The 144179-nt window shown below is 44.8% G+C and overlaps 1 protein-coding gene and 1 pseudogene across 2 annotated transcripts; both read left to right on the top strand.

Annotated features, from left to right (window-relative positions):
- Positions 1–20969: 20969 nt before the first annotated feature.
- On the top strand, positions 20970–113777 carry PAX3 (paired box 3). Of its 2 annotated transcripts, none has more exons than XM_036022797.1 (9): positions 20970–21107; positions 22367–22602; positions 23960–24089; positions 25263–25397; positions 84320–84525; positions 93417–93582; positions 94400–94614; positions 111503–111749; positions 112233–113777. In XM_036022797.1, the coding sequence occupies exons 1-9, from the start codon at positions 21023–21025 to the stop codon at positions 112265–112267; spliced, it is 1455 nt and encodes a 484-aa protein (XP_035878690.1). In that variant the 5' UTR covers positions 20970–21022; the 3' UTR covers positions 112268–113777. The 2 variants fall into 2 exon arrangements, with proteins under 2 accessions (XP_035878690.1, XP_028365511.1); XM_028509710.2 differs by having other exon boundaries at positions 23963–24089.
- A 7022-nt stretch (positions 113778–120799) lies between these two features.
- LOC114495930 lies at positions 120800–121007 on the top strand (annotated as a pseudogene).
- The last annotated feature ends 23172 nt before the right edge of the window (positions 121008–144179 follow it).

The raw sequence follows: 144179 nt of genomic DNA on the forward strand, positions 1-144179 counted from the left end.
TTAGTCACTCCGCCACAACGGGGCCTTGGTTTCCAGCCTCTCCGGCTTTCCACGCCCCGCCTCCTCCGCCCTGGGCTAGAGAGAGAAATCGAGGAGGCGGAGATGCTACTGGGGAGTCCATCTCCCCGACAGTAGAGTATCAACCTCTGCTTGGAGCACCACCCTCACCGTCGCCAGAGTGCGAAACCATCCCTCCCAGAGTCCGAGTATTTGCAAAGGGAGCTGGAGAGGGGAGTGGGACGCCAGCCGCTCCGCCTGAACGCTGGTTTTCTGCCTGCCGTGACTTTAGAGTTTAAGGGTGCAGGTATGCGCGCGCAGAGAGCTAGCTGCAGCAGTCCTGAATGCACTTGCATTATCAGAAGAATGAATGAGATGTAAACGGGAGGAAAAGGTCTCCCTGCTTTCTGGCGGCCCTGGAAAGTGAGTAAGCTGGAGCGCTGAGAGCCGTGTCCACTCCGCACTGGCACCGCACGGGCCGGATCCGGGCGGCTGGGCGCAGCAACGTCCAGTAACTGCGAGATCCGGCAGGTGCGCAGCGCGCGTGCGCTCTCAGGTTTGCGGTCTGTGGCTGCTGAGCAAAGGGGGCGGGGCGCACCAGGCGGTGGATCTTGCTACCCACCGTCCCGCAGAGCCCCCCAAGTCCTGGAAACTGGGCTCCTGGAAACTCACGGCACTGTTTAATTCGCGGTACTACCACCAGGGAGTCATTTCCTCCTCTGTAACTGGACTCAGGGAGCTTCAAGAGCTTGTTCTCCCATCTTCTCTCAAAACTGACTTACTGTTGCCCCCGCCTGGAAGGTACTGAGAGCTCTTCTCGCAGAATGGAAACTGCAGGTTTCCTCGCCTCTTTTCTTTATTTCATTTTTTACAATAATTTATTTAAGAATATGTAAATCTGGAAATTTTGTGCGTTAAAATTTCCAGAAAAGATGTTTGATAATCAGTAACATTCCTTCCGTACCTCCAGTCCAAGTACATTTCGAAATTAGCAGAAATAAAAGTGTGTTGGTAACTAATTCAAGATTTTGTACTGTGAAACTACTAATGACTTTCAACTACTTGATAAAATATACAATAGTGCCCAAAGACTAAACTGACAAGTTTTCCTTCCTTTGATTACAAATATATATATAAAATACTTATCAGAAAAAAATATTATTTTGAATTTAGCTATTTGATATTGGAAATCACTATGTTCGGATCCAGTCACATTAAATGAAAAAGAATACATATTCTGATTTTGTAACCAAAAAAAAAAAAGAATTGCAATGTGTGTTACAGGTGGATTTGATGCCTTTTAAAAGAAACCAAAAGCTCCACCTGTTGCAAATGTATTTTAAATGAAAACATTCATTATTCCAACTTTTGAAATTTGGAATAAGACAACGTTTTCATACCTAAACATTGCAGAAGCTACTGAAGGTGTGCTGTTATTCCTCATGTATTTACGCCAGCTGTCTGCATGATATCACGACACTACTCTAGTCTCTAAACTTGAACGAGCATCTGTGTCTGTCATAGAGAGCAGCCATTGACTGGCCATTGATAAGTGGTGTGACTCCAATTCAGGAGTTGCAATATGATGTGTTTTAGGTCTGTGTTGTCTTAATTAAAAATGAGAAGCATTTATAGAAAAAAAAACCTATTTTCCTGAAATTTATTTCATGGGGAAATTGTTCCAAGTTATTTGTGGGGTCTTTATCTTCCTGAAGTACACTGTTCCATCCAAACCCTAATTTCACATTCTAAATGGGGCTGGTATCACACATGAGAATGTACAATGCTAAGGTGGGCATTTCATGGAATTGTTTCTAGTCTTTTTTTTAAGGACTTTAGTTATTTATTTTTAGGCAGAGGGGGAGGGACAGAGAGAGGGAGAGAAACATCAATGTGTGGTTGCCCTTGTGTGCCCCCAACTGGGGACCTGGCAGGAAACCCAGGCATGTGCCCTGACTGGGAATCGAACCAGTGACCCTTTGGTTCACAGGCCGGTTCTCAATCCACTGAGCCACACCAGCCAGAGCAGTTTCTAGTCTTTAACAGGACTCCTGAAGGCCCAGTGAAATCTGTTGTTTTCTGGAGGGAAAAGTGGCTGACCCATCCATCCATTACTATAACATTAACAAAAGGTATTGCTAGATTTTGTTCTCAGATTCTGTGGAATGTTTCCAGGTTCCTAACACCAAGAATTACATTCCAGAGATTGGTTTTAATTTGTACTTCCAACAAGTAACTTGTATTACTTCTATATTTATTATCATTTATTCTTTTTTTCACTTCTAGTGCTGAGATTCTGTTTGCATTCACAACTGGTTAGCTACACGAGTGTATCTACACATGTGTGTGTGTGTGTGTGTGTATACACTATCGACAGAACTTGGCTTTGTGGATGTAACCATGTATACCTGTGTGTACACACATTTGCTATTTCATTCCATTAATTTGGCAACCTGGAAGTCTATTGAAACTTACTGTGGGACCAGCTTGCTTCTTATAGAGTTTATTTATATTCCACAGAGGAGGGTCCACCAATGACATAAACTAAATTATTCCATATAAATGAGAAAGGCATTTTAAAGTTGTCTCAGTCACAGTGCAAGGCACATTCTGCTTCTTTCATAGGTTGCGCATGTAAATTTCTTACAATGAAAATTTTGAGTTAGAATATTTTAAAATCAAAGAGCTACAACTAAAAGCTCAGCACCTAAACATAGAGAGGTTATTTTTCTTGGCTCACCTTGCTTTATTCATTTCTGACTTTTCAAGAATCAAGTGGCAGGATGGAGTCATGGAAAACATTCATCTGATTTGTCTGGTTTCTACTCGTTTTCTGATACTCTGGTGCCCCTGTAGTCTGCAGGTGTGATTTAATTATTTCTGCCTACATCACCTGGGAAGTCCTGGCACACCAATACCTTAGACAGAGCAGGTGTTTAGGAAGTAATTGTTGAAGTGATCAGTGAGTTGTCTGAAGGGTTCCTGTGGCAGTGAGTCACTCTTGTCCCCATGGAAATTCTCATCTTCTTGGAAGTGCTTGTTTCCATCCTGGACACATCGCTAGCCCGGGAGTGTGAACTATTAGTAAGGTCACTGCAGAAAGCCAGACCTGCTCAGTCTGCACGCCTGCTCAAAAAGCCATGGTCCCCACGGCCCAGGTTTTGGGGACTACAGATTAGAGCTGTCATCATGCTTCTAGAGAGTCTAAATTTCACATGAAAAAACTCATCTTGCAGGTGATAAATTAAATCCTTGGCCTCTGAATGCAATATAATTTCAATGCAATATGAACAGTGTCCACAGCCAGAAAGAACATTGCGTGTAGGGTCTAAAGGCTAGTAGTAACTGCATCTAGGAGATATGAGTCCAAATACTGGTTCTCTCCTTTCTTGGAAAGGCCTTGGCATGTAGTTTAGCCTCGTTAAGCCTCAAGCTTCTCATCTACAAAATGGGAACCGGAACTATCAGTCCTGCTTGCCTTGCTTGGTGCAAGGATTTGCACACACACACACAAGACAGTCTATTGGTGAAACTAAGGCTTTGCAAACTGAAGCTTTATGTGGATCTGTGGCCATGTTCTCATTCAGATCTCCAAGGGTCTGATATCACCTCCCCAGAGAGGTTTGCCCTGACCACTCTATCCCAAATGACTATCTATTGAAGTTTTGTTTTCTTCTTAACACGTATTACTGCCTGGAGTGTTCTTATTTGTTATATTCTTTATCCCAACCTCCTGCAACCAAAATGTAAAAAACAAGGAAGCACACTTGTCTGCTCACCCACTCTGTTCACAAAGCCTCAGCCAGTCCTCAGCACAGAGGAAGTGGCACATAGATATTCTGTTGAGTTGGCTGAATGGGAAACTCTCCTCTGACTGCGAATCAGCTTGGCTGCCCTCACCCCACGCTGTCCCGCAGTAAATCCTGAGACCCTGGCTGACTTAGCGGCTTTCCCCTACTTCATGGGGATTTGTAAAAGGTGAAGAAATATACCCCAAAAGCCCTTTGAGTTTTGAGAAAAGTCAGTGCTATCACGATGAAACTCTTACTGCATGATCCTAGCGACAGGTGCCACTGGACACACTTAAGAACCTTTGGCCTCCGTTTCCCATCATTTGCTGCCCTGTGAGATTTCAAGATACGACTCTTTTTGGCTTCCTGCCTCTATGGGCACGTCTGCACCACCCTCTCCAAAACTGACAGCACCTGCATAGTTAGAACAAGCTTGTGTTGCAATGAAATTTCCCACAATACTGAGAACAAAGTTTGTTAAATTTCACATTAGTTGTTACTTTCCATATGGTTAATTCTTCCCCTTTGCCATTTAAAATAAATTACCCTTCATAGACTTGCTGAGTTTACAATGTGAATAACTGAGTAATCCCCCACTTATCCTATGATCCAGCTCATATCCTCTTTATTAAATCATTTGTTTCCCATTAGCTAATATCTGTATTTTAAATTTCTGCCATGATACAGAGATTATTAAATTTATGTCATGGGCAATGAACTGCCCCCTGCTAAGTATGCACTTACACTTCCTTTGAAATAATGTTTTTATTGTGTATGTTAGAGAGTAGAATTGATGAATGTCTACAATTTACTACTGTAACTACTTCTTTTTTTGTTTTGTTTTTTTTAACTTTATTTATTTTTAAAGAAAGGGGAAGAGAGGTAGAAAAATATCAATGTATGGTTGCTTCTCATGCACCCCTCACTGGGAAGTTGACCTGCAACCCAGTCATGTGCCCTGACTGGGAATTGTACTGGTGACCCTTTGGTTTACAGGTCAGTTCTCAATCCACTGAACCACACCAGCCAGGGCTATTTACTACTGTAACTATTTCTGAAAAGAGTGCTAGAAATGGCTGCAGCCAGATTTCAGTTTAAAATTATGTGAATGAAGAAAATGTGAGAGATTTTTAAAATCTATCCTTTGCTTGATTTTCTCTGATTGCCCTTATTAAAAAGCTTTGTGATATACATCATCAGCATTGTTTCTACCCACCAAAACCTTAAGGCTCTTGTTCTCTTATGCAAAACTAAAATATGCCAAAGAGAAGCAAGTTTGTTTCTGTGATAAATTTACAATCACTTCTGATGATAAGATGCATTTTTGGCAGGTAAAAGCAATTCAACATCCAACTTCCAAGAATATTCCTAGGAGCTCAGGAAAAATGTGCACACTTCCTTTAGAAAAAAATTGCACGTAAAATTGGGTTGTCTTTGGTTTAGAAATACCTCATCTCCATGGGATGGAAGAGGGAGAGTGTTGCAGTGGGGGAAAAAGGGGGTAGAGAAAATATACAACAAAGTTCTAGCTCCTACTATTATAAACCCACACGGAAAAATGAACAGAAGAGAAAGTGTCTAATCAACACAAAGACAGAACCCTTTTATTTCAACAGAGAATATTTCGAGAACCACGGTAATATATGGTGGCTCAGCTACCTCCTACCACCATGAAATGTATCATTTCTATATGTTCATCATATATTACTTACGAGTATATTTTACTCTGTGCACATTTAAAAACTATTGTGTAGTCAAACTTGACAGGTGGGGAGCAGTTGGACCTGACTTCGGTTTTGGGGAAGGATGAATTCCAATAAGAAGTAGACAGTTACTGCTCGGGAAGAGAATTTGGGACCCAGCTCCGCAAGCCAAACGATTGGTCCCCAGAGCCCATTTCTTACTAAATGCAAACGCAGCCAACGTACGTCCTGATGCGAGCCTTAGCGGAGGTTCTCCATGGCTGGCCGCAGGTTAGAATAACCTGGAGAGGTTTATTTAAAAACAAACAAACAAACAAACAAACAAACAGCAAAAAAGGCAGCCCTGACCGGTGTGGCTCAGTTGGTTGGGCGCCCTCCATCAGAGAGAAAGGTCGCCGGCTCCATTCCGGTCGGGGAGCGCGCGGGCCGCCACCGACGGAGGCGACCTGTCGAGGCAACTGATCGAAATTTCTCTCGCGCGTAGATGTTTCCTTTCCTCTCTTCCTCCCTCCCTCCCCGCCCCCGCCAAGAATGAATAAATAAAATATTTTAAACATGCGGAAGTCCCCCGAGATGCGTATTTAATTGGTCTGTGCTGGGACCTGGAAGGGGAGGCGCTTCCTTCGGCAGGTTTAAGAAGCGCCCCAGGCGAGTCTGCGGTGCAGAAAGGTTGGAAAGCCGTCACTTTTCAGAGGGTATTGATGGAAAGGGCGACCCCTCCCTCATCTCGCTTGAGTGGGCTGAACACCGCCGGGTTTCCAGCAAACGGAGAGAGCGTGCACCCGTGCTCGGATTTGGGAAGTGGCCGTGATTTGGATAGCTCTGGAATCACTGTTCCGGCCTTGACACATTGCCTCTGTCTGACTCCCTCTCCTCTCCTCCCTCCCCACGCTCCTGTGGACTTTGTGTTCCCGGGAAAGTTAAGTAAAAATTTGCCTCCGCATTTCGAGTGCTGCTTCCTCTCCCAACGCGGGCGGGGTGACCGCTGTGCCTCTGCGATTCACAGGCTTTTTGGGGGGGAGCTCCCCTCGCCCCCCTGAAAAATAGGCAGTGCTTTCCAAAGTCCCATGGGTCACCCAAATCCAGCGACAATGTGGGGATTTGAGGGCGGATTATGCGGATAACCAGGAAAGTCTCAAGGTTAAATGAACAAACCCTCGCCAGCGACAGCTGTGGGTGTCATCGCCGGGGACAGCTGACGGGGAGTCTGCCCGTCGTCGCCAACAGGTGCGAACGAGCGAGCAGATCCAGCTCGCAGGGAGCCATGTCTTAAAATGTTCCCTAGGAGAGTTCTTCTTTCCCCGAACCCTGCGGACTAGCCGTTCAGCGTGCAAATTAACGCCCCGCTCTGGGTACAGGTGCATTCGCATCAGACCCGGCCGGCCACGGTCGATGGAGGAGGGGAGGCTTACCTTGATTTCTCTCCGTTTGGTCGCAGACGCTCTCGGTGGCTCCACGCCAGTGGAAAAACGGAGTCGCCGGCCCCTTCACTGCTGACCTCGCTGGCTCCTCGGGGACCACGCGAGGCAGCCACCGGCGACAGGTTCCCAGGGGCGGATCCCGGCTCCGCCGGGTGGAATCCCGCATCCCGGGGCTGGTCGGTTTCCCACAGGACCGGAGGCCTCCCGTGGCAACAGGCTGGTCTCCACCCAGCTGCGCCCACGACCGGAGCCTGTCCTTGTCGCAGCCCTGGGCTCTGGCCAGGGGAAACCGAAGATGTGAGGACGCTGGCACAAGCCCACTTGTTGCGCGGGAGGCGTGGAGGGAACAGCTGGCACGCGTTGCAACAAGCGACCCAACGTTTCCACGTAGCTTTTGTTCCTTGTTGGTGTGGATCCTGGCCTTCGGCCCCAACTCTCTGGATTTTGTGACTCCCCCACTCCCCCATGTCAGGGTCTAAAGGGTGTATTATTTATGATCCGATGGGATATTTGTCACCCTGGAGGCCCACGCGCCCCTCCCAGCGCCCGTCCCAAAGCTCCGCCTTCGCACCGATTTCGAAAAGGAGCCGAGAAGCCCCAAATACCTGCGTGGAGAAGAAAAGAGACACGGAGAGCGGTGTCTGCGGCAGGCGGCGTGGGGCGTGGAGACCGTGGGTTCAGTCCCTCGTTTCCCCGGTGGTGCCGCCCCGCGCCGGGTTCTCCGCAAAGCCAAGCCCGGAGGGGCTCCCAAAACGACACCCAGCCGCGTGTGTCCATGCCCCCCACCGCTCTCAAAGATGCAAAAGCATCTGTCCTGACAAACCCTGCCCCTGCCGGGGGGTGGGTCAGTGAGACGTGAACGCCGGGGACAGCTCGGAAACTCCTTAAGGAATCTTGGGATGTCCGTCCGCGGAGTCCTGGCCGTCTCCCAGCAGGGCCGCGCCTGCCTCGTGTCCCAGCCAGACCGTCCACCACCGCGGGGCGGTGGAGGTGCCCGAGGTGTGTCCCCTGGCTGTGAGGAAGGACCTCAGGAAGCCCCGACCGAACAACTGCCACGTCCTGGAGCGGCGATCCGCGGGGAGGCAGGAAGACTTCGGATCGTTTCTGCACAGATTCGTCAACCTCCCACCGCGCGTTCCGCCCGAATGAGAGGCAGATGCGTGATGCTAACGCGTTTCAGATCCTTGCTGGCGTAGAAACAGAGGCTGATCCATTCTCCCGGGGGTCAGGGAAAGGCTTGCTTAAAATACAGGAAAAAAATATAGAAGTGAGATTGTATCAGTGGATGTGTTTTAAAAGGTGAAGTAAAATTTCAAATTCTTTTCCATGGAGATAAGACGAATTCCAGAAGCATCAAAGGTACCTTGGGTTGGAATTTATTTGCAACCAGGACAAGACCGACAGCTGGAAGGAAAGTGTTTCAGCAGGTCCCAGAGCCCGTACCTTGGGGTCTAACAGGGATGGCAGGAAGCAGGGCTTTAGTCTAACCCAAGGGGACTGGCCACACAACCTTGTCCCCCGGTTGGAATCCCTGCTCTGGGGCTCTCTAAGCTGTGCGAGGAGGGCAAGTTAATTAACCCCCTGTGCCCTCTTATCCCAAATTAGCTAGATGTGATCTGGCTGTTTTGAGAAGTAAATGTGTCTTTGCAAAGGGCTGAGAACAATGCCAGCACTTACAAAGGGCTCAATAAATACAGTATGCGCAAGTACTGAGTAGTGTATAGTATATTACACAGCTCGTTATACAATGGTAATATGATATTGGAGTGACATAGTAACCATAAAGTACAGTGAGAGTAAGGTCATGTAATTGTATGTGATATCGCTCTTATCTAATTATATGATGGTAATGTGCCAGTGTCATTAAGTACTGTTGCCACCATATGACTGATTCCCCCAGTTCTTCTGCCCAGACAGTTTATACAAGATGGGGGGGGGGCCCAAGTCGCTGGTCCTGGGAGCACCAGGCCTCTGGGCTCTCCTGCCGCGAGCCCCAGGACTCTGGACACATCCTCATAGAGGGCTCGACAGTGTGGTCTGCTTCCTGGGAGGGAGGCAGGACAGGGGGTGGGAGAGGTGGCGTGGCAGTCTGAGGCGGTGGGTGGAAGAGGGGCATCCCTTTCCTGGTCCCCACCCACCCTGGCTCTTCCACCATTGGTACTTCCACAGGGTTTGGTACAAGTGTTGAGTGTATTGACATCCATCTTTTCTTCCCAACACCCTGCACGTTTGCTATGTACAAATCCAAACTCTATTTTACTTTATTTAACATCAGTGAGTTTGAAAACCTTGGGAGCAAACCAAATAGAAATACTCTTTAAAATTTTTTTTAAAGATTTTATTTATTTATTTATTTATTTTTAGAGAGGGAAGAGAGGAAGAAAGAGAGAAGCATCAATGTGCGGTTGCTGGGGGTCATGGCCTGCAACCCGGGCATGTGCCCTGACTGGGAATCGAACCTGCGACACTTTGGTTCCCAGCCCACGCTCAATCCACTGAGCTACACCAGCCAGGGCTAACAAATGGAAATATTCTTAAATTAATAACAAACAATGTGATGTATCTGGCATATACTATTGTATTTGCCTTCCTAATGTCTTTTTCCTCCTCTCAGCCACCTGGATCCCGCTATCCCCCAAGCATCTTCTCCATGGCCACGTATTCTGGAACAGTGAGGTGGGGATTCCGGTCACTTCTCTCCATACAAACGTAGCCTTCAGATCAGAAACAGTTGTTCATCATCATCTAACATGAACCCACCTGGACTGGCATCCATTAGGATTCATCGTATCTGAAATGTCTTAATCATGGTGTTTCTCCAGTAATTGGCCCTTCTCTTTTCTCCTCCTCCTCCTTTTTTGTTTTTCTTTCTTTTCAGTTTTGGAGCAGTCCTCTCTCTTTCCAGGAGATTTTCTTTTCTTTCTGTTTCTAAAAACTTCCGTCCTGCTAGTACATCCTCCTTCGTGAGCTCAGAAAGCATCTTTGATTTCGCTCTCCCAGAGTGCCCTTCCACTTTCTTCCTGAGTGCCCCGGGGTCTGGCTTCTGTCCTCCTGGGTCACCCTCCCCCAGTGAAACTGCACCGTTTGCTCTTCTGAAATCTGGCTTCCTCACCAGTCAGAGTGGTAGAGTACAAAGCCCCTCTCCCCCTGTTGGAAATGTGACCTTGTTCTGAGGGACCAGAGATGATCTTTTTTGTTACAGCCATGCCTTTTTTAATTCCTTGTGACAGACCTTTCTGAGAACCTCCTTGCCCTGCTTTGGAGATAGAGAACTTAGGTCTGGAGGTGCTGTGGGGATTCTCTTTCCACACGAGCCTTCTCACCTCTGCTGCAGCCACACTTTCTGTTTTTCTCCCCTGCTAAGTAGCTCCCAAGTCTTGCAAAATTTTGCTTTGGCAGTCATTTTTATGACAAGTAAAAGCTGCTCTCATTGGCTGAGCGATATTCCTGCTTACTGTTCTAAGAAAGCCATGACCTTTATTCAAGCCCCCACTGCAGGTCTATATACAAGGGGGACCCCTGCAAAACCCAAAATTACCTTCTGGAGGACAGGTCCCTTGTAGTACAGGCTTCCCCCACTAGGTGAGTGTTGTAGGAACCCATCTGTATCAGAGTACCTGCGGGCATTGTTGTGAGGGACTGCACTCATTCAGCTTCAGTGGGTTTTCTTTGGAGACTCTTTCAACCCATTTGTCCATTTCGTGATGGCTGATTTATGAGCGCACCTGCCCACGCCACACTGAGCATTCAGCAATTTTGGACCCAAAACTACATGGTCCCTGTGCTCCACCCTCCCTATTGATCATTTCTCATCTCCAGGAACTTTTCTGTTTGTTTCTCCATGAAAAAGGTTCTCAAGGGGAAACGTTTTGCCTATGCGGAAGAGGCAAAACAAACAAAACAAACAGCAGAAGCACTAAAAGACATCAAAACCAACAAGTTCAAAAACTGTTTTGAGCAGTATAAAAAAAAAAGGTCTCGACAGGTGTGTTGCATCATATGGAGAGTGGTTTGAAGGTGAAAGAAGTTTAAACATGGAGGAATAAATACACAGTTTTTCATAAATAAATTCGGGGGTTTTGTGTCCCCCTTTGTACACTGTTCTCTCCTGATTGGCCCTGCTCATTTCTTTTCCATGTATCTAAGGAAACCACCAGCTGAGGAATGATGGCTGCTGCTCTAGACTCTTGGGCTGCTCTGGAAAATTCCTTCCTTTCCCCTTTCCCTTGAGGTAGCGGCAGCTGCCCAGAACCACTCAGGAGAGACGGGAGCCCTTCCCCCCCACCCCCACAGTGTGCAGCAGGAAGTACCTACCTCAACTAGCTTGAAGGAATTCCCTCCTTTCTCGGGAATGGAGTGACAGGTCCAGAGGTGTGTGTGTGTGGGGGTGGCTAGACACCAAGAGGCTGGGCCTTCTTCATTTTATTTCAAATAAAAATGCAATTTGCAGGCAATGAGGACCAAGAAGAAGGTGCTGATCCCACACTGGATTTTTGAGCCACAACCACAGGAAGGGAGAAGGGGGGGTCTCAGGGCCCTGACCCCCAACAGGGACATCTGCCTTACTCCCAGAGATGGAGAGAGGGGTGGCCTCCCAGAAGCCTCTGCCTGTCGGGGGAAGATTCAGCCACCCCCCCCCCCATGAGCCCTTCCATACCCCCCAGGAGGAGTCTTCAGAAAGAAGGCAGTAGGAAAGGTCCAAAGGGCGTCCAGCCCTGAGAGTCCTCTCTTTCCAGGCATAGTTCATCTGCAAGTTTTGCTGCCCAGGCTCAGCCGCAGTTTGCCAGACTTCAGAACTCAGAGCTCACACTAATTTCTCACTAAAGTGTTGTTGACTACTGTAGTTCCTTCACTCTCGCTCCTCATCCTTCGCTTTCCTTCACGAAACACTCCTGCCTGCCCTCTCTTCTCTCCTGCAAGCCACCTGGCTGAGTGTGTCCAGACTTCCCGGGTTGAAATAGTAATGCCCACCCCCACCCCAGCATTCCATAGCTGCTCTCTCCCTATTTTTCCTGCCACCGAGGATTCATACTTCTAGCCTTTTCAGAGGTCAGCCTCAACCCACAACCAATGCTGGCTGCACTCATATTCCGTTAGGTTATTTTCTGGGACATCAGCTCCGCCAGGAGGAAAACTTGGGTGAGTCTCAGTCACTGGTGCAGCCCCAGCACTTGGGACATCACAGAAGCTCATTCCACTGCATGGAGTGAATGAGCGGACACGTGATTTGCTCTGGAGTACAGCCTGAAGACATGCGCAGCGGACCATTCCATGGAGGAGGAGAGGGTAGAATAAAATAAAGAAAACTGTCCTTGGGAAAGGCTTTGAGGGCCAGGTTTGCCGGTGTTTCAAGCCCTGGAGGTAACCAGTCCGCAAGGATCCTGAGGATTTAATGAGAATTTTCGGAGGTGGTGATGAATGACTGAACAGGAAAATCACTGGCTTGGAGTGTGCCCATCGCAGGCACGAAGGGGGCAGTAGAACAGAGGGCGATGCTCCTTGAGCCGCTACACCGGGCCGGGGCTGCACGCCAAGGGGTTGCAGCTTCAGGCACCGCGCTAAAGAGAGACCTCAAGTTGAGCGTTGGGACTTGCAGCCTAGGGCCGGCTGCGGGAGAGGTGGGGGGGACTCGGAAAGGCCCGCAAGCCACTGGCGCCCAAGGGTACAAGGATGCAGGGAGGCGCACCTCCGTGGCCAGGCTTCACACAGCGTTTATAACTGAGCTGCAAAGCCATGAGGAGCCACTCGGGTTCCGAGTCTTGCCGTCCCGCGCGGAGAGCCCACGGACGGGTTGGAAATAATTGCCCTCCAACGTTTGTGCCCGGGCTCACTCCTCCTCCCTCTTTTCATTGGTCAGAACCTTTGCAGTGGGCTCGAGCGGAAGAATCGCAGCCCCGACGACGGTCCAGGTGGAAGGTGCAAAAGAGACAGGACCCGCTGTGATGGAACTGGAGGGGTGGGAGCCAGAGGGGCAGGAGCCAGGAGGCAAACCCGGCCGAACTGGGAGGAGTGGCCGTGGAAGACACGGATCCTGGGGAGGCCTGCCCTGAAGGACCCTGAATTTGGCAACTCCCGTCTGCAGCAAGCTTTCCACGCGAGACCTGGGGGCGTCTAGATTTCCTGGGTTTCTCTGCCAAGACTGGAGCTCCCCGACCTCCCACTTGCGCCCCACCTGCACCGTGCGCGCGTCCTCTTCCTCCCTGGGCGCCCGGGAAGAGTCGGGCCGCCTTCTTTGCTCCTAAGGTTTCCCCACCCCCACTCCGGTCGCCGAGCCCCAGGGGTAAACCGAGCCCCTCCCTGCAGTCTGACCGCTCAGGACGGATTTAGGCCCCAAGCATCGATTTTTGTCCGGCTCCCCCTCGCACCTGCGGAGGGAGGAGGCGGCTGGGGTTGCAAGCAGGAGCAGCGAGAGGCGGCGGGGGTCCGAGTAGGGCTGGCGGAGGAAAAGGACCTCGAGGTGTGTACGTGCGAGTCTGAGAGTGAGATTCCGCGCGTATTCAGGTGCCGAGCGCCCCAAAGGGGGATGCATGTCAGTGGGGCATCTTTCCTGACGGGTCGGGGCTCGGGGAGCCGTCGGGTCGGCGCGCAGCAGGTTCGGGGCTGCGGCACTGCCTCCTGGCGGGGCCCAGAGATGCAGTCGCCTCCGGCGGCGACGGTGACTCGATTCCAGGAAGGGGCACGTCCGGGGAACCCGCGGCTTCCCGACTCCTCTCCGCCGGCGTCCGGGGAAGGGATTAGGCTCCAGTACTTTCGCTTTGGGTGCGATTAGCGCCCAAAATGAGAACAGCACACTCCAGGGCTGCTAATTAATAAAGATTACTCCCGTTTTGTCGAAACGCCCCTCGTAACTAATGGAGAGAAGGGCGCGGAGGGTGGTTCATTTGCATTTGGAAAATTCTCTCTCTCGTGCTGGCTTAGCGGTGGAGGCCGCCGCGGGGACCGGGACTAACTGGCCACCACTGGGCTGAGGCGTCCTTGTTCCAGATGGAAGTGTCCCCCATTCTGTCCCCCTCGCCTGGCTGTCTCCGCGACCCACTCCCTGAGACTCATCTCCCACCCTGTCTCCGTCTGCAACTACCCTGTCTCCGGTGGGCCTCTCTCGCCTCCAAGGACGCTGCGACGCGCAGGACTCCTCTCCTTCCCTCCCTCACCCCTACCACTGCGGCCCCTGCCTCCGACCTATCTTACCCAGAAGGGAGCCCGCGGAGGCCTCATCACCCCTCCCTGGGCTCGACCAGGGCTCCCGCCCGTGCGCTAGGGGATGGGGAAACGCACACCCTGCGCGGGAATGTATGTGTGGATGGATAATTGCGCGTCTGTGTGGCTCTGTATGTCTGTGTATGGAGGCCCAGGTGTCGGCGTGTGAGAATGCGTGTGTGAAGGCGCAGGACTGTGTCCGTCCCTGCGTGGGCCCTTTGCGTGTGTATCTAAGCACGTGAGTGGTGCGTTTGGCTTCAACACCACCCTTTCTCCCGCCTTACAGCTCACCTGCTGAGGCCCAGGAAAAAAAAAAAAAGTGCCGGCCTCTCTGCTGAGCATGGACACAGCAAACACTCTCGCTTTAGCCGAAGACTCTCCCCCTTCCCGGCGGGGGATGCGAGTGCTTCCCGCCCGGCAGGGGCTGGGGGCCAGGAGGGGGAGGCCAAGCGGCCGCGTGGAGGGCCCAAGAGTCGGGAAGCGGCTTCAAAGGTTTCGGTAACGACTTCTTGGCCTTTATTTATGCCCCTATTAATACAGTATCCATCATGTAGATATCGATCTTTATCCTTTAAACTGATACGCTGGGAATCAATTAGCCATGCAGATTACATTTCCGACGTATCCAAATGTTAATCTTTCGGACTCTGGACCGGTGATATATACTTTTGCAGCCAGATAGGATTCGATTTCGTTTAGAAATGAAAAGAGAGGGGTTGGGGGGCGGGGGAGGACTCTCTGAAGCTCATTCCCTCTTGGGGCTACTTGTCTTAACTCTTGGCCCGGGGCTGGGCGCTGGGACTCTCAAGTGGTTTTCTGGGGAAACAGAAGTACCGCCGACAGGGTGACCTGCGTGCGAGGCCACCGAGAGGACCACAAACAGCTTTCCGAGAGCGCACCAGGCAGCCGGTTCGCGCTGGGTCTGCGCGTCTGTCCCGTGCTCCCTCCAGCCTCCGCCACCTCAGCGGGCCGGCTTCTTCCCGTCGCTTTCGGCTTTGGAGGCGGTCTGCGTAAATCTGTTCAGATTTCCCCCTCCCGGTTCTCCCGTCTCCAAATGCCTAAATCAGAACTATTCTCCCACGTCTCTCCTCCAAATCCAAGGCTCGTTTAAAGTTTAATCTCCAGAAAGTAAAACTTTGTTTAAAAGAGGAAACTGATGTTTTCCCGGGGAAAAGGAGGTGGAGAGAAAGGGTCAGGTCAAGGAAGGAGCTGAACGCAATTCAGTTCTAGACGTTGGAAGGGCTGAAGTGTCCCCTGGGTTTTGTTGTTGCTGTCCTCTCTCTCTCCTCCCTCCTTTTCTCTTCTCCTTCCCACCGCCACGTCCCTTCCCCTTTTTCAGGGGGTGGGGGTCAGGAGAGGATGTATCCCGGGGCACGCGGGTCCCTGCTCTTGTCTTCGCACTGCGGGCTCCCCGAGCCCGGCCGACTAGCCCCAGGTGGACCTAAGCGTGAAACACTCTTCCCGACATCCTCCCCGCGTCCTCACCTGAGCTCCTCTGGGCTCCCGCTGCATCCTGCCGGCTGAGCTCCAGAGGACCCGGCCTCCCTCACCTCCCCTTTCCCCACCTGTTGCATTTACTTGGCTGGTTTGGCCGCGCAGTCGGTGCCCCTGGAGCACTTTTAAAGGCATGCAGGCCATTGGTCCTGGGCTCACTCAGGGCTCTGCCGCCTTAGGCTCTTCGGACCCGCTTCCCATGCGTCCTTGTGAACTACACCCCACAGAGAGATTTCCCCGCAGGGCTGAAGGCTCCAGGCTCCGGGTTCATGTACTAGAAAGCGTGGAGTCGGAGAGGGGCCTGGCCTGATTCAAGTAAAAGGCCTGTTAGCTTCCCCCCACCTCCGTTCACTCCGGCCCCCCAAGTCCCAGGGCCTCAGGAGGGGAACCCACAGTCGGGGCTCTTTGTGTCCAAGGATGGTGCCAAACACCCTAAGGAAGAAGTTCTTGGAGAGGTCATTGGCCTTCCTCCTTGCTCCAGACATTAGGGAAACCCGACAGACCCTCCCGCTGCCCCCAGCATTCCTGTCCAAGTCTCTCAACGTCGCTCCTGCCTCCACTCTGATTCCCCTCTCCCCCAAGGCCCAGGCTCCCCCCAGTACCAGCCAGTTCCTCCCCTCCTAGAGCCCCCAATCCTCAACTTCCCCCTCAAGTACCCGGTATGCGCACACCCTAGACACAAGCTGGCAGAGCAGTTACCGAATTTCCCTCGTGGAGTCTTACCAAGTTGGGGAGAACATTTTTTGAAGATTAGAGAGGACTTACTCTATTTTTTATGAGCCAATTTCCCCCCTGGAGATTCAGGCTTTGCAGTCTTGCCTTCCCTATTTGCATAAAAATATATATTTTTTGCAGAACCAAATGAACATCTGTAAGGTGACGAATTGTCTTGATATTTCTTCTCTTCCTCCCTCTCTGCCTTTTAACAACAAAAAAAATTTCCACCTCTCTTCTTCCCCTCCCGTCTTTTCCCTTTCCTCCTTTTACTTTGTCTTATTTTCTTCCCACAAACCATATGTTCTCTATTGAGAACCCCCTCACACGCTCTGTCCTGTTCCCCCAGCGGCAGGGGCACCGCAGGGGCAGAACCACTGTTGCTGGCCTCGCACCACATTTCGGTGCGGCGCCCACATCCTCATCCGGTCCCTAAATCCGATCTCATCCCTTCATCCCGGCTGATTTTCCAAGGGGGAGAACAGCGGCGCCAAAGCTTTTGACAAATCGCTGCGGGTGCCTAAGGAAGGTCGCTGCGCCAGGCTGCGACGCGCAGCGCGGATTTCACCCGCGCAGTCGCCGATCCGGTGTCGTCGCAGCTATCCGGGAGGCGCGTGGTCAAAGGACCTGGCCTTTAGATTTCCTCCCGGTAAACACGGGAAAGCCTTTCTCCGGAACTGAAGGCTTTCTGGTTTCGTGGTGCTGGTTCAGCCTTCACACTGCTTCTTGATAGTGGTGCCTGGGACCAGGCAGGCAGGCAGGCGGCCAGGCGGGGCAGCCCTCCAGATGGGGGTGGGGAGGACGCCTGGGTGGCAGGGGCAGACGCCCTCCTGGGTCAGGGACGTTATTTTACACAGAACATAATTTCCTCTGAAGGCCTGTGTCCAGCTACACGTGATGTCATTTCTAAGAGACCAGGGAAGTCCATACCGCACGAAACACTTGTTCCCCGGCTCCCACCATCACGGGGCTGTGCGCTGGAGGGCGTCACGCGGCCCGAGCTGACACCCCTCCCCCGCGGTTGGACCGCGTCCAAACCCGCAGAGAGGGAGGACCTTCAAGTCAGGGAAGCATGACCGCCCCCACCCCAAGCTCGCACACGCGGCCGCTGTTTATTTCACCTGCGGTGCCTCCGAAACGGGGGGCGGAGGCGGCGGTGGCAAGTTCCCTTTTCAAAATGAAACGGCCCTACTTTCGTCCTCAAAACTCGAGTTTCATTTTGCACGTGCACAGAGAGCGGGGCGGAAAGCGCAGTGCATCCACAGGACTGGCTTAGAACCCCTCTGCTGCTTTCTGGGTAGCTCGTCCCCACGGAGAAAGGCCGCCTACCAGTCCCAGGTTCGGGGCTGCCGGCACAGGCGCTCTCGCCTTCCAAGCCCTTTACCGGGTCACTCTTTCGCCACTTAGCGCCTGTATCGCGGCCAGACTGGGCACGGGGGACTTTGTGGCACCCAGGTTCCGGGCAGGGGAAAGGGCGCTGGGTGGCGAGTCCCTTCCTGCTCCAGGGAGTTGTGGGCAGGGGGTGCCTTTGGCTTCCGGAGAGACTTGGGAAAGAAATAGCAGGGGTGGTCCAAACTTCGGAGATAGGGAAGGCAAGACTTGAGTGTAGAACCCGGGGTGCGTTCTTCGAAACAAACCTGGGAAATCTGGCACCGCCCTGCCCTCCCGAGACCTGTAGCGCGTGGCGGTGCCCGGGCTGGCTCTGGGCCTGGTCTGGCGTGGCTTCGAAAGGCACCACTGACCGGCAAGGGAGCCTCAGCCAACATCGCCGCCCTGGCCTTCTCTGGTCAAACCTCAGGGGCACCAACCTCAGGGAGCTTGAACTCCCGAGGCCTTTGGAAGTGGACTGACGGCCGTCTCCGCCCAGCTGCTGGGTCTTGGGGCCTTCTGGCCGGTACCAGGGCCGGGTGGAAAAGGGCCGAGCTAACCCTGTGGTTAGTATGAACCTCAGAGCACACCGGCAGGGGAGAGGCCGGGAAGCAGAGAACCCCGGAGCTGCAGGCCCCCAACCCCCACACACCCTCGAGGCTCCCATCTGCACAGTTTTATAGCAAGTGGTGGTCGGTGTGTGGACGCACGTACTCAAGATCCGGTCCTACCGTTAGATCCTCCATTCAAAGGTCCTCCCGGCTCGACCGCATCGGCAACGACGCGCAACCCGGGAGAAGGAGTCTGCAGCGGGCGCTCCCCTCCCCGGACCGGCCGGCTCTCTGCAGAGAGAATGCTTTGGGGAGAGCGTGGGGAGGGCCCGAAAACAAGAAGCTATAGGGGAAAAAAAAAAAAGAAAAGAAAAAAAGAAAAGAAAAGATGAGACTCAACCCTTGACATTCTTTAACGCTCACCGCCCTCCTAGCTTCCTTTTAGCCACAACTTGAAGTTCCTTTGACCTCCTGGAAATACACTTTCGGTACTTCCCTCCCCCCAACAAGTACTGCTGACCCCAGAAAGGGCTCTATCTGCTTCACTCACACCTTTTGGAGACAGAAAACTTGGAACCAAGTCCGTCTCCCGAGATGCAACCCCTGAGAAAGGGCTTAAGAAACAAGGACACAGACTTCGGAGGGGAGGACCCATGAGTGCAAAAAGGTAATGAGGCAGTTTTCCCCTTGACAAGGTGAATCATTTCCTATAAAGCCAGGCTGAGCAGAGCTCCATGCTAAGCAACACCTCCTCTTTGCACCAGGCGTCACACGGGGCACAGTGCGAGCACAGTGAGGGGATGTCCTCAGCCTGTCGCATGCCTGCAGAGGCCTGTCGTGGCTACTCTTAGGTCAAGCAAGCCTTTTGACATTGAGCCCAGACCGAAGCTTCCTGCTTTTCCCATTAGTGAGTGTATTTTTAAAGGACCAACTTGAAGACCATTGAACAACCACACTTCAACCCCCACCCCGCATCTTGCCTTCTGAGTTTGCCTTAATTAGCAGGGGTTGGGAGCCCGAGTTCACTTAAAAACTGTCAAAGGACTCGGGGTGGGAGGGGGAAGGGAGGGCCAAAAAAAAAAAAAAAAAAAAAGAGGGGTGGAGGCCTCCAGAGCAGGAAAAACTCAAAAATTGTAAAAGTAAAAGGGGGAATTTGAAGCCCAGAAGTCATTGTTTCCTTTATTTCAAAGGGAAAAACCTGCCTGTTTCTCATCCTTTTGATTGATTAAGGCCCTGAATACCTCGCGGCCCCGGAGTGACAGTCCCTGAATAGCCCCGCGCGAATAAAGCCTGGTGCGGGCGCGGGGCTGGCACGGGGGGTGTGAAGGAGGCGAGTTCGCTGGCACTTACCAAGTTATAAATAAAGGGCTATGCACAATGGTACCTTCTCCAAGGACAGACAGCCTTTACAACACTCCTGGCGTCATATCCTGCTGGGGACACTTCAGCTCCTAGCCAAGACTTCACTCCTTTTATTTTTCCAGCAGTTTAGTCTGAATGCCATAATAAATTCCTGAGAACAAACGCCGCGGCCGGGCACAACTTTAACATATAGACGCGTCTCTGCCGGAGTGTGGGGGAATCTATGTCCATCGAGATTTAGACCTGGGGCTTCTCGGAGTGGGTTTTTCAATCAAGAAGGGGAGACCGTTTTCTTCCCCTCCCCTCCTCCTCAGCCTTCAACTAGCAGGCCCCGGGCCTCTCCACATCTGCTAGGGCTTCACAGTACCCCTGCCTGGCCACGGAGAGGACAAAAGAACTGATGGGGTTGGCCTGGACTCCTCCTGGGAGGAACCCTGGGGAGGGTCCCCTTAACAAGCCCAGGCCAAAGGGGCATTGACCAGAGGAAGGAGAGCTACACATGTCTCTAGGTTCTCAATGCCTTCTCATGGAATTGCGCCCCCTCCAGTGGCAGTAAGCCAAGAAAAATCAGAGAGAGAGAGAGAGAGAGAGAGGGAGAGAGAGAGAGAGGGAGAAATGTAGACACAGATGCCCAGAGAGCTACAGAATCAGAGTCAGCAAGGGACACACAGAGATGCAGAAAGGGACCAAGAGACTGAGAAGTAGTCAGGCAAGGAGAGAAACACCCAGTGCATAGAGTGACAAACAGAGACAGAGAGAGAGACAGGGACCCCTCTCTATTCCAAGCAGCTGTCATCTCCTCGGGGCTCTCCTTCCCGGTTTCTATGAGTCTTTCCTGGTCTCCTGGGGAAAAGGAGCAGCGCAGGTCCCTCTGGGGCCGGCGGAGGCCTGGGCACCGCCGGGGATGGGAAGAGAAAGTGGCCGCTGTCGCCCAATCAGCGCGTGTCTCCGCCACCCGGGACGGTCTCCCCGTCGGCCAATCGCAGCTCAGGGCTCCTGACCAAGCTTTGGGTGAAAGAACTAATAAATGCTCCAGAGCCCGGATCCCCGCACTCGCTGTCACGACGGGAGGAGACTCCGGCCGGCCACGCTCCCGGCCCCACGCCCCCTCCCTGGCTCGCTGTGGCGCGCTGAGACCCTTCCCCAGCGCCCCAAGCCGCGGGGCCACTCGCCTCGACTCCTACCAAACTTTTCCGCCCTGGGCTCGCGATCCTGGACTCAGGGGCCTCCCAGCCTGGTCCCACCTCAAGTTTCTCCCTGGACTAGAAGCGAACAGTCCTCCTCCCCGCGGCCCTCCCTCTCTCCAGCCTTTTTGGGGAGGGGCTCCCCGCGCTCCGGGGAGTTCCCCAGAGTCACCCGCGCCGCTCTCGCCTTTCTAAATCGCCTTCTCCTGAATATAACTTCCAAGCGAAGCTGCTCCCAGGATGACCACGCTGGCTGGAGCTGTACCCAGAATGATGCGACCCGGCCCGGGGCAGAACTATCCGCGCAGCGGGTTCCCGCTGGAAGGTAAGCGAGGGCCTCCGCGGCGCCGGGAGCCCCGGACTGGGCCGGGGCTACTCCACCCAACCGTAATCTCCGGAGGTTCCTTCGGTGCTGCCAGGGACACCCTTGCCTGGGCACCCTTCCCCCGGGAGGGAAGTCAGAGCGACATCCACAGCCGATTTTCTCTCTGCAAACTCCGCGCGGTTCTCTCGAAAACGCCCATGCAATTTGGCGGCCAGGCCTGCTCCAGGCGCGTCCACAAAGCGTGGCGGGGAAGGGATAAATCAGCCTCTGAACTCCAGAAAGCAACTTCTCCGCATTTTGTGCGCCCCAAATTGTCTCGGCTTTCCCCATATTTGCTAAACGCTTGTTAAGTTGTGGAAGAATGTTCTTGCCTCGCTTTCAAGTTGTGAAAGTGAGGCCTGCTATCTCGTGCTTGGGATTTTTAGTATTCCACGATTTAGAGTTTCATTCTTCTTAAGTGGCATCTTGAAATTTCCATAACCCATTTGGGGAACTGCCTTTCAGGTCATCCCGGGGGAGGCAGGACGTTTTGCAAGCCCAAACCTTTCTGACAGTTTGAGAGGTCGAGGTGCCCCAGGGGGAATGCAGGGTCGGTGGCTCCTGCCTTTCGTCCTGGGTCCGGAGTGGAATGTAATAACACCCAGAGCGTGGCTGGAGGCAAGGGGGCCTGAGAACCAATCCAGCCGTCTCCCTGTCCCCAGACGTAACAGGTGACATGCACTGCCACCTGCGGCCTCCCTTCGGGACACTTTTTGATCCTCGGCTGCTGCCTCTTAGCCGAAAATCCCACAGGCTGTCAGCTCCTCCAGGGCCCTCAGAAAGGAAGCAGCCCTCGCTGGACAGAGTTCGATGTGAGCAGAGCTCCAGAAGGCCGGAGCCTGGGCGAACTTCCGACTCCTAGGAGGCTGTTTCCTGAGCGAGATGCACTTTGTGCCAGCCGCAGGGTCGCCGGGGGTCCCCAGAGTTGCCACCTCACCTGGGCAGAAAGGGAAGATAGTTTCTCTGGGACAAGTTATTTTGCCCTGGTTGTTCCCTTCACACAGTATTATGTGGCCCCGAATGGCTTAATACTTTGCATAAATGCGACTGAGAAGGGGCCTGGGGCTGGGAGCTGAACGTGGGCAGTGGAGGTGCCCAGGCTGTAACACTCGGATTGATCAGTACAGTGCAAAGTTAGGCGGGCTCATCTTTGCGGTTGCTTCCCTCGATTCCCCTGCAATGACTTTGCCTTTGACTGTCTTTTCATGTTCTGCCCCCAGTGTCCACCCCCCTCGGCCAGGGCCGAGTCAACCAGCTCGGCGGTGTTTTTATCAACGGCAGGCCGCTGCCCAACCATATCCGCCACAAGATCGTGGAGATGGCCCACCACGGCATCCGGCCCTGCGTCATCTCCCGCCAGCTGCGCGTGTCCCACGGCTGCGTCTCTAAGATCCTGTGCAGGTACCAGGAGACCGGCTCCATCCGCCCCGGTGCCATTGGCGGCAGCAAACCCAAGGTGAGCAAGCACGCTGACTCTGGAGGCTTCTGAGCCTGCTGTCTCGGGGTTCGGGAAGAGCAGGCTGGGGGACAGGACTGCCACCTGGGAGTTTTCAAGGAATGGTTTTCAAGTCTAGGGAGGTGTGTGTGTGTGTGTGTGTGGCCAGTGTGGGGGACACTTACTTAGGCTGCCTAAGCTGAGGTTCCTTGATAAACTCCAAGGGAAAACTCCAGCCCTTTTGTAAAGAAGAGACAGTGTATTTTTATTGCCCTACACCCTGCAATGCCTCAGCACATTATTTTAATAGGTAAACAACAAACCGTGTGTGCTCACCTGTTGCTGGTTCCTTCCCCAAGTAGCTCCCTAGCTCCCACCCACTGCACCTCTGTTTACAAAACTAACCGAAGGAGTCATTTCTGTTTTTTTTTTTTTTTAAATGGTTTCTCTCCCAACTCCTGTCCCCAATCTCTCCCAGTCCAATTTGTCTCTCCCAGTCCAAGTGGTCTCTCCCAGTCTTCAAAAAGTCAAAAGCTGGATCGTTTGTTTTCTTTGAAATGAGCCAAGGACTTGGTTTTTAAAAAGCAGTTTGGCGCTACACTCAAATGATGTTGGTTCCATTTTAAAAAAGAAAAGAGGGAGTCCCACCGTCTAGGGCTGAGTGGGAGGGGGTTACCTCAGGTCTGCCTCTTCTCCTGGATGTGGGCAAAATGCAATATAATTTTCCAGGTGCCTCAGGGCAAAACCGAAAGGAGAGTTCTGGTGCACTCAAGACTTCTGAGCGCCCTGCACACCCCTCCCTCCTCAGTGCCCTTTGTAACCTCTCTCAGAACCTCTGGAAACTCTTTTAATTGGAGAAGAATTAAGAGCCAGTTTCTCGAATTATCCCCATTTGTTTTCCAATCTAATTTTTGAAAACTTAGATATTCGCCTCCTGCATTTCATTTGGCTCTTCACTTCAGCTAAAACCGTGTGCTCCTTTTAAGAGGCAAAAGTTGCAGATCTCACTTGATTTCTCTGCTTCTCTCGCAAGCATTTTTTTATTTTAGTTTCGTTTTCGTGTTGATTTTGTGTCAGGAATTGCCTTGCCCTATTTCCAGGGATCAGAAAGTGCACCCCACTTTTTCATGTACCCAGATTGTACGAGTGTATCAGGGGAGGGGAGGGCGCCTAGGTTGCTTCAGGGTATGCTGACTTTATGTCTGGCCCTAACTAAAAATAAACTGCCGTAGAGAGTTGGGATCTTCTCGCCAACGAGGAGAACCTTCCCAGGCAGGGGGTGCGGGAAGGCGCATTCCGCTAGGCTCCGAGGCGGTGGTGCCGCCACATCTGGCCCAGACGACTGGGTACCAACACCTGCCCGCTTGTTCTCTTAAAGCAGGTGACAACGCCCGACGTGGAGAAGAAAATTGAGGAGTACAAAAGAGAGAACCCGGGCATGTTCAGCTGGGAAATTCGAGACAAATTACTCAAAGATGCGGTCTGCGATCGAAACACGGTGCCCTCAGGTATCAGGCCCATCAACGTCTTCCCGAGGCGAGGCCATAAAGCGCTATTTCTCGGGCGGATCCTTTAAGCTATAATCACCCCAATGATCGATCTGGGCCATCGGGAGCCGGCTCCTCGGAGGGCCCTGAAATATTCACGAACCAGGGTTTTATGGCGAGAGCGTGGAGCTGCTGGTCCTGGGGTTTTGAGACCGCCGCGGAGGGTTCCCCGAAGAGGATTTCTGTGCAGGAAACAGGGCAGGAAACGAGAGGCGCGGGCCAAGCCTTTATTAATACTGATGTTCCCTTTTAAAGAGAAACAAATGTTTTGGTAACCTCCGCTGCAAGGAGATGGGACTGGGCCGCAGAGGCTTTGCGGAGTCCGCCGAGGAGGGAGGAAGGCTCCACACGGGCCTGCAGTGCCCCCGAGGGTCCCAGGGACCATCCGGCGCCCCTCGGCAGCCGTGGGTGGCGCAGGGGGGAGAGGGGCGAGCGCATGCCGAGAGCCAGGGCGCGCAGGGGAGTTTGTTTTTAATTACAAGGAAACTCCCTTTCCCCCCACGGAGAGAAGGAGATATTTCGGAGCATGGATTTGTTTACCGCACTGGAATCTGGAAAAAATAAATGGGTTGGGGGGGGGGAGTGCATTTTCTTTTGATTTTCACAATAGGAAACGGTTCTGCAGTTGAAATTGAAACCCTCTATAGCCTCAAACAAAACCAACAAAAAAGAGTTGAATTGTAGGGGAAGGGTCCGCTGCGGGCCTTCCTCCCCGGACGGGAACGCTGGGCCCGCCCCGCGCCTTCAGGTGGTGGCGGTGGAGGGGGGTGGAGGGTGGGCAGGCGGGAGTATTCTCTTAGATTGGAGACCTCGAGCCCTGTCTATAGAGTCGAGAAGAAAACGCTTCCTGCTGGAGAGAGGGGCAGCCACGGAGGTCCCTGGCCCGCACGTAGAAGGGCGAGCTCCCCAAGCTCCAGTCTCACTTTTCCTAGATGTTGATTATGGGGGTGGGGTGGGTTCGAAGACATGCTGAAGGGGGTGATGGACAGACGTGGAGGCCTCAGGAGGCAGGAGGAGGCAGAAGTGAGCTCTGCGGGGCCCCGACTCCGGGGCGCGGACTGGATGTGGGGGCGCTCCCCGGCGTCGCCCTGCCCTTCTCAGCCCTTGGCGCTCCCTGCCTCCTTCCACCCCCAGTGAGTTCCATCAGCCGAATCTTGAGGAGTAAATTCGGGAAAGGCGAGGAGGAGGAGGTCGACCTGGAGAGGAAGGAGGCCGAAGAGAGCGAGAAGAAGGCGAAACACAGCATCGACGGCATCCTGAGCGAGCGAGGTAAGCGGCGGCGCGCGGAGGGCCCGCGCCTGGGCGAACGGGCAGGCGCGCGGCGGCGTGGGGAGCCGGAGGTCGGCCCTGCCCCGGCTCCGGCCGAGGTCTCCTCGCGCCTACCCTCTGCTCCCGGGTAAGAGCCTTCAAGTGAGAGACGCTCTTGCAATCAAGACAAAAATCTCTGTCCTGTTTACTTTCTCTATTTCATACATCTTTCCTCCGCATCCCTTCCAGCCTCGAGAGTCTAGAACTTTGAATTGTGTTTTAGGTGCGGGGCCTTGCCTTCGGGAGCACGGGATCGGGCGGCTCCGAGCTGTTGGGGAGAGACAGTGTGTGGTGCTCGCGAGGTTGAGGGAACGGTTGCGCCCTCGGGAAAAACCCAGATCACCAGGGTTTTGCACGTCGGAGGAAGCAGGAGTGGGGGGTGAAGGGGAGAGAGGGAGAGAGAGAGATGTTGATAGGCGCTGGGCCCTCAAAGTTGCCTCACATGGACGACCCTACAAATGTCCTTTGTTTTAAACTGGTTTTCAAATGCGATGGGGTTTGATTTGTGTGTGTCTGGAAGTAAAAACCGCCTAAGCTCTGGGTTGCACCTGAGGGATCTGGGTTTGGAACCCGCAGTGCAGGCACCTCTCTGCCTGAGGGTGTGGGCCACCCACTTTTCATTGGCTGCGACCTGTCAGCATCAGGAGAACCCCCCCACCCCAGAGCCTGGTGTTCAGCCTGCCTCCCTCTCCCACGCTGTGGGTCATCTCCAGACTCTAAAAATACCTATCCCACCCCAAGGAAAGTCGACCTCTTCGTGTTGGAACAGGAAGGGGTGACTGTACCAAGGAGGAACCCCAGCAGATTTGCTCCTCAGCAGTTTTGGCCTTGGGGATGGCTACCCCTCTTCAGATTCGCGAAGAATCCAGAGTCCCTGGGTCTCCCTTACCTGGGGCCTGGATTTTGTAGGGCTGGGTTGTGAGGTGCCCTAGCAGGTGACTCTTCAGGTGGGCTTGGAGTGTCACACACTGTGACTAGCGGGGTCTGTGGCCCTTATTCCTGCAGGACTGTGGATGGTCCTTTTGTTTACTTTCCTTGCCCAACCTCTGGGTAGACCCGTAGGCTTTAGAAACCAATGCAAAATCGGTACACGGCCTCAAAAGGATGCTTAGTGTTAGATGTTACAAATCCAAATGGCTGGTTTCATGGGGTAGACAAGAAGCCTAGATGCTCTGGGCACACACAGGCCATCAGGAAAACCCACCAAAAATCACGGCAGATTGCTTCCCTCCCTTTAGAGCATGGGTCTCACATGGTCTCAGTCCAAGCCCCTCCTTTTAGAGGGGTGCGTTCCTTTCCCAGTCTCTGAGAAGACACCGGTTTCATTCCAGGCCCAGATACAGCATGGAGGTTCTGGGGAGGGAGACAAGCGAGAAATCAGCCAACCCCAAAGCCAATGAGCCATTTCGGGCACTGGGGCCAGGAGCCCAGAGAGTCCCAGAGGCTTGAGAAGAATGCGGGGGAGGCACAGCTTTGCTACTCGTTCCCGGAGGTGCCGGGCGAGGCAGGCCCGAGGCTCCCTCGCAGCACAGGCAACCAGGGCCCAGGAGACAAAACGCCCCAAATGAGCTGGTCAAACATTTGTACAACTTTTCCAGCTTTTACAAAGAAGGCCTTCTCTACACAATCTACACTTGGAGATGAACTTGGGAGACAAAGCCTGGAGAGTCCATTGAAACTCACACTTTAGCTCGGCCCAGACAAAGCTCTGGCTCGCAGCAGCTTGATGTGAACAAAGGAAGGCAACCTTTTTATAATTCAAGGAGAAAAGAAGAGAAAACAGCCCCACAAAGGGCCACGGATAGACATTATGGGCTTGCAATGAGGGATGAATTATTCAATGAGCCCCAATAGTGCTGCGCCAGGAAGTTTTATGGACTCTCCAGCGTGGAAAAAGTGGCCATTTCACCTACAAAATGTTTCTAGTCTTTTGGGCCGTCTAGCTGGAACGGCTGCCATTCAAGGGCAATTGCTACCACTTTAAAAATCTGAGTCTTCTTCCCAGCGGGAGCCGTACCGTTGAAAACACACACACGCACACACCTCGGAAGCCGAAGCCTCATTTAATTTGGGGTTGTCAAGGATGATGCAGCGTCAGTCTCTCCAGCGCCTCTAGCTCTTTTTCCAGGTGGACCCTGGAGGGCAAGAGGGGCCCAAAGAAAGGAGAGGGAAGCGTAGTTTGAAGGGAAGTTTAGAAACCTCAAAAAACTCCCTCTGTTGTTTGAGCATCAAACGTCCCAGGTCACCCCGTTTGTAAGACAGAATGAATGTGGATCAAGACCCCTGAGCGCCCTGGCGGGGGAACAGAAGGGGCCTGTAGGCGCCCTGACCAGGGTGGTGCGCTCTCCCTGGAGGTTCCAGCTTCCTTGTGGGCCCGGAGGGTGCTGCTGCAGCTGACTTCCCAGAGCACGTCTTTCCGCTTGTCTGACGCTAGGACACGGGACAGGCCCTCTGCAAGAGGGCAGAATCGACCTCGTTCTTCTTTCCAGGGTCTTGCTCTTTCCCAAGATGGCCCCTTTCACTTCCCCAACTTTCCCTCGTCCCTCGCCCAATCCAAGAGCAGCTCAGCGGGCGGACAGGGTACCCTCAGGCCTGTGCGCCCCTGCTGGGTCCATTCTTCCAACTTCTTTTCGGGTGGAAGGGTTGCGCAGCCAGGGAACACCCAACTCCCCACCGCCCAGCCCTTAGCTGGCAAGGAGACCCAAGCAGCAGCAGTCGGAGGAGCCAAGTCCCGGTCGCAGCATCGGGGGCTGCGGGTACCGCCCGCTCTGCGGCCACTCAATGGGCGCCTCTGTTCCTCCCCGGCCCGCGGGCGCCGCCACAATGGGCCGGCCCCCACTCCTGCGCTCTGCGCCAAAGCGCCGCGCCGCCCCCTCCCTTACGCTTCGGCCGGCTTGCAGCTTAGCTCGCCGGGCTGCAGCCGACTCAATTGCCTCCTTTATGTCCTTCTCACTTTCATCTAGACACAGCCCGCCCCCTCCTCTTTTTTTTCCTCCCTTGCCTGAGGCTCACATTAGTGAAATTTCTGCAACCTCTCCCCACTTTTTTTTTCTTATTTTAAAGAAAGCCCTGAACACAAAGCAGTGACTAATCAATAGAAACTGCTCCTTCATCTCCCCCTCCTTCTCCTCCTCCTCCTGCTCCTCTTCTTACTCCTCCTCCATCGGAGTGACGCTTTTCCTGTTTGTGAGTTTTGGGAAACATTTTTACCCTGTGCCGTAATGGAATTAGAGGACAGATGAGGACTGTAAATGGACACGCGACTGCAAGACCGTCGCTTAAATATTTAGATGCAACGTTACAATCACTGACTTGTTGCAGCGGCTTTGAAGTGGCGCTCGAGGGTGCAGGGGGAGAGAGGCCAGATCGGCAAATTGATGTTTTGATTGGGGCTGGAGATACACTTTCACAGGACTTTCCCCCGTTTTACAATCACCAGTGAGCGTGGGAGTTTTTGCAACAGTTTCAAAGGTTGATCTAAGAGACCCCCAAGCAGAGGTCGGTTGGGGCTTATATTCCTTTCATAGCTCCCCCTTCCTTTGGACATTTATGAAAAACAGCGCTGTTTTTTTTTGTTTGTGGTTTTTTTTTTTTTTTGATTTGACAAAGTTAAAGTGACAAAAGTTTCGCTCAAGCCCCCTCCGGTTCTGTTTGTAAACCTGAGCTTCTTCTACAAGAAGGGGAGCAAGATAGCGCCATTAAACACGCAGAGAAGTTTTGAAGGATCCTGAAGTAGCATTTCATTTCCAGCGGAATCAGGACCCGAGCGCTTGAGTATTGACGGCAGTGCCACTCACATCGAGAGGAGCTGAAGGCCGTTTCTCCCCGCCCCCCTCACCACCCAGTGGGCAGGGGAGCACATTTTGGCGCGAGGCGAGGGGCTGGCGGACGGACTCTCCCCCAGATTGAAATCGCGGGGTGTAAGGCCTTCGGTTTGTGGCCTCGGAACCTTAGGTTGTCACAATGTACCTGAGGTTTATTACAGTGGGCCGCCCACTCTCCAAGTTCACTGGTCAGAAGCACGACTTTAACCCCAACATCCACTCTTTAGAGTAAATAACGTGTTTTCTGAAGTCCTTTGCGACGCTGCACAGTACATTAAAACCACGTCGGTAGTGCTAGAACTTGGATTGGGTTGGAACCCCACACCGCACGCTTTCCGAGGCCGTAGCGGTCGCCACGTCCCCGGCGGAACGGTGGGAGAGGAAGCAGCGGCGTTTGGAAGTCGGTGTTTCTCGTTCGCTCGTTTGTCTTGTAGGGGTTGACTGCTGTGTGTTTACGTTCCAGCTCTCTGGGACACACGCAGATTTTCTCATTAGTGCTTGAAATCGTTTGTTTATTGGGGGGCTTGGTTTGATCGTCGATAGCGCCGGGACGGGGACGGAGGGGTTCCGCGTGCGCAGGAATGACCGAGGGGTGATTTAAGGGTCCCCAGGGCTGCGCAATGAGACGCGCCGGTGCGGTGAGGCGGAACCGGCAAGTGCGCCTGGGTTCAGCGGAGTGCAGTGCGCGGGATCAATCAGGTGGCTGGCGGGCTTGCCACGAACCCCGTGTCGCCCTCCGCGAATGCATGGACTTGAGGACACACACACACACACACACACACACACACACACACACACACACACACGCCATGCGGTTAGATGCTTCCGTTGTCCATAAGTAAACAACCCGTGAAGAGAAAAAGCCACAACATCAGCAAACACACCAAGGATGCGAGAGCGAGGTTGGCCAGGGCTGGGCCCCAAAAGGTTCTTCTGTTCGGTGAGGTCTACTACCTGAGAAAACGTCTTTCTGCGGGTGCACAAAGCTTCAGGAACCATTAAGAATGCAGATATAGAACTAACAAGGCACTAAGAGGCAATTAAGCAGTCAGTTTAATGCCTTATCTCGCTGGGTGCTCTGGGGTTGTTTTACAACCAGGAATTAAAATCTGAAAAGGAAGTTTTCAGCAGCTCTGGCCAAATATTGATTAAGTAGCTGTTTGTTGATGCCGTTGTCAGGCCTTAAAAGGCCGGGATCGCGGCCCCTCGCGGGCCGTCTTCTATTGTGCGAGATTCTCCGCCGCTGAGATCAAAGCGGGATCACTTCAACTTATCTGTCTTGGAAAATCCTCCTTTTCCTCTGAAACCTCTAAGGAGGATTGACCGATTCTCTTTAAGAAATAGGAACCGAAACCAGTTGCATGTTGAGGGTTTATAGAGAAGAGATTCATGGGGTGTTTTTAATTATCCTATGGTGATTTTTTTTTTTTTTTTGTTTAGAACTTAGGTTAAGATGGCGAATTTATCCTCAAATAAATTTTCATTTTGGGGAGTTGGTGGGAGGCATGGAAACTGCTATATGCGTGTCGATATGTTTCTAAATACGGAAGTTTCACTGAAGTTGCCTTCCCAGCTTGGTGGATGCAAAAGGAAAGGCATCCGATTTTTATGAGAAACTAGGTAGGGAATAATTAAATACACAGGAAACTGAGAGTTATATTGACTACATTTCTCTACATGTGTTTCCATTATTTCTGTGTTTATAGATGGTTAGATGAGACTCAGGTATACTTTAAAACCCCCTATAATGAAGAGGTAGATGTGTTTGTGTGTATAATTTGTGCATCGTGAGAGTTTATTTATAAGTTGGTCATTATGAATTATGCTGGCAGTAAACTATATCCAGTTGCAGAAAACAAAAGTTTATTGGTCCTCCAGATTACTCATCCTAGAGTCATCAGCATTTAAGGGAACAGCACAGCTTCTTAATTGATGCTCAGCACTGCCGTTGAATGCTAGGAAAAATATTTCCCTGAATGATTTTATGAACTTTTTGTTTTTGCTGCTGATTATTAGATGAGTGATTAGATTCTTGTTTAGAATTCAATATCTTTGAGTAGGCTTTTCTTTTCTTATGAGAGCTAAAACTCCTGCAAGAGGTTTTTTTGTTTTGTTTTGTTTTTTTTGTTTTTGGAAATGCCATCTCTGTGCTTAATTTGCAAATGCCAGGGAATCACTCTAAGTGAGTTTATGAAACGTATGCCAGAGTTAGGCTTTGGGTGTTCAAGTGTGCATCAGAGACCTGCCTGTGTGTGGGACTGCCAGGATCCCCTTCTCTGATTATGCTCATTTCAATACTAAGTCATTGTGCCTAAGGCTTTCTTTCTATTTCATTTTGTTTGTTTACTCTTGCTGTTCAGCCTTGCACAAGACCTATCTTGACATACAGAGTCAGAATCATTAGCGGATGTTTTCTCATTTTTTCTGTTACTGTCTTTCAAGCAATGGGACATCTACCTATGCTCAGATGTCCTTTGATACGGTCCCTGTCATTGCAGTGTAGGGTGGCCGCATGACACAGGTTGAGTTGGAAGTGTGAGTCCGCTCAGATCTGTCTTGGTTACCTCCTCCTGGGTCCAGATGCAGCATTAGAAAGCTCCTTGTTGCATGTTCCATACACACATGTATATCTCATATACGCACACAGTTAAAGTGATTCTCCCCTGACACCCTTGGGTGTCAGGGTGTATGTTCATGGACTGCCAGGGGAACAGCAGAATTGAGCTCTAAGTTGGGCCTGATGTCAGTACCAAAGCAGAATTACTGACGTAAGAACTAGGTTTTGTCAACTATATCTCAGTAGAGATGAGGTAAAATAAGACTTTGATAGCATTGTTTTAAAAAAATATAAAAGGACTGGCTGCCTTTAGCTGAGGAAGTGTGAGCAGAGAAAGTGAAAGGGAATTTCAGAGCTGCTGTTGTCTTGGAAGGCACACCAAAGACGTCCTCACCCCACTCACACCGGCCTCTGGTGGGGAGTGGCACCGCTGGGCTTTGAGCCCTGCCTTGCAGTGCGGGGCCGGACCCCGAGCTCCGGCAGTGTCGCATTTTTGCTGGAGTCTGGACATTTCTCCTCTGAGAAACCTTCCACTCACGTCATCTCTGTTGGGATTATGCTCCCAAATGGACAAAAAAAATCATTTCCACTGTGTCATTGGAACATGCCCAGTTATCAAAACACCCACTAACATTATAAAACATGTATTTAAGAGAGATGAGTTAGACACATCACCCTTGTCAATGGCAGGTGTGAAAACCGTGGAAACTATTTGCTGAAAACACTTGAGGAATACTAGGTTTTATGAATTCTTACCTTCAATATGCATTTTCCTTCCTAACAAAAACTAAGAAAAAAAAACTAACCAATAATTTCTGCTGTGGAAGTGACCATTTCTCTTTAAAAACAAGATTGTATCTTAACGAAGGGCCATGGTCTAACATTTAGAATCTGGTTGGATGTACCAACCAAAAGAAAATCCTGAGAAAGAGCTTTACCTGGCACCTTACTTATAGCAAAGTTTGCAGCAGAAGTTCTAACTTCTTTGCTGCAGGAGTTTAAGCAAATGACAACAATCACAAAAAAAGCCCCTTCTTTTTGGGATGAAGCAACTTGGTCAAAGTAGTCTGAATTTTTATGTTTTTCTTCGTGCAGTGGTTGGGAAATGAATCTCCCCCAATACAGCGAATTACAGCTCGTGACAGGCAGTGACAAGCCAGCTGTGCACTGGTCTCCTTAGACCCATTCAGTGATCTCTTGAATCTTACGTATTTTTGTTTGGCCATGTTTTGTCCATCTACAATGCATATTAATATCAACTCCCAGCTCAAGGAGCCAATTCTGGATCTCATCCTGGGTCTAATTCCAGGGAATTCCACATCTAAAAAGCTGATCAAAATGCTTTGTGACAAGGATGAGAGACTCTTCTTGGTTGACCAGTCTAGGATTAAGGGAGAGGAAATAGCACTGATTTTCAGTGTTTAAAAATTTCCAGGATCGCATTGAAGCTTCAAGTAGTGTAGTTTTATGGAGGCTTACATGTAAATTTTCAAAATTTTTATAAGTGGATAGTAGGCATGTTTCTAGGAACAACTGCAGAATTAAACGTCTTATATCATTGCATGGAAACAATAAGTAAGTTGGGGTAGGTTTGTTAAGAAAGGACAGTTAATTGCCGTGCAATTCATATTGCAACATGGAATTGCTTTAGTTTTTGCATACTTTCATAGTAAAAGCTTGCACGCTCACATACAAATTTGCATTTAACAAAAAGCCTATATTTGCAAGCTTGTAATTTTTATATGTACACAGATATGTTAAAAATACAGTCACCTAGCCAACTTATCTTATTATTATTATTATTATCATCATCATTATTATTGGCAAACCCTAGTATAAGACATAACCAGTCAACTGGCACCTGGGCATTGCATGGGAGTATTAGTATTTTCCTTTTTCCTTTATAAGCTCTATCTTTAGAAACATTCTATTTTTAAATAATTGAAGACTCATAGAATGTATCTTCAAACATATCTTTAAAAATTCTCCTAGTTTTTAAATATATTATCATGGTTAAGAAAATCTTGGCCAAAGGGTGCGTGCATGGCTATATGTATCTCTCAATTACCATGACTGGGATTAACCTGAACTAAAGAAAATTAATTGGTCCAATTCATTTTATTATAAGAAAAGCAACAGGTTTCTTCTTTCTGAATCCCCACTTGGCCAGTTTCCTGGTAGAGGCTCACTAAAGGAAGTGAATATTGCTGGTCTGCTCTGACTAAATACACTCTGAAGTCCTTTTCCACGTCTTTGTTTGCCTTGTAAGAGCTCAGTCCGTGAGGTAAAAGTGGTATGCTCTTGCAGTACTGATTTTGCTTTAAAATCAAGACCAAGCACACTTCAGGTGTGACCCCTTAAACTTCAGTTTCGACATCTGTGCGATGGGCCACGTCATACCAGCACTCCAGGGTGATATGAGAATAACACAATTAGTGCAAGTTATGCGCAAACTACACTTATTGTGGGAAAACTCAGAATCCTGGGGAAGAATAACCCCTGATGTGCAGAAAGTGACCAGCCTGCTGGCAGATGGGCTCTGCCCAAGGGCAGATAAAAAGCTTAATTCGGGGGTTTAGAAGCAACAATAAAGGCCAACACACAGACCCACTTTTACATACACACACGTCATGAAATTCACTTCTATTGAGTCACAAAAGGAGTTTATAAACAACTATTTAATGTAATAGATCTTATTACTTTAATAGACGTGAAAAATAATAAAGTTCTAAAACGATTCACTGAGATGTCAAAAGGTATCTTTAAATTACTTTTTCTCCTGGGTCTATAATGATTACTTTTCTCCCTTATGTTAACTTGGCTTTTAAAAACTTCTCCAAATCAAACTTTTTTTTTGCACAAGTTTTTTTCTCCCTCAGTCCCTTAAATGGGGATTGACAAACAAGTTGCCTTTTGAAAATAAGTTTCATACATGCATTCTTTCTCCTGAAATGCTCCCGCAATCCTCCGCTTTGTGGAGTTTTTTGGTATGATTTCTCATTACATCCCTTCTTCCGTCTACTCCACTGTTCTTAAGTGTCCTTCCAGCTCCGCACATGACATTGTATATTTTTTCTCTGTTCATGATTCTTCTTAATCCCTCTCCTTTAAAATTTGAGTTCAGAAATATTAAGGAAACTCCCCAATTTGTTAAGCTGGAGGATCTATTTCAGTGACCTTTCTATTCAGTGTCCCTCTATTCAGTTTCAAACACTTGGGACTTCCGTGTAATTGGGGTGCAGTGTGAGGGATGAAAGAAAGTGGACTGGCTTGTAAAGATTTGGGGGACTGGAGAGCCCCCTCGCCCTGGTTTTACCGCTGGGGCAGCTTGCCAGTGCCGCCACTGGGGAGAAGGAAGGTTGTTTTCTTATCCCTGCGTGCACTGGTCTGACCTGTCTCCGGAATAGGTCAGGCTGGGGCACAGCCAGTTTATGCAGCTGTTGTGGCTTAGGCGTCACAGCAGGCAGCCAGGGCTCCGCGGCCAGCCGGCCCCCAGTGAACTGATAAAAATTCGCTGGCGTGGGACAGCCGTGGGGCCTTCCTTCTGGACTGAGCTGGCCCCCTGAAGGCTCTTAAGAGGCAAGGGGACTCCTGGATTATGCTGGCCAACTCTCAGCCTCAAAAGGGAAGCCCTCTTTATCTGAGGATCACGCTCGTGTGTGGATCCAAACACTCAAGTGAAATACATACTTTGTCAGATTTTATTTTAAATCCTATTTGTTTTTGACTGGGTGAAACACTCACTGTGTACATAATTCAAAAGATATAAGAAGATGTACAGTGGCCCTGGCTGGATCGTTCAGTTGGTGAGAGCGTTGTCTCCATACACCAAGGTTGAGGGTTCAAGCCCCAGGTAGGGCACCAGAAGAATCAACCAATGAGTGATAAAACTATAAGTGGAACAACAAATTGATGTCTCTCTCTCTTTCTTTTTCTTTTTCTTTTTTTTAAAGATTTTATTTATTTATTTTTAGAGAGGGAAGGGAGGGAGATAGAGAGAGAGAGAGAAACATCAATGTGCAGCCGCCGGGGGCCATGGCCTGCAACCCAGGCATGTACCCTGGCTGGGAATCGAACCTGGGACACTTTGGTTCCCAGCCCACGCTCAATCCACTGAGCTACACCAGCCAGGGCCCGTCTCTCTCTCTTTCTAAAAAAAAGTCAACTAATTAAAAAAAGATACAGTGACAAGTTTTCTTCTACCTGTGTCCCTAGAGTGTCTGTGCATAAACAAGCAATTACATCTCTCTCTCCCTTTAAAAAATGCTCTCTCCTGCCCTTTTGCACAAATGGTTGTGTACTGTGGAAACTGTTCTGCACCTTTTTTCTTCCACTTTTGAATATATCTCAACAATTACTCCACATCAGGGTCGGAAGTTCTCAGCCTGTTTGTATAGCTGCATAGTATTCCTCTGTGATGGCAAATGATGATGCCGCACCAGATCGTTTCCAATCTAACAGCACCATTTGGTGCATGTGTGAGTTTATTTGTAAAATAATTCCTCCTTGGCAGGCACAAAGGGGATGGCACTTGTAGTTTTGATAGCTTTGGTGGAATTTGGGTTCAGTGTTGAGGACAAATGGAGGAGGAATGCTCGGTGAGCTTGGAGTGGGAGTGTGTTTGCCTGTGGCCACTTCACAAGGACGGAGATGCTTGACCACCACATGTATGTAGAAGCACAGGCTTTGGGATTTCCGCTTAGGCAGATGTTCTGCTAATACTGGCCACCTTCTGGAGATTCCTCTCATATTCAGTTATTTCTCCAAAGGCAACATTCTATAAATCCAAAGAAAACTTTTTTTTTACTTATTTGTTCCTCTTTTTATTCTTTTTTTCCTAGCCTATTGCTTCCATCACTTCACATCCAACAAAAATTGTATATGTGAAGCATTCTTACTTTTTTTTTCCTGTGCTGGAAAAAGTATAGTTTTATAACAATACTTAGAAGCAGCGTGTTCTGATTGTTTGGTTACAAAAGCAAAATTGTCTTTCAGGGTCACAAGATGAGGCCTGGCCCAGTGAGAGGGCAGACGCTGGTACTGAGACATGACCTTGCAGCTCTAGTTTTTGAAAACTGCCGGCCTGATGCTCTTGAGTTTGCTAAAGGCTGATTTTGAGTTTTACGGACTTTTTAGGGATATGCATCCATTCCCTTCTGCGCACAAAAGACTTTTTATGTTTTTGCACATACCTCACCTCCCTCAGATCATTTCAGCTTATTTTTTCTCACGTCCAATGCTCAGGAATTCAGTTGTCGTTGCTGCTGAGTACCTGGCTTACTAAGCAGGAAGTTCGAGTCTGTGAAATGAGCTGGAAAGAATTGTGCCCCAACTACAGAGAAGAAGAACCTTCTTGAAACCTTCCTGAGAAAACGAGAGATGTGAACACCAACAAATAATTCTAGTGTGACTGTCTCAAGCCATTCCTTTTTAGGAACAGGTCTTTCAGAAATAGGAGAATGAGTTAGGTGATATGGATTTATAGTTGAAAATCAAAACCTTGGTTCAATTTAAAAGAAAAATAACAGACAAACAAATACAGGTCTTCTTTCCTGACTGTTTTTTTCTGGCTGCTGGGTCCCAGAGAAGGGGGCCTAGTTCTATCAGGAGGAAGGCAGGAAGATAACTCTAGATGACCCTGAATGTACGAGAATGTTCTTTTGCACTTAGATGGAAGGCAGCGAGCTGGGAATTCTGGTTTCTCCTCCTGCTTCCCCTCTGACTTGCTTAGGGGAATCTAAAGGAGTCTATGACATTCCTGAATGGGAATGACAGACCTGGTGTTAAGGCCAGCTGCACCCTGGCTGGTGTGGCTCAATGGATTGGGTGCCGGCCTGGGAACCAAAAGGGAACCGGTTCGATTCCCACTCAGGGCACAAGCCTGGGTTGCAGGCCAGGTCCCTGCTTGCAGGTGTGTGAGAGGTAATGGATGGACGTATCTCTGGCACATCGAAGTTCCTCTCCCTCTTCCTCCCTCCCTTCCCCCTCTCTAAAATTAAATAAATAAAATGTTAAAAGAAAAGAAAAAGGCCAGCTGCAAAGAGCTGCGAGGAATTAAAGGCAGCACCCCCCTCCCCACTCCTGGCCCTCCCCACTCCTAGCTCTCTGCATAATTTGGATTGAATCAGGCCTATAATTTGTGACATCTGATTACTACCTGCAGAAGTATGCGGCTGTCCACATAGGAAGGAGGATGTAGGGAGAGAGCTAATCCCGATGAGAAAAATTTTGATTGTCAGATGGCTGTGATGTTCTCAACGGAAATTCAGACCACAGAGAAGAAGGGGTTTGCAGGCTCGCATCAAAAGCATAATAAGCACACTCAGATCCCCTGACACATGGTCACCTGGCTGTCACCCACGCAGGTGAAGGGAAGCAACAAGCAGAGGCCCTCTCCAGGGCCCCGTGTCAGGGAGCAGGGAATGCGGTGGGGAGTCTGCTCTTTTTCTTCCATATTTTTTAGGTTTGCAACTTTGTAAAAGAAAAAGGGACCCATGGGCGACATGCTTTAATGTTCCATTTCATGATTCCCGAGCAAATGGGGTCTCAGGGCCTGGATTTGTTGGTTACATTTTGGAAAAATCTGTAACTTCTAGCATCCTTTCTAACCATTTCCAAAGGGGGTTGGGGGCCCATCCACTTCAGAAAAGTTGTCCACATCCACCGGGTCTCCTCCCAGTGCCTTCGGCAGACCCGCGATCCGCCCGAGCAGACAGAGTACAATTTGGGAAGCTATCCAGTGTGGAATCGTTCCAGGGGGTAGATTTGCTTGGCTCTCATGCAGACAGGGCACATCCGGGGCTTGTGTGGGCGAGACACACATTTATCAGAGGGCGGTGGGATGTCAACTTCTACAGTTTCTTACTAGAAGCCAGTGTCTGCTTGCGGTCACCGGCCTTGCCAAGCTCCGAATACTTGCTGAGTTTTTATCTGAAAGAAGGCGGCAAATGGAGAGCCGGGACTGAGCATCAGGTGAGAACCTGCAGAGCCAGGCTCAAGGAGCGCAGAGCTGGGCGAAGCGGGGGTGGGAGGTAGGGGTATTGCAAAGCCCCCTGACATCCAGGTGGAAGACCAGGGTGGACCCTTGAGGCCTGGCCTGGGTTGGATTCAGCTTCCAGGCTTTTCCCGGTGACCTTCTGGGGCCTTGACGTCTGCCTGTCTTCTTTCTGCCCGGGGCCCGTGTCAGCTGGCACTCTCAGGGCGCTCCGGAACATAAAACCACTTGGTCGCTGGAAAGGCCACTTCGTCTTGGCTTTCATCAGCAGCTCACTAAGTGGTTAGTAGCGTGTGGGGACATATAGGTCTCCTGAAGGTCAAGGCAAAGTGCTGATGACCAGGCACACCCTTGCTTGGGTCACGTGGTCTGCCCTTTGTAGGTAAATGGGAGCTAAGTCGCTTTGCAGCCTTTTATTCCTAACAGGGCACCCACGCGCACTTGGGAAGATAGGAGAGGAGCAATTTCCTTATTACGAAACACCAACGACAGAGAGCGCCGACTTTGGTCTGACTCTTTGTTTGCTGGCTCTCATCATTTTATTGAATTACTGTAATTTAATGTTGTTAGCTTCAATGAACAATTTTCCCCTGACAGGAATCCTTTTTTACATTATTTTTTTAAATGGAAAACACAAATTAAATTCGTTAGGAAAGACAATGACTATCTTTCCCATTCAAATGCCTGGTACTCGGAAAATCCTTTTGGAAAAAGTTTAGGAAAAATAGGAAAATGGCCACTCACACAGGAGTTTATAGGAAATGATATTCCCAGAACAAGCCTGGGCTTTTCCTAGGGATGTTTGAGCATCTCCCTATCTCCAGCCCTCCTCCCCCAAATCCTTTGAAAACACCCTTTTCTTTCACAAAGGCCTGTATGAGTTGACCTGCGGGAAAAAAAGGAAGGTCAGTCACAAACATTGTCCCCTGTCCTCTCCTGCCCCCTGCATCCCGTTTCCATCTGGCTCACCCTCCTCTCGTGCACCCAGCTCTGCACACCACACACACAACACCAAACTCCATCTCATTCACCTCGTGGCTCAACCGGCTAACCCTCCCTAAAGGCCCCTGGGAGCTGGCATCCTAGCAAGGAGAGTGAACCCCTGATGGCACAATTCCTGTGTCCGTGTGGGGAAGGTTTTTGGTGAGGGGAAGGGATAGTGCCTGCTGCCCTCAGACCGCACCCCAGAAGGTGCTGTCTTCACTGTGAACGGGCTGGACTAGCTTCTGCGACGGGGACGCCCCTTGTGTCTACCGGGGGGCATGGTACCCCCCTTGAGCTAGCAGAAGGAGGCAAGGACAGTTGGGACCCTGGGCCTCCTCCACCACAGGTAGAATTTCCACGCTTCCTGGGAGTCAGGGGAAGGCCTCAGCTTGTGACCTTTGGGCTTCCTGGCCAAGAGTGGGAGCAGAAGGAAGACATGAAGGGTCTGGTGTGGCCCACGAATGTAGGCAGGGAGAGCATGGTGGGGCCCATCTTGCCTCGGAGCTCAACACCCTCCTCCAGGGGCAGACATCTGATCTGAGCTGTCACACCTCTGTGGCTCCTGGACAGCTGTCAGCGGTCAGGAGAGGGAGGCTGCCCTCCTCAAGAAGCTGAGGGGCAGGGAGCATCCATAGTGGATCTGCTGGCTGGGGGAGCTTCTGAAAGGTCAGATTCCCAGATGCTCAGGGCTGGGTCCCGGAGAGCCTCAGAAACACATTACTCTGGAGGACACGAGCCCCGGGGGCCCAGAGGCACAGCTGGGATTGGTTCCCCTCGCGCTCTGCAGGGGGTCAGAAACGGCTGGCTGTGTCTGCAGGCAATTCAATGAGCTCAGATTCCTGCTCAGCCCCCACAGTTGGCACTTAGACTTGCCGGTGTTTTGTAAGTATTAGGTAATGGTGGTGGACGCGGATAGAAACAGCACACTCCCCGCCCCCCCCTCCCCGGGCCCGCTCAGGTGGAGGATGACGGGGGAGTCATGGTCAGAGGTGGGTTTACCAGGGAGCTAACGAACCGTCAGTGCCAGGGCCCCTCACCTGTGAGCCCGTGCAGGTCATGGGAGGGGCGCTAGCAACATCTTCCTGTCATCAAGTTTTTGCAAATGTTGCAAAATGAAGATATGTTGGTCTTTATTTCTCCAGAGGGGCTCCCTAAATTATTAAAGCCTTGGACCCATTTCCTTGTTCACTGAGGGTGAAAAGGTGGAAGTGAGGAGAAACGGGCCCCCTATGCTGGGCGTGTGGGCCTGGCACAGCCATGTGTGAATGACAATGATGATAATAGTAATAATCATCATGCTCAGTTAGCCTCCACTCTCATCTTGGGCTTCAGAGTTTCCAGGATGCTTCCTCGTTTCTTGTCTGGTTTACTCTGAAGCCCAAGTCTGGGTCTGGCACCCCAGGGCTGCTGAGAGTTTACCCCTGTGACCCCAGTGCCACACAGCAGCTCCGGTCTTTGCAGGGAGCTCCAGGGAGGGATCCTGGACCGGCTCCCCCCAAGAAGATGAGGGCCATCCACCCACACCCGGGATATGGGCAGGTGCGCAAGACCCTTACATTTCGGGGGCCTTGGTTCCCCCAGCTGTAAAGGGTGCACCAGGCAATTTTGAGATGTTTCTTGTAGGTCTCTGAAACTGTGACTGTGACTAGGCTGCTGTCCCTCTCTGGACCTCGTTCCCCCTTCCTCTGAGACATGGAACCTTTGGTGAGGAGAAGGCCGCAGTGTCTCTCAGCTTGGGCGGGCTGTGGCAGCCGGGGCCGTGAACCGTTTGAGGGAACCGCCTCCAGGCAGCCAGGGAATCAGGGCAAGGATGGAAAGGTCCTGTGGCCCCCTGATGTCTTGGAAGGTGAGCAACTCCAGTCATGTCTCTGGGAGGAAGGATGCCCTAGTGCTGGAACAGAGAAGGTGGGAACAGACGCTTGCTGAGACATTGAATAGGTGGGCACTCTGGCTCTTCTTCCCCTTCCAGGTGGGGAAATGCATGCAGGTGGGGGAAAGCATCCAGGTAGGGAAAGACATGATTTCTTGGACCTCCTGTCATAGCTGTGGCTTCCAGGTGAGACTGGGAAGGCCTGGGGGCCCTGGTTAGAGAGATTTCCCTTAAGTTAGAGTCGCTGAGGCAAGACTGTAAATCATCTGTGCCTAGCCATTTCCCTCTGTGCCCAGAGAGGGACACAGGAGGCTTCTGGGATCTGATGAAGTCGAAGCTAGAAGCTGGGCCCAAGGAGAAATCAGACAACGGTGACTTCACCCTTCGCTCCATCTGGTTGTGCTGACGTATCTTTAAATTAAATCGGCTCTCTCTCCAGTGGTTGTCAGAAACTCAACCGGATGCACAAGAATTTTTTTTTTTTTTTGCTTCTGAGTTAAAACACATACACACATATACTTACAAATAAAATATAGTATTTGAATCAATTAAAATTTTCCTTGCAAAATAGAGTTTAAAAATTAATCAGGAGATTGTTTCAAATCCAAGGTTTTTTTTGCCAGGACTTTGCTAAGAAGCATTTTAGAAACTTGGAAAGAATGTAAGAAATATTTTTTTGTTGCATTAAAACAATTCAAGGCAAGCTGTTATAGACTATCAAGAGAAGATTTTTATATTCTTTGCCCTCACATTTTTATGCCTTTATTTTTGTGGGAGAAAATTCTTTCAAAAGTCAACATGTACATATTGATTTTTATGGTGTATATTCTGGAAATAGGCAATGATTCATTCAAATGCTGCAATCCTTAATTGCAAAGACCAAATGATAAAATTAACAGTGTAAAATGCATTGTGAAAATTTGTTGTTTTTTTTTTGTTTGAGGAAATTTTAGAGCATAGAAAATACCCACACTAATACTTAGCACTCTTTTAAAATAAAATAGAAGCTGAACAGTATACAATGAAAGCAGCAGGAAGAAGAACTATATAGTTTCATACATTCTGAATACTAAGTACTACTGTTTACTGTATGAAGGACATTCTGTTTTTCTTAGTGATTATCCTGTTTTCAGATAAAATGTCTTGCAGTTTTGAACCTTGAATGGCCAATTAAAATTTTTATTTGATAGAAGAGAAAGTTACTACTTCACTTACAGATTAAAGAAGAAATCTGATCTTAGCTCTATTAGTCTACATGGGAATGTTTGTTGAGTAACTCCATGCAAATCAAAGCAAATCAAATCATTGATTGCCCTTCCAATATCCATAAGCGAACCTTTGATTTACACTGCCACGTAAATTGGGTTCAACTTGGAAGAAGTTTAACTTGTGAGCATTATGGCAATATTCATTTAGCATAGTTTGAGTAGCAAGATTACTGTATGACTTTTAAAGTAGTAGGCATTTAAAATGCTTTGCCAAGTTTGGGGTGGTGAGCAGTGCTGGATCTGAGTGTTTGATTTTCTCCGATTTTTTTTCATGTTTTATTTTTAAGGAAGTGCTACTGGAGATTCGAAGAAGAGTTGTTATTCTGTTTAACTATATAAAAACATTAAAACATTTTAGGGAATGCAAAATACATATGCTTCAGTTTCCAATATGGAGAGACTCTGGATATTTTAATAACATTTCCATTCTAATGTAGCAAAAGCGGACTTATTTTTCAACTACCTTTGTATAGAAGTTACACTTGCTGATTAAAGTAATTTGAAGCCTTTGGAAGGGCACTCCCACTGTTTTTTCTCCTGCTAGTGAAGGAGGTTTTTCTTTTTTAAAAAAAATAATTATAAGTAGAATACTATTATGATTATATACAGTCATTCAGAGGGATTTTAAATGTCAATGTGAATATGAGTTTGCATGCATAAAAGAAAATGCAATCAACAAAGGCTAAACACTAAACTTCAGAATGACATTCTCTAAGGTAATGTCATACATTCCACTGAGATTATTTGTACTAATAATGTTTAAAGACGCTGCTGTACAGCTCACTTTGGATATCTGAGATTAAAAATGCACCTTCAGAATTTGGAGAGAATGAAACTGTTGTGACTCGGAAGGAAGAGGGACCAGCTGAGCGGAGCACAGTCTGCCCTTACTCCAAACATTCTTCAGATGCCGAGCGTTTTGTATATTTGATTTCACCAGCCCTTTGTGAAGTCGATTTCTCAGAGTAGGGTAAAAAAAAAAGGTAACTTCTCTAGAAACCAAGGAAATCCCAAACTCCAAATTCACTTGCAGGACAGCTTATAATTTAGACTTGCTTTCATTCAAAGGGTGGGGACTTTCTAATGAAGGATATGTATTGAGGAACCAAGTTAAGAAATTATAGCACCTACTTTGTTGCATGGCAGTTGGATTTTTATTCTATTATAGTCCCGAGAGCTGTCAAATTACCCAAAGGAAACGACGAGTTTCTACACACACACACACACACACACACGAAAAAGAAAATACTCAGAGATGCTGCAACTTAGAAAACAATTGTCCCTGCTAAGCTTTGTGCAGCTTTAAATGCAACTGAATATTAATTCTATCAGATCTAGTTGACTTAAAAGCTAGGATGGATCAGGAGCTGATTTTTTGGCATTCCTTCATTTTTCTACTCTTTTGTTCACTTGACACACAGCTTTTTATACACGGGCTTTGCGGCTACCACTGGCGTGATCTGTGAACAATCTGTTTGAGGAGGAAAGGTCTCCTCTGACCAGTAGCCAGAGTTTTAATTAAATACGGTTCATCCTGTCGCTCTCCGGCAACTGGAGAAGTAGCTGCTGGCGCGAGGGTACCAAGGAGCTTACACTCACTGGCATTAATAGGGCAAAGAATCTTCCTGGTGGTGAACACACACACACATGCCCCACCCTCCGTCATGTAATTATTATAATTTTTAAAGTTAAGAACAATCACAGTAAAGTGACAGTCCCGTCCGGGGAGCTGGACTCAGCATTGTGGTAGAAGGGACACGCAGGTTGAAGAAATTATTTTGTTTATGAATTCAGGTTACACATCCGGCCAGACCGGCTGCGAGGGAAAGGCAAGAGAGGTGTAACTTTAAGCACACACTGATTTGTTCTTATTACATAACAAAAGTCTATTTCTTTATCATGTTATCATTCAGTTAATAAAAATTAGCTACAATAACAGCATCAACTTAAAAACCCCTCAAAGTCCAGGGGATTTTCTTTCACAATGAACATGAATACTGTTCAGAAATACAAACAGTCAAAGGATAACTTGAGGTCTGAAAGAGAAACCTGGCAAGGGTAATTGAATAAGCCTGGGTCCCTTGACTGTGTCATGGTGAGGGCAGTCAACATGTCATAATTAGGTTTATTGAGGGCCATTCCAACAATCTGCTTCTATTCTTCCTGCCTTATTGTCCACAGCTAGGCAAATAGCCAAGGGACAAAAGGAATCAAGTGCTGACAAAACATGAAAGAGGAAAAAGATTTAGCTGCTTTTATCAAAGAAACTGAGAAGGACTTTGTGTAAATAAAATAAGTGACTGGCCAGCCTGCATTTAGGCAATGCCGTTTCCATTAGAATTAATTCTTGACATATTGGAAGAGTTCCAAGGGAAGGATTTCTACTTCTGACAAGTTTAATTTGTAAATTAAAAACAGTTGGTTAAACATGAGCCTCCATCAACAAAACTTAACCAAAGCCATACACGGCAAAGACCCAAGCAGGTGAAAAAGAGAATTACTTTGAAAACAAAGTCTTCCCCCAAATTATGCAAATTCTTATTACTTCATAACGAATGTTTCCCATTGAAGCCTACAGCAGGATGTCTGCACCCAGAGGTTTGTTTAGATCACATTTTCTTCCCCTTTAAGCCTCTTTGGTTGACATAACGCTTACTCAGGGCTGGTTTTCCAGAGAGGTGGTGGTGGTGAGCTCCGAGGTGGCTGCCTTGTATTTTTTGCAAAGTCAAGCCAGCACAACTTCCGTAAGTCTGCACATTTCAGGACGGCCTGCTTTGCTTTTTCTTCGTTGAAGGTGAGAGTGTCTTCTTGTGTGCTTCCGATTCCTAACTGGGGTGAACGGTGGAGGCTGCTCTGCCGTGTTTCCTGAACTCAACGGTCCCCAGGTCCCAGGTCCACGTTGTCGGGTAGGAGGGTGGCAGGCCATGCTGGCAGCTTGGTGGTTATGACACGGTGACGTAGAGAAAGCGGAAACTTTCACTTTGCAGAGAGACCCAGCTGGCATCTGGACAGGCTCTCACTGAAGTCTAGGGTAGCCCTTTAATAAAACAGCTCTTTGGGGGGTTGGGACACCTTTTCTGTCGCCTTTTTGCATTGCAGCTTGCAGGTTTAGCTTCACAGAGGGTCTTTCCCAGGCACCTGAATTTCAGAGCATGTTTTTTTTTTTTTTGAGTTGCAAAAATGGACGCTGGCTAGAGACACCAACGCTGCTGTGAAGTATTTTTCCCTTGGGAATAGACATTTTATTTGGGTATCAAATGCCCCTTAGTTCTATTGAGAATTACATAGGAAATAAGAAACCTATTACTTGGGTAGCTTCAGTGGCTAGGCTGTTTAGACTTAAAAGCTTCCCATTGCTTTACTTCGTCTGACGCCAAGGCACCTTAGAGCTCTGCATTTACCGTATTCCTTGGTACTTGAAGTCAAAGCGGAAAAAAATGTCTCATCTCAAAGAATCATATTATTCATCAGATAGTGGGTGTGAAAAGCATGTTCAGAGGCGTAACACTCTAGACAAATGCAAGATACAAGCCCTGTCATCAGCATCAGATTGTTTGCTGGGTTCTAACGGAGTTTATCAATGGCTGTTATTTATATGATTGTTGCTTCTGGGGAATCATTGGAGCACGTGGCTAAACATGTGTGCATGTGTGTGTGTGTGTGTGTGTGGCTCATGAAACCATATTTGCAGTGCCTTGAAGTTTCTCCCACGTGTGGGTTTTGGGGAAGAGACTGCAGCACAGTGGACTGCCAAGCCTAGTCCTGCAGCAGGCAGAACTGTGGTTTGAGAGAGGAGTGGCAGCTGGAAGACTTTGCTTTCTGTCCCAGGCCGTCTCTGATTAGCTGTGTGACGAAAGGACACTCACTCGCCATGCTGATCTGGACCCCTCTGAAGGGGGGGTGGCCACACTGGCTCCACATCCTCAGAGAATTGCGATGAACACGTTCGAAGTTCTCAACAAAGAGAGAGTGTTACTGACTTAGGATCTTCTCATTGCCTTTGTAGTCGCTGAAACAAGATCTGGTAGCCGATTGATTTGCCTTAGTGCTTTCTCAGATGAATAAAAATGAAGTGGATGTCCCTGTGGTCAGACCGAAATACATTGAAATAATTCTGTACCCAGGACATCGGGGCCCTCCTTGCTGGGGTAGCATTGCTTTCGTGAAAAGCAGCACACTGGGGCATAGCTAGGAGAAAAGCGGTATGGGAGAAACTGCTTGTATGGGTTTGGAGTTGGGCAAAATAAGTCTTTTGATTTCCACATTGTTCCGATGCCTGTTGGCTCATGTCACCAGATTGGAAGGCCCAGCGGGCCAGGAAGGAGGTTCTCTGGAAGGAGCTGGAGATTTATGCAGACTGGCTGACTCTCTGACATTTATTTGCTGCCCCCCTTTTTTTTTTTTCCCTCTGTTTTGGCAACTATGAACCAGATGGACAGGCTCGTGGAAAATAAGGCCAGTGAAGAGAACGTGCTTTTGATTTCTTCAAAGATGAGGGAGCGCCTTTTCTCTCTTTTAAAACAGTAGTGGCAATTCTGCGTGCATGGGCTCAAAACCGGCAGCTCACTTTTGGAGACTGAGGGGAGCGCCTTGAACAAGGCCCTTCCTTGTGACGTCACCGAGAGTAACATAAGCTCTGTTTTCCGAGACACGCACCAAAGAGAGGTCCGGGCGATGGTCCGAATGTTGTGTCTACCAGAGGCCAACCATCCACTTTGCAGCTGGGCACCAACAAGGATGCTATCTGAGCTCCGGCTAAGATGAAAACGCACCAGGACTGAAATTCTTTCTTAATCACCAACCTCTCCGAAAGCAGAATGAGGAACAGGGGAACGGCAGCTTGCTATTTCACTCTGTAATCATTTGTGATTGGAGCTGCGTTTTACCTTGTGCTGACCTCTGGTGCCGCGGGTGTGCTCACCCTGCAGTTGCAGCTACGGCATCACAAGGGGACAGATGATGACGGTGGCCACTAAGTAGCGAGATCCCTGGGAGAGATTGAAAATGTGGCCCACGCTAGACAGAGAGCGAGAGAGCTAGATAGACGTGGTTTCTTGTTTTAGGCTCAAACTAAACTCCCCATACTGAAAAGAGTTAGCGAAAGATCAATAATTTAAGCAGAAATATTTATATCAACAGGAATTATGTTTTGAGCCCTGGGACATTTTTGGGGGAAAGTTATATTTTGTCTCTGCATTTTAAGATCATACCATTTCCCCTCTGTGTTAAATTTTAGACGGAACATACTTTATCTCAGGCGTGTTGTTGACCTTGGTCCTCAGAATTTCAGTGTTGAAATATGGGATTAAAAATGGTGAATGGATTTGCTAATTAAGTGTAGCTTTTTTTTTTTTTTTTAAGGGAAGTGGAGGAGGAGACCGTGCGTGCGACTCACGGATTTCGTCTTATTATTTATTTTATGTTGTCGCTGTTTGTAGACTCTTTTTTTTTGAATTTGTTTACTCTTGTTTGTTTGAACTAATCACTGCTTAGGGAGCAGTGCTCCCGGGACCGTCTCCCCTTCCGAAGCCTTTAGCTGTGGTGACCATTCAGGCATAAAAACGTGCTTATCTGCAAATGAATGGCAGCTCTTTGCTTCATTAAAGCCCCTTTCTCTTTTGGCACTCGCATTGTGACCCTTTGATATTAATTCAAAGGGCAATTAAAGAATGCGGCCCATCTTTGAAGTGAGGCATTCGGGGCAAGGGTAAGGATGAACCTGGGCCTCTGATGGACTGTGTGTATTCAACAGGCCTTTTCAAGGCAGTTTGAAGTGAGTCAAAGAAAATGGGCAGGAGAAGGTCAAAGAGAAAAAAGGGGCTAAAGAAACAGTCTGTATTTGTTCGGAGTATTAGCCAAGCAAACTGCAAATAGCAACAAAATGAAACAGTTAATAGAGCAGCCAGACAGAGCCGTGTCAATCACTTAACTTGAACAGCATCAGGCCTACGAGGCTCCCTCCACTGTGTTACCTAATTATCTTGGGAAAGGCAGTAACTGGAAGTAATGGTATTGTATTTCTTTCTGCTTACTGCCCAGAAAAGGTGATAAATACTCACTGCTCCATAATTATGCAATATATATACATAAAGGAGCAGGGGGAGGGTGGAAGGGGGCCGGAGGGGGATGGGGGCGGCACTGAAGCTGCGTTCCTAGTAAAAGGGCCAACCAAATATGGCACAAATATGGCATTTTCCAGCATTAGCATTCTGCAGGATCTCTTAACTTGTTTCATCTGGAGCTGGCTGAAATATGCATGATTTTTCTCAACAGCCCTTAAAGACAAACATGTTTAGCCATCTAGGAAAGTTCTTTTTTTGAGGGGAAAAAATTAGGCCGCAAAAGCTGTGCTTGAATCATGCGGGGGATTTGGCTAGCGGTCCCCTGTGCACCCGTGGAAAGGAGGAGGTGCAGAGTGAAGTTGGCCACTCATGTCTGCGTCGTGCCTGGCTGTGGGCACACGGGGGCGGGTGGGGTGGGGAGGGTGGCAGGTGACCTTGCAGGAGGGAACCCTCTGTAACAGGACTGGGAGTTACAGATGCTACCTAGAGGGGCGTGGGGAGGAGGCGGGCCTGGGAGGCTGGTGGGAGGCTGGCTGGGTTTTTGTTAGTGTGTGAAAAGGCATAGTTGTGGATTGCACTTTTGTTGGTCATTATATAAAAAAAGAAAACAAAACCAAAAGGTCAATATTAACCAAGTACTTCTTTTGAAAGTGTGAGCAGATAAAAAAAATTTTTTTCTTGACTCTCCCAGGGGAACTGATAAGAGAGGGGAGACCCCCAAGCACCCATGTAAATGCCTGCAGACAGGTCGGCCGACCGCGTCTGTGAATCGCAGAGCATGGCCAGATTTAAAGAGGCTCTGGAGCACTCTGCTCAGATTGTTGGCAACACGGGCTGTTGTAGACATTTTTGTTTGATGTTACTTTTGTGTGTGATGGGTTCTGTTGGGAGGAACAGTAATAAACGCGAGGGTTCTGTTATGCAGCTTTTTGATAAACGATTCCAGAACGGAGTGATTAATATAAAAGTCTCCGCCTTTGTCAAAAGTCCGTATTGAACCAGCCCTCAGTAGCTCTGCCTTTTAACACACCAACCAGACGCGGGTGCTTTCAAACCTTCTCTTTTTAGAGATTGGTCCTGATCTGAGGGGGGATGGTCACCTAGGGTGAATTGTATACGAAAGTGGGAAAACAAGTCATGTGGTGAATTTTTAAATGTACTGATAACTCCTCTTATTTAGTAGAGTCAATCCATAAATTCTCAGAAGGAAAATTAACAGAAAGATGTTCGCGGGGCTACGAGGTATCTCTACCTTGGAAATGGTCCACAGGACAGGAGTTGCTTAACTAACAGGAATTGACTGTGAATTTGTAAACTTCCTCAGGTGTCTTGGGAGAAAAATGCCACGGAACGCCCCAAATAGTAGCGAAATGTAATTAAATAATAATTGTCCAAAAAAGGGGAAACAGGCAATAGGAATAGAACAAGCTAGGATATTTTCACCAATCGTAATCATGAAAGTTTAGAAAGAGGACATTTCTTTTGTCTCAGTGATTTTGAAAAACTGTTTCTCTTTAGTTTTAAAAATACATACTTCTCAGTGGATTGAGTGCGGGCTGCGAACCAAAGTGTCGCAGGTTCGATTCCCAGTCAGGGAACATGCCTGGGTTGTAGGCCATGACCCCCCAGCAACCGCACATTGATGTTTCTCTCTCTCTCTTTCTCCCTTCCTTCCCCCTCTAAAAATAAATAAATAAAATCTTTAAAAAAATTTTTTTTTAAAACCATAGATCTGCAAATCTTAGGGAATGTCCATGAACTTAGAATACTGAAATGTTGCTGTGACTTCAGATGGAAGTGGGAAGGAAGAAAGGGGGGTGGAGGGTGGGCTTTTGCTTTTCATTGTGTTCTTCCCCCTCCTTCTGGGCAATTTGCAAATTTCCACCAGTTTTTACCCACCCAATCTCTCTCTCTCTCTTTTTTACTCTCTTTCCCACACAAACTCCACTTGTTTGTTGCAAGAAGTGCGGGCTGGGAACAGTGGAGACAAGAGCTATTCGTTTTCTTTTCTGTTTCCAATTTTAACTTCCGCCCACCTTTCTGAACTATCAGAACGGTGTGCCCTCTCCAGGTGAGGCTGTGGTTCTGAAGTCAAGATCAATGTCATCGTTTGCTCTGCTTGTACCTTGGTCAGTTTGGATTGAAATGGCTGAATCAAGCTTCCAGAGCCCAGTGATAGTTGTTATACGCCTACACACAGGTTCAATGCCGTATGTGTCCCTAGGTTTACAGAGCAGTGAACCCACTTCTGTCAGTCCCTAAGCTGCTTCCTAGGGGTATACAAGGAATTCCCGGAATGTGTCTGATCTTTGGGATCTCAGGGTGTTAGTGGTTCCCCCCAAATCAGGGTTCACAATCAGCCCTTCAAAGGGCCAGATAGATGACAAGAAAGCAACAATCAGAATGTACTTCCTATTTTTTAGCTAAGGGTGCAGAATTTTGGAGAGGCTGAGTAGCAAGCTTGTAAAAGGCAGAGTGGGCTGGGAATCCAGGTTTACCTGACTGCAGAACTTGAACTCTTAACTGCCCCAGGGTGCCACGGGTCTGGCAGCTCTTGGGAAGATGAGTGCATTTGGGAAATGTTGAGGAGGGAGCCTGGTTGCAGGGAGGGTGCTTAGCGCCTCTGCAGCTGGCAGGGCCGGGAGATAGGACCAATAATAATGGCCTTATGAAATGGTGATGACAGTTACACGAGAGAATCCACAGGAGCACAAGTTCCCCTCAACAAGCAGCAAGTATTGCCCTTGTTAATCTTATTTGTGCAGTGTGGCTCTCAGGTGGGTTTCCCAGGAGGCTAATAAAACTTAAACTTTTAGGGCTTTTTACATGCACAAAACCCAGAGAGTGTACAGAGTTTGCCGACTGCCGAAGAATGTTCTAGGTAAGGAGAGGAAACCAGGGTGCAATCAAGGGTGTGTTCCTGTAAATCGCCTCCAGAGATGCACGCAAAAGGGAGTGCCAGCAACTTACCATGATTTTTTCCCTCATTCCAAACAAATATTTACTTTGTACCTGGATGTTGTGTTGTCAATTTATATTCTTTTCAAAGGACAGAGTCCCCCCCCAAACCTAGGTCAGCTACTTGTAGCTGCTGGCACTTAGAACCACTAGGAAAGCCTAGAACCTGGGGAACAGGAATTCGTTCTGAAGCAAGGGCAACAGAACCTGTATGAGTCAAGAGAAACCAGGAACTGTTCAGAAATCGATTCGGACTGTTATGGGAAACATCCAACAGTCTGCACAAGCCAATGCCACTTGAATCAAATGCTGACTCTTTGACAGTTACTGGAGAGAATGATGATTAATAAGATATGCTCCCTTCTCTCCAGCGGCCTATTGTCTGGGGGAAAGATGGTCACATGAGCAGATCATGCTGGTCTAATACGTTGAAGTGCTTTAAAAGTCCACGGCACCGTGGGAAGGCTGGGGAAGGTCCTCTGGTCTTCCCCAGGTTAGAGATGCTTCCGGGAGGAGAAGATCTCAGAGGTGAATGTCAGAGGGTGACTGGGGTTTGATCAGCACGAGGAGGACTAAAGAAGAAAGGCACTGCAAGCAGAGGCAACAGCATGGGCAAAGGCGTGGAGCAGTTGAACATGCAGTGTTTGTGGGAATTGGCAAAGAGCTAAAGACAATGAGATTTCTTATTACCAGCACTGCTCAGTCTTTACAGGCAAAAATAAGCCTTTTTTTCTCCCTCCCTTATTTTCTGTTAAAAATGAGCAAGCGATATACTCTAAAACACAACCACATTATCAAAGGCTAGATTGGTCACTTTCCAGCTCAGCTTTACTGAGATATAGCTCACATATAATTGTGTAAGTTTAAGGTGTACAATGTATTCATTTGACACACTTATATGATGTAAAGTGCTGATTTGGTGTACTGATATGTTGCAAAATGATTACGTAATGTTAGCTAACACCTGTATCACATCACATAGTATTCCTTTTTTTGTGGTGTGAACATTGATGATCTACTTAGCAACTTTCAAGTATACGATACAATATTATTAACTACAGTTACTAGGGCATACATTAGATCCCCGGAATTTTCTCATCATATAGCTGGAAGTTTGTATCCTTTGCCCACATCTGCCCCCGCCCCTTCCCCAGGCCTGGGTAACCACCATTCTGTCTCCATTTCGATGAGTTTGGCTTTTTCAGATTCCATATATGAGTGAGAACATACAATATTTGTCTTTCTCTGCCTGCCTTATCTCACTTAGCATAATACTCTCAAGGTTCATCCATGTTGTCGCAGTAGGTAGGTCACTTTAACATTTGTTACTAAGCAAGTGTTGTTTGAAAAGAAAATGAATTTCATACCCTTGGGCTTTTTAGAATAATGGGACAAAAAGTTCTTGCACGATGAGGGACCCTTTCGCAGGAACGTTTCTGGGGAGGAGCAGAGCTGGGTGCACGGACAGGGGATGTCTTCTGGAATGCGGCAGCCTGACTCTTCGTGCTTTTTGCAAGGAGCTAATCTGAGCATGCAGTTACAAACGCATTCATTTTTTCTACTTTCCTAGGTTTGTGACTCTACATTTATTTTTTGAAGTTATCCTATAGTCACATAGACCTCTTTGGAATGTTTATATTGAGGGGAAGTTCATAGAACATAAAATGAACCATTTTAATATGAAAAATACAGTAGCTTTTAGTACGTTCACAATGTAGTGCAGCCACCAGCTCTGTCTAGTTCTAGAACATTTTCATCAAGCTCACGGGAAACCCTGTGCCCATTAAGCATCGTTCCTCCGTCACCTAGCAACCCCCAACTGTGCTCTGTCTCCATGGTTTACCTATTCTGCTTATGTCCTGTAAAGGGAATTGTACAATATATGACCTTGTATGTCTGGCTTCTTTCACTTAGCATGTTTTAGAAGTTCATTCATGTCATAGTATATATTGCTACTTCATTCTTTTTATGGCTGAATAAATTATAAGGATAATATTATTCCATTATGGGCATATACTATGTGTTTATTCATTCATCAATTGTTGAAGAGCTGGGCTGTTTCCACCTTTTGGCTATTATGACTGGTGCTGCTATGAATATACATGTACATGCAATTGCTCTTGTTTTTAGAGTAACACACGTATAGATTCATGTAACTATTACAGCCAGGTTACTGTATAGTTCTATCACCCCTTCAAAATTACCTTGTGCTATCCATTTGAAATCACACTCTCCTTTATCCCTAGATCCCTGGCAGCCACTGATCTGCTCTCCACCCATGTCGTTTTGTTTCTTTAAGAATATCATATGAATTGCATTATATAGTGTATCACTTTTGAGACTGGCTTTTTCACTCAGTCTATTTATTTTGAGATTCATCCAAGGAATGAAGTCCATCAATATTTCATTCCTTTTTATTGCTGAATAGTATTCTATTGAATGGATGTGCCAGTTTGTTTATCCATTCACCTGCTGAAGAACATGTAGGCGGTTTCCGGATTTTGGTGTAGACATTTGTGAATTTGGTCTAGAGTTGGTACAGACATTTGTGAAAAGGGACTGTGCGGACACAGATTTTTATTTCTCTCGAGTGAGTGTCTGGGAGTGGGATTGCTAGTCATGTGTTAAGTGTATGTTTAGTTTTATAAGGAGCCGTTCAACTGTTCTCCACGATGGCTATGCTAGGCTGCATCCCAGCAGCTGTGGATGAGAGTTCCAGTGGCTCTGTGCCGGTGCCAGCCCTTGGTCTCATCAGCCTTTTTTGTGTTCGCGGTTCTGAGCTGATGCATGGTGGCATCTAACCAAGGTTTGGTTCACATTTCCCTAAGGGCTGGTGATATCGAACATATTTTTTTAAAGATTTTTATTTATTTATTTTAAGAGAGAGAATGGAGGGAGAGAGAGAGAGGGAGAGAGAGAGAGAGATACATCAATGTGCGGTTGCTGGGGGCCGTGGCCTGCAACCCAGGCATGTGCCCTGAGTGGGAATCGAACCTGCGATGCTTTGGTTCACAGCCCGAGCTCAATCCACTGAGCTATGCCAGCCAGGGCTATATCGAACATATTTTTATGTGTTTATTTACTACACAAATATCCTTCTGGGTAAAGTACCTGTTGTTTTGTTCATTTTTAATTATTTTCTTTTCTTGCTGTTGAATTTTGAGAGTTCATTGTATGTTTTAGATACAGTCCCTGTGTTGGATATGTGATTTGCAAATATTTTCTCTTAGTGTCTATAGCTTGTCTTCTTATTTTTGTAACAGTGACTTTTGCAGAACCAAAGATTTTGATACCAATGAAGCCCAATTTGTCATTTTTTAATTTTATACCTGTGCGTTTAAGTATCATGACTGAGAACTTCCATCTAGCTCTGCTCATGAAGATTTTTCTCCCATAAAAAATAGGTTGTGCATTTAGGCCTGCGATGCATTTGCAGTTAATTTCTACATGTGGTTTTATGTTTAAGGCATTGTTAGTTTGTTTGTTTATTTCTTTTGTGTGTGTATGAGTATTCAACTGTTCCAACACCATTTGTTAAAACGGCTATTCTTTCTCCATTAAATTGCATTTGTACCTTTGTCGAAATCAACTGGCCATATTTGTGAGTGTATTTCTGAACTCTATTTGGCTCTCTTGATTTATACCCCTTGCCATTTGCCAATATCACAGTGTGTTGATTCGTTTAGTTTTGCAGTCATTCTTGAAATCCAGTGATGTCATTCCTCCAACTTTTTCAAAATTGTTTTTAGCTATTCTAGTGCTTTTTTATGTACATTTTAGAATCTATTTGTCTATAGGTACAAAAGCTCCTGTTGGGAACTGTTTATTTTTTTGAAAAGTGGTGTTTTCTTTTTTATTTGGAAGAGTTTTGGAAATCAGAAAGAAAGAAGATGAATCTATTTTTATTACATGCAAAGTTAATAAAATCGTCTACCCAATTGGAGAGGTCACCCAGTGACAAACACCTCCTCCGTGTTAAGGCTCTCCGTTAGTGAGATGGTTGGCAGTGGGTCAGAGAGGCTGAGCGAAGTCACGTCGACACCAGAGATAAGCTCTGAGGGGCCGCACGTGTTTCACCTGCTCTCCACATTTGTCAGGCCACACTCAAAACCGGTCTCAGAGCACAAGGAAGGCATACATGAAACATTTAATTTATGTTCACGAAGAACAGGTCAACCCACCCTTGGCTTTCGTATCATTTATTTAATTTATATAGTTTTAAGCCTCTGGGTCCTTTCAAAAACATTTGCAAATGTGCAATATTATAGCGTTTCCAGGCCAATGTTCTGGCCTGTGAATTAAAAACTCGAATATTAGGCCCTAGCTGGCGCAGCTCAGTGGATTAAGTGCAGGCTGCGAACCAAAGCATCGCAGGTTTGATTCCCAGTCAGGGCACATGACTGGGTTGCAAGCCATGACCCCCAGCAACCGCACATTGATGTGTTTCTCTCTCTCTCTTTCCCCCTCCCTTCCCTCTCTAAAAATAAATAAACAAAATCTTTAAAAAAACTAGAATATTAGGAACTCAGGGAGGGAGTTAGAAGGTAGGAAGTTTGGTTTTCCTTTTCTGCTTTGAGTGAAGAAGGAAATCTACCCCATGCTTTGCCTCAGAAGCAGATAATTAGAAAGATATTACAATCGTCTTGGTATCTTTTCCTCCTGGTCTAGAATTTCATTGCGAAGTTCCAGTGAACTTTGAATGCCGAGTCCTAATGTTTTATACAAATTGACATGCATGCCAGGTATTTAGCATGCTTTTTTTCTACCCATTTTCTAACATTTAGAATAGAATTAACACTTAACACTTACACAGTCAATGTGAGCATTATGAAAATGAGCTTGAAGTGTAATCAAGGATTCAGTAAGTGAATCTCAAATTTGGCAGTGATTGCCTGTGAAACTCTTTTTTTTTTAAGGGAGGCTGTTAAAGTCTGTAATCTTGAATATCTTGGCTACTCAGTATATGCATACCAGGTCTGCCAGAATACTTCAGTTTGTTGTTCTAATTTTGGAAACTTTGAGTTAGACAAAGTCTGTTTATTGCAGGTTACTCCTTCAAAGCTGTATATTGAAGTGAATGTCTAAGTTTAAAGTTTATCAGTTAAATAATTTGGAGAATTTTGCATTGAGATTACACAGGATGGGGGCTGACTGTGGGAGCAGGACAGGGGAGAGCGATGGGGGGAAATTGGGACAACCATAATAGAACAACAAAAAAATTAAGAAAGAAAGAAAAAAAGAAAGATGTGGTGCTTAATGTTCGTGGTTCCTTAAGTGCATTTTAATTATTTATATAAAGTCTAGGTGGCCCTAGGTAATGCTCCGATGGTTCCGAGGAAGGTATTATTTTTAAGTGTTTTGTTGCCAGGAATAATTTTTTTGTTCCTCACCCAAGACCTTATGGTGTGAGATGCGGCCACATAGATGTAGGTGAAAGGTAGTTAGTTATTGGAGTTCTTCACTGAGGAATAAATAGATAGTTTAGTAAAACTATCCCGATCCAGCAATGAGTGCAGTGTTATGTTTTTCTTTTACATGTGGCTTTTATCTGCCCTTCAAGGCTGTGACGAGCTGCAGAGGCCGGTGCTTTGCCCACTCAGGGGTGAAGAAAGCAGCTCAGGGGGGCGAACGGACTGGCATGAGGCTGCCGAGCTGGTAGTAGGTGGCAGAGTCAGGAAGGGAGCGCCTTCTCCTGAGGCCGATCGGGCGTGGTACTCAACTTCCAGATAAAACGAATTCCTCCCCTGTATCTGTGAGAAAAGGGAAAGGGTGACTCCGTGTACAGGATACGCCAAAGTATTCTGAGTCTAAGGAAAAACTTGTTAGATTTTTTTTTATATATTTCCCGTGAAAACAAAAAGAACACAGACAAAAGTGGTTACTTCTGTGGCACTAGCCCTGTCTTTGAAAACTTGGAAAAGACACGGTCACTTGCATTTTTCTTTTACTGAAGGAATCTGTGTTATCTCCCAGTGTAGTTTTTCTGTTTGGCTTGGTAGTTACAAACCCCTTTCATCCTGATGTTCTGAGTAGACGTTGATGTGCATATGCCTAGTCTTCGTATTTGATAAATCGTACATTTCCTGCAAAAGGCTTATTGGTTTTGCACACCCTTTTCGTCTTCCCTTTTCATTTAGATGTAAAACAGGCAGAAGCCATGCGGCTCCTGCCTTGAATGTAACACGATTCCAGGAATTAGGAATTTTTGTCTCAGAATGCATCAGAAAGTGAAGAGTGGGTTTACCCAACAACGGTGTTCTGTTGCATAAGTTGTGTTGGTTGATCCCAAAGGTGTGTGTGTGTGCGTGCATGTGTGTTTGTGAGTGTTCATTTAGAAGGAGTCAGAGTAGTTTTTTTTTCTCTCCCAACAAACCACCCTGGGAAAGTAGATCCTGGCTGGTGTAGGTGAGGTAAAATATAGAATAAATTTAGTTTAGCAAATTAAAATGTTAGGATTTTTTTTTTTAAAGGAAGCCATAGAGGTGCAAATCTGCGGGATTAAATTTCTTATTCCTGTTCTCTTACTGAGGCCAGATTAGTGGCTCACTGCACGCTGTGCCGGGGGGTCTGAGATTTTTATAGTGTGTCTTACGTCAGTGTCATGCAGTCCCTTCCAGATTTGACCCAAGAGAATAACACTCAGAGGGAAAAAAATAAAACTCAACCGTTCAGTGTTACCAATGAGGGAATCCCCCTGCCCCCTTTTAAAGAACCAAATTTCTGACCCAGGCTTTTGTCAGCACACAAGGAAACTCAGATTAAAAATGAAAATCCTCCACCTGCCCCAAATATTCTCTAATTGCAAACAATATGCATGGTTTAGGACTCAGGTCCAAAGGTTAAATGTTGTTGCTGGCGAGTCAAAGAGGGAGGAGAGAGGTGTACTGATCCATGTCGATTTCCAGATTCTGGGGTCAGGCTGTCACCCTAAGAGAAACAAGGCGCCTTCAGAAAACGTGCGATCATCAAACCACAGGTCAGAGTGTATCTCTAGGTCAGTGCAAGGCGAGGAGGGGTGGTCATTCGGATTCTGAATCTAAGCTTTGTCTTTACGTACATTTGGGGCAAGATATGAATTTTGTAGAAAATTGTCCTGTTAGGTTTATGAAATATGATCTAACCATAGCATCAGGAACATTTTCTCCCATGATTACTATAGAGAAATAATAATAATAGTAAAGTTTCACACACTTTATACATTCAAGGTTCACAACAGCGCTATGAGGCAAATCTTATGCACACTTTGCAGCTGAATTAAGTGAGGCTGGGACGCAGGAGCACCTCTTCAGAGGTCGTAGGAAGGGGCAGGCAAATATGTTATTATTTCTATCACTAAAGTTGCCTCCCAAAATGTGAGTGGTACGATATTAATTAGTCCTCATTTGATTTAACATCAAACAAAATGTGCCCGAGTGACAGCTGGAAAAATGAAGTTAGTTTTAGGATGGCAGGGTGGCTCTGGAATATTCCTCTTCCTTGAAGCGCTCCTTCTCTTCTTTCCTTTTCCCAAGAAGGGTTTGCCATCTATCTTGTTACAAAGCTCCTTCTGTCCTGGCCTGGACATCCCTCAGATGGGTGGAAAGGCTTCTAGCAGGACGCAGGGACTCCCAGCCCAGGCTGGGTGACCACCCGGGGTTCTTGGCAGGCACGAAATGGCCCACTTCCTGCCCAGCCAGGAGCCTTGAGCCTCAAGAGGCCCAGCCTGGGCACTCATCTCATGCAAAGGGCCCTCAAGTCTTTATGACCTTTCATTGTTTTTTTAGGACAATATCCCTGGAGGACATTTCAGTCAGTGATCATTGCATGCCTTCTTATTGGCACTCAAAAAGATGAACCAAGACAGGTAGTTAATTCGATTACTTTCTCTATACAAAATAAAGGATGTTTTGAAACATGGTCTGGAAAATAGGCAGTGTCTCAGCGGAAATCATTGAGAACAGGAGCCTCCATAATTAGAGAGATAAAAACTGCAAAAAATTATTTAAAAAAATTTACAAGCTATGGAGGTTTTAATTTGGTAGCTCTGGGGGCAAAAAAACTGTTTTAGCATAGGACTAATGCTTTGAACATAAAAGTGTATCATGACAACATAAGTGTGTTATTAAAACATAACAGTGTAATTATTAAAATATAAAAGTGTACTGTTAAACATATTATGTTTGACCACATGAGTTAAAAGGAAGGGAAAACAAAACACATCCTGAATTACTGTGACACGAACATTTTAAGAGTCAGGCAAAAAAGTGTGACCTGAAGGGCAGACACACGGAGCTTTTATTCCACAAATATTTATTATGCCCCTCTCAAGAAAAGGCAGCTGAAGACATGGAGGTGAAGTGTAGATGCTTTAAAATGTTTATCTGTGGGGAAGTTTCCCACCCCACTGCCCCATTTGGTAATTTACACACACAGACAGAAGCCCGTGGCATGGAGGGCCTGCGTGGGCCTGCGTGTGCCGGTTCTGTGAATGTTCTCTAGCTGTTACCAGCGCGTGACACGGCATATCACTGTTACTGGTTGCATTTACCATCTCCAGTTTGCCTAACAGACACAACGATCTCACACCCACGGAGTCCACTTCACTGATGCGCACGGGACCAGAGTGCAGTGTTGGGTGGCCACCTCTGTCCCTTGGGAGGGACAGTGGGTCTGGGACAGCACACCATTTCAAAACAGGGAGTCGGGTCCTCAAACGCAAAGCCTGCTTTCTGAGATGGCATCAGGTTACACTCCTGAAAGCAAGTTGTGTAAGGGAAGCGTAATTTTAAAAATATCGTCTTCATGATCACTTTCTGGCTTTTTGGAAAAGCAAGTTTAAAAGATTGTTAGTTGAAATACCTCTGTTATGGGCAGTATTTAATTTTGTATCCATGAGAAAATGAGCTTCCAGGCTACGAGTAAAGAAAGTGAATTCTTTGCAGTAGGGAAATCAGAGAGTAATTTCCAAGCCTCCGGGGCTGAGGGCCTGGAGGAGGTTAGGGGTCTTTGTGTCTGGGGGATTGTCTCGGTGGGAGTGGAGCGGGAGAGGGGAAGCTCAGGGAGGGATCAAGGGAGGGCCGCAGGGGGCTCTGGGAGGCAGGGATGGCATTATCCGCATGGGAGGAGGTCCAGCTGGGATCAAGGGATCTTCCAGGGGCTGGTTGGAAGGGAGAATGGTTTTCTGTGAGCAGAGAGAGCCCTTCACGGAAACTCTGAGAACAGTTAAGAGGATGTGCCCGCCAGCCAGTTTACCCCCTTGGCATGTGATTGATTCTGGCACACTTCCCATCCCAGAAGGAAGAACGGGGCCCATGGGCTCGGAGGCTTGTGAGAGCAGGGTCTGGCACACGCCACAGGGAGTGGATGGCTCGTTCTCAAGGCAGGCTTCCACGTGGGCAAGTGAAGAGTATGACTGAGCGTGTCACGGCTGCTCCGATGTGGACATTTTCTCAAATGCACTTCGGTGCCCAGTGTGAGAGGGTGTGCCCCCTGTCAGTTCAGGGATGAGGTCTAGGGCTCACCTACCTGGTGCTTTCTGTGTTTCAGAAATTCCAGCATCACAACACCATGCAGAGTAGGCACCGCCACCCCTGTTTTGCACAGGAGTTCCCTGGGGCTGGGGAGGTTGGATAATCTGTTGATGGCCATGCTGCTAGAAGAATGACAGATGCAGGATTGGACTCTGTGCATTTCAGTCCAAAACCTTAGCCCAGTGACTCACCAACTTCACAGAGCCAGAGTCTCACGTAAGAGAACCCGAGTGTGTGCATGTGAAATGCTCAGAACATTGACTGACGTGGTACGTGCTGGGTCATTATTAGCATTATTACAATTAATTTCTAGGTCCCTTGCTTAAAAGGATATCTCTGGGATCAACATCAAGTAATTTTGATGTTGCAGATCTGGGGCTGGAGCGCAGAAGTCATCATTTTAAACAAACACATCAGGTGATCGTGATGCAGCTGTTGGTAGATGGTATCCCCACAGAATAGTAATGCTGAGACCTTACCCCCTAATGGGGACTCCCCATTTAGGAAGTCTTGATACCCTCTCCCCATATTGTTGATACCTTTGACCATATGTAGGTGGGGCAGAAGTTTTCTACCACATACCCCTGAAGGGGGGTTACTTCACTCATTCTCAGTATTAAAATCAGATCCCATGACTCATGGTTTGGAAACTACACAGTCTCTCTTTTCCCAGTGAAATACGTAGATGGATTTGGCTTTTGAACAAAACAAAATCTGTATTTCTCTCAATGTTGCAACTTGCCCAGCTGACTGCATTGAGAATAGAAAGCTTAATAGTGAACTTGAAGTATATGAGATTCTATGATGAAATAAACGTGAAATATATGATATTAACTGAGATGTTTGACATATTTATCCTGTGGAGCGATCTGAAAATAAGGTCTCTAAGGGATCTTTGAAGGGTCTCAGCCTGCCACAAAGCTCTCTTGCCTCCTAAGTAACCATAGTGTCGATGGAAATGTCAGTTTAGGGACAGACCCAGAGATGGCTCTCAGCGATGCCTTTGTGATAAAGATAATACTCAGAGACTCTGGGAAGCCCACATTTCCAAAGGTCTTTCTGGACATCTGCGAGACCCTGAGTTTCAGAGGCATTGGACGGTACTGTGTGCGGGGGGATCACGTCAGAACAGACAAGCACACTTCAGTGCGACAAAACCAACCTAAAGGCAAGGCAGGAAAACACTGACAAAACATAAGGTGAAAAAAAAAAAAATAAAAGACTGTGACCACTGCTCCCCCTCCCCCACAGGCAAATAACACAGCCCCTGAATGCAAAATGAGATTAGAAGTCCAACGCTTATCGGGTTGACCATCTAGCATGTCTGACTGAAAACTTAAAGCGAACCTCTCCGCTTAAAATAACATTTGCAATTGGCATTTCCTGGAGACTGCATGTCGGAGTTTCCCTTTTGAAAACTGGGTATTTGCGAGACTGAGCTTTGTTCGGGTCACCTGTGTGAGTGTCCTGCTTTGCACAGCGCTGGGCACAGAGTGGGCACTAAACAGGCCTTTGGTGAATACATGAATGGGAAGTGGGAGACAAATTTGGTGATGAGGTGATTAAACACTTTGATCCCCGCCCCCCACCCCCAGGAAAGAAAACATATGCCTAAACATATGTGGGGTGTAGGTTATGTCCTGGCACCTGGACTCTAGTGAAGTCTTTGACAACTTGTTTTATTGCTGTTCCTGGTGGTTCACCATCTGGGGTTTATTCGCATAGACATTGCCTTGCTTGGCATGAAGTTTTTTGGATCCTGATTCACACCCCAAAATGCCCTTAGCATTTGAGAAAGTTACCGTACTAATGTCAACCAGGGTGTGCATTTTACACTTCGACGCTGTAATTTACTTTCCTGTTATATTTCTATGCCACATTTGCTAGAGTTTGTTCACACCCCCGGAACTGTTTCTCTCCCAGTCACCTGTGGATTGTTATTACCCCTTTATCGACGGGGAATCCAGAAGCCATACAGTCTAGGTAGCTTGCCTAACTGGATGTCTGGGTTGAGAATAGAATCCCGGGAACAAAATACCAGTTCTTTCTTTTGTCCTGCTTCTAGCTTCCTTGTTTCTGAAAAGGTCAGTTTGCTGCCCTGGTGTTGGCCACTCAGATGAATCAAATTGCAGTGGTGTTTGGGGCATCGGGGCCTGGGACTCGGAGTTAGGTGACGCTATGGTGCCAGCATTTCTGCGGTGTGGCCAGTGGTTCATGTCAGCGGTCCCGTGTTCATGGCATAGAAATCCGAGGCAATCCAAGAGTCCGAAGTCAAAGCAACGGTCAATATTGAACTAACATAACAGCAACAGCAAGATTCCAGGCCACCTGGAACACCGTTGTCCAATTAAAAGAATGCCCTGGTTTTCTGTTTCCTTGTGAACCGAGCAGTTGGTTGATACTTGGGCACAATCAGTCCACAGGTTACATTTGGCACCTGCTTCATGAAGCTGAGTAACATCACAGAGATGTGACTCTCATGGGATAAAATCCCCCACAAGTCTGGTTTGTTCGTGCCTGGACATGGGTGAGTGAGTGCAGCAGAAACAGGATGAGGCGGTCCTCTGTCCCCACTGCGCAGGGATTGGGGCTGGCATCGTGCTGTGGAAAAGGGAGCGTTGTGGGTTGTGTATTTTGCCTGCTCTTGGATAATGATAGTGGCGATGGGCTTTGGTGGTGACAGGGAACGTGGGGATAAAGTTAGGCGTGGAACTCATAAACACAAACATCTACATGAGAGAGATGTTCTGCCAACCCCACCTGTGCTCCCTGCTAGCTGTGTGACTCTCTCTGTGCCTCAGTTTTTTCATCTGTGAAATGGGGGATAATAAAATCGTGTCAGTCTGAAGATTAGATGAACGAAAGCCCATCAAGATGCTTGATGAGGTTCCTGGTGCATAGTTATTACCCATACAATGTTGGCTGTTATATAGACCATGATGATTTTTTTCTGTAAAGGGCTCTTTACATGTAGTGAAAATTTTTGGTTTTGCGGACCATTGGTCTCTGTTAAAACTACTCAGCTTGCCTTTGTAGTGCATAGACATAAAGAATACATAAGTGGATGGGCATGGCTATGTTCCAATAAACTTTATTAATGGACACTAAGATTTCATTTAATTTTCTTAAATTTCTTTTTAGTAATTTTTTTAGAGAAAAAATGAAGGGGGTTGGGGGATGGAGAGAGAGAGAGAGAGAGAAAGAGAGAGAGAGAGAGAGAGAGAGAGAGAGAAAGAATTTGTTGTTCCACTTATTTTTTGCATGTGCTCTGGCTGGGGATTGAAGCCACAACCTTGCTGTATCTGATGACACTGTAACCAACTTAGCTACCTGGCCAGGGCTCATTTAATTTTGATGTGTTGATGTTATTTGTTTATTTTCCACCACTTAAATATGTAGAAACCATTCCTAGATGACAGGAAAGGCAAAGACAGGCAGGGAGTTGTGTTTGGCTGACTCCGGTACAGACCTTCCTGTCTTTAACTTGGAAGCATTATTTTACTTGCTAGCGCTACATCTATGTTTGGGGTGATTCTACTATTAGAGTTCTGTTGGCAGTTTCTGGTGATGCAGCAACTTATGTGAAGGTGTGTTGGCCGTGTTCTGCATTCACCGGAGACGGGCTAGACCCACACTTTGGAACACTTCGAGAAGACAAATGTTTCCCTTAAATAATATTTAGTGGTGGAACCAAACATAATAACACAATCTTATGTGATCCATTTATGAAACAAAAACACATGTATAACACATAGACATGGACGACAGTGTGACCATAACCAGTGGGAAGGGAAAAGGGGGACAGAGAGAGACTTGGCTTGGGGCAACGAGCGCACAATGCAGTGTGCAGATGATGTTTCGTTGAGCTGTGCACTTGAAACCTGTATAGCTTTTAAAAAAGATTTTATTTATTTTTATTTTTAGAGAGAGGGGGGAGGAGGGCGAAAGAGAAGTATGGAAACGTTGATGTATGAAAGAAACATCGATTGGTTGCTTCTCACTTGAGTGCCCCATCTGGGAATCGAACCCTCAGCCAAGGCATGTGCCCAGACCTGGAATCAAACTGGTGACCTTCCAGTTTGTGGGATGATGCCCAACCCACTGAGCCACACCAGTTAGGACAAACCTGTGTGGTTTTGTGAACCAGTGTCTAGAAGACAAACAGTGGTAGGATAGGCGGGCCTTTAACAGCAAATGGGTATTTTCAATTTTGTGGAGCCTTGGCAAAATCAGCTCACAATTTCATGTTTAATAAATATTTCTCAAATGATAATGTGTTAGAACTGCTGAGATAAGTGAAAGTTAGTGTTTAATCTATTAAAAATGTAAATAAATGTAAAGAAATTGAGTCCCATATGAGCCATTTGGGGTAAAACTGTGTGAGGTCCTGTATCATATTCAGAATTTAAGAGATATCAGATGAGATTATTCTCATCTGATATCTCATCTGAATGGGGTCTGAAACCCCATTTTCAGATGTAAGTAAAGAAGAAATGCAAGGAATTATTTTGATAAATGACACTTTAATGTCCTTGGGCCTGAATTTAAGCAAAAGCAGTATTATTATAGTTATTTTTTGTAGCTCAGTGATTGCCCCATTTCTTCCACTTCAGTCGTTAGAGTATTATATCAGACCTAAGTCCAGTGCAGTTCCCTCTTTTTATCACATTTTCCCCCAAGTTTCTATGGTGCAAGTATTCTCTGTGCAGGATGGTATGAAGTTAATTAACAGGCATGAACTTTTAGTGGTGTTCATGATTATTACTCTGATTTTTTTTCAAGTTTAGGAGGGTACATCTTTTAGGTACAAAAGGGTTTCACATGCTGATTAAAATGTTGAGTTGACTCAAGATTGTTTGCAAATTTCCCATAAAAGTAGCCAAGGTTTTGGGGGGGTACTTCTCAATTATTACAAAAGTAGTACCTAACTATTGTAGAAAATGATCATTGAAAATAGGATTTCATACATGTTTCAATTACATTCCTTTTGAGGCCTAGTGAATGCGAGGGGATATATGGGCAGAGGGATGACCCTCGTGATGGTGAGTTCATGAGAGTATCAGCACACTCTCGAGATCCCCACCTAGGATATGTCCCAGGTCCCCAAGGTATTTCTTGAAGGTTAGAAAACAAAGAAAAGTGGCTTCCCATGTTTATCCTGAGGTTCTCTGAACTATCCACAACTTGCATGTCTCCATTATGACCCTTGATAGGACAATAGGATGGGCTTTACTCACAGGCTGGGGAAGTGGCTACCTTTGCGGGTTGATTTTAGTGGAATTGGGGAGGACACCGAAAGGCCCCATGAAAGACTCTAGGGAGCTGATCATTGTGAGTATCGGTTGACCTGTCTGTCCCTGCTATTTGAGGGGTAGAATGGGACGCCATTGCTGTTGCGTAGGGCTGTTTACACTGTGTTCACGGCAGGAAAGGTGAATACAGAAAGAGCGTCTTCTCTTGTGCACGGCACGTGGGGACCCTGGTTTTACCAGCGGCTCATGAGCAGAAAGAGGATCCACAGGGAAGCTAACTTCAGAGTTCTCATCGGGAAGTTCTCCCTCCAAATCCCTGCAAAGGGCCCCAACAGTGTGACACGGGTTCATGTCGTCCTTTGGGGGAAATATGCAAAAGTAAGCTAGTTTTCTGTTCTTTATTTTTAATTGTTTAAAAAGATTTTATTTATTTATTTTTAGAGGGAGGGAAAGGGAGGGAGAAAGAGAGAGAGAAACATCAATCTGTGGTTGCTTCTCTTGTGTCCACTCCTGGGGACTTGGTCTGCAACCCAGGCATGTGCCCTGACTGGGAATTGAACCGGCGACTTTTTGGTTCACATCCTGTGCTCAATCCACTGAGCCACACCAGCCAGGGCTAGTTTTCTGTGTTTTAAACACTTCCGCCTCGCAAACTATAAAAGCTTCAGGCCCCAGAAAACATGGATTTGTTTCTGGCTCTGTATTTTCAAGTTGGGACTTCCTCAGACCTTTTTGGAAGTGGAGAAGAAACACATCTTTATTGATAAACGTGTACCATTCTGGAATTTGAGAGTAAATCTTCCCGCAGGCATAAGACTGAAGAAAAAAACTGTACAAAGGATGGATTTTCTCAGGGAGAGAGGTGTGAAGCTGAGAGAGGAACGGCACTGCTGGTGTCTTTCCTGTATTCCCAGAAAATCAGGGAGTTTGAGAAAAAGAGGGGCGAGTGTCTTTAGTTGATCAGGGAAGAATCTCATATACTTACATTTTTATTTTCTGTAGACTGAAAGTTGTAATATGATTCCTCTTTAATTTAATATTGTTCAATAAATTTTATTTAATCGGTGTTCAATGACCTACTATAATAACTACAATATTGTGATGATGATGACAAAAAGATATACGTTATGTGAATGTCACAGCTCACTACACCATTTCATACATTTTCTCTCACTGGTAACTATTAAAGCCCAGAAAGGGTCTCCTTATCTCCTGCCTGCAGATGCCCCCCAAACTGGAATCGTATGAAAAATTGAGGTAAAATGGTCTCTGTGCTCCTCTCAATTACTCTTTTCTTATTTTGCGGCAAAGCCATGACCGCATCAGTCCATTTCTCTTCTTTTGTGAATTCTTCAACATCACAGGAGTCAGAATAACCATTGAACTTTGACACACCAGGCCATTTCTTTTAGAATGGCCTCTAATTTTTCGCTTGCAGGACTATTCAACGGGCAAAGAACCAAGTCCCCTCAAAACCTGCTCTTCGTCAGGTGGTGTTTGCATTCGTTAGAGTTGTCCTTATGAACTTACCAGAGGGCTTGCTGACCTCTGGCTGTTTGGCCCCGTGGATGAAAACGTACCACTGGGACGCACAATGAAAGTTATATAAATCCGAGGAAGTGGTCAATCCGAGGAGTCAGTGTGGTTGCAGAAGAGTTGACCGGAAAGTTTAGTCAATAGTTCATTTAAGAGGGAAAAGTGCTGAACGTATGAGAAATATGGACTGCTCTTGTAGTGCAGAGAAAGAGGACTGTTGATGCCAGGGAGGCTCAGGGGAGGTTTTTTGGAATGGGTCTTGAGACCTGTGCATGGCATTGCGTGTGGCTGGGCACGCAGAGCACGCTGAGGAAAACAGACAGTGAGTTATGTATGGTATGACCAACCCTGTGTCTGCTTCGGCAAGCACGTGGGATTCTGAGAAGTGAATTTCTTCCATGCCAACAAAACCTTAAAAGTCCAGCCCTGGCTGGCGTAGCTCAGTGGACTGAGCACAGGCTGGGAACCAGGCATCACAGGTTCGATTCCCAGTCAGGGCACATGCCTGGGTTGCAGGCCATGACCCCCAGCAACTACACATTGATGTTTCTCTCTCTCTCTCGCTCTCTTTCTCTCTCCCTTCCCTTTCTAAAAATAAATAAATAAAATATTAAAAACAAAACAAAACCAAAAACTTAAAAGTCCACATGGCGAACACTTAGCAGGTTTTTGTTTACATGGTCCACTGCACATTAATTAATGGTTTCTTACATCTTAATGCTGATTTACTCAGGAATATATCAATTATTTCTTGTAACTGTTGCTTGCTATGATCAACTCTTGCATATTTGTGTTACTTGAGTGAAGACATTCGTGAATGATATCGATACATAGATGATCTAGAAAACACTTTCATGCATGTTTAGAGTGAGGACTGGTGGTTGCCTGTTCAACCCCGACACCTAATTGGTGGCGGAGACTGTGGACACGTCCTTTGACATACTCGAGTGTCAACTTCATTTTAAAATAAGTTGTTTTGAAGTTATCATGAGGTAAAGAATTTTAAAAGTCAAAACCAAAAACAGTATCACGTCATGGATGGCTAGAGAATGGTTGAGATGTTGGACCTTTATTTATTGTTTTCCTCTGGTCCCCATCTTGAGTCCAGGTAGTTTCATCTTGTTTCATTGAGTTTTGGGTTCAGTGGGTTTATCAGTGGTAGAAGGACTCTAGCTACCAGATGATGGGGAAATAGAAGTCAGTCCACACGCAGACAGACAGAAAGTTCAAACGTCAAGTGAGTTGATGGTGTGGTAAAGAGGAAAGATCCAGAATTTAGAATTTGAAGATCTAGGTGGGAGATTTAGCTCTGCCGCCAACAAACCAGGAGATGTCAGAGTTGTCATTTCTTCCATTTGAAACTCAGTTATTATTATTTTTAATCCATAAGGTAAACTGTGGTGTGATGATCTTTGATGTAATTTTGATGCTTTTAAAATTCTATGCTAAGCAGCACATCTACATAAAACATGAACATCGGTAGCAGGTAGTAGAAGAAAATATTTTTTAAAGGTTTTACTTATTTATTTTTTAGGCAGAGGAGAAGGGATAGAGAATGGGAGAGAAACATCACTGGGCAGTTGCCTCTCACAAGCCCCCTGCTGGGGACCTGGCCCGCAACCCAGGCATGTGCTGTGACTGGGAACCAAACCTGTGACCCTTTGGTTCACAGGCCTGTGCTGTGCTCATGTGCTCAATCCACTGAGCCAAAACACCTGGGCAGAAAAATATTTTCTTTAATAAAGTGATCTTTCTTTTTTAAAAATATTTTATTTATTTATTTTTAGAGAGGGAAGGGAGGGAGAAAGAGAGAGAGAGAAAGAAAAACATCAATGTGCGGTTGCTGGGGGCCATGGCCTGCAACCCAGCATGTACCCTGACTGGGAATCGAACCTGTGACGCTTTGGTTCACAGCCCTCACTCAATCCACTGAGCTACACCAGCCAGGGCTAGAAAAAATATTTTAAACAGTGATATATTCCTAGTTTTTCCTCCTGCAGTTTACACTGTTAGTGACGGGGCAGGTTGTCTTCCTACGCTTCTCTTGGTTTTCTTCTGTTGTTTTCTTCTCCAGTCACCTTCTCTCTGCCACAGTCTTAGGCTCAGACGTGCACACACTGGTCTTCCTCTGGCATCTTCTACCAGGAAGAAGGAAGCATTTTAAAGATCTCCCCTTCCTTAATGGCAGCCTACTTAGAAATGGGGATGAGGATTTGGGAGAAACGGTTGGGTCGGACAACCACCAGCCTTTGACAAGCTTTCTTAAAACAATGGCTTATTTATTGTGAGAGCAGGGAGTGGCTTCAAGGCTTGTTTGAATGAATTGCATGTCTGTGTTACAGGACTGCAGTGAGAATGCATGCCAATTATCTTGATCCCCAGATATAGAGATGGGCAAATGCTTATATTTGCACACTCAAATGTATCTACAGGTGTATTTTATCAAATTGGAAGAAGTAATGCTACCTCGTTTTTGAACTCAAGTTAAATTCTCACGTAGTGACAATACTACCAACCAGACAATGTTGTTGTTATAACTAAAACAACAAAGATAAGTTCATTTGAACACTTGCTAGAGACAGTTTAAAAAAACTTTTATTTTGTTAATAGCATCCTGGAACAGAAGAATAGGAAGAACCACAGTAAGAGTTTGGTCAATCCTTGTCCATCCATCCACCCACCCATCCATTTACATAATCTCTCTAATTTAAAATGAATACTGTTTGTTTGCCCTGGCTTGTATGGCTCAGTGGATTGAGTGCTGGCCTTCAAACCAAAGGGTTGCCAGTTTGATTCCCAGTCAGGGCACATGGCTAGGCTGAGGGCTGGGTCCCCAGTGAGGGGCGCACAAGAGGCAACCCCACACTGATGTTTCTCTCCCTCTCTTTCTCCCTCCCTTCCCCTCTGTCTAAAAATAAAATGAATAAAATCTTAAAAAAATAAAATGAACGGTGTTTGGATTCTGGGACGATCATTGTTTTTAGACACTGCCCAAATTTTATTTTATAATGTAATGTACTTTTATAATGTAAACACAAAAACCCATTCAGATAAGAAATATAGTATCTTTTGTCCAATAAACTCCTCGTAGGAATGAAGTGTGGAGTGGTGAAGATTAGGGCTTGAGTTCAAACTGAGTCCACAGTCCATTCTTTAAACGTTAGCATTGTCACGACCTATGGATCGCGGGATTTCCAGCTAAAATTACTGGCTGGTGTGGGTAGGAAGGATGAGTATGACTGTCTTCTGACTGCATCCAGGAGGGTCCTTAATTCATTCAAAATTACTAAGGATTAGGACATGTTTTTAGACCCCCTCCCCCCCTCAGATCGGCTTTTCCTAACTTAAAAGGAGTTGTGTTCTGAGTCAGAGTACTTTGGAGAAAGGAGTGCCTGGAGTTAACCCCCTGACTCTGAAACCGAGTAACTGCGTTGCTACTCTTTGCTAACATGGAAAGTTGAGCCTCCTCCCTTTCCTTTCCTTCTCTTCTTTCCTCTTCTCCCTTACTGTCTCCCACCAAGCACTTCCTTACCCACTTCCCTCCAGTTCTGCCGGTTTGTTCCTGAAAAGGCAATGTGGAGAGGCAAGGCAATTGTCCGATAGTTCATGTAGAAGCCTGCTACTAAAGATATTACTTATATACATATTTATATACACGAATGCATTTATTGGGTGCATATGCATTTGTATGTGACTAATGTTAAGACGTAACATTCAAGCTAGCCAAGACCTTGAACCTGTGCACCCCATATATGGAACAATATTTAAGGAAAGAGTTTGTTTGTATCTCTCAGATCAACCGCGACCTCCGCAGGGTTCAAACCAGCCTTCGAAGCAGATGTTTTCAAGAAAATTTTACTAATGAAAAACTGGTTCAGAGGGTTAGGTATTTTGCCCCAAATCCGAGAGGAAGTGGACAAGTGGGTATTTGGGGCGGGGCGGTCTGCCTCCCCAGCTGGAGGTCTTCCACTGTGACATTCAGCTGGGGACAGTTGCTTAGGTACGAAGAGAAGAAAACAAAAATTAAAAAAGCAGCTGCGCTTATCTGAGGGCGGGGACAAATCATTCCCATCATCTACTTAGTCATCTTGACTGGTTTGTCCTGTCTCCCTGAGGCCTCTGGTGAGATGGGACACTGACTGCTCTTAGACCCAGCCTCCTGGCCCTGAGCCTCACACCTCTGCAGGACCAGTGGGGAAGGGGAAATCCACACTCTCCTCTTTATTAGCTCTTTCCTCCTAGCCTCCAGGGAAGGACTTCTCACACAGTCCGTGTCCCACGAGTGATTTCCGATGACGACCTCCATGCTGCTACTAATTTCTTTGCCAGTGAGAGAATTCAGCGTGCCTTCCCTGTAGGCTCCAGAAAGTTCCCCCTTTCATTTGTGTTCCGTCTCTCTGAGAGAGATTCCCTCTCTCTGTCTCCCCACAAGCAATCATGGAGCCTGCTAAGATTTGGACTTTCACAACAACCTCCCTGCTCTGCCCCTGCTCTTCCTTATGGAACCCAGCAGAAAACAAAAAGCAAAGAAACCGTCCGGGAATGCCGTGGTGGAGGTGTCAGTGAAAGCAGTTACGTATGATATTAATTTGATCTCTGTATCTAAGATCGCAGCCTCACAGGCTGTGTGGCTCTGTTATGTAGTAAATAATGTATCTAGGTTTTTCAGCCTGGAGAGGCTACTTAATCTTTCTGTTGCTGCAGGGCATGGCCGGATTATCTTTTGTACACACCGATGCTGGGCTTTGCTTCGGTGGACAAAGCACCGGAGTGGAAGTTGGGTGATTGGAGTCTTACTTCCCCAGGTTGGAGTTCCATATAATACTTATATTTGCATCCATGGCCTCAGGGGCAATATCGGCCACATCCCTGGGATTCAAAAATTGTTTATGGAAAGATGAAAGCTTTGGGATAACGCCCCCGCCCCCCCCGCCCCGCCTTCTTCGGGTTTCAGCTGTAACAGGAAGGCCTTCTTCCGATGATTTGCCGTTTGGTAAATGCTTTGTTGGGAACTTCAGGTCTCTGAGTCATTTATCTTCTTAGCTCTTTACATAGGTGTCTGGCCCCCTACGTGTAGTTTTTAACTTTCTTCTTCAACCTGTTTTTCTTCCGTTGTCCAGACATCTGCCATCATGCTAGTCCTGGCAAAGGGTAGTGGGGTGGACAAAGCTCTATGGGTCGTGTGTGCTTTGGAGTAGTCTTGTCTTAACGAGGATGGCCAAAGCAGTCTTTGTTTTCTGCCCCCGAAAGGCTGTCTGTGTGACTTGTTGCCTCTTTTGTGTATGGAGCCTTCGTTTATTTGTTGGCTTTAAAAATGGCTGATGCCAACAATAGCAAAAAAACAGTCCGTGGTGGAAAGTAAAGTTGAAGGCAGGGTGGTTCTTTGTCTTTGGTGATAGTGTCACGAGTCTAATTGTGTCGCATTTAAAGCTCAGTAAATACAGCTGAGGTTTAGGTTTCATAGCAAGAATTCTTTCTTAGTAACTACACATAACATGGTTTTCACATCCACCAACCACCACTGAAAGTGTCACTCCTCTTTTGTGGTCGTGTTTTTACAACCTATTTGCAGGGTTGACTGTGACATGAGCCCTGGCACTGTAGACCAGGAAGGAAAAAAACGGGACAATATTGGCCACAGATTTTCTTCCCGCCCACGTCAATCCTGTTCCTCAAAAGACAATGCCTAGGAGAGTGCATATTCGATACATATGATCTTATCTTTGGGTAGCTCTCTGTGTCCTTGTGGGACAGACCTGTGACATACTCTCTGGACTCCTTCCTTCTCATCTATAAGGTGGGGGTGACAACACCCCTCCAAACAGGGTTTGGGGTAAAAATGGAAGAAAAGGTAAGGGACTCAGGAGGCAGGGGCTGGCTAGTGTGAGCAGTCAGTGAGCCATTGAACAGCAGCTTTTCTTGTATCACCATCGCCATTATTGATGCAATTTTGCCCAGAATGTTGAAGGAACCGTCACGAGATGGGCTTTGAGAGAGCCATGCTCTGCCTCTGGTTAACCAGTGTACAGAAAAACGTTTTTCAGAGGTAAGTTACTCTACATGGCAGTGGGCGAACCACGTGTGCATCAAAAACTGTGCATTTAATTCCGATTCAGTCACAAAAACATGAGCTAAATCTCCTTTTAAAGTTAGTCTTTTGTAACATGGGTTTTATTTCCTTATTAAAGAACTGTTTATCCAAAGGAGGAAGGTGAGTTTGTTTGGGAAAATGAAGGGGCCAGATATAATTATTTCTTAAACTACTTGTTTTATTGTTCTGATAGCCTTGAGGAAATTAATGCAATCAACCCAGAATGAGAGCATTTCCAATATTGCACAGTACCAAATAAATATGCTATAAATGGAAGAAGGTACATAATCACTACACGGAACACGATCTTCTGTTCTATTTCATTGGGATTTTTTTTTCATTCATAGCATCTTAGAAATGCACATTTAATCGTGAACTGTTAGAAATGCTTATTGTTCTTTCAAATTGTTTGCCCTGTTTTGATTTTTCCCCCAACTCAATTCCATTGAATATCTATGAGTTGTCACATTTTTTTTGTAAGTAATAACTGTGTCAAGCTGTGCTGACAAAATGTCCCAACATAACTGTTAATAAGCATTGTCATTTTAAGAATGAAGCAGTTTGGCTAACGATTTATGTCTTATAACGCAGCACTTGGGGCAGCTGTATGGTTCGTCTCTTTAGCAAGTCAAGTAATTTCTTTAACAAAATGTTAAGCACAGATGGGCCATAAGCTGTCAGTTAACTATTATTGTGTCTGCATCTGCCTGCTCTCAATGCACTGTTTTATGTATTCAGTCAGTTACTTAGCCGCAGCGCTGTGAAAAGCCGGACCTACTCTGATTGGCAAATAAAATGTTCATTTGTCTCTTCTTCCTATTGTTTTGTTTTGGTAACACATGTCAGCAGCTCAATTACCCAGTTCATTAACAGCTCCCAGAGGACACGATGGCCAGCCGAGATAAGAGGGGCAATTGTGCCACATATGGCCAATAATAGCCTCTCTCTTGGCAATTGTAAATAAAAGTCACTTGGCCCTTTTCCTTTCAGGAGAACTACCGTTTTTCCTGTTCCCCTTCACAGTGCAAATTACCTTTCTTGGCCCCGTGCAACCCAATCGCACCGTGCTAACCCAGAACCTGGCTTCCAGCTCTGAGACCCGGAGACTGGCCATCCCGCGGCCAGAGCTCTGCCTCTTCCCTTTAATTATGACTGACTTTTAAGCTCTCGAGGGGGGAAAGTTCTTATCATGGGAGACTATTCTTAGAAAGCTGTTAGCTGATTAATTAGCTAACTAATCAGTTTTCCTAATTGAATAGCAACACATTTTCTTGGGGCTCTCAGCTCTTTTTCTCTTTGAAATGCTCTGGTGGCGGTTACCATGGAGTTTAAAAAAGCCATGTAAAAAAATTGCAACTGGAAATTATTTGCAGGGGTGGCCTAAAGGAGGTGTGACTTGAGCTTTACCTCACCAGGGAGATCCATGCTGGGAAAGGAATTGTTGTTATACACGGCAAGTCTCCAAATAAAGGCTTTAAGAAGCCACTCGGTGAATTCGGGCGGGTGCCACATTCCTGCTTCCCGTTGAGCCTTTGGAAGGAGGTGCTGGAGCAGGTAGTTTGTTTTGGGATTCTGTGACTCCCGCAAGCAAAATGTTGCATGCGTCAGGGGAAAGAGAAAGTCTACGGGCACGCTTCTACTTAAACACACCAGCGAATATTGCTGCTACAAATAATAAACGTGGCTTTTGTTTCGTTTTGTAGCTTCGCTGTTACAATCTTTTAAGAGGCTGATGGTAAGGTGGCCGCCATCCACAGAAAGGCTTCTCCATAGAAGGTGGACAGCAGCCCGGCTTGCGGCCGAAATTCAGTGGCTGGAACCCTGGGATACGGGGTTGTTTGGGGCAGCGCAACTCCGCGCCTCGGGGGCAGCTTGGAGGTTCTTCCAGCCTCCGCTCCTCAGCCCTTATCTTAAATAAACACCAACGCCCACGCTGTGCGTTTAAAGTAATAACTGCGGGGCGACGGGGCGCGGGGCGGGCCCTCGTGGGCCGTGCCCGCAGCCGCTCATATTCATAAGCAATCTGTACTCACCTCCCAGGGCAGCAGGCACTCGGGGAGTTGTTGAGTGTCAGGGTTTATTTGCGCTATTTTGATTAGCACCAACCTGGCAGGAGCTTATTTTCCTTCTAATGACCCCGTGCTGGGAGAGGGCGGTTTCTGAGGGAAGGACCTGGGTGAGAGGGGAGGGGAACAGCGTTACAAGTCTCCAGCTCCCCAACGGGGACTGGCTGGGCACGGGGGGCGCCAGGGTCGGTAAATGACTGGAGGGTCTTCATTCGATTGGGTGTTCTTAAAAGCACCTCCCTGCAAGAGAGTCCAGCATATCCTTGCCATACATTCTCTCCCTCTCCCCCTCCCTCCCTCACTCTCTCTCTGGCATTTGTTGAAGATTGCTGTGCAGGCACATTTTCATAAAAAAGTGTAGAGGCAATGAAAACAAAACAAGACTCTCCGCCCCCAAATAGACCACTGCTGTGGCTGTAATTCATGTTTCCTAATTTATCAACTAACAAAATAACAATTACTCAAGTCCTAGCTCTGGGTTAGGAATTCTGGGTCGCTCGGTTTGTTGCTGGAGAGATTGTTAGGCTCCCAGACTTTCTAGATCTACTTGAGGATTTTTGTGGAAACCTTGTGCTTGTTCCTTTCAGCGTGTCTCTCTCTTCTCTTCTCGACATATACACAATTTTAAACCACAGAAAAACAATGTCACTGATTACTTCTTAGCTTGTGAATTAATGTGGAAGAGAAGCTCCCAGGTGCTCAAGTCTCTCCACTGGATTGGATTAACCCCTACTGTGCATCCATTTCAACCTCCCCCACCTCCCTCCTCTGGAAGAAAAAAAAAAAAACCAACCTCCCTTTTCTCATCCACTCCCGCTTTCTTTGTGTCTGCTGCTCCCTGCCAGGCAGGTGTCAGAGCTCTGAATGAGGGTAAATGCCCCGTTGATGGATTCCACAGATGGAGCGTGGAAATCGGGAGAATAGGCTTCAGCCACAGGCCATTTCTTGGGATCCAACAAAAGCCTCCAAATAAGTCAACAAAAATCCCAAAGATCACAAAGGGAAAATGTCATTTGTCATTTACTCTGGGTCTGGGAGGGAATATCAGTCTTGCTTCACTCCTCCTGGCTTTCACCCGAGTAAACACGAGAGGGGTCATTCACACCTCTCTCCGGGTAAAGGGGCTACTTCAGACCAGAAATCAGTGAGTTGTCCCACTATCCCCTTCGAGTGGAATCGTGCAACCCACAAACACAGGAGACCTTCCTCAATTAGCCAAGTAGGAGCATCAGACTTCTGGTTGCCCTGTCAGAGACCTCATGGAATATTTCTGCGAAGTACTCTGAAACTCAGACACAGGGTAAAACAACCTCACGGACCTCTCAGAAACGATTTTTACATTTGTCTTCTGTATTTTTTTTAAATCAGTGGAACACAGCTTTGAGTACAAATGCCGACAGGTCTAGCTTGGAAAGGTCAGCACACACGCAAAGACCCTCTGGTTTGGTCTGAGGCCACCTTAGAGTAAGTGACCGGTGATGACTAAGGAAGTTCAGCCTCCGTGCCTGCAGAAAGGGCCACCCCCCCCCCCACCTCCTCCACGTCTGTAAGTCGCATTGTATTATATCTGGGGCAAACACAGAGTTTAAATGGTTGTCATGTTTTGATCCTTTAATTATTCAAATGGAAGGTCTTGCTGAGAAAAAAGACAATGTGCCAGATTCATGCTTGTGAGTTATTTTGTCCACCCCCCTCTTTTTTTTTTTTTTTTGCCTGTCTCTCATCTCTGACTTATATTGGTCTGGAAACCAATGATTATAGAATCTCACGTGACTAAATCCCTATACAATTGAGGTAAGATCTCATCTATAATAGCGGTAACTAGGATGAGTATTTCCTGAGGTTACAGAACAGGTCAAAAAGGGTTAATGGACAAAGACATACGCTCTAACTCTGTAATTCCTGCTTTAATTAAACTTCATGGTTGGTCCGCTGGTGGTAATACTTGGTCCGCCTTCTCCTCCCAGTTGGATTTGCTTCTGCAGGAAGCATTTGTGATTCTGTGGGGGGAGAATTGGTGGTTGTTGCCTAGGTGTGTTCCTTTTCCTTTCTAACGGACGATGTTCATTCTCCCGAGGTTATTCTTGGGAGCTAACCTGCGTGGTGGGGCTGACTGAGGATGTGGCTCCTGAGATCTGACATCAGCCGGAGCAGGAAGGAGAAATGAACTTGCTAACGAAGCGCAGAGTAGAAGCACTCAGGTGCCCGGGGGAGCTGACACTTCCCGTGGTGGCTCTAGGGTCTCTGCTGAATAACTTGTGAATAGTCAACAGATTTCAAGTGACTTATTCCTGCACTTTTATCTAAAATGAATTTGAAAGACGGGTGTAGATACTCTGAATAAATATTGACTGTGTGCTACAAAGTTTTGGTCGGACATCGGACATCGTGGTGGTGAGGAAGAGAGGAGTGAATAGGAGGAGATTAGGGTGTTTTATGTCAGCTTTGCATCCTCCCTGTAATGGTGGGTACGTAGCACTGGACGTTAGTGAAAACTCATAAAGCTGTCCAACAGAAGGAGGGAGTCCTGGTGCAAGCCACGGGCTTTAGTTAATGATGATATATAAATATTGGTGTGTCACGGGTAACGGAAGTACTACGTTCATGCACGATGTTGGTAATGAGGGAAGGAATGGGGGAGGGGAGAACAGGTGTATGCAAACTTGGTACCCTGTGCTCAATTTTTTTAAACCTCAAACTGCTGCAAAAGTGTTATTTTTAAAAAGCGTGAGGTTCTTTACAACTCTTGGTATTCCTTTCATTAAGATGTCTTTAACACCTCTGGCCCCAAAAGAGAAGGCTTTATGAAAGTGTAATAAAAGGAGTGATCAGTTCGACTCTTTGTGAACAACAGTTTGTTCTAGATTGATCCTGGACCTTAAAACCTTCGTATCTTGTGATCTGTGGATCTGTGATCATTCTCACCAGGGCCATGAGCGGTCAGACTGACTATTTTGGTTTCTTAAATTCATTCATGATCTTGGTGAATGCATGAATCTCCTAGCACTTTACTGTTGTTTTAGTAAGTACAGTTTATCTTGAATATGTAGAGTTCTGTATATGGTTGTTGAGTTGAATTCAATTAGAAAAATTGTTTGATTTGGTGTATCATACTGACCAAACTGTTGTATTTCTGTACGTTTCATTTGATTCTAGGAAGTTTTTGAAAGTTTGGGACAAATTAGAGCAATAGTGTCATTCAGCTAAATGATTTACATTACATTTCCTGTTCTGGTTGGTTTCTGGTGTTTCTCCTCAAAAAGACTGTGCGAGCATGTGTGTGTGTATGTGTGTGAGTGGGTGTGATAAGCAAATCAGCACCTATTTAGGACACAGCAGGTTGGAAGAGGGTCTGTTTTCTGAAGTCCCATAGACCTGGCTTAAATCCTAGCTTCCCAGAGTAGCTTCACTGAGTCGGCTTCCTTTTTCTGTACAATGGGGGTGAGTCTTTACTTCACAGGGTTTTTGTTTAGTTACCTGGGGAACAGAGAGACATCCTCACCCTCTTGGTCAGGTTTGCTTCAGGTTCATTGTGACACTAAGTTAAATTCATGTATACGTCAGAGAATGGATTGTGAGGGCATTTGGGTAACCGAGTGAAAACTTTCAATGAGAATATGGGTTGGCATATGCAATTTAAAGCAATAAAAATCCCACTTAAAAGGCCATGGGTTATATATTGATATGGATTTTCTAATGAAAACTATTCTGGAATTTGAAATTGGGGGATTACTATTTCTGGTCAATGAATAATAGAGTTTGTGAAGGCATGTGTAGAATATGATCAAGAAACTTAAAAGTAATTGAAAAATCTCCCCTTAATATTAAGGGTAGGCAGTAGAAATTGTCTAAAGAGATCATATTATTGAAGAGATTATATTTAAACCTAGTCACCAGAGCCTATCAATTTATTACTACTTTAGATAACTGTCTTGATAATGCTGCTTGCAACTTCCAAGTCATAGCCTTAGATATTCTGTACAGAAAAAAACAATAGATAATTTCTTTCTGTCCAGCTATCTTTGGTTAATATTTAGCAAGATAGGTTACTTTGTATCTAGTATCTATTTTGTTCTAGTATCTAATTTGTTCTAATATCGTGACTGAAGTTGAATATATAAAATAGATGATATTCCACAAAATAATTCCTTTTGTGCTGTTAACATAAGATTTAAATTTTAGATTTATTTTTTGGTAAAAACTGAATGATTCAAATTCGGGACATTGTGGACTTTGTTCTGGGTAGATAAGGAATTTTATTTTTCTTGAGTGATAACAGAAAGTAGTATTTCCATCTTTAGAAATAGCTAGTACTTCTTAGTTGGTAGATTAATCTTGGGTTGCTGACTTAACATATTTTTAAAGCCCACATCCTTTTGGGGTTTACAGATGGGGAAAAGTTAGAATTAAGTTGCAAAATTGTGGCTTCATATTGCCAAAAACGATCAGTTGGTTCAGATAATTTCCCCCAGAAAAAATCAGGAAAATTATTTCCTCTGTGACTGTTGAAATGATGTCATGTGGAGGCTCTACTACTTAGATGTAACCTTTTGGATTGCTTTTGAATAAACAGACTAGAAATAAAAGTAGTGATTATTTAGCTCCTTAAAGAAAATGTAATTTTTGTTGCTGGTGTTGTTCATCTTTTTAAAAATCATAATCCTGCCCTGGCTGGTGTGGCGCAGTGGATTAGGCACTGGACTATGAAACAAAGGGTTACCGGTTCGATACCTAGTCAGGGCACATGCCTGGGTTGTGGGTTAGGTCCCCAGTGGGATGTGTGAGAGGCAACCACATATTGATGTTTCTCTCCTCTCTTTCTCCCTCCATTCCCCTTTCTCTAAAAAATAAATAAATAAAATCTTTAAAAAAATAAAATCAAATCATAATCCTTTTTGGAAAAAAAAAGATAAATATCCCCCAGAAAAATGCAAGTATTGCAAATACTTGTGAGAATTTCCAAGTAACTTTAGAGCAGTCACAGACCTCCAACATTCACGTGAAAAGATGTTGGGAGACTCATACAAGCAGAACAGCCATCTAAGAATATAAGGACGATAGAGAAATCAGTGTTAGTTCAAAACTTAAATTTTACCTGGCATACTCATTTAGTCAACATGTATGTATCGAGCACCTACTATGTTCCCAGACTTCCTGCAGTGAACAAGCCAGAGAGAGGCCTCGTGCTCCCAGAGTTTATATTCTGGGAGATGTTCATCTTGAAGGTGAAACACAGGGGTCCTGACCCTCAGAATTGGCTCTTGCTGGTACTAAGCGTCCCCCTTTCTTCAGGAACCAGAGATGATTTTGATTAATTGACCTGACAGTGCATGACACATCATATTTACTTGGGAGGATTTAATAACCCCTGAGACTCCCAAAGGAAACATGAAAATTTCCACATACTATTCTCCTAATGGGGTCATGGTAAGAGAAAGTAGCAGCAAAGATTTAAAGTTCTCACAGGCAGAGGAAGCCTTTGGTCCGTCCTGTTACCTGATTTCACATGGGACAGAAAAGTCAGGCATCCTGAGCCAGACCCATGAAAGGAAAACATTTTATGGGAATTTATTGTCCTCCGAGGGAAATAGGTAGTTTGTTTCTTGGGGGTACATATTATTTATAACTAAAATATATACACATGTGGAAGCAATGTTTTTGATAAATTGTGGCAGGTAATATTTGCTGTATTTGGGAATTCTGAGAAGGAAGGGAATCATTCATCTAGAATGGTCTGTGGAGGTGGTTCTCAAAGTGTGGTCCCGGACCAGTAAAATTAGCATCAACCCCCTGGGAATGTGATAAAAATGCAAACTCTCCGAGCTGGCCCAGACCTACAGAGCGGACAGAAACTGTAGAAGTGGGGATAGCAATCCGAGTGTTAGCCAGTGTTCCGGGGGACCGTGGTGCTCCAAAAGTGCTCTGGCTCGTGCACTGCAGTGAGAGCCACTGCTCCACCACTAGGCACAAATTATCGCTTTTAAAATTTGGCTCATATTTATCAAACATTTACGCATGCAAGTTGTCTTGGGAGCTTTTGAAGCGTATGATGCAATGCACCACATACTTCTTTGCATGTTAGCCCTCCTTTAAAATGCCACCATCCTTAAGGAAAATTTATTTTCTTTTTTAAAGTTAATCCTAAAACATTCTGAAACAATTAATTTATATTAAAGTAGACCAATTTTATAGTACATTAGATAACATAATTGAAAACCTAGCACAATGTCTAACACACTGTAGATGCCGTGCATATTTTAGCTCTTTTTTGCTTTTATGCACAAGTTATTTACTTTTTGAAATTTGTCCTGTGTATATTAACTCACTCTGTCAATTTCGGTGTTTGAATATAAACAAAGTGTAGATGTGTTAAAATATTAAAAAAACAAAATTAAATTTATGGGGTATTTTGGACATGTACCGTTCGGGGCAGCATATACTTTACACTGATGCAGAATGAAAGTTTAGATTTCCGTAAGGCAGAGCTAAGTTTGAGCTGAAGATCCAAGAATTAGTAGCAGAGGAGACACTGCATTTTCACATTGCTTCTAGCCTCCCCTGCGTTTCCCCAGGTTCTGCCAGTCTGAGGGTGCAAGTGAGTGACCTTGACATTGACATTAATCATCTACAATTTTCTGGCTTTCCTTCCTCGTTTGCTGAGAGCACACTTCAGCCCCTTCCCTAGAGGAATCCCCTGTTACTGGGGAGTTTTCAGAGCTCATTTGGACATGTTCTGGAGCCAGGCAGCTCGCATTCCTGCACTATACTTGGAATCTACGGCCCGACTGACTTCTGATGGCCCTCTGCCATCGCCCTCGTGTCCAGGGCTCTGGCCAGGGGCTGCTCTCCTGCTCAGAGCCCTGTGTCGGGTGCACCCTCAAAACTCAGAGTCCTCTGCAGGCCCACAGGTGCTCTGCTACTATCACAGTTCACAGATGCCATCTTGTTTCATGACCTCAAATTCCCATCTGATTTCCCAGCACCTTCTCCTCTTTCCTAGGTACCAGTTTGGAAGTCTCCTTCCCAGATGCACATTAATGCAGGCAAATTCAAGCTTTGGTGGGGAGGGGGCCACAGCAGGGCTGGCTTCGGGGACCGACCTAGGCAGTTGCCCCAGGCCCCACACTCAGAAGGGCCCTGTGCGTGGTTTCACACTCTGTTGTCGTTGCCTTGAAATTTTGGAACACAGGGTCCTGAAATTTCATTTTGTACGGAGTTCTTCAATGAGGTGCCAGGCCCGGCAGCTGCCCTCCCATTCAGAAGGGACCCAGTCTCTGAACTTCAGTTTAGGGACAGGTTATCGGTTGATGCCTGCTTCTTCCTGGATTTGTCCTTTAGATTCACATGGACAGTTTCTAAGTTCTCCTCAAAGCATTTCCCGATGTTTGGTAATGAGATAGTTAGATATGATTTTCCTTAGAGGAGAGGTAGAATCTATAACTTCATAGGAATCCTGCAACAGCGTATTATTGTTGCTTCTTTTGGTACTAAGTTGGTTTTTGATTATTCATTTAAGACGTCACTTGTGTTAACAGATTTTTCTGGTGTAAAAGTTGGTGCAAGTTTATCCAGAACCAAATTAAATGTGATTCATTCATTAGACGTTCAGCACATCATCCATTAAATGCTAAGGATGAGGATCCTAAAAATGCAGTAAGTGCTGCCCCTGTTTTCTTAACAGCTCATAACGGACGTAGAAGGACAGGTGCAGAGTGCCATTACTTCTGCTTGGGGCACCAGCAGACCGCGCAGGGGAGCAGATTAAATCCCGTTTCATAACGTGACATCGCAAGGAGGGGCTTGGACTCCAGGAAAGACAATATACCTTAGACTGGGCTCGGAATCATGGTGGCTGTTCAGTCCCGTTTTATGATTCACATTTTTACCCTTTTTTTTCCTCCCGTTCTCTTAGCTTCAGCACCCCAGTCGGACGAAGGCTCCGACATTGACTCTGAACCTGATTTGCCACTGAAGAGGAAACAGCGCAGAAGCCGAACCACCTTCACAGCAGAGCAGCTCGAAGAGCTGGAACGAGCCTTTGAGAGAACCCACTACCCTGACATCTACACCCGGGAGGAGCTGGCGCAGCGGGCCAAGCTCACGGAGGCCCGCGTGCAGGTACTGGCGGCCGCGCGCTGGTCCTGCCTCCCAGTCCGGGATGGAAACCGAAAGGGCCTTCTCCTTTACAGCAGGTTTGAAACCAAGACAGTAGCTATCTTAGCGATGGCACTTGGTGAATCGTAGCCTCTGGCATGATAAAGTTCTCTCTTTTCTCTCTAATGCCTTTTCTTTATATTTTGCCTTGTCAGGATGAAAATGTTACAGCCTCTTTTATCTTTTTATTTGCATTTGCCTGATTCAGCCTCCCCTCCCCCATCTCTTTCATTTTAGGTATAGCCACTTAGCAATATCTTACTTTGCTAGTCAGTCAGAAAATTGTTTTTTTTCCCCTTAATAGGTTGGTAAGTCCAATTACATTTATGATGGATATGATGTATACTTCTTGGCATTTTTTGGTATTTATGAAAGTGTGCATTCTTATTTTAGAATTTGTCTATTAGTAGGACAATTTGATTGTGTTAGCTGTAACACACAGAAATGTGTCAATTCCTGTTTTCACTCATCATTTCGGGAACCCTAATTATGTACCAGGCATTATATGGAGTTTGGGGGTGCTACACAGACATTAGCAAACCAATTGGGAGTGGTTTTTCTGTGCCAGGGATTGTTCCAAGTGCTTTACATGAATGAACCCATTTACTCGTCATTAAAACCCTAGGTTGGTACTATTATTCTCCCCAATTTACTTTTAAGATTATTTAAGTGATTCCCCAAAGTTACTCTGCTCGTAAATGACAGCGGTAATGGGACTCCATGCATTTCCTCTCCACAGCCTTTCAGTTACGAAGATGTGCGAACGTGTGTAAGGTAAAAATCCCCTCCTTTAAGGGATTTATTGTCTAGAAGCATTTCAAGTAACTATATTATTTTGAGAATAGTTTGAGTTATCTTTGGAACTGTGAGATGTACACCTGATCCTTGAACAGCATGGAAGTTAGGGGTGCTGAGTCATGAATAGTTGAAAATCTGTATATAACTCTTGACTCCTGGAAAATTTAGTTGCCCCTTGGGATCCCTGGGGGATTGGTTCCAGAGCGCCCCGCAGATACCAAAATCCCAGTGCGCTCAAGTCCTCTGCACCCACAAACTGCCAGCTGCGGGCTGAGAACACTGTAGGTATTTGCTGAAGAAAACCAGCATGTAAGTGGATCCACGCAGTTCAAACCTGTGTGGTTCAAGAGTCAACTACACTCTGGAGAGGGCTTCTTGGGGATAATATGTTTCTGTTGAGTGACAGAATAATGCTTTCATCATTAATGATGAACTTTCCCCTCGAGGACATAAAGCATCGTTTGAAAGATTATAAATGTCTTGCAGGGGTGTCCAGCCTGCAGCCCGCGGGCTCAGTACAGCTGAGGATGGCTGGGAATGTGGCCCAACACAAAATCATAAATTTACTTAAAACATTAGGAGACTTTTTGTGTCTGTGATTATATGTCACAATGTCTTTAATGTGTGGCTCAAGACAACTCCTTTTGCTCCAGTGTGGCCCAGAGACGCCAAAAGGTTGGACACCCCTGTTAGAGTATCCTGGAAATCCAGAAGTTAAGTCACCTTATTTGGAAATGTTGTGTTATTCCCAGACACCGAACTTTTATAGTCAAAGTGAGTTTGGGAACTCAGCAGTGAACGAGTCAGTTGATATGGTCGCTACAGTGATCAACACTTCCTCAGATGCAGGTAATTACCTCGGCTATCATGGAATTTTACAGCAGTAACCCGTTCCAGGCTGCAGAGTCTAGTTAGAGGAATCGTCGTTTTCAATGTAACTTTCCAAATGATCGTCTCAGTGCTAGGGAAGTCGAGGAATGCGAAGGTGAATTAAAATGAGTCTTTTAAGGAGCTATAATTAATATGGGTAATAAAGTAAACACAAGTAATTTTCAAAACAAAGCAGACACGTACCACAAGAAAGAGACAAAATGTAGTGGGAGTTGAGAAGAGGAAAGGATGAGCTCTTGCTGGAGCAAACAAGGGAGGCTCATAGAGAAAGAAGATTTAAGATGGACTTTCGAGGTGAAATAGTTACTCATTGGACTGGGCAGGTGGGGGAATGATGTGAGCAAAAGCACAGGGAGCTGGAAGCACATGAGTTACACATCAGGTGACTTCTCACATTCACTCACACTGAGGGAGCAGGGAATAGTTCAGCGTGGTTGGAGGGTAAGGAGTGGAGGGTGGCAGGAAGGAATACGGCTGGAAATCTAGGCTGAGGCCATCCTGTGGAAGCCCTGGGTGTCAGGCTGGGACGCTTACACTCAGTGTGATAGGCAGGGGAGGCTGTGGGTGCGAAATAGGTCAGTGATGGCAATGTGATGGGAGAGGAAAGGGGGCCGAGAAAGGCATTCAGAGGTGGAATGCAGGCAACTGATTGTGACAATGGGGGGTGGGGGGAAGGCTGAGTGAAAGTGAGGATCGCAGATACGCCAGTTTCCACTCAGTACTCTTCAGCCCCTCTTCCTGTTACATGGGGGCATTTCTTCCCAGAAATGATCTCCTCTAACCATACACCATAATAATATGCATATTTAAGCATTGTATTATTACATAATGATATATGGTATACGTATTATGATATTGTATATGACAGTGCTATAATTATTATATGCATCAAATCTATTTTGCTTTTATTATAGTTGCACGGGTACCTGGTTTAAATCCCTCCATTCTTTCCGCAAACCTTTACTGAGCGTGCACTGTATTCCAGGATTTGGTCCCTAGACTCCATGGCTGGCCTTGAGATAGGTCAAATATCAGCTCCAAATTCAGAGTCAAATAAATAAACCTTGCTTTTTAAGGAAATCAAACAAAGCGAGTGATGGAAAACTGCAAAGGGTGTTCGGTGTTGCTCTACTTCATTCTTGCCTTTGCCAAAGACGAGGACGGGGGACAGGATAAGTCACAAGCCCCTGTGGCTCGGACAGTGCCTGGCATTTGCACCCGGCTCCGTGACTGTCAGAGAGTAAGAATGGCCCATTAACTTCCAGAGGACATGGGATCAAACCAATAGAGAGTGGTTCATATTTTTCTCTACAGTGACCTCCTCTCCAGAGCAGGGCCCTCATTAACTTAACAGCTGTCCTAATGTGGCTTTAACCCGGTGACACTTTACATTCCTTATGGCTTCATTAGTTCCCTTGAGACACATCACGTCCTGAGCCACGGCTATGATCTACAGCCTAACAAATTCCCTGCAACACCCGGCATATGGATCTTTTACTTAACCCAGCAGGAAAAAGAAGGGAGTAGTTAATCACTGATTAAAATGCCAGAACAAAACCCTTTAGTTTTTAGAAGGAGCTGGGAAAGCAGTAGCAAAGTCAACTCAGTTTGAGTGATAGCCAGAAAGTGTGAGTTAGTTTAATTTGGGGCACCTGGGAAAACCAACTACCAAACTAAAAAAAAAAACCCCAAACCCAAACACTTTCCTTTTTTTTCCCCCTTGAGGAAAAATATTTCTAAATTCTTCTAGATAGAGCTGAGACTAAAGCTATAATAATGTAAACCTTTGTCAGCATTTCATAAAAAATTTGTTGGGAGAGTAGCTATGTTGTTTATCATAGCCAAATCTGAGTATGTAATCTAAGAATTGTTGTTCACCAAAGACTAATTTGCCTAATATACTTCCTGGGTAGCTGTTATTTTGTAAATGATCGCAAGCATTAAAGCTTTGTGGGGAAGGATGACTTACAAATATTTATGATGTGCAAAAGTTGCAGTAAATAGTTGCAGGAAAGAATCATTCTCTGTTGCTACCAAGATAATAGAAGACAGGAAAGGAAGTTGCTTGTAGAAACAGCTTTTAACTAGAAGTCAGAAGATGTGGGTTTTGGCCTCAGCTTGTCAAAGCATTTTGTTGAGCAAGTCACTGAATTCTTTTATAATCCGGGTGTGCTTCAGATCTTTTTTTTCTAATTTTGCAATTTGAGGTAGGTTAGAGGAGGTGATCTCTGTCTGGGTCTGTGGACGACCAAGAAAATCATGGATGACTTCAGGAGACTGGAGACTGGTGCGCAAAATTGTGTGCCTTTGCTTCTCCACCTCCTCCTCCTCCTTCTGTCTCTTTCTCCTGCTGTGTGTGTGTGTGTGTGTGTGTGTGTGTACACAGGGCATTAACTAGGGAGCAGGCCTCCAGCTTTTATCATATTCTCAAATGCCGTCTTCCACTGTTCCATTCCCCAGTTGAAAAATACTAGGATGGTCGTGACCCCTGTGGCTCAGTTGGTCGGGCGTGGTCCTGCCAAGTGAAAGACCGCCGGTTGGATTTCTGGTCAGGGCACACACCTGGATTATGAGTTGCTCCCCAGTCAGGGTGTGTGCAAGAGGCAATGGATTGATGTTCTCTTCCACATCAATGTTTCTCTCCCTCTCTTTCTCCCTTTCTCTCTCTATAAGAATAAATAAATAAATAAAATCAAAACAATAACAACCACAACAAACAACTACTGGGTTGCCTGATCTCTGAGGACCCTGCTAGCATCAGTAATCTGGGGTTCTCAGGGAGGCCCAATGATGTTGAAAGCCATCCGACAGATCTGTATAGTTCAGGAGTTAGGATAGGTATGGAATAGTTGACATTAAACTTCACAATGAAGCAAAAATATGGTCATCCTGCCACTTGCCGCATGTGCTCAGTGCTGGAATGGGTGAGATGCAGCTGAGTGTGCTTTCATGTGTGGCCATGGTCCTCTGACACTCCTGGAGCATGGTGTTTCTCCCTCCACCTCTTGCTCATCCTCTCCCCACCCTGCTGGGCACACAGTGGTCAAACCTGGGTGGCCACAATGATAGGGTACTGGGTGGGTGTGGCCGGGAAAGGGAGAGCAAGTGGAGTAAATGAGGAGGTCCAGGGGAGTTTAGCTACTAGGAAAGTCCTGTATTTGGCATTGCAGCATTAGACATCACTGAATCTGGAGTTTAATCAAGCATTTTATAATCTTGTTATGCATTCCCTGTCTAAGGATTACGTATTGCATTCTTTTCCCATTTTTCAAATTGCATGTGAAGTAACCCATCTGGAATAGCGTAAGTTAGATTGCCTTTGAGGACCACACCAAAAATGTGAATCAGTAATTTACGCCTGGGCAAAATTAGGCTTGCACCATGGGGCAATTAGCACTAATCCATGAAACTTGGAAGCAAATTTGACCTACGTCTCCACTCCAGCCAAACTGGCTTTCAATGATTTGAGGTGTTACTTGGGCACTTGTCTGTCTGCTCATGGGCATAAATGGCTTTGGCTGTAGACCAGAGTTAAGGAAACAAAGCAAGGCTTTAATTCTTGGGTTGCTTAGAGGTGGCAATGAGACATTTTGCTTAATAGCAAACATTTATTGAACACATAGTATCTCTTAGGTATTCTTTTAAGGGCTTTTTTTTTGCACTGTCCTATCTAATTGTCACCACAGTCTTGTAAAATGGTTTCCTTATTTCCCCCATTTAGCAGATTAAAAACAGTCCCACAGATAGTAAGCAAATTGTTCAAGGTCACAGAGGTAGTCCGGGGGGAGCTGCACGTCAACTTTTCCCTGGTTTGCGTTGCACCCATGGGAAAAATATTACTGCATCTTTTCAAGGCCTAAGTTTTTTCCAACTTACCTTGTTGAGGGCCCGAACAAATCGGTTACTTATTTTACTCATGAGGAGAAAAATTTATGAAAATCTTTTTATTCTTTTGTGATTCATTATCTTGTCCCACCTCCCCCCACCCCAACCCAGTCACCATGGTGTTATGGGGACCTGTCAGTCCATTGAAAGTCTGCTTCAGAAAATCATTGGACCTTGCATTACCTCAGAAGTGCATATAAAATTTATTTCCAAAAGGCATGAATATGGCTCCGTGGAAGGACTCTATAAAGAGACAGACAAGTAGGGAGAGATCCGGAAGGCGGCTGAAAATGAACCAGGCTTCAGATCAGCAAGTGATGTAAAAATTTCAAGGGAATAATGTCTTTCAATTAAAGATGGCGATAACGTCCCCCAGGATGACTGTGCTTGGCTAGTTTGGGATTGAACATGAGGGTTATTCTAAGGGCAACTTTCTATTTCTGTTAAGAATAGAGGACATGTCTTTGATGAGTTTCAAAGCATAAAGAAGACAAGGACTGCTTTCCAATGGGCAACTTCAGTGCATTTTTCATTTGATGCTTCTTTTGGCAGACCTGGCTGGTGCTGAGAGAGGCAGAAGGCTGGCCAAGGCAAGGTGATAATGAATTTGGTGAGATGACCTGAGATGGGCCAGTCCTCAGTATGCCCTGGTTCTCTCAGGAACAGCCCTCTGGATTTATTTAGCCCAAATTTAAAGAACATTTAAATTCCTCCCTTTAGCAAACTCTTAAACCTCCTGTTGAAGGTTCTTTATTTCAGTAAAGATGTGCTTCCCCACGATTTCTCTTCATCTTTAATTGCACTCTGACCTAAGAACTTTTAAATCCAACTCTTGGTGGGTTCACTCAATGTCCTCAACATTTTTTGTATCCTTTTGGAAAAGTGAAAACAAAACCCCCCAAACCGTATACCTCTCATCTTTCGGATTTGATCATTTGAAGGTATTTGTGGGAAATTATGATTTAAAAAAATTTATTATTTGAGGGAAGACATTATTGATTTAAAAATCAGGCTATGGAGGAGTTAGAATAAAATTAAATTAAAAGGAGGGTGAATTGATGGAGTGACCAGGTATGGCCACCCACTGGACGAATCACGTGTGGTTTACGCAGCTAAGGGACACAGAGGGAAGTCGACAGAGGGAGACTGGCAACAGGCTCTGATAGTGTCAGAAGTGCAGGCTTCTGGGTTCTTCATAAAATATCTCAGCAGTACAGCTGAGAATAGTATGTGTGAGTGAATGAAGTCACATTGGCACTTTCGGAAATTCAACTCTTCTCTCAGCCTAGTCCATAAAGCTGGGGATCCATGGTAGGTAGGTTGGCCTAGATAGGTGTGGGAGATCATGTCACCTGAGCCAGGTAGCCTTGTTAATCTCAACGTTTCTCAATGTAAAATAATATCACAGTGTGTGGTATAGTACAGTGTATACAGTGTAGTCAGGCATGAATATGCCCCTAATGTCTCACCTTCAACCTCCTCAGACGAACACAGCTTGTTCCAAACACTTCTGTGAAAACAGTTTTCTTACCCTGATGCCTCGGGGAGTCACAGCAGCAGATGCTTAGATTTGCAGCGAGAAAACACCATTGATGCGCACTTTCAGCTGCGCGCTGTTCACGTTCTATTATCCCAGGTGGCAATTTATTACATTAAGTAAAATCTAATTCAATTATATATCCACATGGGAAAATATTGACTTACCTTCTTTTTTGGGGGGAAACGTAAGGAGTGTTAAATGTTAGTGCTTTGAGGATGTTTAAACAGCTCACCTTAACAGTATCTTGCAACATGCCCAGCGGAGACTGATCTCTTTCAGAGCAAATGTTGAAGCAGATGCCTTGGCAAAATATTTGTGAAATCAGGCTTTCTTGCCCCAGAAAGGAGAAACTCCCCCTCCAGTCTCTTTACGGTTGTACAACTTATAAAATTACTGAATAGTTGTGTAATTGTTAACTTTGTTTTCTCAGAGCTGGTCTTCTCTTTTCTTAGAACACTCTCACCTGCGTTATCACTGCCGTTCAGAGTCCCCTCCTGTTGAAATCACACCCACGCTGTGGAATGAGTTGAGACTCTGTGTCCACTCTAAACTTTTCCCGGTTCTCAGCCTCCCCACATGTGGAGTGTCTAACTCCAGCGAGCAGTTATCTTGGCTTCCTTGATGACTCTGAACTGCATGAGGACAGGGCTATAAGCCCGTGGGGGGCAGGGGTCCTTTCTTCTCCTCTCATCTCATTCACGTCTTTGCCCCTCTGACCCCCCAGGCACAGTGCTTTCTCCATACTACGTTTTCTATGGACTTTTGATAGAGGAATTAGCAGAGTTTTAATTGGTAGAAATCCTCTCTCCCTTTGGGGGCAAAACACATGTACACTCTAGAATAATCATTCCAAGTTGTACATTGAAACTCTGAGGGTGTAAGATTGGGCAAGATCGTGGGGCTCATTAGACGCTTTACAGTTTCTCAATATTTTAGCTGTTCAGTTACTCTCTTGCTCCTATTATTGCCATTTTCCTCTAGCTGCCCATACAGAGCACTTGGGCATTTAATTCCTTGAAGGCATTTTATTAGATTGCATCAAGTTTTTATGAATGTACCTGGTTAGCATGGCGCCTAGCACAGAGTACTATGGATTCTTTAAAGTTGTTGAAAGAAATGATAGGCTAATTATTTAAGGGATCTCCCTACAGAACATGCTCTTGTTTCTTGAAATATTTACTTCTGTGACATTTATTTCCACTAAGATCTGTACAATGTCTCCCACTTTGAAAGTGATGGTGAAGTGGCTTCATTCAGCCTCTTGGTCAATTTACGTGGCCATCCAGGAGCTATGCCCATCATGACCACAGAAATGTGGAGGCAGACTGATAAAGAATAGAAGACACAAGAGTGAGTGTCACTGGCAAGTGCAGATTAGGACATACGATGTGTGGGGGCCAGGCGCTCACGGATCAGCCCCAGAACACACGAAGGTGGGAGGGTGTTGGTGGTGATAACGGGGTGTTTCGGTTGTTCCCGCTCCTGCCCAGCCATCCCTGCCCCTGGTCACCACTGGACTCGTGGGGGCTCTGTGAGTCCCCGGAAGGCCCTCAAAGCCCCTCTGTGACCCCTGACATTTAACCTGCCTTTCTCCCCTGACAGGACAACACAGGGCAGAGAGCTCTTCCTTCTATTTGCCCCATCAGTAAAGGGCCTTTAATCTGGTTTAGCATGAAAAAGTCATTAAGAATGTACTATCATTTCATCAATGAAATCTTCACATTTTAAATTAAATCCATAGGTCTGGTTTAGCAACCGCCGTGCAAGATGGAGGAAGCAAGCTGGGGCCAATCAACTGATGGCTTTCAACCATCTCATTCCCGGGGGCTTCCCTCCCACCGCCATGCCCACCTTGCCAACATACCAGCTGTCGGAGCCCTCGTACCAGCCCACTGCTATTCCACAAGGTATGGGGGACAGGAATCAAGGCCAAGTTAAAATGTAACTCCGGGTAGCTTTCCCTGCTGCCAGTTTTAAGGAAGATGATGCTGTTGTTGTTGTTGGTATGTTAATGACATTATATCAGATTGTCCTGAACATACCAGTCACATTTCAGAAACATAGTTTGTTCTGGAGCAAATCCGAATCTCTCTAAATAAATTGTGTTGTAATATAATCCTATGTCAGTACTTGGAAAAACAAAACAAAAACAATAAAACCAAACAACCTTTCTAAAAAGTATGCCATTTGCTTTTCTTTCATTAAAAATTTGCTTCTTCATTTGTGCTCCAGTGTGCAATTAACTGAAGTTCTATGGTGGGTACTAAGTGCAATAGTTATTGAGGGAAGATAAATTTTGACAGAGTTACTGTTTGCTGGCACATAGAGGTGAATGGGGTGAATGAGACAAAATTCCAGGCATTCAGAACTAGACTATTGTATTCATACTTAGGTGCTTTGAAAGTATATTTGCTAAAGCAATTTGAGACTTGCAACTCTTACACTGGTTAATTCTTATGTTGATTAATAACATTCACTACCCAAATACGTTTGTTAGCGTTGTTAATGTGATTTCTGAATTCCTATTCTGGTTGCGTTTGCCGTGAAAGTATATAAATAAGTCATGTACATGTGTGGGGATGTGCGCATGTCAAAAATGCAGTTGAAGGTGAACATGGGGTCTGACCAATCGATGCCCCTGATGGCGTGGTGACTGTGAACTTGGGCGCCGAACTCTTTGTGCCAACAAAGGTGCTTGATGGCTGACTGTCTTCTTCATTGCAGCCGTGTCGGACCCCAGCAGCACGGTTCACAGACCTCAGCCGCTTCCCCCGAGCACTGTACACCAAAGCACTCTTCCTTCGAACCCGGACAGCAGCTCTGCCTACTGTCTCCCCAGCACCAGGCATGGATTTTCCAGCTATACAGACAGCTTTGTGCCTCCGTCTGGGCCCTCCAACCCCATGAACCCCGCCATTGGCAATGGCCTTTCACCTCAGGTCAGTCCCGTGTTTCCAGACAGACGATTTGCTGTGTACCAGAACCGAATAGTCAATTCCCTGAGGCAGTGGTATAATGAATTGCCAAATTTAAACCATAATGTATTCTTTATACGAGCCACATGATTTCAGTTTCCCAGTTTCCTTTCTCTCCAGCCTTCCTACGGGCTATATCAGAAGTTGGAGCTTAGACTTAAAATCCAAGTGACTTATAATGTAATCATGAAGATTTTATGTTTATACATAGTTGTCAAGGTGTTTGCCATCTCTGCTCCTAGTTCTTCTGGTCTTTGGGTAAGAAACTCACCCACATTTTTTAAAAAATGGTATTTGGTCAGCTGAGAGGGTTGTGAGCAAAACCAACTAATAAAACACCAGATTTTATAAAAACAATTGAGAGGAAGCAAACCAGTTATGTAGCGGGAGGGCTAATGGCTACAGAACTCTGGGATAAATGAGTCATAAATGCACGAATTAGGAGAATTACTGCTCTTGGGGAATATAGAGATATTTGAATGTTGTAATTGTTTTTCTAATTTGCATTGCACTATGAGCTTTTCTTGAGAGATCATATTAATAAATTGCCTTGATAATTGCATGTCAGAGGGTTGGTTAAATTTCCTACATGTGGCATCTGTCTGAGGTTGACATTATTAGCAATTGTTTAAATACAGATCCCTTGATTTTATTAGAGAGCTCTTGGTCCAGGTGGCCAGGATAGCCGCCTGCTAAATTTGGAGAAATGTCACGAAGGGGTGGCAATCTATAATTGCAATCGAGAATCTCTTCGGGGGCTGAGAGTGAGACTTTTAACAGCTTTATCTTTTCTTAACCCCCTTTTTCCTCTTGGTGGTTAGAAAAACAGAGGGAAGCTCCGAATGACACAAATGAAAAGTGAAAAGACAATTATAGTCAATTACACACTAATCACTGACTATCACCGCTGCCTGAGCACCAAGAGGGCATTCTAATAGGCAGAAAATGAGATTTTAATGGCACAAAGGGTGGCCAAAATAACGACTCATATATCTTTGCCTTCTTCGTTTTCTTCCACTTGTGGTTTGCGTCTTGGGAGTGGGGTTCCTGGGCTCTGCACCACGGTGATAACTCTGAGCAGCTACAAAGTTCAAAGCTGTTGCAGTTGAAAAGAATGAATAGTAAAAGCAATGAAATAAACATTTCTGCCTAAAGGCAAAAGTTCATAAATCCTTTTTTTATTTTTTTTGTAACCGTAAATGTAATTAAGTTTCATAGATTCCTATAGCACATTCTGGGATAAAAAAAATTAAGGGGCAGCTTTAAACCTCAGCTGAAAATAACAACATGAAAACAATGAACGTGCTTCCGACAGGACTTGCGTGCATTTAATTTGCAAGTGCTGGCATTTATGAATGCGATTTTGCATGAAAACCGTGAACTTATACTGATAGACACATCTTGAAAAATGCCCAGATTTGTAGCATATAAGCATCTTCCACAGCTTAGAAGTCACATCAGACATAGTTATCGCTGCAGTTTTTCTCAGAAGTGGTTTGAGGCCATGAAAAAGCTTTTTATAAACATGACTTGGTTGAAAGTTTTCATAAAAGTAAACTTTAAGCCTAACCACTTCTGTAAGGTAAGGCTCCGGATCTGTCAGCATTTCGTAGTGTTCAGTTCATAGTTGACATAATGAGACAATCTGTGTTCTGTAAGTGAAAGGGCTAGTTTTTCTATAAGTGTATCACCTTGTACACACTTATTAGTGCTCTAATAAGTGTGTTTTATTTCATTATGCAAGCATTACAAAAGTGGAATTACTAGCACTTGATCTTGAAACTGTTAATCCTTGATTTTCAAGAAGCTTGGCTATGATTCCAGGGCTGGCGGGAGGGTGGGAATCATTCCAATATCAAGCAATGGAAAATTCTGCAGGCAATTTTTTCTGTATTTCTTTACTACGCCTTTACATATTATGTTAATTCCTTCCTGAAAGCATTGCAACTATCCAGGATATTTTGCATTTCTACCATACGTTTCTGCCTCAAACCACCAGTAGGAATCCATGTGGTCTCAGTCCTGGTAGCTCCCCCAAAGAGTTAGCAAAGAGAAAAATAATATGAAGCTTCTTATTTTCTCACACAAAACTGAAGAATGAAAGACAGTGAGTGAATTAGTATCTCGTCCAACATCTTTACAAAAGGTGGGAGTAGAACCTTCGGGAATTAGAACTGAGGTTTCTATAGCTTTCGGGATTGATCACTCCTCAGGAACACCTCTGTCTGAGCAAGGGGGGTGGGGCGTGCCCCACATTTGATTGTCTGGCTTTATTAAAGATATTATGAAGAAAATTTGAAGAATAAAAGCCCATGTACCTGTAAACTAAAGTAGAGAAAGGGTGGGGGTGACCCTTTAGTCTTATTGCTTATTTTATAGAAGAGTGTATTAATGTATTAGAGTATATAATATTAAAATGAAACTAATCCTAGGGTTACCATTTCTTCTCTTCTCTTCACTTTTTCACTTCTCTGCCTCTCTCTGGACACCTACAATGCAGACACATCGGCTGAAGCTCAGAGAGCTGGTGGCCTGCAGAAGCCACAGGCCAGACAGTGAGACAGTTGGGGTTAGAGCCTGGGATTCTCGGCTTCCAGGCTTCGGTGTTATTTTAAAATCATTTAGTAGAAACTAGTTTTCTAAACTTTGGGGGGTTCAGGTTAAATTATACTCTTTGTGTTAATGCACTCTTTTTTTAAGATTTTATTTATTTATTTTTAGAGAGGGAAGGGAGGGAGAAAGAGAGAGAGAGAGAAACATCAATGTGCAGTTGCTGGGGGTCGTGGTCTGCAACCCAGCATGTGCCCTGACTGGGAATCGAACCTGCGATGCTTTGGTTTGCAGCCCGAGCTCAATCCACTGAGCTACGCCAGCCAGGGCAATACACTCTTTCTATCCATATGTTTGCTTTGTGCACTTTGTCTATTACTCTTCTAACTTGTACTAATAATCTGCATGCTTACTGTAAAAAATGGAAATATTTTTTAAAAGTGTTTTTTAACACTTTTTGGAGCAGAAAAAAAATTACGTTGGGCAACCCCTGTTAATACTTTCGCTTGTTGCGTTCTAGTTCTTCCTTTAGGGTCTTACACCTTTTTCAAAACACACCTGAGGTAGCCATGTGTGTGACTTTGCATCGAGTCTTTTCTCAGCCTTCGTATTTCATCACAGACCCTTCCCCACCCACTAGTTTCAATGGAATCATAGCTAAAGTTGTTTGAGTCATTATGACCAGTCCATTGTAGATCTCTTCAGTGGAGGCTATTTGAGATGTTAGAAATATTCGCACATTTCATTTGACTTTTTCCCTAGTGTCATTCAAGTTGATGTATTATGTGCCATCCGAGCTTGCGAATCATGAGTTAGAATGTGCGTGAACTTTTGTAGGAAGGGCTTTCTAAGTTCCTTGTGAAGGTGTTAATAGACGCCAGGACGGGCTTATCGTTTCTCTGTGTGTAGACTGTAGTTGCTTTTCTTCGGGGGCTTCTCACCTATCTGCCCCCTCAAGCAAAAAACATCTTTTCAAACCTTGGAATCAGAGTTATTAGCTGAGTGGAGTTTGTCAGATGCCCTCAGCCCGTGTCTCAGAGAAGGTCTCAGCTTCGGGAGAAGCCAGGACTCAGCTTGTACAGCAGGGACTCGGGAGGGTCACAGCTGTCCAGCTGCTGAGATTGGAGCAGCAATGGGCTGACATGTACGTGTGACATTATACATCTCAGAACACTGACACCAATTTTTAGGAACATTGTCCGTATCTTTCCCCAAGTTCTGAAAGGGTGTGTGCACTGCTTAACTGTTGGCAAGTTGACCTTGTTCTGAGGAAATCAGTAACTATATCCAGGAGCAAGCCCCACTTAACTTATGGGAAAACTGAGGCCAGGGCACCCAGGTATAGCAATGACAGGGGGGTAATAGCCGGAGTTAAGAGCCTTATCCATCTGTCTTGCAGTTGTTACTAATTCTTCTTCTATAAACAGAAATGACACAGCTTACTTGCTGAGGAAGCCTAGTGTCCTGGAAAGTTCTCCAGGGGCTCCAGCACTGATGTGCAACCTGATCTTCCTGCAGGCAAGGCCGGAGGGCCTCAGAATGGGAGTGTTTGGTCCCCCATCCCCTCAAAGACTGGATCTGTCAGGGGACCTGAGGCGGGATTCTTAGTAACGGGTGAGGGAGAGGGGAGGCTAATGACTTCAAAATCTTCTGCAGTTTCTGAGTTGCATTTCCTCTGAGCTGCATAACCCTTGTGGGAGACAGGGCTTGTGTGATGAATGACCAAACGCCCTCTGAGAAGAAAACCATTCAACTCACTCTGCAGAGGGATTCATGCCCCTGGCAGTAGCTGCCTTCTTGGGGAAGGTCGTGTTCTCTTGGTGCGAGACGGCGGAGAGAGAACACAGGGAAACAGGGACCATGCCTGTTGCCAGCACCTTCCTGCACGTGCAGGACAGAGAACGGAACGTGGACTTGGAATAGGGAGTGCCAAGGAAATACTACCACGCGCTCAAGGCATGAGGCTAATTAACATGTTCTTCTAATTAACTTTGTGAGAAACACTACCCTCACGGCTCCCCCCAACTTCCAAAACACATACAGCCAAGCCAGAAAAACAAGGCTTTTGACCTGAACAACCTTTCATCATTTCACGCTCTGCCCCCTCTCTACGTCTGCAGACTCCACAGTTCTTGGTGACGGTCGCTAATAATTTCTCGAGTGACATACAGTATCGGTGGGTTACGTGATTTCGAGGAAGCTTTTGTTTTTTATTGCTATGTCGTATACAATCGTGAGCCAACTTGGCTGCATTTAAGGTTCATCAACCATTGCAAATGATTCTTCAAATGTTTGGGGTTTGGTAAAACGTAAAACACATTTTGCCAAGCACTTTTCCTCCTTAATTTTTCAAACTGTGTATTTTAGGGAAAATTTGATCCATATGGTTTTGATTCATTTACTCATATCATTGACATTTTTTTTTTCTTACGGAGCCATTTGATATCCAAGAAGCTTTCTAAGCCTTTCTTACGTTCATTTTAAGCATTTCCCTCCTTAAGAAGAGGAAGTCCTCTTTGCAACCTCAGAGGCCGTAAATTTTGAGTACTCTCTCAATTCAACAACACTTAAAAATACATTTGGTATAAATCTGGATTATTATGAACACATTTTATGTTTAGAGCAGATGGGCAGTTTTTTCCTTCTGGTTTATGAGTGAAACAAATGACGAAATAAGAAAATAGGCTTAAATGACAAAAAAAAAGAGTTTTGTTTGAGAGAATGTTTAACTGTTATTAATAAATCCCCATGGTAAGAACTAAGCTCAGAGGCCTCATTTCAAAGTTAGTCCAGGTCTTGGGTAAGATGTAATTGAATAACCAGTACACCTGTCCTATTTCATGGATAATCTACTGAGGAAAGAAAAAAAAAATCCTCATAAAGATTTTTGTCCCAGGCTGGAAAACGCTTGAATGTTTGCTCACCCCCTCAGCAACTCAAGAACAAAGAGTAGGTCTGCAGATCTCATCAAGTTTATCGACCATTCATCTGCTAAGTCTGGTCGAATCATCACAGCTTTGTGGGGACGCGGCGCGGTCTCAGAAATGAACTCAGGGAAGAGCGGAGAGATCTTTATATTATTAGCGAGGTGGTGGTTAATGGCAGAAGACACCAGGATCGTCTTTTGTTCTTGTTCCCATTTCACAAAAGAAAACCTTTAACTCAACCACCCCCCTAGTTGTTGCTTTTAAAGAATAATATTAAAATCGAGATTATTAGTGTGTAATGTATGTAAATTGCATATTTGGTGTCAGCTACGCTTATTAAGCCGCTTCTCCATTTCATGCATATATGTATTAGACTGTTGTGGTTCCATTTCAAATTAGATTTCAATTGCTCAGCACAGTTCCCTTTGACAAACATTTGTTAATCCTGAAACTTATTAGGGAGAAGCATTTAAGTGTTAATATGTGTACACAAAACTCAAGGCTGCTTTTGATTTTGCTTGTCATTTTTGGGACCACACTGTTCACAATTATCCCAAATTCCTTAGCTGCCTGCAAGATGGTGGCTCTTTGTCCTTGGAGGCAGTAAGGGCCTACTATGCATCAGCTTGATATGTGGATGGGGTGCAGTCATTAAAAATGCTTGTGACGGGTACGTTTTGGTTTTACATCGGGAGGCAATTTTTTTCACTGTGGCACGGTCATTCCTTGACCTTCTCTTGTGTTGCTGAAACATACAAAAGCAGTAAGATTTTCCCTGGTGGGAGGGCCAGCTCCTGGACAGTTTGGAGCATGCCTCCAGAAGCTACCCGATGCCAGGCCAGTCATCTTGTCCATTTCACACACAGGTTGCAGGTTCTGTGCCCTTGGCCTACGTGTATCATTATGCAGAACCTCACAGGCAGGTGGCCTGCTACCAAACATCGCCCAGCAGAGCCGCTTCCTTACCATCACCCTTTCCAGAACTTCATCTGTGGAAGAAAAAGAAATGATTTTGATTAAAGAGATCCGTGGGGTGTCCAACAGAACTTGGACAGAGAAACGTTCCAGACAACAGGGGCAGCTTGAGGCTCTTTCTGTTTCATTTCTAAAGCTGTTCATGGGCTCAAACCCAGGGGTGCAAGAAGCCTGTCATGTTTATGAAGGCTCAAGTTTATGACCATCAGTGAGCCCATCCCAGCTACAATGGAATAACCATTGGCCATGTGCGTGTTTCCATTCTGCCATATTAGGTTTTTGAGATGTTCTCTCGGCAGCGAAAAGAGTGCTGCTAATCCATTTGTTGAATTGATGCAGACTGTAATTGACTTGGTGCCATTGGTTTTTCCCTGAAGGCTGTGGTCACTACCCCTAAAGAGTATGAGGAGAGCCCTGGTTTATGTCAGCTCTAGCCACAGTCTCTTGAGTTAGTTACAGATTTGGAGCATTGTGAGAGAAACAACTATGTGGCCAAAGCCTCTTTTTTGGAGAAAAGGAGGGAGGAGCAGCCAGTGATTGAATCTTACATCATGTCACTGAAATAAGCCACAAGAAAACCTTTCTTGCTGAATTAAAACTTTCTGGTGTCTGCTGAACTGATTTAAATAGAAACTCCATCAGCAACTTTCTCCCGAAAGTTACACAAATCAAATGCAACAACCCCATCGTTTTTAGGCCCATTTGAATTCCTTCAGCCATTGAGGAGAAAAAATTGAGTGTGATTGCTTGGTCCATAACTAAGCTACTAGAATAAAAGTTTTTCTTTGTATTCAATAATACACGGTAAAGCTGTGTTGGATTCTAGTGTGAGGCCAGTGGTCTGAATCAACCCTTTATATGGAGTTGGAATGCAATCTAAAGCTTTTAATTTATTACTGCATTTGCAAAATGGCAATATCTTCAGAAATCTGAATACTTGCATATTTATTCAATTAGGGGCTGAATGTGTGCTTTGTACTGCAGACGTAGAAGGCTGGATTCAGTCATTAGTTGTGTACTGTTTTTTTGTTTTTTTTCCCCCTCAAGAATCTGTCTCTGCAAAACAGTCTGGGTTCCATCAGAGGTGTATATTTTTCAATGTACAGCGCAGTATTTAAAAATTACTCTTGACATTTCGCTAGAGTTTAGTAAACGAGCATTTGGGAGATTAGGGATGGCATTATCCCTGCTGATCCCTGCGAAAGATGGCAAATTGGGACGCCCTGGAGACAGTGCACTTTGTGGAGCCGCAGGGTAGCATTTCTACCTCAAAGGGAATATTTCTTATGTGGGAGCTGGCGGGGCAGCTGGCCCTCAGTGCTGAACTAATGAAGGAGGGAGTTATTATTGAAAGAAATCATTAGTGTTTTCCCCTCACACACCAGTGTCTCACTTGGTGCAATTTGCATTAAAAAACTGAATTAAAACTTTGCATCTGTTTTGAGATTTAAAAGCCTTTTATACCTGGATGGCGTAGCTCAGTGGGTTGAGCACGGGCTGCAAACGAAAGCATTGCGGGTTCGATTCCCAGTCAGGGTACATGCCTGGGTTGCAGGCCACGGCCCCCAGCAACTGCACATTGATGTTTCTCTCTCTCTCTCTTTCTCCCTCCCTTCCCTCTCTAAAAATAAATAAATAAAATCTTTAAAAAAAGCCTTTTTTTTCTTTAAGATTTTATTTATTTATTTTTAGGGAGGGAGAGAGAGAGAGAGAGAGAGAAACATCAATGTGCGGTTGCTGGGGGTTATGGCCTGCAACCCAGGCATGTACCCTGGCTGGGAATCGAACCTGGGACACTTTGGTTCCCAGCCCACATTCAATCCACTGAGCTACGCCAGCCAGGGCAAAAAAAAAAAAAAAACCTCTTATAGAGCTGATCCTCCTACTTATATGACTCCATGGAAAAAATTCTAGTTCAATGTCAACCCTTCCATAACTCTCCCAGGCAGAATTTGTTTTAGCCTCTGTTGATGTCACATTACTCTGTTCATACCTTGCTAAAACACATACTGCACTGTATTATAAAGTAACCATTTCCTTTTTTGACTCTGGGCTACTAGAGCAGTGATTTTCAACTGTTTTCATCTCATGGCACATGTAAACTAATTACTAAAATTCTGCAGCACACCACAAAATATGCACTTTTTGTTGATTTGACAAAAAATGGTTATGATTTTGTTTATGCATACGGAATGGCTGTTGTTATGCTGGCTGTTGTCACTTTTGGAAGTCTGACAATCTAAGGGAAAAGAGGTCAGTGCCCCTGACTAAGTAGTCAGGTGTTGAATGTTTAAAAAATTCCTGTAGCACACCCGTTGAAAACTGCTGTTCCAGAGGAATGGTCCTCAGTCATAATCATCTTTGAACACCCAGAAACCAAATGGTGTCTCATAATCAAGGCTTGTTCCCCAAAGTGGGCTCCTTGGAATGACAGTTTGGGGGAAAGTGAATTCTGAATCAACAACGTGACAGATGTTATGAATTACATCCCTTTGTCTTTCAGGGTCTCAGTATGCGTTAGCCCACTGAGGTCTCTGACAAGGCTGGCAATATGGGAACATGTCCGCGTAACCCGGCGTTTTCTGTTTAACTAAGTGGCGCTTTGGTTGAGTCTCAAACTACCAAGTTCAGGAACATCTCCTAGGAAATGCTGAAAGGAAGAAAACACAGGTGGAGACCCAACTCATGATTCAACCGTTTCTAAAGTGGTTCCCTTGATCTTTCTTACAAAGGAATGTTTCTATGAAACATCCGATTCTGTGGTCTGCTCCAACACACTGTCGCCCCTCTGGATAACAACTTAGCAGGAAAGAGTAATTTTAAAGAAGAACCCGTACACCGCTTCATAATGTTCACTTAGCTAAGGCAGTTAAGGGAGTAAAGGAAAGAAAGAGGATTCCTGTTCGGTGAGTTGATTGCAGTGCAAGCAACACTCATCCCCCTAAACAAGGAGCCCCAGGGTCGAAAGCACCAGATTCTAGTACTGACCAGCCCCTCACTAGCTGTGTGTCTCCAGGCAGGCTGCTTTAACCATCCCAGCTCGGTTTCATCTTCTTGTTAACCTTGGAGGATATTTAAAAAGGATAGCCTTATAGAGCGCTGCTGAGAAACACAGCACCTAGGGAGTTTAAATGCTTTATGATAAAGTAATAATGCTGTTTCATTTTTGTTTACTTAAAAATATCATGTGAACCTCTGGCCAAAAAAAACATATATATATATACTTTTGTTTGTCCCTGACAAAGAGCAAATGTAGAAACTGAGTAACATCAAAGAAAGGCAGTTTCCTGGTGGGCTGAAGTCTTTTCAGGTCCTATTACACTTAGACATTCTAAACAACTAAGGACTCATGTTGGTGTCCATTCAGAATGCAGTCATTGTAGCATGCCTGGGATATGATAGTTCCCAGAAATGCAACGTAAAATATATTGATTTTGTCTGAGTAATTAGGATCACAAGAATGTGAGAACCCGCTACAATGAAAACGGAAGCCAACAATCCTTCATCCCATGTGGCTAAGTATGGGGAGGAGAGAGGATTGTCCCATTGTTTTCCTTTTCTTTTTCTTGTTTTGGTTTATTGGAGTATGATAATATGAACTCATTTAAAAATGATACAGTCCAGTTTCTATGATTCCAGATACTGGAGAAATTGGAAGGATGACACTTACCTCAAAGGCAGAAGAATCTGATGGTTTTCTCACCCTAAAGGATAAAAGCAGTGAAAACAGCAGGGACACTAGAAAGGTTTTAGACAGTAAGGGGCCATCTAAGTAATTTTGAGTTGATTGATTAGGAAGCATTCTTTCAATCACTAAATCAGAAAGACTCTATTCTGTCTAATCTGTAGGAGCAGACGATTTCTGTAGATCAGAGACCTATGTATGTGGCTGCCCTGTCTGTTGCCAGCCCACACGAAGTTGCCTGTGCAACAGGAGACATAGCTACCACCCAATTTATGATCAAGGGCATAAGTACATTTTCTAGTGGAAAAGCGGTGCAACATCTCTATTGGTCCAGTGCCCCTGGAATCGGGAAAGGGAGGGAATTAAGGTGTACAGGATTCTAGCCTAGTGGAGTTGTAGCTTCAGGTTCTGGGAAGACTCTGTGCACAGATGTTGACCCAAATCTGTCGAGTTGCTGCACATTTCCATGCATCTGAAATGAATGCTTATTCTTCCTTACCACAGAGCCTGTGGAACTGGCCAGAAAACATTTCCTAAAGGATATGCTCATTCTCGACATCCATTCATTCAATCAGTATCCCTTGGTCTGTTCATTTGGCCCTTTTCTCTGTCCTATCTTCCTTCACATGGAAAGAAGGGAAGGGATGCTTCTCTTCTATGATCTTCAGGCATTTAGTAGGTGGAATCTTAGGACTCTGACTTTGGGCAGCCACAGACATATTTGCCTCCTTCACAAATGATCTGGAAGAAAGAAGAAATTTTCCTGATGAGCTGGGCAAGTGTTTTCCTCCCTTAGGAGGCTGGAATGCCTGCCCTCTATGTGTTAGGGCTTTGGAAGGGAAATTTTAGTGGGATGGAAGTGGTGGAGCCTAATATCCCTCTGGCTAGGAGAGGCAAAATTGAGTCTCTTCTTGCTAAACGGCAACGTGTAGTTCTGGTTTATTATTAAGATTTTTTTTCTTGGTGAAACCCAGAGCTGGGCACTTAAGGTTCTCCGAGGTTCAGATTTATGAATGGTTATTAGGGAGAATGAGCACTGCATGGCCTCGAATGCAGATTCGGTTCATGGACAACTGGAATAAAGTTTTAAAATGCTATCTCACTGAAGTATTGTGGGGTGCCCCAGCACAGAGTTTTCCCCTTTCTATATTTGGAATTTTAGGTCCCAACAGGTCAATTGATATTTACCAAACGTGCCCTGCAGTCGTCATGAAATTAAACCGAGATATATATTTGATTTTCCACAGCCGTGGGCTCAGACAGGTTTTTGAAACGATGATAGGTTTGAGCGCTTACCCTTAAAGAGGGCTACTGCGGTTGTGAGGAATTCCCTGAACCCAGAAGAGTTCACAGCAGGTAATGTCATTCCTTCCCGAAAGAGTTTGAGACTCTCCTGTGAAGTGATGAATGAGGGTATCTGACCCGCATCTGTTTTGCATTAGAATGGAACATTGCCCTGACATCGTTAGGAGCATTTGTCAAGATTCCCTGGACAGAGCTTCTGTAAATTACATGCTGCAAATGTGTCAGGGTCAGATAAGAGGATATCATTAACTCCCCCAAGTTCACTCAGGGCTCTGTCAGTCCGTCTCCGTATGCTGTCCGCCGACAGTTTTCCTTGAGCTGTTTTGTTATATTTTTCATTCATAGAAGAAAAAAAAACCATGTATGTTGTACTTCCCCTCCCCAATATTGCACATGTTCTTTTCTCATAAATCATATTAATTATAGACATGGTCAGAAGGCATATTAAATGCAGGCATGCGTAAATGAATTAAAACATATGAGAACTTTATTACGGCCCATGGTGGGTCTAACGTAGTCAAATACCAAGTGTATTAACTGGCATACTTTCTCGTTTAGATAGAATAAGGTTTTTTTTTTTTAATGGACTTTATTTTATTGATAATAGGTGGACATAATATGATTGTTCATTACTAGCTAGATGTAAACTATACATATTATGGATATATGTCTCTATGCACATATACATATACATGCATTTTGCAAGCCTTTTCTATGCTAATTCTTTGCCTACATTTATATTTTAGACACCAGTCCTTAAAGAATATTCCTACCAGTTTAACAGCTTAGCTCTAATTAAGAAATAGGAGTTCTAAAGAATTGATAAAGTAGAACCGATTCTGTCATTGGTCGCAGGACTGGAGATTAAAGCATAGAGTGTTACTTAGAGCTTAATGGAGACAGTACTTACTGTACTCTTCACAAACAAAACGTGCAAATATGTGCAGCATCTGAACCACCCTTGTCCGGCACTCACACTCTTTCATCACGCATTAAACGGAGCTACTTGTAAAAGGAGCTAATGATGAAAATAAAAAATAATGATGTATTTAGCAGGGCATGTAACAGGCGCTGGGTTTCTGTCAGGTTTGGCGGAGGCCAGCCATGCCCTTTCCATAACTCTGGCCTGGGTGAGAAGGTCACCCTGCTTACCTTCAGAGAAACTTCTGCCTCCCGGCAACTTCCCTCATGTAGCTTTCAAACAGACAGGGCCCGAAATCTAATTATTTAGATGCTAATCAACTGCAGGATAATTCCTAAGGCATTTGAATCTGAGGACAAGATTTTGTGGAAAGTGTCTGCCGTTCCAGCGTAGGTTTTTCAGCCTCGGAGATGCGGTCACTGAGATGTAACCATTAGGTGACTTCAGCGGCACCCGTCCTGCAAACACCATTTGGGCAGAGGTTTGCATATTGCTTTGGTTCTGGGAATAAGTGATATCCAGATTAAGCAAATAAATATAGTCACTGTAGTCAGTAAACTTTGGAGGGATGAGAAGAAGTTTTTTAAAAAATGCCCTTTATATTTCTATGGCATTTATGAACGTGGCCAGTGTTCCAGAGACAGAATTAAGTTTATTTCTTTTCCTTTGAACTAGTTTGTGAAAGGCAGGCAGTTGTGCTCCTCCTACTCCAAAGTAAAAAAATAAAATGTCAGGCAAAAGTGGCCCTCCCTGTAGTAGGGATAACTTACTAACTAATGGTTTATGAGAGGAAAAAAACACACTTTGCAAGAAATTAAGATTTTATTTTATGTTTTGAATTACAATTGCTGTAGGGAAAACATGTACAGAAGAAATCCTGTTAATATTCTAACAGAGAAAAGGATTGGAAGACATTCCATAACCATCCTCAGGGGGCGGGGGGGATGGTTCCAAGAAGTTCGTTTACCAACTTCTTTGTGCAGGGAAAAGAAATTTTCATAGCTTTCCTTAAACCACATGAAATAGAAAATAGCTTTTAAAGAAACATGTATAGGAGTGTAATGGGACCCTTCCACAGAGATTTGAGGTTTTGAACTGTGTCAGGGGAAAGTAATATATTTTGTATTTGTGTATTCATTATTTTTTCCAACAGAGATTTCGTTTTTACGTTTTAAATGATAAGTTATTAAAATGTACATTTCTCAAGTCTTATCAATGTGAAATATTGAAATAAATCCCATTAGTTATAATTATTAATTTCATTTTGCAACCAAATGTAGGAAAATTCTAGCATGCCTTTCCTCATCCTCCTACAATGCTTGGGAAACAAATCACAATTATGATTTGTGACAATCCCAATGGAAATATGAGTTTGTAGGAGAATGTCTTATTTCTTGGGCTCTATCAGGGAAATCAAAGGGACCAAAGGTAATTGGTCTCTGTCCTCTTAATTTCTTCACGTTAGCCACTGCAAGTGTTGGGCTGCTGAGCTAAGAGCTCTTGCTAATGCAGGAGCCACTTGTCATAGCCACTTCCCGTGTGTGACAAGTGGCAATACCGATAGGAAGACCCAATAAGCATCTCTTCTGTTTCATTCACCCAGCAGCCGTCCTTTCTGATTGGCTCACGCTCCCACTGTCTTAATGACACTGTACCCTGGAATCTTTGAGGAACGGTCTCTCTATTGCCCTAGCATATAGCTCTGCCTGAGATCTTCACCCACCAATAGTTACATTTCAAGGTGTTAGATTTAAATCCTGTCCTACCTTTTTTCTAATTCAGCAACTGCAGAAAGTTGCCCCATGAGTGTCAGAAGCAGAATTTTGCTGATAGGCAGGACTCATTTCTTCTCTTTTAGAATCTGCATGGTTTTCCCCCATGGTAAAAGTTACTGCTGCCTTCAAAGTTATGCAAACAAGAAATGTATGGCAGAGGATGAAAAAAATCTTTATCACAAAAAATGTACATAGAGCTCATGGGAGAGTGTGCATGTTTTGAATAAAATTCTGCTCTTACTCTCCAACTATAATTATATGTAGAGTATTCCATTTCTTCCTTAAAGTGACATACCATTAATTGAGTTTCAAGTATCTGTCTTCATGAAGGATGCTATTAATGTAAAATATCTTCCTTTTTACCTAGTACCACTGGATAATTTTCTTCTCTGGATTCATACACTTACAGAATTGCCTTTTCTATGTGTTTCTTAAAAAATGAGCACAGCTTATTTACAGTAAAATATTTGTACCCTGTATCATTCTCTCCTTTTCATTAAGAAATCACTTTTTTTGGTATTTTGACTTTCCCTATCCATTTTTGCCCATTATGCTAGTACACAGAGAGGTACCTCTGACTTAATTAAGAGTGAATTTTGCACCAAACAGCCTTTATTTAGAAGATTCTTTCCTTCTAATAGACATGTAATTTTGGCTTGAAATGAAATATTTAATAAGTTATTATGTAAATTGAAGTCTATACATTTTCCAAGTATGCACTCTAAAATCATCTATGCAACTGAAGGAAAGGCAGAAAAAAAAACCCCACATAGTTGGAAGAATATTCAGGAAATAACTTCAGTGCTTCCTAACTTATGTTCACCTTTTTAAAATGAGAAAATGAATGAAGTAACTTGCTGTAAACTGTGGAGTGGGTCCCCCCCACACCCCCAACTTCTGTGGCTTTTCCACACTCCTGGGGCTGGGAGTCCTATTGACTCTTACTTTAGTTTGTGATTTTCATTTCCCCCAAACCACCAAGAAAACAAAACTATGCTCTGTTGCATATGGTGATTTTTTTAGAATATATGCAACTTTTAGAGCTTTTTAAAAAGATATTTCACCACACAGCTGAAGACAATCTGGAAATGGCCTTAAAAAGTTGGACATCTCGACAAAGAAGTGGAGACAGGGGTAATCTACAAAAGGTGGTGGTGGGTCTCTCTGTGTCTCCCTCATCTCTTGGGGCTAATTGAAGATGGATCAGTTTAAAGCTTTCTTTCAAGAAGATTGTGTTTAGCTGTGAGGATTATGCAAACCCTTCCCGAAGGGGATTGTGGCCTCATTGTTTTCTGGAATCTAATTTCGGATGCTTTCTGGGATGTGAGACTAGCCTCTCCCTCTTGTCTTGCTGGAGGCTCTCTCTCCGGGCATCGCTGCCCCCGCCTCCTGCTCTTCTGTGTACACTTGAAGCTTCGTAGCCTTCCAACGTCATAAAACACAACAGGGCTGTTACGGCAGTGCTGTACCAGCGTGGGCCCCTGCCTCTCCGCACTCTGTGAGCAGGTGATGTTTTGTGAGCACCCGGGGCTCTTTACCCAGCAGTTGATTTTTTCTGCAGTTGCTCCATCAGCCCTGCCACCGAATTGTATGAACTTGAGAAAAATCGCTTCCTCTCTCATGTGACAGGTTTCCAGCTGCAAAATTAATTATCCACTTACTTCTGAAACAAGGTGTTGTAAGGGTCAGCGAGCCTGAGTTTGTGAAGCATGTCACTGTGCTAATCTGAAAGTGGTTCTGTTATCACAGTTTTTTTTTTTTTTTTTTTTTTTTTTTTAAGTTCGCTTGCTCTTTAGGGTTATTGACAAAACAGAGTGGACTTTTTATAACATGTTTACGTTTTGGGCGTTTCTGTTCATTTAACACTTATTGTATGTGAAATTTTAGCTTAGAGAAGAAATGGAAGAATAAGCAATGGAAACAGTTACTTGGAGAATCATTTACCATTTATTCATTCATTCATTCATCCATGCATCCATTCATTTATTCATTCCCTAATAAGTGCTGAGCACTGTGTTAGGCACTGAGCACATAAAGCTGAGTAGGTTAGTCTCCTCAAATCTCTTGCAATCCAATGTAGGTGACTGAAGTAACGATTACGCGGTGGGAGGGGTGAGAGAAGTACAAGAAAGCATCAGGGATGGAGTAATTGTTTCTAATTACTGATGGGTGCCCCAGATAGGGAGGAACTTTGAGAGGGAACACTTTCAAAAAAGATACAGAGATCTCAAAATAAAGAAAAAGAATTTGATTTGAATTCATTTAACTTGAAAATCATATAAGCAAATGCCTGTTTAAAATGACATGCAAAGTAGATGTAATATATGGTTCAACATTGTTCTATATGAGCAGATATAATTTCTCCTTAGCTCTGTCCCTGTGTCCCTCCTTCCCTTCTCCTTCTTTGAAATCCTGGTTCGATTTTATCAGTCTCTCTCTCTTTTCTCCCTTTTCCTTCCTTCTTTTTCATTTCCCTTTCTCCTCACATGCCCTCCCCTTTCCCTTTGCTGAAACTGCAGTCAGATGTAATTGTTGGGCATGATGTAATATCCCTGCCACTTTAAATTGAAGTTGCTGTCTTCTGGACAGCCCTTTAACCGTGGATTTCCAGAGAAATGAAAATGGGACTTTTCCAGTCGTTTTGTCAGCGATACCCTATGATCTGGTCTCCCTCGAGTTCTCATGCCTTCCTAAACCTGCCTGTTTATTTTAGGTAATGGGACTCCTGACCAACCATGGCGGGGTACCCCATCAGCCCCAGACCGATTACGCTCTCTCCCCTCTCACCGGGGGCCTGGAGCCCACCACCACGGTGTCGGCCAGCTGCAGTCAGAGACTAGAGCACATGAAGAGCTTGGACAGTCTGCCAACATCTCAGTCCTACTGTCCACCCACCTACAGCACCACCGGCTACAGTATGGATGCTGTCGCAGGCTACCAATATGGGCAGTATGGACAAAGTACGTCTTGCACTTTCTAGGGTGTCTTTGCTTCTGGGAGGGTAAAAAATGTCAAGCAAGGGGAGGTGGCGGCCTGATTCAGCCTCACAGCCCAGGATCAACACTGTGGCAAAGCCAGCTGATTGTTCCAGCAAGGACTCGCTTGTACAATTATTTTCTTAACCGATGTCAACAACATCTTGCGGTTATTAATTGCTGAGATGTGAAACCTGATTGCCACTAGGTGAAACACGAGGGTTGGCCGGAATAAAATAACCCCTGGCATTGGAAACATATGTTCTTAATGAGGTCAGCTCAAGGATCACGTGGAGTGTAATCCGAAAGACACAGAGTTGTGTCAAACTTGTCTCAGGAATAAAAATATTAGTCTCGATCCTTTGATACCACGGTATTAAATATGACATTGTCAGCCTGTATCTAATTTTGCCCCTTGCTGTGAATTGTCCCAGCACGACCTAAAAAGCTGTGTGTGTTTTCTTACAGGTGCCTTTCATTATCTGAAGCCAGATATCGCGTAAATGGACTGTCCACTTGGAGCTGAAACTGGCCCTGGTTCCGGTCTCCACAGCTGAAACATGAAGAATCTTCTCAGAAAAATATATTACCCTTCTGGGGGGCAGTCTTAACAGGAGAAAAAGGAGAATGATTGATTTTCTTTCTCCAGTAGTTGGTTTCAAATTCTTTTGAACACGCTGGACAAAAGCAGTGGAGAAAGGGAAGACCCGGAACAATAAAGATGAATGCAACATTTTAAGGCAATGATTTAACATGGCTACTTATCAAATATCCCAATTCTTTAGTGCTGATGATCAAGGAGCTAAAACATTCCATTTGTGTGTGTGCATGGGTGTGCATGCATGGGTGTGCGTGCACATGTGTGTGTGAGATTTATCTGGACTGGTCTGGGCAAACCGAATGTTATAGAATATAGTCAGAGATTCTCTAAAGTATAACGTGATTGATACCCAATGCTGACACTTGTACAACTTTCAAACTGCTCACTTAATGAAGCAAGAATGGAGGAATCCTTCATTTTACACACTGGAAACGGATATAAAAATAAATGCCACCATTTTTAGGAAGTTAGACTAGTAGTAAAGGACCTCCCCAATAAATTATTTGTTATCTCATCCTCAGTTGTACTTCAGTTGTTACTACATGTCCCGGAAGGATACATCTTGCTCATAGGACGTGGGGTGACAGGAAGAAAGCGTGTTTTCTTTCCCATCGTGGGGGAGGGGTGTGCGTTTCCCCACGCATTTTCCTGTAGAAGCCGACTGGGCGGGGAGGACGGGTGGAGCAGTGACGTGCGTCCCCACAGCTGCTTACCAGTGTGCAATACTCTGTACCTCACGGGAGCTTTGGCGACGGCCAGGGTCGTATTCACAGAATCAGAACTATATTTTTGCAGGTGCTTTTCTTTTCGCAGCTCACGCGTCACTGTGGTCGAGTGCAGTGATGTTTGCTCTTTGCTGGACAACCAACACCCGGCTTGATCCTTTTGACTAGAGAACGTGTTTGAGAATAATGCTTTTAAAATGACTACGTTTACATTCTCTTTTCTATGAAAGGCAGGGCGAGAACAGACATGTCCACGTGGCTCTCGTGTGCTTTTAAATTATACAGTGATATCCAATATGAAAAGATTATAGGACTGAGGTTTACATACGTTTGCGTGGTGACATTTTAGAATGTCAATAAATTTGTTTTTTTGAGATGTTAAGAGGAGCAAGAAGGGGGAAGGCAGCGTTATTTATTTCTTTCTATTCTTGGAACCATGAATGAGGTAGGCACAAATACATTCCCTTTAGAGCTAAGAACTAGGACATAGTGGGTTAGTGAGACTAGACGTAGTGCCGAGTTTAGTTCATACATTGGTCTTAGAGGGTGATGGATGGAGAGAAGTTCTATCTTTGTGTTGCGGCCTCCACCAACAACAATGTGTTGTAAAAATGTCTTTCATGTAAAAAGTGCAGTAAATATTTACTATTTATAATGAATAAACAGCTATGAAAACTTGTCCCCACACTGCCTTTTTTGTGGGAATGGGTGGATGTAGTATGTTAATAAAAACTTGGAAATGGGGAGCCAGCAAAACACGGACTTCGCTTCTAATGGTGCCTTTCAGACTCGGTTATAACATGGACAAATAAAGTCACACAACCTAGAGGAGTATATTCTTAAAGAACCTTGGTTGGGCACACTGTTAAGAATAGAAGTTTGAGCGTGGGCTGCAAACCAAAGCGTTGCAGGTTCGATTCCCAGTCAGGGCACATGCCTGGGTTGCAGGCCCCAATCCCCAGCAACCGCATATTGATGTTTCTCTCTCTCTCTCTCTCCCTCCCTTCCCTCTCTAAAAAATAAATAAATAAAATATTTTTAAAAATCTTAAAAAAAAGAATTGAAGTTTGTATTTTCGTAGAGGTAGAATCTAGAAAAATCCTTAAGGTCAGATTCCTCTGTCCTTGGTTCTCTTAGAACTCGTTCCCATCACTGAACTTGGAAGGGTGTCCTCCCTCCACCCCCCAGAGCACCTAACTTCTTCCTCATCTCCAATGGCCATGTTCGCTGAACTTTTTATCAAAAGCTCTCATATTTTGTTTATTTTGCTTTAGATGCTTTCTTCACTCTTCATGAAAAACGTTACTGCCTCTTTCATTCATTTTTTTATCCTTCCCTCACTCCCTTCCTCCCTCCTTTCAACACTTATTTGAACATTTATTTAACGAGAGCCTAAACGTGCCATCTAACAGGTAACAGATGATGGCATTAGCATTCTTCTTTTATAGGTGAGGCAACTGAGCCATGTGGAGCTTCCGCGAGATCACCCAGTGGCAGAGCTGGGACTTGAATGCAGGCAGGCGGATTCCAGAGCCCATGCGCTTAAACGCATATTCTTCTGCTTCCCCGAGTCCAGTCTGGTGTGGGGGAACTTTAGAGTCAGAAAGGTATCAAGGAACCTTGTTCAATTTGGTAGCAACTGGCCATGTGTGGCTATTTAAAGTAATTAAAAGTAAATGAAATGAACGAGTGAGTTCCTCAGTAGCACGACCCATGTCCTAAGTGCGTACTGGTCAAAAGCTACAGCACTGGGCAAGAAAGATATTTCCCGTCATTGAAGAAAGTTCTGTCGGTCAGCGCTGACCTGAAGCATGTGAGTTCATCTCTTAAAAACCCCAAGGCCTTGAAATGCAGTAGGTAAAAATTTCCAAATTCTTTAAATGCCTTTGGTCTTTTTATCTTACCCACTTGTCCTTTCAACCATGTTGGCTTCTTTTCTGAGAATCATTTTTCCGAAACTATTATAAGAAGAGAAAAGGAAGGCAATCCTAGTTACGTTTGTTATCTCGTTTAATCCTTACAAAATCCCGTGAGGCAGGCATTTTTAGCCCCAATTTACAGATCACAGTGGACTGAGGTGTAGAGTCGTTGATCAGCTTGACCAGGGGCGCACACAGCCAGACACAGCAGAAACTGGCTTTGGCTTCTACGCAGGCTAGTGGCAGAACCTGGTTTCCTATCGCCTTTTCAGATGCTGCCTGCAACACTCACGTCACTGTGTCAACCTATCCTCCGTGCCAAACTCAAGTTGAAAACAGCCAAACTCAAGTTGAAAAAAAGCACTAAAAAAACGCACTCCCAATTCACAAGAGACGCTACCAGGATGTGGGATTACACAACAGCAACTGATCTTACGTATCACTTTCCTTTCCCTCCTGATCTCAGAACTTGCTGTGCGTGGCTCATATTTCTGTTTGATATACTTCTTCATGTCCTTTTATTTCTGCATGCCTCGGAGACGGGTTGCTTGGCTCATATTTTTTTTGTTGAAAGTCCCCATAGAGCATTTGCTCCCTATTTTTTTGTGTCAAATCTATCTCCAAGGGAATGGGGATCTGACCTCCCCAGTCCTAATCCTAGTTGGGGTCCTCACTTCATTCCGGGGGACAAGCAGCCTTAAGGACTTTGAGACCTTGGCATTCAACTGGGCTTCAACCTGATTGTGTCTGGAGAGGTTCCCCTTTGTTCACTTAGCTACACAATTTCATTTGTAAAGTTAAAACTAAAAACTGAAGACCGAACTTGAAATTATTAAATGATGTCTGTATTGATGTCAGCTGCTGAGTCATTCCTTGGCAGTGATAGGTACCGTTTTTCACATCTGTGATGGAAACACATTGTTTTAGGCTTTTAGCCCACTTTGAAGTGTATTTACACATACATTTGCATGTTTGGGGAACATTCTGTGTTTGAAGGGAGCTTATTAGTGCTAGCATATAGAACCAATGGAATAGACAAAGTCATTGACTTAGGAGTTTAGGAAGAGTCTTAAATGGGGAGGGGACAGATTAATACTCACGGTGTGGACATCAAACTATGTAACTACCACATGGAACCAGAACCAACATCTCTATAGGAACAAAATCTGTTTGGGGGACAAAGACTTGGGCCTCAACCGTTCAGAGTAATTTTGAGTGTTTAATCTTGTATAGATAAGGAGAGCTGGCGTCAAACGTTGAGGAGCAGGATAAGTGACAAGTGGCCGTATTGATGCAAAGAGATCCACAAAGCCCTTCTCAGTGGTAGACGTGTGCTCATGGGTCTGGAATTGTAGTGTTAGGTGATAAATGAATGAAAAGAGAGAAACAGAGCTAGGCTCAGGCTTCTTGCCAAATACCAGTGATGTAAGCTAGTTCTATCTTTTCTAGAGATGGAACTCCTAGGTATTGCTGACCATTGTACCCCATCATGCCTGAGCCACGATGGGTACTCGATACCTGCTCGTTCCATAAAAGCCCTATTTCTGTGTTTCTGACTGATGCAGATGACACAAAGTTGATTTCTCTGGATTCATCATTGGGAAGATGAGAATAGAAAAGGGAAATAGCTAGTCAGTTTGTTGCTTAGAGCTCTGGTTTCCCCCCGGCTGCATGGGATTCTGAGGAATTGTTAAGATGACAACAACCACAAGCAGACTAATGCTTGGGCGCACCTGGACTGCTGGAGCCAGAATGCGTGCAGGTGGAGTCAGGGAGGGCTGACAAAGCAGGAACTCGGGGAGAAGTGTTTGGCTGCATTGAAGTCTTGGCCACACTCAACCAGAAAACTGACTGATGAGCATTCTGGGACTCGGAATCGTGATTAGCGTCACTTAGCAGAGCAGAGCTGAGAGAGGGAAGTCACTTTGGAGAATGGAGACACTTCAGCCTCATGTGTCCCCAAACCCTACTGCCAGCTCTCGACCTAGAGGGAGGGGTATAAAAAGCAGCAGTGACGTTGGGGGAAGGTAAGCCGTGGAACTGGTGTTTGGTTGACACGTCCTAGTGGGTCCCTAGCAGGAGGTCTACAAAGCCCCATTCCCCGCCAAAATCCCTAGTGCTGGGGCTTCCTCCAAAAAGCGTGTTGACATCTTGGTCCTCAGGCTCTCATCTGGCTCCCCCAATCCTTGGAGACGAACATGAATTCAGCTCCTGAGCCTTGAAAATGAGGCCCCCAGCCAGCCCTTTTCATTACTTGCGGAGTGAGGGAGATAGGCAGTGGTTTTTATTTCCTGATTCATTACTGTGTTTGATATTTATCATGGTCCTCCTGCTGTCAAAAGACCACAGCCCTTAATGAGCTCGATCAGTAAACAAGGAGTTGGAACACAAAGTAACATGTAAGGAAAAGTTAGTGTGGGAACCCCGAAGAGGAGGACATTGGAACACTTTTTAGAAAAAATAACCCTTTCTAGGGGTAAATATTGGGTTGGCCAAAATATTCATTTTTTTCTTTCTTTTTCACTTTTATTCATTTTTAAATCTATTTTGTTGATTATACTATTACAATTGTCCCATTTTCCCCCTCTTTGCCCCCCTCTACCTGAGTACCCCATTTCCTTCAGCAATCCCCCCCTTAGTTCATGTTGGTGGGTCGTACGTGTAAGTTCTTTGGCTTCTCCATTTCTTAACCTCTCCCTGTCTATTTTGTACCTACCAATTTGTACTTCCTTTTTTTTTTTTTTAAAGATTTTACTTATTTATCCCTAGAGAGAGGGAAAGGGAAGGAGAAAGAGAGGGAGAAAAATATCAGCGTGTGGCTGCCTCTCAAGAATCCCCCACTGGGGACCTGGCCCAGAACTCAGGCATGTGCCCCAACTGGGGATAGAACCACGACCCTTCAATTCACAGCCTGCACAAAATCTACTGAGCTACGCCAGCCAGGGCTCAATTTGTACTTCTTAATCCCTGCACCTTTTCCCTTATTCTCCCCATTCCTCTTCCTCCACATGATCTCCATATTTCTGTTTTTGTTTTTTTTTTGTTCTGCTTGTTTGCTTAGTTTTTTTAGATTCAATTGTTGATAGTTGTGAATTTATTGCCATTTTATTGTTCATAGTTTTGATCTTCTTTATCTGAAATAAGTCTCTAACATTTCATATAATAAGGCTTGGTGCTGATGAACTCCTTTAACTTGACCTTATTTGGGAAGCACTTTATCTACCCCTCCATTTAAATGATAGCTTTGTTGGATAGAGTAATCTAGGTTGAAGGTCCTTGCTTTTCATCACTTTGAATACTTCTTGCCAGCCCCTTCTAGCCTGCAAAGTCTCTTTTGAGAAATTAGCTGATGGTCTTATGGGAACTCCTTTGTAGGTAACTATCTGGTTTTCTCTTGCTGCTTTTAAGATGCTCTCTTTATCTTCAACTTTTGGCGTTTTAATCATGATGTGTCTTGGTGTGGTCCTCTTTGGGTCCATCTTGTTTGGGACTCTCTGTGCTTCCTGGACTGTGTGTCTATTTCTTTCACCAAATTAGGGATTTTTTTCATTTTTTTCAAATAAGTTTTCAATTTCTTGCTCTTTCTCTCCTCTTTTGGCACCCCTATGATGTGGATATTGGTATGTTTGAAGATGTCCCAGAGGTTCCTTTGCCTATTTTCACTTTTTCAGATTCTTTTTTCTTTTTGTTGTTCTGATTGAATGCTTTTTTTCTTCCCTATGTTCTAAATCATTGATTTGATTCTTGGCTTCATCTCCTCCACTGTTGGTTCCCTGTAAACTTTATTTCACTTAGTGTATACTTCATTGCTTCCTGGGTCTTTTTTATGCTCTCGAGGTACCCAATGAGTTCCTTGAGCATCCTAATAACCAGTGATTTGAACTCTGCATCTAATAGATCGCTTATCTCTATTTTGTTTAGTTCTTCTTCTGGAGTTTTGTTTTGTTCTTTCATTTGGGCCATATTTTTTGTCTCCTCATTTTGGCAGCCTCCCTGTGTTTGTTTGTAAGTATTAGGTACAGCTGCTTTAACTCCCTGTCTTAGTAGCATGGCCTGTTGTAGAAAAATCACACCTGTAAGTTGGATGGGGTGGAAACTTAGGTAATCACCAGGGTGGGGCAACACCTGTCGCAGTTCTGTGGCTCTGTGTGAAGGAGGGCTCACAGAGGGGACAGTGCCGCTGCCTGGCCTCTGGAGTTTTGTCTGGGAAGAAGTTGTCTCTTGGCACTCACCCCGATGATCTCCAGTTTATAGGGTTCAGAAGGTCTGAGGTTAAGAAAAATGGGACATTTCTTTATTCCCTAGAAATGGATTGAGAGACTTTCCACCTCAGGGGCCCAATAAGAAACACATGGGAGAAGGAACACGTATCTTCCACGATTGTCATCTTTCCAAGTTGTCCCCTCAAAAGCCTGGTAGGGGTGTCATGCCAGTTCTTAGTAGCCCAGCTGTGTTTCCATCATTGGGAAGCTCTGGATGCTGCGGTGCCCTTTGTTCCAGGTTGACTGGGATGACCCATCCCTACTAATTATCCAAAGATGCGTTACTGGCCCCATGATCGCTTTGCTTAGCCTGGATGGACAAAAATAGGAAGAACTGTCTTTCTTATTTTTTGTTTTTAAGCCCCAAGTTTAAATTATTTTGAGGGGCAAACTCTACCCCATCCCCCCCAAACACACTCTAGTGTGTCCTTGGTTATGTAAAGGGAAAGCAAGTATCCTGCTGTAGGAGGGAGAGTCAAGAACATATACATGTACGCACGAACGTTGAGAAATGAAGCAGCTTTGCAGACAAATGTAAAAAGCTCTCTTCGTAGGTGTTTTGTGTTTACATATTATATTTACCTGGAGGAAATCAGTTCCTTCTTTCTGGGCTTGGAAGAGTAGAGACCTGCTTAGGGGAAGTGAACTGTTCCCAGGAGCACAGGGGAAGAGCCTGGTGGGAGTGTTTGGGTCTGGGTCTCAGGCAATCATGGGTTACATCAGTCAGAGTCAACAGGAAACAGATGTCACTCTTGAATGTGGAAATTTAGGGAAGGTCTTTTAAGAAAGAGTGTTTACAAAGTTGGAGGGGTGTAGGGGAATCGCAAGGGATTATACGAGCAGGAGAGAAGGAGGGCTGCTATGGGGTGGGTGGGCGAGTCCTGGAGAGCACTTGACTCTGACGGTGACCTCTGATGGAGGGACACAGACATCCAGAGGCAGCTGCAAGAGGAGTGAGGCAAGGGAACACTCTCCGAACTCCTGCTGGGGCTCCTATGGGCTGAGCCCAGTTAGAAGCCAGAAGGCACAGGAGCCAAACAGGTGGGTCTGTGCAGTAGCTCCTGCAGAGGGCAGGATGGGGAAGGGCGAAGAGGGGTCTGAGAGGGGTCCGAGGGGCCCACAGATTGTAACGAGGTTTAAGCTTTCTGTTCCACAGTCTCTTTCTGTTATTCCTGACTTTTCAGAGAAAGTCAGCCTTAGCTATTGCCCTAAGCAAGGAGGGAAGGGTCCGAGCCCCAGTTGGGGAGAAGTGGTGGAACACTGGCAGACGCTGCCTGAGGAAGACTGACACGGGGAGGTTAAAATGTGTCAGGTACGGCCGCTCCAAAGCCAGCTGGTTGGCTGAGACGGTTAAGTGAGATTTATATGCAAGATGTAGTCATTTACCAAGCATTCCCAGAGCTGTTCAGGTGAGAGGAGTCTGGTTGAAGGTTGGACTTCTTGGGGTTAAGTAGTGTGGGTGTTTGCATTCTAAGAGTGAGGATGCTCTTTGATAGTTACAGAGTGTTTTACTACAGTTCCAGGAGGAATCGCTTCTCAGCCTTTTGGCCAAGATCAAGTGTAGTGTCTGTTCTTATCAGTTTAACATAGTTCCGGGAGATCTGGAACATCAGACTTGCCCATGTAAACAATTTCATAACTATTTGCAACTTTTCTGTCTCCTCCATAGTTTAAATTTATGAAGATAAGGACAGTATATTGGTTATTTTTATATTTCCAACTTTATTTTATTCATTGTCAACCTGCTTGACATGTTTATTGAATAGAATCAAATATATTTTTTACCATTTACACTGGGTTATTATGCACCATGTGATAGTTCTTTATACCTTAAACACAGCATATTCACTTGTGTGATTGATTTAAATACTAAATTCTATTCTTGTGTGCTTTTGTCTTCACAGTTTGCTGATAATGTAAGGCCTTATGGACTGATTGATTGAGGAGGGCAAGGGGAGACAAGAATCTGGGGTAATTTCCAGGATTCTTGCTCAGGTGATGGGCTTGATGGTGGTTTTTTTGTACCAAGAAAATAAAAGCAGGAGGAAGAAGAGTGGGTGTGGAGAAGCTCATGTATTCCCTTTTGGGTATAATCTACTCATGGGAAAGTGTCTCAGGGGCATCCAAAGAGGACTGTCTAACAGGTGACTGACACATAAACCTGCCGTTAGGAAGTGGTGTCTGCTGAAGATTATTGTTTGAGAATAAGAGAGGGATGCGTAGGATGCGAGATTTAACCACGTTCATAGGCTGAGACGAATAGGCTGATGGCGTGGGAGATTCTTGTGGGCTTCATTGTGTCTCCCCAAAATGCACGCTCAAGTCTTGACTCTTCATACCTGTGAATGTGGCTTCACTTGGAAACAGAGTCCTCATAGATGTCATTACTATGTAAGCTAAGATGAGGTCCTAGAGGAGGAGGGTGGACCTTTAGTCCAACATGCCAGGAGTCCTTATGAAAAGCCAAGAGCCTCAGATAGACACACGTGATGACGGGCAGAGATGGAAACGCTGCAGCTACACATTAAGAAACACCAAGGAATGACAAGGATAGCCAGCCACCACCAGAAGCTGGGAGAGAGGCAAGGGACAGCTTCTCTCTCAGTGCCCTTAGGAGGAGCCAACCCTGATGACCCTGTGGACTTCTAGCTTCCAGAACCATGAGACAATACATTTCTACTGTTACGAGCCACCAAGTTTGTGGTAGGTTGTTACAGCAGCCCTGGGGAACTGGTGTAGAGAAGTTGAAGATGCAGAAGAAAAGAGGGCACCGATGGAAGTGAGCGAGTCCTCGCCGAGCACGGGGGGGTGAGAGGGATTTAGAGGAACTGGCTTTATCCAGGACAGAGAATATACTTTTATACCTTTTCTACTTAAATAACAGAAGTGGGAAAGAACATGGACATGTTAGCAGGTGGAAGAGCCACACAGTTGTGGCTGGGAGGAGGCGGGCATTTAAAGTGGCTGCAGAGGAGCAGTAAGCTCTCCGTCTTGGTACACAGAGAGGTTGTGGAGCAGCCGGGAGTGCCCAGGGGCGGGCGGAGGGATTTTCTTTAGCCCCACTTGGAGCTCAGGAGCAGGGACTGAGTGGACTGTAGGCTAGACTGATTTTTTGGGAAAGATCTGTAGCAACTCCAGCTAGGAGGGAGTGGGGGAAATGCTACTGGCAAGGATGGCAGAGGCTGGCTTTTGCAGGGTCTTGAGGGACGTCATAAGGGTTTCCTCCTACCTGCAGGTGAAGCTGCTAGACCAGGGTTTCCAAGCAGGGAGGGACACGACCTACAATGCATTGTTGGAAAGATCATTTTGGAGAGCTGCTTTTGGAGCTTGGGACAGTACCCGAGATGGGAACCACTGCATCTCCACCCAGGGATTCCACGGATAGGCTGAAAAAAAAAAACCCCACACAAACAAACAAACAAACAAACAAACAAAAACGCCCAAGCTGCAGGCCCTGGCTGGCATAGCTCAGTGGATTGAGCACGGGCTGCAAACCAAAGCATCGCAGGTTTGATTCCCAGTCAGGGCACATGCCTGGATTGCAGGCAATGACCCCCAGCAACCTTACATTGCTGTTTCTCTCTCTCTCTCTTTCTCCCTCCCTTCCCTTTCTAAAAATAAATAAATAAAATCTTTAAAAAATCTTAAAAACATAATAATAATTAAAAAAACCCAAGCTGCTGGAATTGATGGGAATCCTAAGTAGGGGGTACATTCTTCTGAGACAACCCTCCTTCTACTCCTTTGCATTATCAAAGTCCTTAAAAATGACACATCATTCTGAGAGTGGCAGGCTGTGTAACCTAATGCTATAGACCTTGGGGGACTGAAGACCTCAGTCTTAAGTTCTGGATCAGCAAGTGAAAATTTTTTACTAGCTCTATGATTTTGGATGTTACCTTATTTCTCTAAAGTAATTTTAAATTCTATAAAGAAAGCAATATGGTTATGGTGCCTTTATTGACTCTGCTGAGGGTTGCATGTATCTTGCAATATCAATGCAAGTGATGAATAATCAATGTTAGTTATTGATATTATTACTTAATCTCATTAATCATAATATACAGGTTATAAAATGTGTTTCTTGGCTTTTAAACTTGTACACTAATCTATCCAAGTTGCTAAAATAATGACGGGATTATTTATTTTTTAAATTTATTTTAAATTATAGTTGACATACACAGAAGGATTATTTTTAAGGACCGTAAATGGAGAAGTCACAAAACAGCTCCTTCCTGTGAACGTAGTAGGTTGTGATGTATTCACTGTTTCTCTCTTTTGCCATATAGGGTCATAGTTTTACATCGGACCCCCTCTTACCACCAATAGTCCCAAAACTAATGGGACTGAAAGTTACAAACAATAAAATAATCGTCTGACCTCTGCTCCAAAGAATCTTTACCGACAGCGCTTTATTTATCACTGCAGCTGTCGTCATGAAAACAGGTCTGTTTCTAAGGCCTGGAGGAAGCACAGCAAGGGTCGGTCTGAAGCACTGGCCTCCCCGCATCCGCCCACCCCCTGTGCTCACACACGGAGAGAGGTTTGCCTGCAGGACTGATTCCTAACAGCTGCACGATGGCACTGGGGATGTCAGGCATCTCTTGGAGAGAAGCATGTCTAGTTTTTCTTGGGGAGACACTGTGAGCAAATCTCGTTGCAGGCACAGGTCTGTGGGCTTTTAATCACATGGTCCAGGGCAGGAAGTGATCTATTGTTCGACTACCCAAAGGGTCATTTCCCTTTGTTTTCTTTGCTGAAAGAGTCCCAACTTTGGTCAGTTGTGCAGTAGCCATGTATTGGGTCAGACGGATCCCGTGGAACCCAGGGCAAAGGTGGGGAGGGAAGGAAGAATCGCTTCCCAGCGATGCCGCTGACACGCTCTTGGAAATGAGAATGGAGCCAATGCTGGCTGATGGCAGAGCCAGACCAGTCAGGCCAAATGACCTTTCGGGTAAAAGTGAAAAATTTTGTTAACAATTAGAATGTGAAGTGGGGGCCTGAGGTCTAATTTTTAAATTTATTTACATATTTTGCTGTGTGTAGTGCATACTTCTTTGCCCAAATTTTTCAGGGAAAAATAAGGGTGCTCATTATACATGGTTGTAATGATTACCGTATTTTGCTGTGTATAATGTGCACCCACGTGTTTGGCCCAAACTTTTAGGGGGAAAAATCTTTTGTTTTAATTTTTTAAATTCAATTATTTACTTATTTATACTTATATACTTGTTTTTTTTTGTATTATAAAGGGATTTTACAATTTATTTTTGAACATATTATGATACAAGAAATTTTATGTAACAAATAATTACAAAAGGCGAGATGCAAGGTATACCCATGTATAATGCGCACCCTTATTTTTCCTGCAAATATTTGGGCAAAAAAGTGCCTATTATACACTGCAAAACACGGTAAACTTAGTAAATACGTTTTGAGAACCTTCTTGTAGCCAGGAATTGTGTTAGCATCTTTGATGTGTTGTTCATCAAAGAGACTTGGTTCCTGGCTTCTGAAGCTCAGGTCAGGAGGACATATATAAATGAGTAAAGAAACCCACATATAATTGGGAATTGTGGTGAGTGTTGGGAAGGGAAAGAATAAGACGCAAAGGGAGAATAATAAGACCTATATAGACTGGGCATCAGGGAAGGCTCGCCAGGGAATAAGAAATCAACCTTGCGAAGTTGAGAGGCTTTGTAAGTAGAGGGAACGGCATATGCTATGCGATGGCCTGCATTTGAGAAAGACCTTTGCTTGTTTGAGCTACTGAAGTTAGGTGCTTACATCTGGTATGTGAAAGGGGAATGTGGCTCAAGATGAACCTGGCCTGGGTGGGTCATGCTGGCCCACTGGTAGGCCACAGTAAGGAGCTGAGGTTAGGTTCTATGTGCAGTGGGAAGTGACTGAAGACTTTCACGCACAGGAGGAATGCTCTCTCATTTCCACGCTCTGTGGAGGATGTGTTGGATGGAGGCAGCTCTGGAAATGCTGGGAGGGTAGATGATAGGGCTTGGCCTGTGGGCACTGTAGTGGAGAGAGCACCAGCTGTGGAATCAGTCGGATGTGGGGTTCGGATGCTGATTCGGTCTCCTGGTATTGGTTTGCTTATGCCCTTGAAGCGGTAGCTTCTCTGAGCTGCCGCTTCCAGAATTAAGTGACAAATACTGAGCTCATAGCATGGTGAGATTAACTGGGTTAATTTTATGTGTTTTAGCACAGCTCTAGGTCATAGTGAACTTTCAAGAAACATTCTTTTTCCCTCCCTACTGGGTATAGAGACAAAAGTCATGTCTCTCTGCTTCTTAATGAGGAAGAGTGTGTTGTGTAGAGGCCAATGGGTTGGTCTACAGAGAATAAGACAGAGAAAATAAGACAGAGAAAAGACCTTGATTCTTGCCTTATGGGGTCAACTATGGGAATAATGATGATTGTTAGTATTTACTTCAAATGTTGAAAATTCTGTTTTCATGGCAAAAATAAAAAAGTCCATTAAAGAAAATTAGAAAACACAGAAAAAATATTGAAAGAAGAAAATAATCCATTTAAAGAACCATAACCCAAACACAACTACTGATGTTTTGTTTTTTCCCCACCTCTTTGTATTGGGGATAATGACACCAGGCAGTGTCTACTTGTTAGAGATGCTGAAAGGAGAATGAGGTAATATTTGTGAATTTGTGAAAAAAATTTAAAATTGTTGGATGAAAGATACATAGAGTGCACTGTGGTTTTACTGTCACTTTCAAAATGATCATCAGAATGATGCAATAAAAGTTTAAACATTGGGGTTCTCTTTAGGATTAATCAGCCTTTTTGAGTCTCAAGCATCACCCCAATATTTGAAAAGAGAAGATATCTTGACTATGAGAAATTTGGTAGCTTATAAATTATTATCTGGCAGCTAAATGGATTTTATACCTCCTGTAAAGTGTCATTTATGGCAACTTGGAGTATAGGATTCCTTATGTCTGTACAGATGAATTGGAACTAGTTGCTTTTTCTATTGATAACCAGTTAAGTTGTGCTTTTGACAGCTGGTTACTGGAAGATTTTTCAGACACAAAAAAAAAGAAAGAAAAAGAAAGAAAGAAAGAGAGAGAGAGAGAGAGAAAGAAGGAATTGGCTAAGTTCCTACACATACCAAGCATCGTATAAAACCCCATTGTCTAAGTGACTAATATCACACCACAGGAAATGAACACTTGAGCATAAATGTCTTCCAGTCTCTGGAAATACAGTGTATATAATCCAGTTACTCAGTCTGTGTCATGAAATATGAAAATAGATCAGGAAAGACACATCCCTCTTGACCTTTGCAGAATGATTTAATAAAGTTCGCTTGATACAAAAATATAAAAGACTAATTGCTGATAAAAGCAGGCTTGTGGCTTCCTTCTTTCAGATCCTCCTCTCTTTGGAAACACTTCACAGGCTTTATTGAATCTTTAATGCCGTTGCGATTGGTGGCATTTGTCCCCGAGGCCGTGTTACCAGCCCTGGTGTTGGGTTCCATTGGAACAGAGATTTCCCCTCTCCTAGGTTTTCATCTCCTTTCAGCACTGGTCTTGATATCTTTGTCTGCATAATTAGGCAAATATGTTTTCAATTGTTTTTACGTGTGTACGCATTTCACCCCTTTTACTGCTATCTGGATTGATGTTTTATGGGATACGTTTTCCACGGGAGGCCTCCCCACTTAGAGAGGTGCCAACGTTTGCTTCTGTCTCCACTTAGGATTCTATCGGTTCCATCTGCAGGTGTAACTAAATCTGGTCCCGCGCTTTCTTGGTGAAAGCAGGACCTCCTCCCGGGTTTTCCACTGAGGACTCTATTACCCCATCACTTTATCTGCTGTGAGGTATTTATTTCAGGGTGTTATTCTGGCGTACAACGAAATATAGGCCTACTTGAGAATATTTGGAGACTGTGGAGAAGTTTAGAGAAACTTCGTTGTGGTTTTAGAACTAGCATTGCAATTGCAACCATCAGCTGAAGTGATTTCTTCCCAGAGTCCTCCCTGACCTCCCAGGCTTGTCACCCAGTCCCTCCTGTGACACCATGTGGCTTTCGTTTTCATCAGAGCCCATATCATTACCTGATCTCTTCTTCCTCATTTATTTGTGTTAATTGCAAGAGTTGGGATCTTGTCTGTCTTATTTAATGGTACTTCCCTTGTGCTTATAATTGCCTGGGACATATTTGTCCCTCTAAAAATATTTGCTTAATGAATGAATGAGCCAATTTACTATTTTAAAAGGCCTTTTCCCCTTTAGTATTTAAAAATACTAAAACATTTTAATGTAATTGCTAGATTTATGCTTCTTTATACATTGACATTTCTTCTGTACGTTGCATCCATCAGAATAGGCTGTGCCATGCTGCCATAATACGCAACCTCCACTGTTAGTGGCTTAAGATAACAAAAGTGTATTTCTTGTCCTCTCTACATGTGTGAGAGAGAGAGAACGAGATGTGGTTTGGCAGGAGAGCTCTGTGCATCGTGGTCGCTTGGGGACTCTGGCTGATAAAGGTTTTATCTCTGCACATGCTTTTAGCGTGGCTGGGACAGAAGGGGAGTTGGCCTTTGGGCACTTAAGATCTCCACTCAGACACGACTCATTTTATATCTGCTCAGGTTGTATTGACCAAAGGAAGCCACGTGACCTAATCTGAAAAAGGATTGGGGAGGTACATTCCCACTCTTGTGCCAAGGAAGAGATCTCGAATTACTCCAACTGTATAGTGCTCATGATGACCATGTGCTTTAATAGCACACTTGGTAAATCATGAGAAGTAATTGAATTTCTTACCATGGACCCCAAGTCCTTCTCTACAGGGGTAGCCACAGTTAAAAGAACTCTGTTATATTGTGCTCAGAATACAGAGACACATATGTCGTCTATAGAATACATATGTAGTAGGTATATGGATATATGTATGTCTTTCTCTTCTTTAGTATTCAAATAAGAATATTTAATAAACACTATCCTGTGTTTTTTCTTGGTTGTTGGATTGTTTTATTTCTACCTAATACATATTAAAAAACTTTCTATATATACCATATAGTTCTCCTGCCTTAGTGGCCGTTATCGGATGTACCACAATCTACTTCACCACTCCCTTTTTGGCTAAGAAGGCAGGTGCTTCCAATATATCCCTTTGACAACAATGCAAACAGTGTATTCAGGTGAAGTTGCTGAAATGTAATGTAATAAGATGTAGAGTGACTTGGCTTTAGAAAGATCTGGTTTGCAATCCCACGTCCCACTGATTAGCTGAATAGGTAACTCATTCAACCTCATGAATCTTGGTTTTCTTAGCTATAAAATAGCAATCTTCACTCATCCTTCACAGGGTTGTCGTGAAAAATAAACAAGATAGTTCTTTTCTGCAGCCTACTGGCTGTTCAATAAATATTTGTTGGGTGAGTGTTTCAAGTCATTGAACTTGAATTTAAGGATTTGTTCACATTAAATCTTATTATGATAGTAGGTATCAGTAACCATTCAGATGTATGGTCACCAGGGAGATTCTCTTATTCTTTTTTGTATTCTTATGTGTGAGTAGAGGCTTGGCGATAGATACATGAAATGACACTATCACCCAGATCATGGAGCACATGCAAACATAACCATGGAAGGAGTGGTCGTGACTGGGCCTTTCAGTCCTACTGATGTTTTGTGTCTCATCTGAGTGATAAACTGCTATAAAGAAAGACAACAAGGCAGAAAAGGGCCAGGTCTTGCACTAGGTTGTGTGACTTGGGGATGCTCTCTATCGACTTATTTTCACTTCCAGTATCCTAACTAAACATAAGGACAACATTAACTCTCCTGTTATGCTAAGCCATCGAGTACTGCAGAGGTAAATGAGATGCAGGTTAGCAAAGACCAAATATTGTTTGCCAGTACATACATTCTTCACATCTTTCTTGCTGTCTCACACAGCTCAGCATAATTGGCTGCAGTTTTATGACAAATGTGTAGTTCTTGCCCTTTGGCATTTTCTATCCCATCCCATCCCATCCCATCCCATCCCATCCCATCCCATCCCATCCCATGCCGTCCCATCCCACTCCATTCCATCCCGTTTTATCTCACCCTACCCCACCCTATTCTGTTAATTTCATTTCATTAAAAAATCTGGCCACAGCCCCTACATGAATTTCATGGCTAAAATTCACAGCAGGAAAAACCCTGCCCTCAAAGCCCTTATTTGTTCCATGCTGTACTAGCTAACCGTTTAGACAGTGATGTCACTTAAATTTATGTCTCTGCCAGAATGACACATTCATTTCTTACATTTCATTAGCCAACACAAGCCACAAAGCTGTTCTGACTTCAAAGGGACCACTCAACTTTTCCAAAGACAGCTCGAACTTAATGTGTCCTAAGTAACATTCTTAATTTTCTTTGTCACCATCTGATTCTATTCTATTGCTCTTCAACTAAGTATCAATAAGTGGCATCACCAGTAACCCAGGGGATTGTGTCCCCAAATTGAGAGTCATTTTTAATTCTTCTCTTTCTCTAATGCTGTACATCCAAATTATCAGAGCATTCAAAGAGCTTTGCATTAAAAGCATATCCTTAACCCCATCACCTCTTATTACTGCCATTGCTAACATTCCAGTGTAGCCACGACCCTATCCTAACCAGACCAGTACCTCTGCACCTACCCACCGGACTCTCTGCTCCCCCTCTTTCCACCTATCCCCAAGTCTGCTTTCCACATGGCTGCCAGACTGATTCTTTAAAATGTAGTTCACATCTTGTAACACCTCTGCTTCCGATGATGTTTCTCACGCTTAGAATGAAAGTCAATGTGGTTTTCAAACTGTGGTTTGTATGTGTGTGTGTGTGTGTGTGTGTGTGTGTGTCACTTGAGCACGTACGTGTATATCCCATGTACTAGTTTGTAATGAAGTAGTGGTTTTTTTAAAGGGTTAGTAACAACTTTATTCTTTTTTAAAAAGATTTTATTTATTTAGTTTTAGAGAGGGAAGAGAGGGAGATAGAGAGAGAAACATCAATGTGGGGTCGCTGGAGGTCATGGCCTGCAACCAAGGCATGTACCCTGGCTGGGAATCGAACTTTGGTTCGTGGCCCGCACTCAATCCACTGAGCTACGCCAGCCAAAGCTTGCAGTAGTGTTTTCTTACTTTGAGTTGCAATACATTTTTTGGTGAAACCTGTTTTTTATAATCTGTCCTTTGAGTCCCTTTACAGCCTCTTTTGTTCCAAACTTCCTGCTTACACAGCCACGTCCACACTGGCCTCCTCGTTGTTCCTTAACACTTCCAGCACCTGCCACCCCCGGGCCCTTGCATGTGGTGTTTGTTCTTCCTGAAACACTCACCCTCCAGTTAGTCTGCAACTTCAGTTTCCTTTACCTACTTGGGGATTCTCCCTCATTCTTCTTTGTCATCTTCAGAGGCCTAAAGGTTGGTTCAAAAAATTAGATTTTAGAACAAAGACTCCTTTTAAAAATGGATAGGGAATAACACTTATGTATTTTTGTCCTTAAAATCCTTCTTAGACTATATATATATATATAGTCTAATATATGTTATAAATAATTTATTCAGTCAATATATATTATATATAATTGATCCTATACTTCTTATAACCAAACCAGAAAGAGGCGTATAAATAAAAAGTTTAAGTCTGCAGATCTCCCTCTAGTCACCCAATCTTTTTTTTAAAAGATTTACTTATTTATTTTTTTAGAGAGGGAAAGGAGGGAAAAGGAGAGAGAGAGAGAGAGAGAGAAACATCAATGTGCAGTTGCTGGAGGCCGTGGCCTGCAACCCAGGCATGTACCCTGGCTGGGAATCGAACCTGCAATGCTTTGGTTCACAGCCTGCGCTCAATCCACTGAGCTACTCCAGCCAGGTAGTCTCCCAATCTTAACAGTATCCTTTCACTGACTCCTAATGTTCATGGACAATGCACATGTGCAGTTGCTTTTTGGTTTGTTCATAGCACATTATTTTTCACTTTATTTTTTCACGTAACAGTTGATACGATGGACATCCTGTTACATAGTATTGCAGAGGGTGGATCCATCCTAATTTATGATTCCACCTCCCGATGGAGGGAAGAATGAATAGTCAGATTTTTTTTCTGCTAGTAAATTTACTGGGGCAAACTATATAAAACCTTCCCTGCTGGCACTTTGGTTTCCATAGGATGGATTTCTATTGACATTGCTGTGGTAAGCAACTCTCATTTCAGCCAGCTTCGCATTGGCTTCAGTGACCCGTCACCCTTCTCGCCTTAGCTTCAGCATGGGGCGCACCCCAGCAAAGTGCACACAGGGTGGAGACCGCAGGCAGTGAAGTGCCCACGGCGGCTCCTGCCCTAAGATGTTTGTTTCTCGTGACCTTCCTCAGGAGTGACACTCCACTCCTCTTGACAGCTGACAAATGGGCCAATTAATACAAAATGCTTGTACTTTTCTGCATTGTATTCTGTGCTACCTGTCTTTAAAAAAACTGGAATAAAATGAAAAGCACCTAGGATTTAGGAAAAATTTTACATAGTTTATAAAAGAGGGGAAGAAAAATGAGATGCTGCTCAATGTATTCAAAGGTTCATTAAATTGCATTGTTGGTATATATACATATATATACATACATATATACGTACATATGTGTGTGTATATATATATATATATATACTGAGTGTTTAAGAATGAATATATTAAATACATCATTAGAGCACCAAAAGGCCATCAATAATATCTTATATAATTTTATCTCATGCATTAGAATTTAAACCTTTATTTTATTAGAATTCCTTTGGTATTAGTGTAATATAACAAGTTTTTAATTTCCCCCTCCATTCTAGCTTCTACTTCATGATTTATTCTTTCTCTGTGTTGTAAAGCTTCTAACTTATTTGAGTTTCTGTTTTTAAGCTATTAATATCTGAGAATTAAAAACATCTCTAGTTAAAAGAAACCCAAACATGTTTAGCTTTGGGTTAGCTGGAGTACAACCACCACAACAAAAGAAGCCAAACCCAAAGGAAATATGTGGACCAGAAAAAAGAATTGGAAAAAAAAATCGCTGTAAATTCATCAGGAATAAAATAAACTAAATGGTCTGAAACACACACATACACATATTCAATAATAGACGGTATATTCCTTTTTAAGATGTGTAAGATCAATTTTATCAAGTATATAGAATCTGAAAAGTCAATTTAAATGATCCATTTCTGATATCAAAGTGATACAACAAAAAAGCCCAAAAGGTACTAGCACACAAAGACCGTTACTCAATGACTCTACATGACAGTGTCGGCTACCTGGTTTTCCTATGTCTGCTGGAGACCTACACTCAGAACCTAGGGCACTGATCACAGAAAAATCAAGAAATGAAAGTCAATTTCTTGACTTCATTATTGTTGACGATGCTCTCTCTTAGCCTGGGGTTTCTTTCCCTGAGAGAAGGAAGAATCTGATTCTAGAACGCGGTGGGGGTGTTTGCAGAAAACATGCAACTACAGTGCTATCGCTTCTATTCTGATCTTGCTCAAGTTCATCAGAGAAAATTAACCTTGGCAGCCTATTCAGTGACTAAATCTTGATATTTTTCTGGCTTAATTCATAACATAACTGTAAGCTATTGCTCCATGTTTATATTTCCCATCCATTTCTCACATTTCCAAAGCATGCTGATATGTGATCCGGGCAGTTTAGCTACTATAATTGGCATTTTTTCTTGGGCCAAAAGGAAACAAATTCCTTATCCTCCATACTTTTTTAATTTCTGAAAAACAACAAGTAACATGGTTAATCCTCTTTTTGATCTTTTTTTCCTTTTGAATTTTCCTTATTTCTTTTCCTCTTTTAATCTTTTACTCTCTTTTTAATCTTCTCATTTCGCCCCACCCCTTTTATTTGACTTCTCGTTATGTATTTCTTTAAAAGAATCGGTCCAGTCTATGGAAATGGGTCTTTGGAGTCTGTTCAAAGAGTCATTATCCACATTTAGAGGCCCCACTACTTCTTTAAAGGGTTTTGTTGCAACATTTGCCAAGATGCCCCAACAGACTATCTTTCATAGTATTAATAGACCATAAATCTTAGGGACAAGAAATAATGCTCAGTGAAATTGCTTTTGTGATGGAAAATTTAGAAAAATCAGACTTGTCATCTTCTACGTATATGTGTGAGAGAAAAGGTTATCTTAACAGCTCAGAAACATTGGTAATTGGTTTAAAAAGCCTCTTAACTTCTTCAGTCAGAAGCACCATATACATACATTCTTTTCTTTAATTCTGTTAGATTGCTTTGGTGACAGGGATGGCAGCAGAAGAATAGGGAAGTTTCAGATGGAGGCGTGCTGGAGAATCAAGCTTAATTTTCTTAAGCCATGACGTTGTCCTTGCATAAGGCACCCTTTAAACAGTAGCCGACGACAGTTTGGAAGGCAAGGGATCAAAATCAGCGAAGTTAAAAACCAAAACCCTCTAGGCCTCCTATGTAACTTGAAAGACTTATTTCAAATGAGTTGCCTATTTCTCTTATAAGTCACATTTTCAAAACACACTCATAAGATGTTTGGCTGCTGGTCTAATATTACACCTTTCTCTTTCATCTTTCTTTTTACTACAAACCCTTAATGACAAACGCAGGCGAGCCCGTGATACCGATATACCGCGAGCTTAGCATGTGAATTAGTCATCAGACAATCAGTTCAGGGGTCAGGCTTAGAGAAACAGCGCAAAGTTTGCAAAATGCAGGTCGGCAGAGGTGCCCTGCACTTCAAAGGGGGCGTGCTTGGCCCTGAGAGCCCCGATCCCAGGCAGAAACAGCTGCGATTGTCGTTTGTCCAGAGATGGAAGGTTTGTGTGTGTTTGCGCATGTTTGCAGCTGAGATAGGATTTCACTACTTTGTAAAACAACAATTTACTTTAGATGGCTGTGCTGGTAAAACACAATAGGACGTTTGAGTCCACAGAAGCCTGGGTCACTCACGTATCAAACAAGGGCACCCCAGCCAGGACAAACTACACCGAAAACACATCTGAAATTTCCCTGGGCCGCTGACTGGCCCAGGACCGTTCAGGATTTCATTTGCTAAGAAACTTAGGAAAGCATTTCCTTTTCTTGGGGGGCAGTGAAGTTAAAACATGGTTTTGTTTGCTTGGGAACTACAATGAGAATATTAAATTTGGAGTCAATTCTGAAGATTTAAGATTATGCTTTCCCTATCTCTTACTTTTTCAGGGGCAAATAAATGAAATGAGAGGAATGATTTAGATTTTTATTGAAAAATAACACACACTAAACCAACGTGTCCTTTTCAACTTTATTTTTCCTCTAAGAAAGAGAAGTCAAGCCTGCATTTTACCCCAATACTAAAACTTGTTTTAATTAAAGTTGCAATGAACATTTACATTTATAATCAGTCTGCAAGTGCATTTTAGTTTCTGTTTCAGAAATGAGTTTTCTTCTCAAGGTACTTAGGGTTTTAGGGCAAAACACCGTCCAGTAGCTAGAACTGAGCACGTAGGGAAGGTGCTTTCTTATGAAGGAGGAAGCAAAGAAGGAAATGAACAGGACACCGGCTTGAGCTGAAGCCGAAGTTACCCCTCCCCCCACAATTCTTTTAAATTCTTGAGCAAGGCTGCAGTATAAGTCAAGAGAACTGGCTTCTCAAATCTTCAGTGTTTTTTTTTCAACTACTGGAAAGCAAAGCAAAGAATGTGACAGAAGGGAAAAAATCCCAAATCCAAACCATATGACAGTGCCTATTTCCTCGTTCCCTTTGTCATGTTGTTTTGCTCTTTCCTGGCATTCACTGTCTTTTTGGGGTACAGTTGCTCCAAGAAAGCCCTTTCAAAGAGGGATCTGTACCAGCACAGTGACAGTGAGCACTGTGACGAGAATGTGACCGTCCACCATGGCGAAGAGTGGCTTTGAAGACAAACGCATTCTTTGAAAGAAGGGTACTGTGTTAAATAGTTGTAAAGGCCCCTCTCTCTCTTGGGGGTTGTAGATATACCTCCTTTGGCTAATTCCAGCCTGATAAGCCAAAATTATTGCTAAGTTCAGATAATGCCTGAAGCAAGAGAAAAAGCCCACTTCCTAAAATGCTGATTTATTTACCAAAGGACTTGCAAGAAGCAGTGCGATGTGTAACAACTTTTTTTCTCCTTAGAAGTTGGTATTCACATGCCATTAATTTATCGTGGAGCATGAGTAATGGAATTTTGGGATTGTGTTCTTTTAAATGATGGGCAGAAAAAGAAGCAAAACCATTTGAATCAAATGGTAAGTAGTTCCAAGGAATTTGTCACTCATGATGTTATCTGGCGAGAAAGACCACAGGTTTTTGCTTTCATTGGGCATTAGCTCCAAGTGTATGTGTGGCATAGCAGGACACGTTTTCTCCCTGCTTATGAGCTAATACCGCTGAATATGGAAGTATATCAATTCCTTTCCTGCCCCCCCAACCTGATGGAGTTCATATGCTATGGGAAAATTATTAGCGCAACATCTGCAGAACATAATTATGGTGCTGTTTTATATCCTTTTACTGGAAAGCTAGGAGTTGAAAGCTGACATTTTTGCTTTCCACGACTTGGAAATGTTCATAAATCTTATAACCCTAGTGTTTCTCTGATTTTCATTGGTGTCTATTAATAGTCATTGATTTCCACAGGTTACTCTGGTGAATGTAAAAGAAAAATAGATATATTTTTAATACTAATTAAGGCAAAGGCACAGTATATTTAATGTGTATTTGTTTACCACTATCAGCTTGTCTAACTCAATGATTTCTTTGACATTATGGACTGATTTAGAGGCTCTTTGTGTTTGATTTCACATCACAGTTTCGGTGGCACTCTTGAAAGGGTTATAAGGATGATAACAACATCATCAATACTAACAGCTGTTACACTGCAAACATCGTTAATAAATAAGGATGGCTCCCACTGTCTGTGAAAGCATCACAATTATTGCATTGTGGCCAACTTTTCTCACTATGCTATAAATTCATTAATTGAGTGTCAACTATGTGACAGATGCAACTCTAGGAGCCAGGGACAATGAGTTAAGTGCCAGGTTAAGCTGTAATGGTAACAAGAAACATAAAGCGGGTAAGAGGCTAGGGTTAGGAGCGATGTTTTAAGAACAGGGTTAGACCCAGGGTGTCTGGGTAGGTGGTATTTGTGTAGGATTGAATGGCAAGAAAGAGTTACACATGTGATGATCTGGGGCAAGAAGATTCTAGGCAGAGGGATCAGAAAGTGTGAGGTCAATGCAAAGGAAAGAGCATGGGTGTGGGAATGTGAACTCAGTTGGGGAGGAGCAAGGGGGAGGAACTGGGGGACCCGAGTCTGGGAGAGTGGGCCGGGTCCAGATCATGCAGGACCTTGCTGGTCACAGTCAGATCACTAGATTTTGTGCTACACATAAAGGGAAGGCACTGGGAGGTTTTGATTTTTTATTTTCAAGTTTCGCTCTGGCTGTTATGTGAAGGACAGACTGTAGGGAGGCAGGAGTGGAGTCAGGGAGATCAAGGCGGAAGCTACTGGAATGGTCCAGGTGAGAAGCATTGTGTCTGGGACCTACGGTCGCTGGTATAACTGTGCAGGTTGTGCACAGGCCAGAATGACCAAACACAGCTCCGCCCTGTCATTCTCCTGTTCATGATCCAAAACTCAATGTTGCGTAATCTTAGTGTGCACTTGAGCTGTACATAATTAAGATGTGGAATCATCCACATTAATGAGAAGCAGCATTTTAGGTCATGAAAAGGTTCTTCATTCTTTGAGTGCAATATGCTATAGCGGGTTGGATCTTCGGCATGTCATAATATTACTATTCGTTTTTCAAATGTGAGGAGCTCATTTAGGAGAAAAGGAAATGTGTTAGATGGATACAATTGAGATAGGGAAAGGTGGATAAATAGCCAAATACTAATAGAAGGAGCGTTCCCAATAAATTTATTGAGTCATTGTTCCTGCAGAAAAAAAAATCCCCCAAACTCTAGCAAGGACAGTTGTCTCAGCTGGATGAAATCATAGTTCTATCCTGGGATTTTTTTCTTAAGCTTTAAAGTAAAATACAGATACAAAAAAAAGAATGTGAAACAAGTACACAGCTTCGACACCATCCCACCCCCCAAGCTAAATCCTCTTGTTTCCTCTACAATTCCACCCTAGGCCCAATTCCCTCCTGGGAACAACAGGTGGAGTATCTTTCAGTGCGTGATTCTTCTCCGGTTGAAACGTTCTTTAACAGACACTCAGTGTAACAGATGAACTCCTGCCCATTTTCCTGATTTTGTATTTGGTGTTGTCCTCCGCTGCTCCCTGCCTTGGATTGGGTTCCCAAGATGCTGAGAGCCCGAGACAGGGATTCTCGAGCAACTGGTTCAGGAGGCAGCACCCCTGGTGAATACCATCAGGGAGTAAGAGTGGCAGAGAGAGACAGAAGCCAGGCCAAAGGTGGCTGTAGCTGAAGCCCAGCCTCAGTCTGATCGCACGTGGATCTCTTCTAGTCAAGGATGATTCTCAGGCGAAGGGCACAGCCTTGAACTATTGGCACTCATCCTAGCCTGGTGTTGGGAGTGCCAGTTCTGTTGCGGAGGTCTGGGTGGGTACCAACTGTGTCTGCTACACTCATGATCTGGCTTCGTGTGTCAAGTGTTTTCCTTCCCTGCACATGCATTTACAGTATCTATAAATTCCATGTGGACCTAACACGTGTATAGGTGTAGGGGTACACCTATGCATCTATGTACATATGTGTACTTATAAAGTGTATGTATAATATTATGCATTTGTATATCTGTATGCTTATAAATACATGCCTTTTAATTTTTGTGCTTTTTCCATTCCATTTTTGGTCAATTTAGACAAGTTGTGGTATAGGTAGGTAGTCAGCTTGAATAAGGAGTGAGATGGAGATATGGTGTCTGGGGACCCCTGTGACTTCTACTAGGAAGATGCCCCTATGCCAATGGGTATATTTATGGCTGGGAAGGATGGAAAGGTGGGGATCTCCCCAGGAAGGCCAAGGAGGTTCCTTACGAAGGGATAGCCCTGGGCCCTGAGTGTGGAATCAAAAGGGGCAGGAAGTAGCCCTTTAGGTGCATAGGGCACTTCTAAGTCAAATGTTCTCTAAAAGGCAATCGTTTGTTTTGGAAATCTGTGGTGTCTCATATTTTGAGGCTTACAGTGAGAGCCACTCCTTGGGTTGTGGTGTGGGGGAAGTGTGGAGGCGGCAGGAGCTGCTGAGTGATGGAGCGATTAATGTCTCAAGGTCAATTTCATCTTTAGGATCTGCAGTTCTGTGGTTCCTCTTTGTTTTTTTTTCTTTTTGTAGTAAAACTTGTTCTATAAATATGAGAGTTATATGGACCTTTTGATGAGATCTTCAAGTCCATAGAAAGCACCATTGAAGACCTTTTGACAGTTCACATTATTTGGTTCAAATGTGTATTTCAAATTTTTGTGGTGAGAGCTCATAGCTATTTGCCTTTCTAATGGGATGTTGTATGGGACCTCATGACATCCGAAGACCCCCCAGAACTGTTTTAATACTTGTGTGTATTTATTAATTATCTGTAACTTGCAGCGTATAGAAGGAATCCCATGTTTTCTATCCAAATGGGTGAAAAGAGAAAAACACGCAACGGCATCTCTTCTCTGGTATTCTATGTTTTAAGAATTGTCAAAACCTCTTTGTTTCCTTCCCCAGCGTGGACCCCGAAGGCAGAAGGGATGGTAATTTTAGAAATGGGTGCTCCATAAGGAGGCCGCATCCAGGAGGTCACTGACCTCTGGCTTCTATAAGTGAAGAGTTTCTATTTTGAGAGAGCCGTGTTTGTGGCCGTTCCCTGGTTCTCTGCAGATCTGACAGCAGGAGGTGTCGGGGTTGGCCTCCGGCCTCATGTTCCTGCGGGCTTTCTGGGGACCAGACACAAGCGAGGTCTATCTGGTAGTGACGTTCTTTCTCTATGCTTCCGCATTCCTGTTTGTGTCACATTCTCACATGGTTTAGGATATTTTGTATATGTGTATATATATATATCCCTTCAGTGAAGACTGCTGAAAATTTCTAGTTCATTTTGGTGTGTGGGAGGTTTCCTTTTTCTTTTTCTTTCTTTTTTTTTTTTTTTTTTTTTTGCGATTGGACACAGATCCTGATTTTTGAATTTCCTGCGAGACCCCTGTTTGAATCTCCATAAAGGGCATTATCTCTAGAGTTTCCTTTCCCTTCAGGCTTTAGGGATCCAGGGTTTTCACGTTCTGGCTATTGGGCAAGAGCTATGATCCCCTAATTAAAGATCAGCTCATGTTTAATAGACTTTTCGTGTTTGAAGCTAGTTGACATTATAAGCTGTCGTCATTTAAGAAATGCCATCAGCCCAAAATGTCTTAATCCAGCATGAAACTGAGGTATGATGTGTACTTTGAAGGGCCTTTGGGGAAAAGGTGACATTTTCAACAAACAAAGTGAAATGAATTAGAAGATGGTAGCTTCCAGAACCGAGACGTTAACTTCGGATCATGGGACATGAGATAACGTCTTCCCAAAGAATGGATCCATTGAGGCAATGAGATGACCCTGTTTCCCACGACTGGAAAACACTACCCAATGTTTCCGATCACATGGCTTCATAAATATATTTCACGGCTAAGTGTGTGGGACTGGAACTGGGTGGGCACAGGGTTCGTAGTTTAAAACTGACAAGGCGTAGAACTGGTTTTCTCCTGTGGTTGAAGCAGTGTTCTCAGACACCGATACACTCCTTCTCAAAGCGGAGAGCTTGTAGTTCATAGTAGCCAGCTGCCAGCAAGGAAAGTCACGAGCTAGATTCTATGAGATGGGAAATGGCAAGTGATTTTCCGTGAAGGGCCAGATGATAAACACTTTAAGTTTTGCAAGCTAAGGGGCAAAATGGAAGATATTAGGTAATTTCTTATATAACTAGAGAGTAAACATTTTCTGCAAATTTTTATTGAAAAGATTAAAGTATAATAAAAAAGAGAATCATCGTGTACAATTTTTGCAATGAAGAGCTCAGGAGAAAAATGTTTTTTTTTGGGGGGCATAATGTTTCACTTAATTGAGATTCAAAGTTAGTTGTTCATCATCAAACCAATTGTATATGTTCATCTGTAAAAGCCGTGCTTAGCTGGTGGGCCCCACGCAAACAGGTGGTATTCTGGATTTGGCTTACTGGCCACATGCTAAGAGCACCCATACTGAGCACCCCTCTCTGGGTGCTGTGTCTGGTGTTTATTTCCGCTGCTTGAGGAAGCATGCTATATGTGTTTAAGAATACTTCCGTATGAAGCAAAAATTGTAGTTTGTGTCCACCTTTAAAAAATAATGAAGAACTATGGTGCTCTCTGCATATGCTCATAGTGATCGATTTTAGCCCCCTTCTTTTCCAGTGAGTGGGTCAATCCCAAGATGCCACCCTACTAGGCATGACCTTTGCCTAGATGCACTGTTGTGTATTTCTTAAAGTTTAAAATTGTCTAGCACACATCAGGTGATGGGTTTACAGTGGTGAGGAGGAGTGACAGGTTCTACCATTAGGAACTTGCATCTGAGTGGATCAATGGACAGCTGTCATTTGTTAGACACCTACCAGTGAGCCATGACCAGGCTAAGTGCTCCACACTGACCATATTTAGCTCACACAACAACCCCTTGATGTCCTGTTTGCATCCTCATTTACAGATGGGAAGTAGAATTTAGAGTAACAGCCAATGATAACTGGGTACATACTTGCTATGTGCCAGACTCGGCTCTGGGTGCTTTACATGAATTGTCTCATCTAACCTCAGCTTTAGTTCAGCTGGCACCCTTGTCCTCACTTTACAGGTGTGAACCCTGAGGCATGAAGAGGTAGAGAGGTGTCCGGTAAGAGGCGGAGCTGGGATTGGAACCCAAGCAGCCTGCCCTCCAGCACCCAGGCACTTAACATTATGCTTTTTGGATCTTCGAAACATTGTTACTTGCCCAAGAAAGATCTCACAGGGAGTAGATGGCAAAACAGATTTGAACTTCAGGAGTCTGACTCCAGAACCTTTTAAATTTACTACCTGTCCCCAACAGTCCCCATCTGTTGGGATTGTCATTGGGATGGAGTCCTCATTCACCAGTGAGTTGGTTCCAGGGTGAAGGAGGGAAGCGGAGCTCATTCACCAGCTGGTAAACTCAGGGAGCTGGGAGGACAGCACCCTGCTCTACACCATTTCCCAATGGACAGAGGAGTGGGAGTCGCACAGGATGGGTGTGCTCCGTGGATAATGAACTTGAATCAGGGAGGCTTGGTTGGCCTACTTATTTCCTCACCGATATTAGGTAAATCACAACATCTCTAATCCTCAATGTCCTCACCTGTAAAATGGCGCTAATTAAAACTCCCCTGGAAGGAAACTTAACGAGAATGTGTTTAAAATGTTCTTGTCCTCTGTGATGCTCAGTTTTCTGGGTTAGCTTGGCTATGCTATAGTACCGTGAGTTAATCAGACATTAGTCCAGATGTTGGCATGAGATGTGAAGGTATTCCTAGATGTGGCTCACATCTGTTCCCCGTTGACTTTAAAGTAAAGGAGATCACCCTTGATACTGTGGGTGGGCTTCTTCCAATCAGCTGAAGGCCTTGAGAACAAAAACTGAGGTTCCCCAAAGAAGAAATTGGACCTCCAGGCTGCAACATAGGAATCCTGCCTGAGATTCTAGCCTGACCGTCTGTCCTCCAACCGATACACCTTCTAAAGGCCCTTCATACACAGTCAATAGGTAGCTACAGCTACAGAGGGTATGAGGCCCATAGAAAACCGCTGAACCTCGATACAAATGATCGAAGTACCCACATTTACTTTCATCTAGCTTGCGCATTTCAGGCCTGCAAAATAAAAGCACTCCTACCTTTGAATCTCATTCCAATTACGAAGTGTATTGGCGGCACAATTTTCTTTGAGCAGGTCTGCTGTGGTACAAATGCAGATATGGTTGCATCATCAGAAAGCCTGACGTGCTGATTAAAGGGGAACGCCATGGTGAATTGAAAGACGTTTTAACTACTATATCTAATTACAAAGAAGAACATGTTACTTACCAAAATTCGAATGCATTCTATAATAAAAAACAAGGGCAATTAACAATCAAACAAGCAACTGCTTTCTTGACAGGCAGATGACACAGAGCAGGACTAAGAAAATGTAGAAAGGTTTCACTTGACGAGGAAAGCTGAGATGTCCCTTTAAATTGTAAGGTTAGATCCCCCAAAGCATATGACTTTGTGGTTGTAAGGCCAGGGAGGGCCTCAGGAAGTACTGGAATTGCTAAGCTTGGTTCTGAGTTACTGAAGCCAAGTTTTATTTATCTTTAAGATGAAGGAGGGTGGACACGTATTTATAGGTTCTCAGAAATTTTGATATAAAAGACACTTTTTGTTCTCTATGTAATTTTACTTGGAGATAAACTAGTATTTATTTTTTTTAAAAAAGCCTATTTAAATGTGTATATTCCTTCACTGTATAATCCTGTAGATATTTTGTTTTGCATTCCCAATTTCAAAGTCCGGTCTCCTGACAATCTCATAGCGATCTGTTTGGTTAAGAAGTTAACATCCACGTATTATCATGGCCTCTAGGAATGAAAAGTCCTAAAAAAGCTAACAAAATTCTTTTTTCCCCTTTATTTATTTATTCATTCATTTATTTATTTATTTTAATCATTGTTCAAGTACAGTTTTCTTCCTTTTACTCCCATTCCAGCCCACCCACCCTACCCTCCCCACTTCCCTCCCATTACCACCTTCCCCCTAGTTTTTGTCCATGTGTCCTTTAAATTTGTTCCTGTAAACCCTACCCATTCTCCCCTGAAATTCCCTCTTCTCTCCCCTCTGGTCACTGTCAGTCTGTCCTCTAACAAAATTCTTAATAAATACAATTCTTTCCCCTTACAGGAAGGAATGTGCACTGTGTTGTTTTTCTGGGTATTTAACTGCTACTTCCCTCCGCAATTATTGTTAGTAAGCTTGAGAATGGGCTCGTGGACTTATCCTTGTCAGCTGAGGGGGTGGATGCTTTGTGCTCAGTTTTATGGTCTCCGGGAACACAGAGCATATATGAAGACTCAGAGTTAGCCATGACTCTCCTGATGAGAGGCCCTGGCTGGCAAACAGCAGCACGCAGAGGAATCACCTGAAGAGCTTGCTAACAATGTAAAACCCTTGGCTACACCTCCAGGGATTCTGAAGCAGTAGTTCTGCGCGAATTCTCCTTTTTAACAAGCACCCCAGGAGACCCAGAGGCACACAGTTCACGGACCACATTTTAAAAACTACTCATCTGGAGTGGAGTTACCCACCTTTCACGTATATACTTTCACCTGTAACCACTGGTAGGAGATGCTTGCACACCCAGCCCTAACATTTACTTATTTATAAATTGCATACTAATCTAATTTTTTATATACACACACATATTCTGTGCATTGTAAAACGTGTAAGAATGAAAGCTAAACATTTTAGAATGCTTTCAAGAAGAAACACATAATATTTTATAAATATTAAAACTTCGTTTTATTCATTATTGCGTACATTCTTTTGTTCTCACTAGAGTATTAATATACGTAACTCTTTGCTGTTACTAATTATGTTGCAATAACAGCTGTGTGAACAACCATGCCTCATTATTTTGAAAATATAGGTTAAATATATTATGTAGCAGTTCCATAAAGATCTGTCTCAAAGTTCAGTCTATTTTGATGTTTTGTTATAGCAGATTTTATGGCTGAAAAAAATACCTTTCAAAGATGAATAAATTCATATAAAAGACCTGCATCCATGGCTGGGCTTTTTTTTTAAAGTGTATATATATATATATTTTAAAGATTTTATTTATTTATTT

The sequence above is a fragment of the Phyllostomus discolor genome, chromosome 4, assembly GCF_004126475.2.
Source record: "Phyllostomus discolor isolate MPI-MPIP mPhyDis1 chromosome 4, mPhyDis1.pri.v3, whole genome shotgun sequence".
NCBI lineage: Eukaryota > Metazoa > Chordata > Mammalia > Chiroptera > Phyllostomidae > Phyllostomus > Phyllostomus discolor.

Coding starts and splice junctions, on each gene's coding strand:
- PAX3 (XM_036022797.1), top strand. CDS start 21,023: ATGACCACGCTGGCTGGAGCTGTACCCAGAATGATGCGACCCGGCCCG. Junction 21,108..22,366: donor CAGCGGGTTCCCGCTGGAAG/GTAAGCGAGGGC, acceptor TTCTGCCCCCAG/TGTCCACCCCCCTCGGCCAG. Junction 25,398..84,319: donor CGGCATCCTGAGCGAGCGAG/GTAAGCGGCGGC, acceptor CCGTTCTCTTAG/CTTCAGCACCCCAGTCGGAC.